At 42.0% G+C, this 125,075-nt stretch overlaps 1 long non-coding RNA gene across 2 annotated transcripts; it reads right to left on the reverse strand.

The window, feature by feature from the left end:
- Window positions 1-53,540: 53,540 nt before the first annotated feature.
- On the reverse strand, window positions 53,541-114,978 carry LOC149125626 (uncharacterized). 2 transcript variants are annotated; one of them, XR_016236729.1, is made up of 4 exons: window positions 114,866-114,978; window positions 99,451-99,575; window positions 96,758-96,826; window positions 53,541-53,732 (listed from the first exon to the last, which is right to left on the reverse strand). It is a non-coding gene; the product is annotated as an uncharacterized LOC149125626 (long non-coding RNA). The 2 variants fall into 2 exon arrangements; XR_016236728.1 differs by lacking the exon at window positions 99,451-99,575.
- Window positions 114,979-125,075: the final 10,097 nt, after the last annotated feature.

Genomic DNA, 125,075 nt, shown 5'->3' on the forward strand with positions numbered 1-125,075 from the left:
CCATTCTGACAGCATGAGAGCTCACACCCAGACAATGATAAAGGGGGAAATACTGGGAGCTAGGAGCAAACCCTGGACCAAAAGCTAGGATGTCCCAGAAGTCTCAGAGTATACCTCCAACATTTTTCCACAGGTAATTGTTAGAAAATATTTGTTTGTCCTTCACAAAACAAAGGCAAGGACATATGTGATAGAATGCTATGAGGCAAAGGCCGAGTTGAAAAGGAAGCAAGGGAAGGAACACAAAGCATCTCAAATGCAATAGTAAAATGGAAAATCGTTGTTAGAGGCAGGAGTAAGGAAACCTGTCACTATCCTCTTCTATGTTCCGAGGAATTTTCTCAACTGCATTCTCTAAATTACCACTTGCTTTCTATATTGATGAAATTTTTTAATGGCAAAGATAATAGAAATGAAGCATTGGCTTGGAAATATCCCTCAGTTTTTTTCTAATTTTAAGGATGAATAAGTAGGTAAGAAGAGGAGGAGAGAAGCACATGGTGACCACTACTTGCATAATAATAGAGATTTTTGCTACCAACATCACACACCACCACCACGTTCTAAAATTCCCTGCCTTTCCTACACTCTAACAGGTCTTAATCAGACCACTGCTTTTAAAAGAGCCAAATAGGGCAACTTGTGAAACTATGAAGTATAAAAGTAATCACACTCCTGTCAACGTAGCTATAAATTCCTTCACTAAATATACACAGAATATCTACCCCTGTGGTTAATTTTATATGTCAGCTTAGCTAGTATGTGCTACCCAGTGTTCAGGCAAACACTGTTCTAGATATTGCTGTGATGGTATTTTTCAGATGTGATTTAATTTCATTATATTAATCAGTCGACTTTGAGTAGATTATCCTCCACAATGTGAGTGGGCCTTATCCAATTAGTTGAAGGCCTTAAGAGGGAAAACTGAGTTTTCCTGGGGAAAGGGAAATTCTACCTAAAAACTGTAACAGGGAAACTGCCTGAATTTCCTGCCTGCTTCCCTGTGGAATTCTCACTCAAGGCTGCAACATCAGCCGGCACCACGGCTCACTAGGCTAATCCTCCGCCTGCGGTGCCGGCACTCTGGGTTCTAGTCCCGGTTGGGGCACCGGTTCTGTCCTGGTTGCTCCTCTTCCAGTCCAGCTCTCTACTGTGGCCCAGGAAGGCAGTGGAGGATGGCCCAGGTGCTTGGGCCCTGCACCCGCATGGGAGACCAGGAGGAAGCACCTGGCTCCTGGCTTCGGATTGCTGCAGCATGCCAGCCATAGCAGCCATTTGGAAGGTAAACCAATGGAAGGAAGACCTTTCTCTCTCTCTCTCTCTCTCTCTCTCTCTCTCTCTCTCTCTCTCACTGTCCAACTCTGCCTGTCCAAAAAAAAAAAAAAAAAAAACTGCAACATCACTTTCATCTGAGCTTCCAGTCCACCATTTGCCCCACAAATTCCAGACACACCAGCCCCTACAACCATGTGAACCAATTTCTTAAATCTCTCTTTCTAGACACACATACACACCCTAACATATAACCAAATATATCCTATTCTGTTTCTCTGGAAAGCTCTACCACCACAGCAAGCTTTTATTCTACATTCTGGGATAGTCACAAGTAAAGTACACCTTCATCTCCATTGCCAGGAAGTGCACTCATTCAATACAACTTCACCACGTGCTCAACACTGTGCTGGAGCTCCGTGTATGAATGAGTCACCACTGTCCTTAAGGATCCCACAATCTAGCCAAGAAGACAACATGCACAGAAGATTGTAAAACTGTAGGACGTCAAGGGGAGAGGGAGGGGGATTCACAGAGAAGCGAGAGCTTCTGTCAGAAGGCATCATGAAAGGCTGACGTAGGAGGACACACTGGGGCTGAGCACTCATGCCGTCAGAATGTGCTCAAGTCCCGGAACCATTTGGAAACCTCACCGTGGGGTCAGAAACCACAAGTCACTAGACCCTCAAAGTCCACAAAAGCACAGATTGCAGGATCATCCATTTGATGGGGCTCTATGAATATTGATCTTCGGTGTCCACCTGGCGGAAGTTCCCCAGTACTCTTGGAATGGGCAGACAAGGTCAAGGTCATGGGAGCAACACAGAAGATGGCAAAAAAGCCACAGAATAAAACCAACAGAATGGGGGAAATTATTTGCAAATCATGCAACTGATAAAGGATTAATAACCAGATTATATAAAGTGATCAAAAACTCAACAATAGCAATGCCAACAACCCAGTAAAGAAGTGGGCAAAGACTTTAACAGAAAAAAAGGAAATCCTAATGGCCTACAGACACATGAAAAAATGCTCAGGATCAGGCCGGCGTCGTGGCTCACTTGCTAATCCTCCGCCTACGGCACCGGCATCCAGTATGGGCACCAGGTTCTAGTCCCGGCTGCTCCTCTTCAGTCCAGCTCTCTGCTGTGGCCCAGGAGGGCAGCGGAGGATGGCCCAAGTGCTTGGGTCCCTGCACCCGCATGAGAGACCAGGAGGAAGCACCCGGCTCCTGGCTTCAGATTGGCGCAGCGCAGCCATAGTGGCCATTAGGGGAGTGAACCAACGGAAGAAAGACCTTTCTCTCTGTCTCTCTCTCACTGTCTATAACTCTACTTGTCAAAAAAAAAAAAAAATGCTCAGAATCACTAGCCATCAGGGAGATAAAAATCAAAATCATAATGAGGTTTTACCTCACACCAGTTAGAATGGCTTTCTTTTTTTTTTTTTAACTTTTATTTAATGCATATAATTTTCCAAAGTACGACTTATGGATTACAATGGCTTCCCCCCCATACCGTCCCTCCCACCCACAACCCTCCCCTTTCCCACTCCCTCTCCCCTTCCATTCACATCAAGATTCATTTTCGATTATCTTAATATACAGAAGATCAGCTTAGTATACATTAAGTATGGATTTCAACAGTTTGCTCCCACACAGAAACATAAAGTGAAAAATAATAGATGATTTTTTTTAAATGATGATGAAATCAGAGCAGACCTATTGTCATGTTTAATCCCAGTGAGAGTCAAGTTGGGAATTGATAATTTCTTTTTTTTTTTTTTTTTTTTTACAGAGGATCAGTTTAGTATGCATTAAGTAAGGATTTCAACAGTTTGCACCCCCATAGAAACACAAAGTGAAATATATTGTTTGAGTACTCGTTATAGCATTAAATCTCAATGTACAGCACATTAAGGATGGAGATCCTACATGAGGAATAAGTGCACAGTGACTCCTGTTGTTGACTTTACCAATTGACACTCCTGTCTATGGCATCAGTAATCTCCCTATGCTCCAGTCATGAGTTTCCAAGGCTATGGAAGCCCTCTGAGTTCTCCGACTCTTATCTTGTTTAGACAAGGTCATAGTCAAAGTGGAGGTTCTCTCCTCCCTTCAGAGAAAGGTACCTCCTTCTTTGATGCCCTGTTCTTTCCACTGGGATCTCACTCGCAGAGATCTTTTGCCAGAGTGTCTTGGCTTTCCATGCCTGAAATACTCTCATGAGCTTTTCAGCCAGCTCCGAATGCCTTTAGGGCTGATTCTGAGGCCAGAGTGCTATTTAGGACATCTGCCATTCTATGAGTCTGCTGAGTATCTCACTTCCCATGTTGGATCACTCTCCCTTTTATTTACTCCATCAGTTAGCGTTAGCAGGTACTAGACTTGTCTATGTGCTCCCTTTGACTCCCAGTCCCTTCACCATGACCAACTGTGAACTGAAATTGATCACCTAGAACAGTGAGATGGCATTGGTACATGCCACCTCGATGGGATTGAATTGGAATCCCCTGGTATGCTTCCAACTCCACCACTTGGGGCAAGTCAGCCTGAGCATGTCCCAAATTATACATCTCTTCCCTCTCCCATTCCCACCACCATGTTCAACAGGGATCACATTTCAGTTAATTTTCAACACTTAAGAATAACTGTGCATCAATTACAGATCTAAACCAGTCATATTAAGTAGAACAGATAAAAAAACTACTAAGAGGGATAATGTATTAAGTTGTTCATTAACAGTCAGGGCTATGCTGATCAAGCCACCATTTCCCATAGTGTCCACCTCATTCCAACAGGTTTCCTTTTTGGTGTTCAGTCAGTCGTCACCGATCAGAGAGAACATATGGTATTTGTCCCTTTGGGACTGGCTTATTTCACTCAGCATGATGTGTTCCAGATTCCTCCATTTTGTTGCAAATGACTGGATTTCGTTGTTTCTTACTGCGGTATAGTATTCTAAAGAGTACATATCCCATAATTTCTTTATCCAGTCTATCGTTGATGGGCATTTAGGTTGATTCCAGGTCTTAGCTATTGTGAATTGAGCTGCAATAAACATTAGGGTGCAGACCTCTTTTTTATTTGCCAATTTAAATTCCTTTGGGTAAATTCCAAGGAGTGGGATGGCTGGGTCGAACGGTAGGGTTATCTTCAGGTTTCTGAGGAATCTCCAGACTGACTTCCATAGTGGCTTGACCAGTTTGCATTCCCACCAACAGTGGGTTAGTGTCCCTTTTTCCCCCCATCCTCGCCAGCATCTGTTGTTGGTAGATTTCTGCATGTGAGCCATAGAATGGCTTTCATACAGAAATCAACAAACAACAAATGCTGACCAGAATGTGGGGAAAAAGGTAACTTAATCCACTGTTGGTGGGAATGCAAACTGGTAAAACCACTATGAAAGACAGTTTGGAGATACCTCAGAAATCTGAACATAGACCTACCATATGACCCAGCCATCCCACTCCTCAGAATTTACCCAAAGGAAATGAAATCAGAAAATAAAAGAGCTATCTGTCCCTCCATGTTTATTGCAGCTCAATTCACAATAGCTAAGACATGGAATCAACCTAAATGCCTATCAACAGAAGACTAGATAAAGAAACTATGGGATATGTACTCTATTGAATACTAATAGCGGTTAAAAAAAAATGAAATCCAGTCATTTGCAACTAAATGGATGAATCTGGAGAACATCATACTTAGTGGAAAAAGTCAGTCCTAAAGGGACAAATACCATATGTTTTCCCTGATCTGTGATAACTTACAGACACCTAAAAGGTAGCTTGTAGAAGTGAATCTGCTACTACAAGAAGCAATGATTTGAACAGCCCTTGTCTTGACTGTCAAAGAACAGTTTATTATTTCATTTTTTTATTTATTCTTTTTTTCTACTTAATACAATTGGTTGAACTCTTTACTTAACATAGAATTAATCATAGGTGCATTGTCAATTGAAAATAGATCCAAGTTAAAAATAAGAGTAGGAATGAGAGAGGGAGGATCTGTAAAGATCAGCACATACTCCCACAGATTTACTCCTAAGGGTGAAGCTAAAAACTTGCCATGGGACTTCAAATCCCATTAAGCTGAGCAGCACTAATCCCATCTTATGTGATAAAGTGATCATATTAAATGAGGAATCAATCATATAGATAGGATTAAAAGTCAAAGGGATCACATAAATAAGACCAAGTGTCTACTAATAACAATAGATAGAATTACAAAGTAGAGAGAGTTCCAACATGGGAAGCTGTCCACACAGCAGACTCATAGAATGACAAATACCCTAAATAGCACTCTGACCTCAAAATCAGCCCCTAGGGCATTCAGATCTGGCTGAAAATCCAATGAGAGCATTTCAGGCATGGAAAGCCAAGACATAGTGGCAAAAACTGTTCTGCATGAAAGATCTCTGTGAGTGAGACCCCAGTGGAAAAAAGGGGCCATCAAAGAAAGATATACCTTTCTCTGAAGGGAGGCGAGAACTTCTACTTTGATTATGGCCCTCTGTAAATACCAATGGAATTTGTGTACTCAAAAGGCTTCCATAGCCTTGGTAGCTCATGTCAAGAGCCTCGGGTAGTCACTGAAATAAAAAATAAGAGTGTTAATTGTTAAATCAACAACAACAGGAGTCACTGTGCACTTACTCCCCATGTTGGACTTAATGTCCTTAATGAGGTGTACTATGAGAATTAATGATAAAACTTGTCTTCAAACTATACTTTATACGTTGTCCATCTGCATGGATGCAAATAGTTGAAATCTCTACTTAGTATAGAGTTGGTCTTCTGTATATAAAGTCAATTAAAAATGAATCCTAATGAAAAATGGAATGGGAGAGGAAGTAGGAGGTGGGACGGGAGTGGGGGTGAAAGGGAAGGAATGGGGGGAAGAACCACTATTTGCCTAAAAGCTGTACATTGAAATTTTTATTCATTAAATAAAAACCTTATTTAAAAAAAAGAAAATAAAAGCTGAGCAAGCTTTGACCCTTGAGTCACTCATTAATTAGCCTCAGGAAGCAACCACCCTACCCAGGAGGCCAGCTTTGCCCCAGCTCCCCCCAGGCCTTTGCAGGCCAGCACCAGACACTAAACCAGAGGGCAGCTTGGATTCAGGGAGCTTTCCCTAGCAAGTTGCAAGGGCTGCTTGGGTCAGCCTTCGTCAGCTATTTGTCCACACTAACTCTGATTTGAAAAATATGATGAGAACAAAAAAGAAAATTATGTTCACTGTATATAGCTTTAGAAAGAAGAAAAGCTCAGTATCTTTAAGAAATATTTTCAGGGCTTGCGCTGTGGTGCAGCGGGTTAAAGCCCCACCCTGCAGGGCCAGCATCCCATATGGACACCGGTTCAGGTCCCCGATGCTCCACTTCCGATCCAGCTCTCTGCTGTGGCCTGGGAAAGCAGTGGAGGATGGCCCAGGTCCTTGGGTCCCTGCACCCACATGGGAGACCCAGAAGAGGCTCCAGGTTCCTAGCTTCGGATCGGCTCAGCTCTGGCCATTGCGGTCATTGGAGAGTGAGCCAGAGGATGAAAGACCTACCTCTCTCTCTCTCTCTCTCTCAGGCTCTACCTCTCTCTGTAACTCTGTCTTTGAAATAAATAAAATAAATGTTTAAAAAAAGAAATATTTTCTTCGAAAAAAACTACTTCAAGGTCCCTAAGTGGGAGTTACAAACCCAAGTGCCATTGGGACACGGGTGAAGAATTTAGCTGTGTAAATCAGGTGGGGACAGGATTATAAGGAGCACTTTCAGTTGATGAAAGCTCATAGGTGCATCTGCAGCCAGATTTGGGCCATTGTCCTGGCAGTTTCTGTCCTATAGCTTAAGGGTTAACCTGGTCTATCTCTAAAATGCAAGTATTTGAAACAATACAATCCCAGAGGTCTCTGAAAAGCTAACATTCGTCTGGACTCTAATTGTAAGAGGTGCCACTAACAGCTAATGCCAGAGAACCTTTAAATTTTAACTTTCTCCTTCTGAATGAGAGCAGTAGGATCTCCCAGTGGCAACTGTGTGACCCAATTGATGCCATGATTTCAGCAGGAAAAGGTGGTCTCAAGTGGGGAGATGCAGTATTAAGCAGGATCCAGGGCTCCATATGGCCCCTCAGTCAGGGGTACCATTACAGTACATCAGATGCATTACCTTCTCTCCAAGAGCTGGCTGGGGGCCTTCTCATTCCATCTGACCACCTGTCCCTTTTTCCTTCTCTGTCACAAAGGCTCCTTCCTCCCTCCACACTTTAACCAGGGCCTGCACACTCAGCTCTTGCCAGTCACAGTGGAGGTGTGTGGGGGGGAGTGCTGGGATGCCAGGGGACTGCCAGCGTGACCGAGGCCTGACACCCTCAGCTCCCCCTGACACTGCAGAGAAGTCAGCTGTCCCCACGAAAGAGGATCTGACAGAGTTACTGGTTGGGAATCCAAAGGTCTTGAAGGAGTGTTCCTTCTTTAAGGATCCACGAGGGTGCACAAGGGTGGGAGAGGCCACGCCCCTAAGTGTGCGGGCAGGGGTCTCTGGATTCCCCAGGCTCCTCAGAGTGTTTGCAGTGCAAGACTGGGTGCCCCACACCTGGTGCCTGTCCAGGTGGAAATATTTTGCGTCCGTTTGGGAACTTGTCTGTTTAGAAAACAGAGAAATATTTTTGTTAAAGCAGGATAACTCAGGAAGGGAAAATAGAGTGCCAACAAAAAATAAAAAAGAAAGCTACCTTCCTTCTAGCTCCGCTGAGCCTCAACAATCCTAGGCTTTCAGACGAGCTGTCTGCAGCCCTCGTCTGAGCGGCCAAGCTGAAGACAGTTATGTTTTGCTTTTACATCATGACCCCTCCCCTCATTTCCATTCATTATTTCTCCCCAGTGGCGGTCTCTGAATGAGCCTGTCACTCCCCCAGCAGCAAGTGGCAGCGCCAGTCTCTGCTTGCAGAGACAAGACGGAACTCCTCACTGGATGTGTGCACTCGAGAATGGCAGTCCCTGGCAGTACTGAAACCCACATTCTAACCATAACGCGTGATTGCCTTAATACTGTTTTTAAAATCTGCCTGTTCAAAAACACACTTAGCCCAAGTCCAGATCCACAGAGTAAGTGCTCAACAGGTATCGTTGGCTGATTAATTGATCAAGTCTCCTCTCCCAGCGCATGCCCAGAAGGGTTCCCTGTGGCTTTCCTTAAAGGCTTTGCTGCCGCCCAAGAACACCTTGCTTCAGAAAGCCCTGCTGTAAGGTGAAATCACACGGAGAAGAAGAAACACCTGCACAGCAAGGAGCCGACGGAAGGCATGACTCAAAAATGGCCAGCGGCACTTGAAAGCCCAATTTCACTTTTATTCGGTAACTTTTTTTTTTTTTTTTTTAACAGATGAATCATTGATGTGGAAGGAGAACTTCAACTTAGCCTGAACTTACTGAAAACCCTTCCTGGCTGGGAAACTTGAGAGGGCTCTTTAAACACAGAGGAATGGGCTCATGTTCCATGGTTTTCAACCTGCCTTGCCTGCTCTGTTGTCACCAATTCAGGGCTCTGTTCAGCGACGCGATATTGATGCACCCTTCTGTTCTGCAGACACACTTGTGGTCACTTGGAATTTCTTTTTTTTTTTTTTTTAAGATTTATTATTTATTTTAAAGACTCTGTGTCTCTAGAGTTACAGAGAGAGATAAAGACAGAGAGAGAGGTCTTCCATGTGCTGGTTCACTCCCCAGATGGCCGCAATGGCCAGAGCTGCGCCGACCTGAAACCAGGAGCCAGGAGCTTCCTCCAGGTCTCCCATGTGGGTGCAGAGGCCTACGGACTTGGGCCATCTTCTACTGCTTTCCCAGGCCATAACAGAGAGCTGGATCGGAAGAGGAGCAGCCAGGACTAGACCGGCACCCATATTGGATGCTAGTGCATCAGGCCAGGGTGTTAACCCGCTGCGCCATGGCACCAGCCCTGGAATTTCTTGTCTATATGAAATGGTAGGAATGGGGAAAATTAAAAAAGAAATAACTACTAATGAGATATGGTTAAGGTTAAAAACTTTTAGACGCTTACATTTTCTTTTTAACTGGAATCCTCTCTCTTGCCCATCTCCCATGTATACTATGTCAAATTACTGACATCTTAAGTGTCCTCCAGGACTCTTGTTGAGTTCAGTCTCCTCCACAGAGTTTTCCCCCCAGCTCTGGGGTCAGACTGCCTAGGACCTAATCTAGGCCCTGAATAGGCTCAGCTGTGGGCTCTGGGGAAGTTATTTAAACTCCATGTGCCCCCATTTGCACCTCTGTAAAATGGGAATAATACAACCTGTCTCAAAGGACTATGACAACTAGAGAGTCCAGTTTATGAAAAGTACTTAAAACAGTAACAAGCATTTATAAACATTCCACTGAAGCTAAGTGATATTATTGGCTACTAGCCGTGAACTCCAGAACTTTGGTTTCTTGCAAAACTCTTGCAAAAACACTTTCCTAGTAAAGTGTCCCCCTTCATTTCCCCACATTTCTTCCATGTTTAGGGTCACTCATCTTCCCCAGCCAGAAGGGGTTTTAGGTGAGCTCAGGGTAGGTAGAAGCTCCTCATGTTGGATAAAGGTGCTTGGGTCCCTGATCTTTGTGGCTGTTTCATGTGTGCTTTATAAGGGAGACCAAAATTAAGCACTCAAGGTTTACTTAGTACCCAGCATGTTTTCCTTGACTTTGTGTTGACATAATCTTCCACTAAAAGGATGATTCTACATACCTGTATCACACTTGCCGCTGTATACTTCTCATGTGTATGCATCCATGAATTATATATCTTTGAAAGTATCCACACACAACTGAGCAACAAGACACAAAACAAAGTCATCTTCTGCCTTCTGGTGACCTGCCCAGGATAGAAGAGTCTGACAGCACCCAGAAACTTTTCCCGACATGCAAAGCTGTCATCAGCATTTCCCCACCTTCCCAACAATACACAAATGCTGCTGTGGATGCTAGAAATACTTGGCAACCAAACCAAGGACAGTGCCCTGCTGTAGTTGGCAGTCACCACGTTCATTCTCACTCTGATCTGCTGTCAGTTTCATTCCTTGCAGGTTCATGGCTATTTTGTGAGATAACATTGCAAGTCTTCATCATCTGGCTTGCAATATCTATTTTCAAAATACTCTCTTGTGAATGCCAGGTAAATAATTTTCTTTACTACTCCTAAACATTCTATGTAGTCAGTAAAAATCTTTTTTACCTCCCTGCCTGTTTTAGTCTTTTAAAAATTCTCCCCTAAGAACTCCTTTTGTCAAGCTCTCCATCATGATGCTCCTTCCAAGGTGACTGGTCATTTTAAGCTTGTCTGATTGGTCTGTAAAGAGATTTTGTGCACTTACTCCTCATGTAGGATCTCTGTCCTTAATGTGCTGTACACTGAGGCTTAATGCTATAACGAGTACTCAAACAGTATATTTCACTTTGTGTTTCTATGGGGGTGCAAACGATTGAAATCTTTACTTAATGTACACTAAACTGATCTTCTGTAAAAAAAAAAAAAAAAGAAAAAAGAAATTATCAATTCCCAACTTGACTCTCACTGGGATTAAACATGACAATAGGTCTGATCTGATTTCATCATCATTTAAAAAAAAATCATCTATTATTCTTCACTTTATGTTTCTGTGTGGGAGCAAACTGTTGAAATCCTTACTTAAGGTATACTAAGCTGATCTTCTGTATATTAAGATAATCGAAAATGAATCTTGATGTGAATGGAAGGGGAGAGGGAGTGGGAAAGGGGAGGGTTGTGGGTGGGAGGGACGGTATGGGGGGGAAAGCCATTGTAACCCATGAGTCGTACTTTGGAAATTTATATTCATTAAATAAAAGATAAAAAAAAAAAGAGAGATGACTCTTTTGGGCTTCTCTGTGTCAACGTTCAGGGAAAATTTTGGAACATAATTGGCATATCAGGCAGATCCTCATGGGCAACAGAAGATCCTTGCAGATGGGACTTTGAAGGGCTTGGGTGGGGAAGTAGATGGGGAGAAACAGAGTAGGGTCAGGGGATGCAACGAAAGACATGGAGGTGTTCAGCACTAGTGAGAGTGGGAAGCTATTGCCACCAGGGACATGAAGGAGTAAGAAGGAAATGGTGTTACTGGAGCATGGTGAGAGCCAGAGCCAAAAATGAGGGGGCAGCTAACAGGGGCTGCAGGCTTGGAGGACACAGCCTCTAGCATCCAGTCTGCCCCCTGCAGAGAAGGAAAGGGTAGAAGAATGAATATCTTAAGGGAGATGGATAAGAACAAATGTAGAATAATCAGCACAATGTATATGAAAATGCATGCATCCAAATCTGTATTAGTTAATTTACTGTGGCTATAACAAAATACCTGTGGCGGATATTTTACAGAGAAAGGACTTTTATTTAGCTCGTGACTTTGGTGGCTGCAAAGTCCCAACCGCCAGTATTCTGGTGAGGATTCCCTTGCTGCATCACAGCAATGTGATGTTGGGAAAGGGAATCAGCCACGTGCAGAAGGGGCCATGGCATGGAGTGGCCTTGCCCTATAACAACCCCTTCTTGTGAGAGCTAACTCACTTTATGAGACCAGCATTAATCCTTTCTGAAGGTGATGCCTTCATGACCTAATTATCTGCCATTAGACCCTGCCCCTGAAAGGTTCCACCACCTCTCCACCTGACCACACTGGAGACCAAGGTTTCAGCATAAGAACCTTTGGGAAACCTGCGCAAACCATATCCAGACCATAGCGAAACCTGTACATGTGATTGCGTCATAGCATTCTGCACACATAGTAAAATTTCATCCATGAAAACTCAAAGGCAAGCCTAAGGAGCTAGTTATTTGGTAATTGGTCTGGATCTGTGTTACTAGAAAAGAGGGGGCCCTTGAAATTCTAAAAATAGAGAGTAGCAGAACCTCTCTTACAGCTGTGGGTCTCTCAGAGGCTTGTAAGATTTGTGCTACAGCAGTCTTTCAGTTGCAGAAACATGTTTAGGGGGAAATTGTTCTCCTTTCCACTTAGTAGTACTGGGATTAAAAACAGCAATTGTGGTATTTATAGACATGCTTTTAAAAAAAAAAAAAATGAGTGACTTTATGCATTCCAATTATAGATGTAAGGCAGTGGTCTCAACCCTGGCTCTTCGCCAGCATCAGCTTCAGAGCTTGTTCCCAGTGTGGAATCCTGTGACCTGCTCCAGAGAGTCTCGATTGAAAAATCATTCATTTAAAATTATGGCTGTATGATTAGCAAGCTTGACATAGATATTTTTATCCAGGCCTCTTTGATCTATCAATAAAGTTTAACATCATTCTGTGTTATGTTTTTAAAAGATCTCCCATGTTAGTCTCAAGATAATTTATTAGTCAGAGGTATATACCCAAGGGAAATAGAAATTAACTTTCACATGATTTCATGCTTTTAAAAAGAAGTGGATTTAACTCAAACTGAGGTTTTCCACAGACAGAATTCAAACCAGTGTGTGGTTAAAGGCCAAGGTGGCGATTCTGAAAGTTAAGGTGAACAAATGAAAACTCACCTCTCCAGGGTTCCAGGCCAGCTCAAACCCCACAGTGGGTAATCGACACATTGAATGTGGAAAGACACAAAACTTCTGTATCTCCAGTGGGAAGAAATCTGCCACCCACTGAATTAGTAAAGGATTCTACTCAGACCTCCTATTTTCTGTTTATTTGCTTGCTAATCGTACTACATTCCACCTTTTGTGTTTTGGGTAATTCATAGGTGAACATTTTGAGGTCAGACATTATTCCTTCTGCATTTCTACATCATCACCCACAGTGCAGATCCACAGTAGGCATTTAATGCTGTTGAGTCAATACATTACTTTAAATTTTAGTGCCCGCATACGAGGGAGACCTATGTCTGTCTTCCTGTGTCCAGCAGACTTCACCCAACATGATGTCCTCTGGTTTTAAGGCAGTTGACAAAAGTTCATTCTTTTTTATAGCTGAATGATATTCCATTGTGTGTACATATGTGTGTGTACATACATTTTTGTTATCCATTCACCTGATAATAGGCACTTTGGTTAATTCCATATTTTGGCTATCGTGAACAGTGCTGCTATAAACATTGTGGTGCAGAAATCGCTATGATACAATAAAAACAAAAATAGAACAAATGTCTGTGTGGGTCAGTTTTGCTGCAAACACAGTGTTTTGTCTATGTTTGTTTTAGATCTTTGTCAAACAAATTGTTAAGAATTATATACTACTATAGCTTGAATGATTTTGTGACTTTTAAAATTCACTTTATATGAGTGAAGTTGAACATCTTTTCTTTTTTTATTTTTTTTTAACTTTTATTTAATGAATATAAATTTCCAAAGTACAGCTTATGGATTACAATGGCTTCTCCCCCATAACGTCCCTCACACCCGCAACTCTCCCCTTTCCCACTCCCTCTCCCCTTCCATTCATATCAAGATTCATTTTCAATTCTCTTTATATACAGAAGATCAGTTTAGCATATATTAAGTAAAGATTTCAACAGTTTGCTCCCACACAGAAACATAAAGTGAAAAATACCGTTTGAGTACTAGTTATAGCATTAAATCTCAACGTACAGCACACTAAGGACAAAGATCCTACATGAGGAGTAAGTGCACAGTGACTCCTGTTGTTGACTTAACAAATTGACACTCTTGTTTATGGCATCAGTATTCACCCTAGGCTCTTGTCATGAGCTGCCAAGGCTATGGAAGCCCCCTGAGTTCATCGACTCTGATCATATTTAGACAAGGCCATGGTCAAAGTGGAAGCTCTCTCCTCCCTTCAGAGAAAGGTACCTCCTTATTTGATGACCCGTTCTTTCCACTGGGATCTCACTCGCAGAGATCTTTCATTTAGGTTTGTTTTTTTTGTTTGTTTTTTGTTTTTTGTTTTCTGTTTTTTGTTTTGCCAGAGTGTCTTGGTTTTCCATGCCTGAAATAGTCTCATGGGCTTTTCAGCTGGATCCGCATGCCTTAAGGGCTGATTATGAGGCCAGAGTGCTGTTTAGGACATCTGCCATTCTATGGGTCTGCTGTGTATCTCACTTCCCATGTTGGATCATTCTCTCCCTTTTTGATTCTATCAGCTAGTATTTGCAGACACTATTCTTGTTTATGTGATCCCTTTGGTTCTTAGTGCTATCATTATGATCAATTGTGAACAGAAATTGATCACTGGGACTAGTGAGATGGCATTGGTACATGCCACCTTGATGGGATTGAATTGGAATCCCCTGGTATGTTTCTAACTCTACCGTTTGGGGCAAGTCAGCTTGAACATCTTTTCATACGGTTATTGTTTGTACCTTGCTTATTTTCCTGCTGAACTATGGTCTTTTTATTTTTTAATTGTTGAACTGTTTATTTAGTGAAGCCTTAAGCCTTTGAGGATAATGGAAATTAAAAATACGGCTCAATAGGCTAATCCTCCACCTAGCCGCGCTGGCACACCAGGTTCTAGTCCCGGTCGGGGCGCCGGATTCTTTCCTGGTTGCCCCTCTTCCAGGCCAGCTCTCTGCTATTGCCAGGGAGTGCAGTGGAGGATGGCCCAAGTGCTTGGGCCCTGCACCCCATGGGAGACCAGGAGAAGCACCTGGCTCCTGGCTTCAGATCAGTGCGGTGCGCCGGCCTCAGCAGCCATTGGAAGGTGAACCAACGGCAAAAAGGAAGACCTTTCTCTCTGTCTCTCTCTCTCACTATCCACTCTGTCTGTCAAAAAAAATACATTATCTCAAAAAAAAAGGAAAATAATTTCTTTTAAATGAGCCAATTGAAAAGAAATGCACCATGTACCTGGTACTAATGATGTTTTTCATTGACATATACACTTCCCCTATACCAGCCTGTGGTGCCCAGACCAAAAAAAAATTAATTCAGATTAAGGATTCCCACAGACAGAATTCAAACTGGTGTTTGAATTCTAGGCCCAGATCAAAACCAAAACAAAATAACAACAAGAAAAAAAAAATCCAGATTCCAGATCCAATGACATCATGCTCAGTTTTAACACTGAAGTGCTATGGTTTTCAGATACAGAATTTCAGAAAATATGCTATTTCAGACAAATATCCATGTCTGTTTAGCAGACTGTCTTGAATTTTGCATGACCTCTTGATTTCTGTTATCAAACTGCTCTGCACGTCTTTCCTGATGAGTAACATGCATGCCCCGTTTATGTTTGTTCAGTCGCTTTTACTGAAAGTTTAAAGCCACTTACAAGGTGAGGATGCAGTTTAAAAAAAAAAAAAAAAAGAGCTGCAGAGCTGCAGATATTATTTGATAGTCCAGAACTTTAGTAAAAGATGTGCCCGGAGACACCACCCTTGCAATCAAGCACATAACGAAAAGGGACCGGAACTGATGAATTTTAATACAGCTAGGCAAAAACCCAAGGCCTGTCACACCAGCTGGTCATTCTTGCTTCAGCCATTAAAAGTGGCCTTTTTTGTGGCTAACGACAGAAATGTCGGTCAATCAGGCACAGCTGTAGGTCTGGGCTTGGTGCCCACTCTCAACCTTGCCCCCTCCCTTTCTTTCCCCCAGGCTAGGATGGAATGAAAGGGTCAGGATTGGCAGTAGGCACACAGAAAGAGAAAACCAAGATGCTTAAAACTGGATGAAAGATTGATTGCTGCAGCATCTCAGGCCTTAGCCCATTAGGTAAAGTTTAACCCCTGCAAAGCAGGTCACTTGGCAAAAATGCATGGAAAATACAAACCTCAGGTTGAGAGATGGGGAGGAGGCAAGGGAGATACTCCGCTGCATATGGTGTTCCATTAATAGGTATCACACTCCATAATGGGAACATTTTTATACAAATGTGTTCTTTGGAATCCAGCCAAGAGCAGGGCACCCTAGTGAAATCACAATGCACAGCTAATGAGCTATTTTTGGTGAATTTGGCACTAGAGACTAATAGAACCAATTTGTCCCCAAAATGTTAAATCATTTAGCGCTTCTTTGGAGGTGCTAAGTGCATCTAGAACTTTTTGGGGCTGTCAATAAAAATTAGAGACTACTCAAAAGCCTTCAGCCTTGGCTTACAATCCTGCATCCTTTGATTAGAGGGCTGCTGGGCACCTGAGGAGACTCTGAGCAAAGCCTGCTAAGCAGCAAGAAGCAAGTGGCAGGACTTTGTGCTACAGGGGCTCCCCTGGCTGAGGAGAGCCTGCAGCCGTGGTGCAGGTGCAGGCTGCCCACCTGCAGCTCCTCTGCATCACTGGCATCCTCTGCCGCCCTTTCTCAGCACTGCCGTTCTCCCAGGCCCATCATCAGAACCTTGACTCCTGCTTCCCACCGTCCATTCTCCTGTGTTCCTACTCATGTCCTCTACACCAGCGATCAGTCCTTTGCCCCCGGAGTTTTAAAACTGTCTGCCAGAGCTCCTTCCTACCAACCTCTCTCGCCTCCACTCATCCTGCAGTAGGATGGCAAATGAATCTTTGTTAATCAACACTCTCAAAAAGTTACCCACCTATGTGGAGGCTGTCAGTGGCTCCCAGGCACCTGCCACATCAATTCTGAACTTGGCCATCTGGCTGTCAAAGCCCTTTATAAGATGACCCCATTCAACCAGGATAACCTTATTTTCCACAAACTGTCTTAGCCTACTTGGCTCAGGAGAATCATTAGCCATCCTTGAATAAATAAATCCCTGCTATTGCTCACCCTGGAGCCCACTAGAGAGTGAGCAAGTTACACAGAGCTGCCAACGTGAGGAACAGCAAAATCCAGAAGTTAAGTCTTACATTTAAATCATCTGCCCTTATGAATTACAACTTAAAGCTCCAGTCTAAAACCACTACTCACGTTCTTGGTCAGCGGTCCACCACCCCTCCCCCCAACCCAGCAAAAAAAACTCTTCTTTGTGTATCTAAATTTAGTGTAAATCTAACAAAACTATTCTTTACATTGCAGTAGCAAATAAAAGCCACTTTATGGTGATGGCTGTCTGTGCTGCACGTGACCTCTGCTACTCTCAGACTGGACTTGGGCTCCATGAACATCTGCATTCACTCTTCACATTCTCATGGCTGCCCTTGGCATGGTCCCTCCTCTCCCCTGCCCCCATCCACCCAAACCCCATTCTGTAAGGCTTAGGCCTTGCTCCACCCACTCAGGTGCACCTAATCCAACTACTCCTACTCTCCAGGATTTCAACCTTGAAACAGTATGTACTATATTACTTACTATTAAGGGTTAGGTTAATTGTCTGGTACTGATAGCTCATCACTTCACAGGAATCATTTTTGTTTCCTCAAGGAGAAGAGTCATAATTTAAACCTGTGTTTCCACCTAAAGCTGTGATCATAGTAGGTGCTAAATAAATATATTTTGATCAATCAATTCACTCTTTCATTCTATCATGCCTAAACATGCAGAACATAATAGGGGCTCAAAAATTCTAATGAATCAACCTTCAGATATTTTTTGAAGCATTTTTTAGTTGACTCCAGATGTTAGGCTGAAAATTAATCCATCAGGATGGTTACTGAGGTAGAAATGACTACCCTCCAAAATGGACACTTCCTCTCCCATCGCATGCGGTCATCTCTGAAAAGCCTCTTTCTTGCATCTGAGTAAAGCCATCGGTGGAATGGGAGCCAAAGTCCCCTCTGGGCCAAGGTGGTTACAAAGTGGCTACACCTTCTCCACCTTCTCCTTTCCTGGTTGCAGAGATGACCTGGATGAGATCCCTCGAGGAAGTAGAGGATGGAAGAAGATGGAAGAGACTGGGCCCCTGAGACACCACATGGAAGAAATTTCCTGCCAGGCAGGACCACCTGTGACATCCTTGTAGATGAGAAATAAACTTTTATTAAGTTTAGCTACTGAAAATCTGGAGTATGTTGCAGCTAAGCAATCACTTACCTTCCTCTGAAATAGTAAAACTGCCACTGAAGGGAGGAGCAGTTCAAGATGAGAAGCAATTAAACTCTCATGCATTAATACATGATGAGCTATCAAGCTGAAGGCTAATTGGCTTCCAGAGTGCGCCTCTCTACATTTAATGAGGAATTCAGGCATGTTCCACCAGTCCTAAGAAAATGACTTCATTATATTTCTAACACACCCAAGTCCATGGTTACAAAGATTAAATGAAGGTGCCTTCTTGTCCTGTCTCCAGCCCAAACTGCTTTCCCGATCTAGAGTCCTGTACAAATCATTGCTGCTGAATATCTCCAGCTGGCTGCCCCACGGCCCTCAGATCTTGCATCTCTAATTCCAATTGCAGCTCCCTCTCCCACTCACCTCCACCTGGGACTCCTCCTTCTGCATTTCCTAATTTGGTGGCATCACCACCTATCTGCAAATGTGCTTTGACTCTCACAAACAAATTAGGATGTCTCTATTCCTGTGTTCCTTCTACACAGTTTACCTCTGACAGAACCACCACATGCCATACTGTGATCATTTCTGTGTGCATCTACCTCCCACCAGACAACAAACTTTCTCAGCCAGAAACCAGATCTTTTTATCTGGGTAGTCACAACACTCAAATATTTGCTCAAGGAAAAAATATAGGAACATAGAGCTAAATATAAGAGAAAAAGTGTGCTGCAAAACTCTTCAAAGATTATGTAAGAGAAACATGAGCTTGAATTGGGCAAAGTTCTTAAATATGATAACAAATGCATAATTTGTAAAAGAAATTGATTAATTAGACTTCATAAAAATTAAAAGCTTTGAAGCTTCAAAAGATATCATTAAGAAAATATAAAGCCAAGATTAAGAGAAACATTTGCAAATTATATTTCTAATTGAACTTGTATTTAGCATATATAAAGAGCTCTTACAACTCAATAATAAAAAGAAAAAAATTTAAACATGAGCAAAAGATTTAACTAGATAATATACCAAATAATATATAGAAATAGTCAATTAGCACATGAACAGATACTAAAGTACCACTACTTATTAGGGAAATGAAAATTAGAACCTCAATGAGATATCATTTCATTCTCACTAGAAAAAGTATAATTTAAAAAGACAATTAAAAGTATTAGCATAGCTATGGAGACAAAACATTGCTAATGGGAATGTAAAATGATGTAGTTACTTTGAAAACGGGCAATTTCCTTAAACAAAAATTCACCACATGACCCAGCAATTTTACTCCTAAGGGAAATGAAGATGTACTATATACAAGGGAAATGAAATTGTATATTCACACAAAGACTTGAATGTAAATAATAACAGTGGCATTATTCATAATTGTTAAAAAATGGAAACAATCCATGTGTCCACCAACTGGCGAGTGGATAAACAAAACCAGATTATGGTGATGGTTGCACAACTTTGGAAGTTAACAAAGCATCATTAAATTGTACACGTAAAGCATGCCAATTTTATGATATGTAAATTATGTTTGTATACAGCTGGTTATTTAAAATAAATGACAGTTTTATATCTACATAGATGTGACAAATGACAAAATATATTTTTGCACTTCCCATGTTCTAAGCCCTAGCACTTTACACATGTTAACTGTGTGTACATGTAATCTATACAACAATGCTATTAGGTAATATTATCACTGTCCTATTTTGCACATAAAACTGAGCCACAGAGAATTTAAATAATTTGCATAGTATCACATACCTTAAAAAAGATCTGCAAATACTGAAAGGGAAATGAAATTCTCAAAACTCTGATTGCTATATCAAAAAGATGTCTCTTTTTAATAATTATGGGAAATAAGCAATGTTTGGATTATCTTTCTTTTTCCCTTTAGTAACAGATAGGAATTAAGAATTTATTCTGAAATTACATAAAAGACTCATTACTATCAATAAATTCCCCTTTCCAGTCATTTTCAATGCATAAAACTGGCATTTCTGTTAAAATTCTACTATGGGGGTAGGCAAGTATTGTGACCTAGAAATGCAATAGCTGTATCTCATACTGGAGTGCCTGGGATTGAGTTCCACCTCTGTTTCCTGTACAGCTTCCTTTTAATGCTTCTGGAATGTAGTCGATGATGGGAGACCCTGATGAAGTTCCTGGTCTCTGGCTTTGGCCTTATTCAGCCCTGGCTATTTGTGAGCATTTGGGGAGTAAAGCAGCAGACGGAAGTTTGCTCTCTCCCCCATCACTCTGCCTTTCAAATAAATAAATCTTTAAAACAAAGGGCAACAACAAAATATTGCTAAGGGAAGACAGAATTTCAGGCCAGCACCATTGTATACTATCAAAAGCAAATCTTAGGGGCTGGTGCTGTGGCGTACTAGGTTAGGTCTCCGCCTGCGGTGCTGGCATCCCATTTAGGCACAAGTTCAAGTCTCGGCTGCTCCACTTCCAAACCAGCTCCTTGCTAATGGCCTGGAAAAACAGTGAAGATGACCCAAGTGCTTGAGTCCTTGCACCTGTGTGAGAACCCAGAAGAAGCTCCTGGCTCCTGGGTTCAGATCAGCCCAGGCTCCAGCCATTGTGGCCATCTGGGGAGTGAACCAGCAGATGGAAGACTTCTCTGTCTCTCCCTCTCTCTGTCTGTAACTCTGCCTTTCAAATAAATAATTTTTTTAAAAAGCAAGTCTCCTTCATATTCATTCTACTTTAGTTTGGCAAATCTAGCGCTAAGGTTTTAAAGATGGCCAAAGTGAAACTCTTTTTCCTCCACAAAGCCCATCCTTACATAACTCTCCTCACTGCCAACTGTCTATCCCGAGAGTCTCTGCATTGCCCCCTAGTTTTCAAATCTGCCACTTGTTTATGTTTTACTATATGCTTTATAGCTGACAGTACAGAAAATGTCCTTGAAAGTCCAAACTTATGCTACCTATAAGTAATAAAATTGAATTTAGGTAAAAAAAAATCACTGGTGATATCTAGGCTACATTGCACTGGAAGTCCTACAAATGAACAAAACAATCTTAAAGTCATAGGAAACCATGTGGCTTTATTTAGATAATAGTAAGCTGAGCTTGTGTCATACTGTTTTGCACATTATCACTGAATGGTCAAGTCAGTTTAAGTTATGTGACATAATGTGGTAGATACATAGGGAGAGAGAAACTTTTTTTAAAGGGAGAGAGATTTTTAATTCTGCCAAGGGCTACCTAATCCAAATCTATGGTTGATTAAAATGGTTACATTCTGATGTACCAGAAGCTAATGCAACTTTTGCAAGCATTTCCTGCAAAAGTACAATTATTTTCCCTCTTCCACCTTGTTCTATCCCCATTTTTAGCCTCCAGATTAAGTAGCTCCTTTTTGCTGAGGCTGAATCAGTGATTTTATTTTTTCACAACAAATCTTAAGGCAATCACAGCAAATGAAAAATGGAATTTGACTTGCTAATGTTTAATTATTGATGTGGTCTTTAAAAAACACATTTGATTCTCTGAAATGGTTTTTCACAATGGAGCTCCATTTCTCATCGGTTCCCTATTCTGTTTGTTCTTGGTCTCTGTGCTCCCTTTCCATTTTCTGCAGGATAGTAAGTGCTGCATTGTCTGCTTTTGAAATGTGTCTTTAGGCATGCTTTTGTTTGACAAGGAATGCCAGGGCTCAGCTGACAAAGTCTGTTTGAAAATCTTTTTCCAGGTATACAAGATCAGTGAGCCTGTTCAATGTATACTGTGATTAGAATTTTTCTCCAGATATTTACATCAACATTTCAGTTTTAAGAAGAGATGTTTTCTGAGCCTGCCTGTCAGAGGGAAACTTATAAAAGGCAAGGGAATCTATCATGCATTCAAATATAGAAATATATTTGTGGCAAAGAGTAGACGTCTTGCCCCCCCCCCCTTCATCGCTTTCTGTTTAAAAAGGAGGCAGGTGACTGGCAAAGACAAGTCACCACCCCTCCCATAAACTGGAGTCCTGGCCTGCAGATACGGGGTTTCAGGGTTAACTTGAGAAGACTTAGGAGATTTTAATCATAAGACTAGGGTAGGAAAAGATGGAGACAACCAGGTGAGCAAATAGAGCTACTCAATGAAAGATCGTATCTCTAAACCAATATATTAAGGATGTGGGGGCTGGCACTATGGCACAATGTATTAAAGCCCTGGCCTGCAGTGCCAGGATCCCATATGGGCACCAGTTCGAATCCTGCCTGCTCCACTTCTGATCCAGCTCCCTGCTACTATTGCACCTGGGAAAGCAGTGGAGGATGGTCCAGGTCCTTGGGCCCCTGCACCCGCATGAGAGATCTGGAAGAAGCTCCTGTCTCCTGGCTTGGGATCGGCTCAGCTCCGGCCATTGTGGCCACCTGGGGAGTGGGGAGTGAACCAGTGGATGGAAGATTTCTCTCTCTCTCTTTCTAATAAGTCAAATAAATTTTTTTAAAAATGTGATTTGCCAATGGGGACTTACTAATATCCAGGTGATTTTGTTTTTGTTTTCACCTAAAAACTTCAGCACTAAATTCAGTGCAGGAGATATTCATTGTATCACCAGATACATATAGTGCAATATTTTGGGGCAGTGGTTAACACACCATTTGGTAAGCCCTGGCTCCTCCACTTCCCATTCAGTTTTACACTAAAGTGCACCCTGGGAGGCAGCAGATGATGATTCAAGTACTTCAGTTCCTGACACCCGCTTGGGGGATTTAGCTTCACTTCCAAGCTCTTGACTTTAACCTGGCCCATCTCTGGCTTTTGTGAGCATAAACCAGTGGACAGAAGGTCAGGTAGTCATTCTGTCTGTCTGTCTGTCTCTCTCTTCTCTCTCTCTCTCTCTCCCCACCTCTGTGTTTCTCTTTATGTCTCTTCCACTCATTCTCTCTTTGTATCTCAAATAAACTACATGTAATTTTTTAAAATCTATTTTAAGGGCAAGAATTTGACCTGGCCATTAAGAAGTTACTGCCTGGGACACCTGAACCCCATATTAGAGTGCCTGAGTTGTGTACTTCCAATTCTAGCTTCCTGCTAATATGCACCCTTGGAGGAAGCAGGTAATGATTCAAGTTAGTTGAATCCCTGCGACCCATGTGGGAGACCTGATTGAGTTCTGGCATAGGCCCAGCTATTGTGGGCATTTGGGGAGGGAGCCAGTGATGAGAGAGATTTTCTCCCCCCCCCCCCCCCCCACCGTGTGTGTGTCTCTCTCTTAAATACATAAAAATATGTAACTGTTTTAAATGCAAAGATTAAAAAAAAAAAACCTATTTTAAAGTGCTATTCATTTGGGGGAAGTAAAACTTAAAAGATGACAAGAAAGGATATCATCTTGGCCACCAGTGAGTTACCTGCAGCCCGCAGTCAGGCTTACATTAAATTCCTATAAGAAGAATTAGCAAAGGGCAGTATAATAAAAAATTGCAAGTGGAAGATCATACCAGCCTAAGAGATGAAATAATTCTTAAGTATTTTTGTAGACCTTTGCAGAAAATTTAACTTCAGATTTACTTTATCAAGTGATTAAATCTACTGACTAAAGCAGCCCCTCCCCCTATTGTCTACCTCAAAGCACTTCCTTAACCATTTCACTTAGCTGTGACACAAATAGAACATTTTATTAAAGTTCTGACATACTTTCCACAATTCAGACTGCTCACTAATTCAGATTGATCTCAGCTTTCAAATATTAGATTATTCTGAACTGCCTTTGTCTCTGTTAAAAGTTATATTAGGCCGTCATCTCACTATAAAATATTCAGATATCACATACCATGTACTAGGCACAGATCCAGGGTCTGAGCTGTAATTACAAATAACACGATCCTTGAACTCAAGGAGTTACTGTGCAGTGAAAGAAGAAGATTCAGGTATGTTCTCAACAAAGTCAAACATAATAAAAGAACAGAGTTCCAAAATGTAAATAAAATATTAGCATTTTAAGTGTTTTGCCAAAGATAGAGCAAATGAACAGTTAAATAAAGCATGAGATTATATGTAGCTTCTTCAGAACAAAAACATCTTCGATAATAATGTTTTTTATATTGTAGAAGCCATCATTTTTTCCAGGGCAACACTGACACAGCTATGCTCCCTTTTCAATATAGTCTTCCATCAAGAACAACAAGTTCATATACCACCCAATACTGTCACAAAAATGTATGAATGCAAGATGCTTTCCCATTAGAAAGCACTGAGGATCCGTCAACTCTTCTCTGTCTTGCTTTTAAGTGCTCATCAATGATGGTAGTAGTGTACATCAACCCACGTCTAAATCCAACAGGGAAGGATGAGGGGATAGAGGAAGAAGAAATGCATACACAGACACTGTATTGAGGTCTAGAATCTTGCTTTGCTGAATATCCCAGAAAGTATTGGCTCTATGTGCTGATTTGATCTTAATCTGAGGTGCTTTCAACATGCTGAAAAAAGAGAGAGGAATACAGGACACATGCCTAGTATGTGGTTAACTAGCTCATTTTCACACCAAAGCGAGGAAGTGATGAGAGCCACCCCGGATAGATAGCCAATCTTAATGTGCCCCTCAGCCTCTGAGAAAGTGTTTCTGTCTTTTCCTGATTTGGCTAACTTGGTGCAGCTGTAGCAGAGTCTTTCCTATAAGGAAGGTCTAAGCCCATGCCAGATAGAAGAGTGTCATTTTAAGAAATACACCCCTTCCTTGAGGGCCAGAGAAAGTGTCAGAATCAGTACGAGTAAAGTGAGACAGAAAAACTAGATGTCATTTTAAGATGGAGGAGTGTATGCAGCCAATCCAATTCATTTTGTGTTTCTGCTAGCTTTAACTGGACACATTATACAGAATCTCTTGTTTGCAGAAATTCCACAGTTGTCTATGAATCCCCAAGATAAGAATACCTAATAAACTTCAGGAGGTGTTACTATGCTCACAAATTCAAATGATAAAAACAAACAGGCTTCGCAGAACACGTATAAAACCAGCATCCATGTTAATGCCTGTGGTTTAACAGCTTAAGACAGAGGGCCCCAGAGAGAAGCACCTCACAATCCTGCAACTACACCTACTTCTGGGTTCGTTGCCAGAATGGAGAGTCGAGGATCATTTGCTTTGGAAGCATGGGAGGTGAGCAGGGAATTTGAAAGGTGAGGGAGGGAATCTTCTTATTGGGGATGAAATGGAAATTATTTACTCCTGCAATCCTCATTATCCTGTTGATTTCCATCCTACTGACACTAAGAGGTCTTCTTATCTCCCACCCACACCGCCTCCACTCTTACAATTTCCTATTCCCTTTGATTTCATGACAAAAATTTGCAAGTCTGAAACTCAGATTTCACCTGAAATGCTAATATTCGAGCTCCATGTATTAAAAGGAGGAGTGGGGAAGGCCCCCACTTTCAAACCCACAGCCACCCTCCAGGATAAGAAGTTTGACAGCAGAGTTGCATGCCTGCCTCCCAGCGCGTTATCAACACTTTAGCAATGTTGCTTCCATTGGCTGCTCTGTGGTACAGTCATTTCATGCAAAATTCTCAGTTCATGTCAAGATAGAATTAAAAGGGATTTTTTTTTTAAAAAAGTGAGCCTGATGTGAGGAAATAATGAAACCTAGTTAATTGCTTTTATTTCCCTTTCTTTTTCTTCCTGAGACTAAAAATACATTTGCTTATGGTCCTTTGTTGTGGACCATAAAGGAAGATACCGCTTAGACCAGAAATATTCTCAAGGCATGGGGAGGAAAATCCATTAAAGAGTTTAATTCTGCTAAAATAAGATCCCTCGCTTGCCAGTGCCTGAGGCAACTTGACTAAAGGGTGCAATTTGAAAACTTGATTAAGTGTGCTCCTTCCTAGAACGTGCCCAGTCCAGCGGCCTGTAACTCACTGAAACCCTACCTCCGATTCCATTTCCAATTCATCAATACCATGCTTCATAGTAAACTTGAAAGAGACGCAGACTGCTTAGAATCCCAGCTCAGCAAATGTATTAACCGTGGGATTATATAAGTCTTGGTTTCGGACTTAAAATTTTACCTCACACAGTTGTCCTGAAAACATAATTTCTGTGAGGCATGTAGCACAAATCCAACATGTGGTAGGTACTCAATGATTGCTCTTCTTCTCATCAAAACATACCCTTACTCAGAACGCATTCTCTCCCAAACATTTTGGGGGAAAAATGCTAAGTAAAAGACAACCCTGCAAATAAGCAACTCATTATTAGCCTACAAACTCCCAGCCAAAACAAAATACGAACACCACTTTTTTGCTCAAATGTGTGTGCTAAACTAATTGCATCCAAAGGACTTGCCTTCAATAATTTATCCCAAAGGGGGATTATGCTTGTTGATACAGGCCCTGGGTCTAAATCAAGTCAACAGGACTTTGATCAGTTTCCAATTTCTATCATTTGGGAAAGAATCTAAAGAAGTCCCCCCAAAGCTCATCTTTCTTAAAAATCCTTGGGAGAAATTCCAGGGGATATTTTAACTCTAGAACAAAGAACTCTGTCTCAGATGTTTTGTGCATCATAGCAAAGGAGACTGTGTAACTGGGTTCTGCTGGCCCCCAAGCTGTCCTTATCTAGGAAATCATAGCAAACAAGGTATACATCATCAGGGTGTGAACTCCTTGGAAAGCAGAGCTTCATCCCTAAGTCACAGAAGAGGGTCTCTTTCCCAACCTGGAAGAGAAGTGAAGGCCACATTGTTCAGGGTGTTAGTGGGACTCCAGAGAGCTCCAACAACAGTTAGCGTTCTACTGGCTTCCGGAATTCAGGACGTTCCCCAGGGTCAGGCAGACAGACCACAGACATCTGAAAATAAACCAAATCACAAGGCATCCCCAAAGAGCATAGCTTTACTCTGCAGTCTAGAAGAAAAGACCCCAAATCCAGAGGAAAGCATATTCGCGTCATTCAACTCTGCTGCAAGAGGAGTAGGACAAGATGTGCGTGCTTAGGGGACCACCAGTGATCTTAGTTTATGATGACGCCTTAACATCTATTGTGAAGCTTATCACCCGCTAAAAGAAAACGTAAAAGAAAAAGGGAATAAAGGCATCTGTCACATATATAGAGTCTGTGTTGTTCTATTAAACTGGAAAGTCAAAATGCTTTGACTGTAGCACTTTCTAGTAACAGACAAGGTATTTTAGGTAGTTCCTCCTCTCCTGGTAAAACAGAATAAAACCCCTGCTCTGATTCCAATCCCATTATCAAAGGACTATTCACCTAATGTAAAAATGCAGCTCTTCATCAATTTATCATTAACACAAGCATTACTACCTAATGTAAGGGAACTGTTCTTCCCCTAGGGACTCTGTTAATGGGAGGCTGGAGCCAGATAACAAGCACAGGAATAGGCTGGCCACAGGAGGAGACACAACACATGTGCTGTGTATTCCCAGCAAAGGGCACTGCACCATGGCCTGTGACTGATGAGTTCTGGGCACAGTCAAAAACAAGGGGAGAAGGGTGAGGGTAGAGAAGTTTAAACTTTCACAGGGCACGTTTTCTAATTTTTCTCTTTTTAGGAATCCATGCCTATTTCCAGTAAACCTTCAGCAGTGGCTCTTGGTTCCTTTCCAGCTTTCTTACCACCTTTTTATGAGGATTCAAACTTCAGTTTGGGAGTGATACATTCTAGAGTAACATGACCATGTAAATGAACATATTTTCTCTTTTTTAAGATTTATTTATTTACTTGAAAGCCAGAGTTACAGAGAGAGAGAAGGAGAGGCAGAGGCAGAGAGAGAGAGAGAGAGAGAGAGAGTCTTCCATCTGATGGTTCACTCCCCAATTGGCCACAATGGCTGGAGTTGTGCCGATCCAAAGCCAGGAGCCAGGAGCCTCTTCCAGGTCTCCCACATGGGTGCAGGGGCCCAAGGACCTGGGCAATCCTCCACTGTTTTTCCCAGGCCATAGCAGAGAGCTGGATTTGAAGTGGAGCAGCCAGGACTAGAACCAGCGCCCATATGGGATGTCGGCACTGCAGGCGGCAGCTTTATCTGCTACGCCACAGTGCTGGCCCCAGTGAGCATATTTTTTGTCCATTAAATAATACCAAAATAAGGTGTTGTTCTAAACTCTCCATTGATATTAAATAACCTTGTCTTTCACTTCTATTTTCCATGAACTTTTGGAAGCACCCTCATATGTGATGGAACTAGTATTAGAACCCAGGAATTCTGCCCTTGAAGTTCATGCTGTTAAGCAGGAGACTATAATGCCTGTCAATCTCACTAATAATCACATAAGAGCTGGCAAATTAATGCACAAATTGAAACTCAGAGATAACCAATGAATAATCAAACACTCAGGCTGGAAAACCTGGGTGGTTCATTAAGCCATAGACATTGAAGGCAGACAGATTGCAGGTCAAATCCCGAGCAGAATCTACTGCATGTTAGTGCGATCGACTGAATGCCTGCCTTTTCCCAAAATTTGTATGTTGAAATCCTAACCCCGAAGGTAACAGTATTGGGAGGTGATTACATAAGAAGGAAAGAGACCTCAGGAATGAATTAGTGTCCTTATTAAAGAAGCCTCAGGGAGGTGCTTTGCACCATCCACCGTGTGAGGACACACAGGAGGTAGCCCTCAGCAGCTAGTAAGTCTTCCATGCTTGATCTTGGACTTCTTAACCTTTGGAACTGTGAGAAATAAATTTCTGTGGTCTATAAGCCACCCAGGTTTGTGTTTATGATCCTTTTGTTGCAGCAACCAGAATGGATGAAGATGGCCAATTAAACTTGAACAAGTTAACTATCCCAATGTCTCAGTTTCCATATCTTTAAAATGCAGACATCACCTGTATAAGCAAGCACACTTGCATAAGTCTAGCAACATATTTAGTGCTCCATAAACATTAGCTATAAAGGCTTCAGCATCAGCATTATTATTTATTAAACATGTGGTCTTCCATTGTAGGGGTGCGTATTTGGAAGTAATGATTCTCCCTCACTCTCTCCAGGCATCCCACTGCTTTCAAAAGCCCACACATGTGAAATGACTAATGGGGATTAGGGTATCGCTGCAGCCAAGGATCACAGCAAAGCTAAGGAGCTCACAGGGACCAAACCCCTCAACCTTGGCTTCATTAGCAAGTTCCTCTAGCTGAGCTAACCCAGCCCATGCCAGTCAAGCAGTCCCTTGCAAATATAAATCATTACCCAATAAAGCACAGACACTGAAGACTGTCCACAGCAGATAAAGCTGTGGGTCAGAGTAGCCAATCCCTGAGGCTTTGAGAAAAGGGAGAAAGAGCAACAGCATTAATTATATAAACAGTTACTTGGAAAAAGCTTTAAGCAAGTGTTTTAAATTCTCCTTTAATTAGGATAAATAATTACTTCACTTTCATCTTTCAGTGAGCTCCCAAACTCTCCCATGCCCTATCTTCAAATACCAACTAGAAATACACAAAGATCAGGGGAATAAACTAACTGTGTACACTTTTAAAGCCACTTTATCCTTTTGGATCTCCGCTTCACCATCAGTACAATGAGGAGATTGGACAAGGTACGTCTCCAAGGCCCCTTCCAGTGGATTTTCTACAACCCTGTGCAGTGTATTGGGGCTGGTTTAATGGCTATACCACTGTACTCATCTCATGTTCTTTTCTAAAGAGCTACATAACATTTGAAGATGTTAACGGCATTTGTTTATTGAGCTTCAAAAACTGGTTTACAAATTTGTACAAATGCAAGCATCAAGATACCCAGCAATTTTGTAAGTGTGTTAGTCCCCTACCATGAGAGAAACCCAAAATAACAAGTCTAAAGATGGCTGGAGACTAGCTCAAGGAATGGTTAAAAGAGCTAAAGATGGTCTTGGGAAATGGCAATGTTATCTCTTTTAATTAGAATCTCTGTGTAGCTCCAGAACTCAAATCAATGGATTAGCATTATAGGGAGAGAGATACTGGGTAGCTTCATAAGGAATCACTTCCCATCCAAGATAATGGTCAAAATGGGGCAAACATTTGCTGTAGCTATGAGCATCACTGAAAGAAATGGGAAGACTTCCCATCAAGTATACATAGAGGAAATCCCTCAGTTGCAACAGTTTATGGAAGGGTGTATTTGAGCTCACGTTGTCTCTCAGGATTCCCTCAGAGAGTTAATATTTTCATCTATGATCCCCATCCATTCATACTGCTCAAGGAGAACACTTACATAGGGCGTTTTAATGTTTGTTTATTGATGTCACCCTTACTAAGTGAGAGTAGCGCATTAGCCTTTGTGTATCTCCATCATGGCTCTGAGCACACATATTTTCAAAAATGTTAGTTGGATAATTTTTTTGGGGTGTTTTTGTTTTAACTCTTATTTAATGAATATAAATTTCCAAAGTACAGCTTATGGATTACAATGGCTTCCCCCCCATAACGTCCCTCCCACCCGCAACCCTCTCCTTTCCCACTCCCTCTCCCCTTCCATTCACATCAAGATTCATTTTCAATTCTCTTTATATACAGAAGATCAGTTTAGCATACATTAAGTGAAGATTTCAACAGTTTGCTCCCACACAGAAACAAAGTGAAAAATACTGTTTGAGTACTAGTTATAGCATTAAATCTCAATGTACAGCACACTAAGGACAAAGATCCTACATGAGGAGTAAGTGCACAGTGACTCCTGTTGTTGACTTAACAATTTGACACTCTTGTTTATGGCATCAGCAATCACCCTAGGCTCTTGTCATGAGCTGCCAAGGCTATGGAAGCCCCCTGAGTTCACCGACTCTGATCATATTTAGACAAGGCCATGGTCAAAGTGGAAGTTCTCTCCTCCCTTCAGAGAAAGGTACCTCCTTCTTTGATGACCCATTCTTTCCACTGGGATCTCACTCATGGAGATCTTTCATTTAGTTTTTTTTTTTTCCCCCCAGAGTGTCTCGGCTTTCCATGCCTGAAATACTCTCATGGGCATTTCAGCCGGATCCGCATGCCTTAAGGGCTGATTCTGAGGCCAGAGTGCTGTTTAGGACATCTGCCATTCTATGGGTCTGCTGTGTATCTCACTTCCCATGTTGGATCATTCTCTCCCTTTTTGATTCTATCAGCTAGTATTTGCAGACACTATTCTTGTTTATGTGATCCCTTTGGTTCTTAGTCCTATCATTATGATCAATTGTGAACAGAAATGGATCACTGGGACTAGTGAGATGGCATTGGTACATGCCACCTTGATGGGATTGGAAATTTTTTTAATAAAAATTAATGACCAAGGGGCTGGCATTGTGCCTTAGCAGGTAAAGCCACTATCTGTGATACTGGCATCCTATATGGGCGCCTGTTTGTGTCCCAGCTGCTACACTTCCAACACATCTCCCTGTTAATGGCCTGGAAAAGGCAATAGAAGATGACACAAGTGCTTGAGCCCTTGCCACCCATGTGGGAGACCCAGATGAAGCTCTTGGCTTTCACCTGGCTGTTGCAGCCATCTGAGAAGTGAACCAGCAGATAAAAGATTCTCCCTTTCCTTCTCACTTTCCAACTCTTTCAAATAAATAAATAAATCTTTTTTAAAAAATTTATGACCAGTTAGTTGAAAAAGACCATTTCTGCACTTGGAGTGGCTTGCATTCTAGCTGAACTCAATATTAACATAGCAGAAATAAATCTTACATAATTGTACCTAACCCCATACCATGCACATAGTTGGGAGTTAATAAAGGTTTGAGAAACAAGCTCACTTGACAACAAGTAAGCATGAAGTGGTGGTTTGGACCACCCTCCAAAATCAGGCCCCTCCTACCGGAGGAACACATTCCTCCTAAACACCAGCTAATTCCTCAGACTTCCAGACTCACCAACGTTCTCCCTCCTACACGGGAGCTCCAGTTTTTCTATCAGCTGGACCACCCCTCTTCCCTTCTCTGGAGCACTAAGCTCTGACCTTCCCCAGAAATCTGTGTTACTCACTTAGCACAGAATAGTGTATGCAGTGGCCATCCATTCATGTACAACCCCAAGCTGAACCTTGAGGTTGCAAACGTAGGAGACATATATCCTGCCCTGAAGAGGTTTAAAGTTCACCAGAAGCCAAACACTGTCTACCTTAGCAAAATGAACACTTTCCCTGCAGAATGTCGTGGAGGAAACACGGGAGGTGGCACCTTTCCCAGTTCGCAGGAAAGGATAGGTGTTCACGGCGATGGCCAGGGAGGGAGAGCTTCCTGGAAGTATCACCAGAGCAGTCCTAAAGAGATGATAAAAGCAAGCCAGGTGAACAGAGGGAAGGTCTTTTCCAGCAAAACTGCATTAACAAAGGCTGAGGAAAGAGAAAGCTTGATAAGTAGGGACAGCTGGTGCAGGGGACCAGGTGACGTTGAGTGTGCAGAAAGAGCGCAAGCTGAATAAAGAAGAACAGTTATGTGGGGGAGCTCGTGTCTTATCCCAGCACTGACAGGGACTTTTGAAGAATTAGATCAGATTCGTTTTGTATAATGTTCCTTGAGGCAAAGGCAGATTGGAAGAGAGGCCAGAGGCTGCCTAGACAGAGATCAAGATAGGAAGCAATTGTAGTGAAGCAGGCATGAAGTGAACCAAGGCAGTCTCAGCAGGGACAATGAAGGGGCAGGAGGCCACATCCAGGGAACTGGAAGTCAGGGTGATGCCTCCTGGGACTCTGCCTAGTACAGCCGAACAACCAGTGGTGACATTAACTAAGATAGAAACGGTACCGGGGGGAGATTTGGTGAGGAAAATGGTGAATTCTTCTTTAGACCTGATGAGCCTGTGAGACAGCCAAGGGGGAGGTGGTTGGGTACACAAGTCAGAAAGTTGGGAGGAAGGACCAGGCTGGAGATGCGATGAGCACAGAGGGGCATACAAACCCTGGAGTCTGCTGAGGTCTCACAGGGACTGTGGGGAAGAACTAAGCAAAGCACACACACTGTCTCCAAAGAGCCCAAGAAACCAAGAAGTTCTTTACCCGGAGGCCAGCCACTTGTCCTAGGCCCCCACTCTCCACCCGAGAAGGAGCAGAGATTGTTTAGGGATCCTAGTGCATCAGGAGTTTGTCTATGGTGACTATTTCCAAATGCATTTCCAAGATGGCAGAAACTTTGAAAACTGGCCTTTGCGGTGATCCACGGCCCATCACTCAACCTGGCTTGGATGGTGTCTTTCTCCCCTTTAATCTGCACTCTGCTTTGTCTGAGGGAGATGGAGCAGCTGGTAACATGTAGGAATTTGGGTCTTGTAATGGATGAAGACCCTCTTTTCCCAGGAGTTTGCTTTAGACAAATCACTCTACTGTTTCAATTTCAAAGTAAAAGGGAATTTCATCAGGAAAAGGAAGAAAAGGACGTCCCCTGGATCTGACAGTGCTTGCAGTCTTGAAGAAGTCCTACAAGGACTATTGTCCTTTCAATGAGCCTGTCTTGTCATCACAAATCAGAAGGCCCCTGAAACTGAAGGGTCAGCTTGTATGCAGGCACTTCAAAAAGTTCATGCACTGGGGCCAGCACTGTGGTGCAGTGTGTTAAGCCGCTGCCTGCAGTGTGATGCCAGTTTGAGTCCCAGCTGCTCCACTTCCAACCCAGCTCTCTGCTAATAGCCAGAAAAAGTAGCAGGAGGATGACCAGGTGCTTGGGCCCCTGCACCCATGTGGGAGAGCCCAGAAGTTCCTGGCTTCAGGCTTCGACCTGGTCTAGCCTTGGCCATTGCAGCCATTTGGGGAGTGAAACAGTAGGTGGAAAACTTCTCTCTCTCTCTCTCTCTCTCTCTCTCTCTCTCTCTGTAACTCAGCCTTTCAAAGAAAATAAACATTTTTGAAAAGTTCATGGAAAATGAAATTAAAGGATAAATTTAGTTTGATGCAAAAACTTTAAAATCTATACATGGCTTTTTCATACTATGCATTTTCCATGAACTTTTTGAAAATCCATTTGTGTTTGGATTTCAATAACTTTTTGCACTAAAGTAAACATATTTTAGTTTCGATTTCCACAAATTTTTGAAGGCCTCTCTGATGTGTATGTGGATACCATACAGAAAACTGCCCAACACTTCAGGAAATCAACAGCTCCTCGTTCCATGCACATCTCTGTAGCCCCTGGAGTCTGTTCCACGCTACTTTACCTGACTAATTGCTATTCTGTTCTCAGCTATCTCATGACTCAGCTATTTCACAACTGCAACCAGACAGCAAACTCCTTGCAGACAGGGTTGCTTACTCAGGCTTGATCTTGTATAACATACTGGCCAGAAGTGGTGCTCAGTAAAGCTCGTTGATTTGCAGGTGTTGGGTCTGGGATGAATTTATCCTGTCACATGACACCTTCTGAAAGAAAAAGAATGTGTCAGAACAAGCAGGACTTGAAAAAGGATTCTGAAGCATACACTAAGCAATACTCTTGCATGTTCCTGAATGCAGGCTAATTGAGTAATTTATTCAGCAGTGTTTGCACTGAATTAAGCTTCAGTGGGCAGCATGTGGAGCTGCACTGTGACCTTCAACTGGCAATGTACATTTCACATGCAAGTTTATGGGCAGCATTAGTAATGTGTATTAAATCACCAAAGGCTTCCAGTGCAATGTAGGAATTTGTACTCACTGCACATTAGGGAAAGAGGGAGGGACAAAGAGACAACAGACTGAGAATGAGTTCAGAGAGAAAGGAATGAGAAGAGCCTGTGCTGATCACAAGAAATCTGCATCAATGGACTAAAGCTCGGAGCAGAATGGCACTGCACAACCTCTGTGTGGTTTCACAAAGATTCTTTCCATTCACAAAGAATTGCAGCAAATGCTCCTAGAAAGTATCACAACAGAATGACTAGATGTCTCTAAAGAGACCCACCTTGACTCAAGGCTGCAGAATGAATAATCCTCTCTCGATTGTTGTTAGCAGTGACCACTAGAGGACATGATGCATTGTCAAATATAGATGGCTCTAAATGATTGACTTCTAAGAGTCCATAGACACCATCCTGAAGTGGGGTATCAGTCAAGAGATCACAGCCCAGAGAAATGAACAAGCATCCTCTGAAAGTGCTCAGAAAACAAGAGTCAAGTATCCAGGAAGATCTGAGAGAAGCTGGGCCCCTGTGAGCCCAGAGATTACAGAGCAATCCTGGCCTGGGCACTGGGAAACCATAGAGCTAGAAGCATACAGACAAGGAAGAACATTGCTTGATTCCTTCCTTTATTTCTAGTGATGCAGGCATTCTAACAAAGTCTGATCACCCAGATCTCTGCTATGGCCTGGGAAAGCAGTAGAAGATGGCCCAAGTCCTTGGGCCCCTGCACCCACGTGGGAGACCCGGAAGAAGCTCCTGGCTCCTGGCTTCAGATCGGCGCAGCTCCAGCCATTACAGCCATCTGGGGAGTGAACTAGCAGATGGAGATGGAAGACCTCTCTCTCTCTCTCTCTCTCTCTCTCTCTCTCTCTGTAACTCTTTCAAATAAATAAATAAATAAATCTTAAAAAAAAATTCCAATCACCATGCAAATGCAGACCTCCAGGTCCAACACCTGAATGTAAGAAAGTCTAGCTCAGCAGGGTGGCAAAGAGTAAGCTGATTCTTAGTGAGTAGGCAACAGCAAAAGGTCAATGCCATTCTATACCACTTGGTAAATTGCTGCTGTCCCAAGCCCCTGAGTACCCTCAGGCTGTCCCAGCCTTTTCTCCTAGAATACTCCAGATCTCTTCACTAAAGCATGCAGTGGGCCTGGGGTCCTGTTCCAGGATGTAAGACAATCTGGTATTTGTGGCAGCCTGATGGGCATTCTGTCTCTCCACAGCAGAATAAGGAAAGGATCACAAGGTCACCAGGTGTGTATGAAGTCAAGCGAGGTCTAGCCTGGAAGGAAATGAGCCCAGATGAACCTATCTGAGAAGCCACAAATTGGTTTTGGTTTCTGGCTTCCACTAAATTTTTCTATTTCTTGCTAATTACATGATAAACCTATAATGCATGTGAGTGTAGTCTCTTTCCCCTAGTTACAAAGTTACTAGTCCCCAACCTGGAGGAGCCTAATCTAGTTCTAAATCAGATAAGCTAAAACAAATCCACACATAGACTTGATAACAATGTAACAATTGAACATCAAACATAAGAAGAAAGACCTTAAAAGATCAGGAGAAGATAGAAAAAATATAAGATTGACAACTGGTTCCTCAGAAGGCTCAAGTAAGAGATGACCTAAATAATATCTACAAGTTGCTGAGGGAAAATTGCATCTGACATGAAATTCCATAAGACTGGCTGAAGTAGTTTTTAGGAGTAGTTGACCAGTCATATACCACCTCTGAAACACAGATCACCATGAACAAGGAACAGCATTAAGAGAAAGAAAGAAAGAAAGAAAGAAAGAAAGAAAGAAAGAAAGAAAGAAAGAAAAGAAAAGAAAAGAAAAGAAAAGAAAAGAAAAGAAAAGAAAAGAAAAGAAAAGAAAAGAAAAGAAAAGAAAAGAAAAGAAAAGAAAAGAAAAGAAAAAGAAAGAGAGAGAGACAACCAAGATGGCTGAATAGGGTATAGCCATACAAACTTAAGCTGCTCTGGGGTATGGAAAGAACACAGCAAAGGCTACATTTCCAGGAGTCTGACTGAAAGAAATTTTCGGTGAAGAATTGAACAAAGCAGTGAAGACTCTGTGGGACAAGAGAAGAGAAGGCAGACACCACTGCAGCCAACTGGGTGACACAAGCAGCTGCCAGTTGAGAGCTGCCAGCTGACCACGTCAAGGAAGGAAGAAATTACTGTACACCCTGCCACTTGAAGTTTTAGCTTAGAGGGATTTCCACAATCACCCACCGACTTTTACTTCAGCCTGGAGAGCTGACTGGGGTCTTAGTAACTGCCGGGCTGGGAGCAAGGAAGCTGCCTTGCTTACTTCCTCTCCCCCACTCCTGCAGAGCGCCATACTTGGCAGGAAAAAGTCACTCACCATGCCTCCCTTCTGCTCCTACCAGCATCATGGTCAAAGCCAAGGTAAAGGATGGGGCAAAGGACAGATCCCCTGCATCCTGCAGCTGTGGGAGTGTTTGGGTGCTAGGCACACAGAGGTAAGCTCATGTACTCCTCATGAGCCAGGGGGATTCACCATAGCTTCTGGGGGCTAACATCAAAAGCAGCAGATAAAATCCACTCTCACTCTGAGAGATCTGAGTAATGAGCCAACTATACTCTGCAATACCAGGAATGTCACAATTCCTTCTAAATTTCTCAGTGCCACTGGAATCTACCCAGCAGCCATAGGGAAGCAACAGTTGCATTCCACGTCTCTGGACTCACTGACTCCAGAGTAGCATCTCCTGTATACCTTGTAGTCACCCTGTAAGGCTGGAACAGGGTTCAGTTCACATCCTGTAGTCCGAGGACTGGGGCTGTTGGTATTATAAGCCAAGACAAACAGTTGGACTCTCCTAGCAGGAACTGAAGAAAGCTCTATTCATATAACACAGTCCTAGAGCTACAGCAGTTGGAGTCACAAACTCCATCATCACTCAGGTTTGCCAGTTGGACAAGAGGGCAGCCACCCTTGTCTCCCTAAGCACAAAGAACAAGGTCCTGGCTATCACAGTCACCAGGGAGACTGACACCAAACTCTGTGGACCAAAGATATACACGGAAGGAAGCCCTAATGCATCTCAAAACCACATTTCTATCCCCACAAACTGCAGCAGACTAGACCACGGGGGTCACTTACAGACACAGCTGACATTGATTAAGACGAATCACTTGGAGACTACACTCTTGGGCTCACCTAGAACCAAAGCCAAAACAACAAGCCCAGTGATACCCTGCATTCCAGCTAAACCATAACTCTTTTACAATAAAACCTATTCCTTAATGAAGATGGGACAAGTACACCAGACAGGCAGATGTCAACACAGGGACATAGGAAACATGAAGAAGCAAGGTAACAAGACACTTCCAAAAGGACAAGATAGTCTTCCAGAATTAGATCTGAGCTGAAGGAAATCCATGAAATGACAGATACAGAATTCAAAATAATGACTATAAGGAAGCTCAATGAGATGCAAGAGAATACATATGGACCAATTAAAGAAATGGGGAAATCATGAGTGGCAGAAATGAAAATATTATTGAGATAGAACTCATTAAGAATCCAACAGAAATTTTGGAGATGATATCTTAATTCAGTAAAAAGAAATATGACTGAGAGCTTTAGCAGCAGAATAGCATAAGTGGAGGAAAGGATTTCTGATCTTAAGAACAAGAAGTTTGAAATGACACAATCAGACAGAAATAAAGAGAAAAGAACTAAAAAGAATGAAGAAAATTTAAGCAAAATGGGATACCATAAACAACAAAATATTCATATTATAGGTATTCCTGAGGGAGAAGAAAAGGAAAAAGGTATTGAGAACATGCTAAATCAAATAATAGTTGAAAATTTTCCAGGTCTTGAAAGAGACATGGACGTCCAGATACAAGAAGCTCAAAGTATCCAAAACAGTCTCAACCTAAAAAGGTCTTCTCCAAGGCATATTGTTGTCAAGTTGTCAAAAGCTAAAGACTAAAAGAGAACCCTAAAGACAGTAAGAGAGAAACATCAAATTACATAAAGGAAAACTAACTAGATCAACTTCAGACTTCTCAGTGGAAACTCTACAGACCAAAACAGCACTGGATGATATATTCAAGGTCTTGAAATAAAAAAACTTCCAACCAAGAATATTATATCCAGCACAGTCATCTTTTAAAAGTGAAGGAGAAATAAAGTATATTCCAGATAAGCAAAAACAGAGAAGTCACCACCACTAGACCATCTGTACAAGAAATTCTGAAGGGCATCCTGCATTAGAAGTAAACATAAGGGGCCGGCACTGTGGCACAGCAGGTTAAAGCCCTGGCCTGCAGCACCGGAATCCTGTATGGGCACCAGTTTGTGTCCCAAATGCTTAATTTTCCATCCAGCTCTCTTCTATGGCCTGGGAAAGCAGGGGAAGATGGCCCAAGTCCTTGAGCCCCTGCCCCCAACGTGGGAGACCCAGAAGAGCTCCTGGCTCCTGGCTTTGGATCGGCATAGCTCTGGCCATTGCAGCCAATTGGGGAGTGGGCCAGTGGATGAAAGACCTCTCTCTCTCTCTCTGCCTCTCCTTCTCTTTCTGTGAAACTCTTCCAAATAAATAAATAAATCTTAAAAAAAGAGAGAGAGAGAGAGAGATGATGGGTGTCCCTTGTCATGATATAATAGAAGTAATCATGAAAACACATGACACCACCAAATTCACTAACAGCATTTAGAATCATTATCCAATCAGTAAAATTATAGGCCTTAGTTCTTATCTATGAATACTAACCTTTAATGTGAATGGATTAAATTCACCAACCAAAAGACTTAGGTTGGCTAAATGGATAAAAAAAAAAAAAAAAAAAAACTATGAACTATGACCCCACTTTATGCTGTCCACAAGGAATTCACTTCACAAACCATGATACACTCACACTTAAGTGAAGTGCTGAAAAAAGATATACCAGGCAAATAGAAACTAAAAGTGAGCAGGCATAGCTATCTTGATATCAAATAAAACAGACTTTAAATCAAAATTAGTAAAAAGAGATAAAGGACATTATAATTTGATATAAAGTTCAATTCAGCAAGAAGACATAACAATCATAAATATATATGCACTCAAAAAAGACCACCCAGACATATATAGCAAATACTATTAGACCTAAAGGGGGGATGGACTCCAATACAGTAATAGTGGGGGACTTCCACACCCCATTTTCATCAATGGGCAGATCATCCAGACCAAAAAATCAATAAAGATATAACAGGGTTGAAACATGAGCAAATGGACATTTATAGGACATTTCACCCAACAGCTACAGAATACACAATTTCTTCATCAGCACATGGAACATTTTCTAGGATAGACTACATATTAGGCCACAAATCAAGTCTCAGTATATTTAAAAAGATGGAAATCATATCATATATTCTCAGACCATAAAAGAATAAAACTAGAAATCAACAGCAAGAACACTAACACTCATAAATATGTGAAAACTAAACAACACGCTACTGAACAATCAATGGGTCATTGAAGAAATTAAAAAGGAAATAAAAAATATTCTTGAAATAAATGAAAATGCAAACAGAACATATCAAAACCTATGGGACACAGCAAAAGCAGTACTAAGTGGGAAGTTTATAGCAATAAGTGCTTACATTAAAAAAAAGAGAAATATCTCAAATTAAAGAACTAATGATGCATCTTGAAGACTTAGAAAAACAAGAACAAACCAAACACAAAATCAGCAGGAGGCAAGAAATGATAAGGATCAGAGGAGAAATAAATTAAATTGAAGCTTAAAAAAAAGATCAACAAGCTACAAAGTTGGATTTTTGAGAAGATACACAAAGTTGATAAACCTCTAGCCAGACTAACAAATAAAAAATTCAAATAAATAAAATTTGAGATGAAAAAGAAGACATTACAACCTACACCACTAAAATACAAAGCATTATAAGAAACTACTATGAAGACCTATGTGCTAATAAACTAGAAAACCTAAAGAAATGGATAAATTCTTAGATTCATATAACCTACCAAGATTAAATCAAAAAATATATAGACAATCTATGGGGCTAGGTTGTGGCACTGCAGGTTAAAGCCCTGGCTTGGAGCACCAGCATTCCACATGGGCGCCAGTTCTAGTCCCAGCTGCTTCTCTTCTGATCTAGCTCTCTGCCTTGGCCTGGGACAGCAGTGGAGGATGGCCCAGGTCCTTGGGTCCCTGCTCCCATGTGGGAGACCTGGAAGAGGCTCCTGGCTCCTGGCTTTGGATCAATGCAGCTCCAGCTGTTGCAGCCATCTGGGGAGTAAACCAGTGGATGGAGGACCTCTCCCTCTGTCTCCACCTCTCTCTGTAACTCTTTCAAATAAAATAAATATTTTTTTCATTCGATAAATATTTTTTAAAGATTTATTTATTTATTTGAAAGTCAGAGTTACACAGAGAGAGGAGAGGCAGAGAGAGAGAGAGAGAGAGAGAGAGAGAGAGGTCTTCCATCTGCTGGTTCACTCCCCAATTGGCTGCAACAGCCAGAACTGCACCAATCCGAAGCCAGGAGCCGGGAGCCTCCTCCAGGTCTCCCATGTGGGTGCAGGGGCCCAAGGACGTGGGCCATCCTCCACTGCCCTCCTAGGCCATAGCAGAGAGCTGGATTGGAAGTGGAGAAGCCAGGTCTCGAACCAGCACCCATATGGAATGCCGATGCTTCAGACCAGGGCATTAACCCATTGCGCCGCAGCGCTGGCCCCAAATAAAATAAATCTTTAAAAATATATATAGAAAACCCAAACAAACCCATAACAAGCCATGAGATTGAAGCAGTAATCAAAAATCTTCCATAAAGGAAAAGTCTGAGACCTGATGCCTTTACTACTGACTTTTACAAACATTCAGAGAGGAAGTAATTCCAAATACTTCCAACTATTCCAAAATATTGAACAGGACGGAATTCTGCCAGCTTCTTTTTATGAGGCCAGCATTACTTTGATACCAAAAGCAAACAGACATGGGACAAAAACTACAGACTCAATCCTTAATGAACATAAATGCAAAGATTCTCAACAAAATGCTAGCAAATTGAATCCAAAACCACATTGTACTATGTGAATTAATGGCATAACTAGTACTCAAACAGTATTTTACATTTTGTATTTCTGTGTGGGTGCAAACTGTTGAAATCTTTACTTAGTATATACTAAATTGATCTTTTTCTGTGTGTAAAGATAATTGAAAATGATTCTTGATGTGAATGGGATGGGAGAGGAATGGGAGATGGGATGGTTGCGGGTGGGTGGGAGGTTATGGGAGGAAAAAACTGCTATAACTCAAAAGTTGTACTTTGGAAATTTAAATTTATTAAATAAAAGTTAAAAAAAACTACATCAAAAAGATCATACATCAGGATCAAGTGGGAGTTATCCCAGAAATGCAAGGGTGGTCCAACATTCACAAATCAATAAATATCATAAATCATATCGATAGAATGAAGAACAAAAACCATGTGGTCATCTAAATAGATGCAGAGAAAGCATTTGATAATATGCAACACATGATAAAAACCCTCTACAAACCTCAAAATTATAAAGGATATATATGACAAACCAATATCAAGTATCATACTAAATGGGGAAAAGCTGAAAGCATTTCTTCTCAAATCTGGAACAAGACAAGGATGGCCACTTTCACCACTCTTATTCACAATAGTACTAGCAAGAGCAATTAGAGAAAGAAATAAAGGGCACCAAAATGAAAAAAAAAAAAAGGATGTCAAATCATCCATGTTTGCAGATGACATGATGTTGAACATGGAAAACCTAAACACTCCACCAAAAAGCTGTTAGAATTGATAACCCAACTCTGTAAAGTTTCAGGTTATAAAATAAACATACAAAAATAAAATATTTAAGAATAAAATTAATCAAAGAACTGAAAGATCTTGACGATGAAAATTATCAGACATTGATGTAAGAAATCATGAAGGACACACACAAAAAAATGGAGATTCCTTGTTCATGGATCAGAAGAATCAATATTAAAATGTCCTTATTGACTAAGAGCCAAAGGGAGCACATAAACAAGACTAGTGTCTGCAAATACTAGCTGATAGAATAAAAAAGGGAGAGAACGATCCGACATGGGAAGTGAGATACACAGCAGACCCATAGAATGGCAGATGTCCTAAACAGCACTCTGGCCTCAGAATAAGCCCTTAAGGCACGTGGATCTGGCTGAAAAGCCCAAGAGAGTATTTCAGGCATGGAAAGCCAAGACACTCTGGCAAAAATAAAAATAAAAATAAAAATAAAAAAACCTAAATGAAAGATCTCCGTGAATGAGATCCCAGTGGAAAGAACAGGTCATCAAAGAAGGAGGTACCTTTCTCTGAAGGGAGGAGAGAACTTCCACTTTGACTACGACCTTGTCTAAATATGATCAGAGTCGGTGAAATCAGGGGGCTTCCATAGCCTTGGCAGCTCATGACAAGAGCCTAGGGTGATTACTGAGGCCAAAAACAAGAGTGTCAAATTGTTAAGTCAACAACAGGAGTCACTGTGCACTTACTCTTCATGTAGGATCTCTGTCCTTAATTGTGATTTAATGCTATAACTAGTACTCAAACAGTATTTTTCACTTTGTGTTTCTATGTGGGTGCAAACTGTTGAAATCTTTACTTAATATATGCTAAACTGATCTTCTCTATATGAAGAGAATTGAAAATGAATCTTGATGTGAATGGAAGGGGAGAGGGAGTGGGAAAGGGGAGGGTTGCGGGTGGGAGGGACGTTATGGGGGGGGAAGCCATTGTAATCCATAAGCTGTACTTTGGAAATTTATATTCATTAAATAAAAGTTAAAAAAATGTCCTTACTACCTAAAGCAATCTACAGATAGAACAAAATCCCTATTAAAATACCAATCACATTCTATACAGAATTAGCAAAAGCAATCCTGGGGCTGGCATTGTGGCATAGCAGGTTAAAGCACCAGTTCAAGTCCCAGCTGCTCCTCTTCTGATCCAGCTCTATGCCATGGCCTGAGAAAGCAGTAGAGGATGGCCCACATCCTTGGGCCCCTGCACCTGTAAGGGAGACCTGGAAGAAGCTCCTGGCTCCTGGCTTCAGGTCAGCTCAGTTCTGGCAGTTGCAGTCATTCAGGGAGTGAACCAGTGGAATGGAAGACCTCTCTTGTGGGGAGCAACTCGGACTAGACTAAGTTATTGGAATTAAGACTTATTCTATGCATCTGCTCTCCCACAATATGGCGCTGGGAGAGGAGTAAACAACTTCTACACAGCTGCCTCTCACCAATTTGACTAATGAGCTGCAGGAGCTGATCTTGCTCCTGATTGGAGGAGAGCAGCGTGCTCGGCGTATGGGTAGCAGAGTTGGGATTGGTGGAAGAGGACTATAAAGGAGGAGAGAGACAACATGCACCAGGAACATCCGGATAACATCTGAGCAGCCTCCTAGAGAGCCGGCCGGCGGTGTGGTGTGCCGCTCCCCTGCGGAAGTGGGGAAAGTGGCAGGGGGAACCGCCCCTCCACGGAGGTGGAAGGGTTGCCAGCCAACCCGGGAAGGACCAGCAGCAAACCCAGGAAAGGCCGAGCAGACAAAAGAACAGCACAGGGTCCTGTGTCGTTCCTCCGCGAATGGGGGAGCGACAGTCTCTCTCTCTCTCTCTCTCTCTCTCTCTCTCTCTCTGCCTCTTCTTCTCTCTCTGTGTAACTCTGATTTTCAAATAAATAAAATAATTCTTTAAAAAAAAGAAAGAAAGAAAGAATCCCAAAATTCATGTGGATTCACAAAAGACCCAGAAGAGCCAGTGATCCTGAAAAAGAAAAATCAAACTGGAGGCATCACAAAATCTGACTTCAAAGCATACTACAGAACTAAGGTAATTAAAACAACATGGTACTATTGTAAAAAAAATGATAAATAGATCAATGGAACAGAATAGAGAGCCCATAAATTAATCCATGTACATACAGCCAACTGATTTTTAACAAAAGTGCTCAGATCATACAGTGGAGTAAAGATAATCTCTTCAACAAATGTTGCTGGTGAAACTGGATGTACATATGGAGAAGAATGAAGTTAGATGCATACCTTACCATATACAAAAGTCAACTCAAGATGGAGCAAAGACCTAAATTAAAGATCTGAGAGTATGAAGTTTCTTGAATAAAGCATAGAGAAAATACTCCAAGACACTGGTGTAGGAGATGACTTCTTGGATAACCCCTAAAGCACAGGCAACAACAGCTAAACTAAACAAATGGGACTATATTAAACTCAGAAGCTTTTGCACAGCAAAGGAAGTGATCAACACAGTGAAGAGACATCCAACAGAATGGGAAAAAAACATTTGTAAACCATCTGTCTTAATATTTCAAATATATCAGCAACTTCAAAAACTCAACAACAAAAAAAACAACAAATCCAATTAAGAGATCAGCAAAAGACTTCAATAGACAATTCCCAAAAGAGGAAATACAAATGGCCAATAAATATATGAAAAAATACTCAACATCACTAGCTATCAGGGAAGTGCTAATCAAAACCAGAATGAGACATCACTTCAGTCCTGTCAAAATGGCTAAAATCAAAACACAGAGAATAACAAATGCTGATGAGGATGTGGATAAAGAGGAACACTTATACACTGCTGATGAGAATGTTAATTATGTCAGCCACTCTGAAAAAACTGTGTGTTGATTTCTTCTTTTAAAAACTAGAAATAGGGCCGGCGCCGCGGCTCACTAGGCTGATCCTCCGCCTAGCGGCGCCGGCACACCAGGTTCTAGTCCCAGTCGGGGCGCCGGATTCTGTCCCGGTTGCCCCTCTTCCAGGCCAGCCCTCTGCTGTGGCCCGGGAGTGCAGTGGAGGATGGCCCAGGTGCTTGGGCCCTGCACCCCATGGGAGACCAGGAAAAGCACCTGGCTCCTGGCTCCTGCCATCGGATCAGCGCGGTGCGCCGGTCTCATCGCGCTGGCCGCGGCGGCCATTGGAGGGTGAACCAGCGGCAAGGGAAGACCTTTCTCTCTGTCTCTCTCTCTCTCGCTGTCCACTCTGCCTGTCAAAAAAAAAATAAATAAATAAAATAAAAATTAAAAAAAAAAAAAAACTAGAAATAGACTTGCCAGATAATCTGGCAGTCTCACTACTGGAGGACATCATGTTGAGTAAAATAAGCCAGACTCAAAAAGACAGATACTACAAGTTCTCCCTTATATGTGGAAGCTAAAATTTAAAAAAAAAAAAAAGTAAGAAAAAAGAAATATCTGTGTATATCAGTGTTTTTATAACTATAGTTTTGCAAAACTTTATTTTATAGTTTTGTCAAACAAATGGTTAAGAATACTATATGATTTGTGGTTACTTTAAAATTTACTGCATATGGGTTAAATGGTCATTTATCCTATTAATTATTGTTTATAACTGTTGTCTATATTCCCACTAAACTAGGGTCTTTTTGTTTTTACTTGGTAAACTTATTTGGTGAAGCATTAAGCCTTCTTACTACAATGTAAAATTAAAATATGTTATTTCATAAACTAAAAAAAAAGAAAGGGAGAAGGAAGGAAAGTGTGGGGCAGAGAGGAAGAGAGTGGGAGAGAGGGGTGAAGGAAATAGCATTATGTTCTTAGAACTGTATCTACAAATCACATTGAATCTGTTAAAAACTAAATAAAAATTAAAATTAAAAATTAAGAAAAGTAGTATTAAAATATAAAAGGGGAGTTCAGATTAAAAGTATTTTAAGGTCCATATCTTGTTTAGGAAAAAAACATAGAAAAAATATCCAAGATGGTAGAATAGGGAGGGAGCTTACTACTCTAGTCTAGGGGAAGATAGTTTTTAAAAAGTGGAAAGAGTGCAATCTCAGGGAAGAGTTAGGGAGAAAATGGCAGAAGAAACTCCATGCAAGCTAGAAGGACACTGTGGACCTATGTCAGGAGTGTGGACAGGCACAAATCAGGAACCCTGAGCACCATCTTTGGAGTGAGGTGAGACAAGACTGCAGCAGCCCAAGACACTGGCAACAAAGCTATGGGAAGAGCCTGGTGCGAGCCTGGCTTGGGAGCCTGTGGGAGACAACATACCTGCCAAACCAGAGGAGAAAAAAAGGGGACACATTTCTCTCTCCATGACCACCCTGCAGCCAGTGTCCCGTAACAAGCAGAGAGAGGACAGGTGCTATGTTGGACAGTATGTAACAGTTGTGGCAGCTCATGTCCCCGCAACCAGCCAAGCAGAGATGCCTGAGTCTGGCTGGGAGAATTGACAGGGGGCTGGGTGCTCATGACTGTGGGAGCCCTCTGTGCCAGCACTGTGAAAACACTAAGGCTGAATGGGAGGGTGTAGTCTGCTGGGACATTGGGCAGTCACTGAAAGTGATTCCATACAATCTGGGCACCTTGTGTCCCTGGTGAGAGTCATTGATGTGGAATCAGTGCTTACACTAAGGATGCACCAATCCTTTGTGTGGCTCCTGGGGTAGCACAAATATTGCTCCCACTGGGGCTAGTGCCCAGGCACTAGTCTCCTTTGAGGAGGGAAGGTGAGTGTGAGACTATGCCAACAGAGCAGAACAAACCTCCCCTCTGATAAAGAGAGAAAGAGAGAGAAAGGGAGAGAGAGAGAGATTAACCATATCCAACCTAGGTGTCACCTTGGACATTCCCTTCACCCTGGAGCACTGAGCAGAGCTTCCCGGCCAGATCCACCACAAGCCTCTAAGTCTTCACTGAAAAAGCAGACATTCCACTAAGCCACAGAGGCATAGTCCAAAGATGAAAGCCATTACAGGGAAAAACCAAAAAAAAAAAAAAAAAAAAAAAAAAGAGGAAAGAGGATCTCCACAAATGTTGAATAATGAATGCAAAAATTCAAGAAACAAAAATAAGGAAGAAGCATGATGCCCACAAAAGAACACAACACTTCAATACCATATGTGAAAATGAAGAGACTGACGAAATGCAAGAAATAGAACTCAAAAAATTGATCTTAGGATTACTTAGAAGTAATCAGAAGCAAATCCATGACCTAATGAAATTGTACATGACATGAAAGAAAAATTTCCCATGAAATTCAGTTCATCAAGTGAAATCTGGGAAATGAAGAATTCAATAGAACAAACACAAAATGCAGTGGAAAGCCTTTTTTTCTGTACTCCCATATTTATTGCATTTCTATTCACAATAGCCAAGATGTAGAATATTTTAACCTATCAGTACATTTCTTATTTTGGTAATTTAATATTTTTCAGTTCTTATCTTTTTTCACTTTTTTAACTTTTATTTAATAAATACAAATTTCCTAAGTACAACTTTTGGATTATAGCAGCTTTCCCCCCCCATAACCTCCCTACCACCCACAAACATCCCATCTCCCACTACCTCTCCCATCCCATTCATATCAAGATACATTTTCAATTATCTTTATATATAGAAAATCAATGTAGTATATATACTAAGTAAAGATTTCAACAGTTTGCACCCACACAGAAACACAGAGTGTAAAGTACTGTTTGAGTACTAGTTTTACCATTGATTCACTTATTACAACATATTAAGGACAGAGATCCTACATGGGGAGCAAGTGCATAGTGACTCCTGTTGTTAATTTAACAGTTAACATGCTTATTTATGATGTCAGTAATCACCCGAGGCTCTTGTCATGAGTTGCTAAGGCTATGGAAGCCTCTTGAGTTCACAAACTCTGATCTTGTTCAGACAAGGCCATAGTCAAAGTGGAAGTTCTCTCCTCCCTTCAGAGAAAGGTACCTCCTTCTTTGATGACCTGTTCTTTCCACTGGGATCTCACTCACAGAGATCTTTCATTTAGGTTTTGTTTTTTTGTTTCGTTTTGTTTTGTTTTGTTTTGCCACAGTGCCTTGGCTTTCCATGCCTGAAATACTCTCTTGGGCTTTTTAGCCAGATCCAAATGCCTTAAGGGCTTATTCTGAGGCCAGAGTACTGTTTAGGACATCTGCCATTCTATGAGTCTGCTGTGTATCCCACTTCCCATGTTGGATCATTCTCTCCTTTTTAATTCTATCAGTTAGTACTAGCAGACACTAGTCTTGTTTATGTGATCCCTTTGACTGTTTTTTTTTTAACTTTTATTTCATAAATATAAATTTCCAAAGTACAGTTTATGGATTACAATGGCTTCCCCCACCCATAACTTCCCTCCCACTCGCACCCCTCCCATCTCCCACTCCCTCTCCCATTCCATTCACATCAAGATTCATTTTCAATTATCTTTATATACAGAAGATCGATTTTTTTTTCATTTTTTTTCTTTTTTATTTAGTAAATATAAATTTTCAAAGTACAGTTAATGGATTACAATGGCTTCCCCCCCCATAATTTCCCTCCCACTCACACCCCTCCCATCTCCCGCTTCTTCTCCCATTCCATTCACATCAAGATTCATTTTCAATTATCTTTATATACAGAAGATCGATTCAGTATATATTAAGGAAAGATTTCATCAGTTTGCACCCACACAGAAACACAAAGTGTAAAATACTGTTTCAGTACTAGTTATAGCATTACTTCACATTGCACAACAAACTAAGGACAGATCCCACATAAGAAGTAAGTACACAGTGACTCCTGTTGTTGACTTAACAATTTGACACTCTTGTTTATGGCATCAGTAATCTCCCTAGGTTCTAGTCATGAGTTGCCAAGGCTATGGAAGTCTTTTGAGTTCTCCGATTTCGATCTTATTTCAACAGGGTCATAGTCAAAGTGGAAGTTCTCTCCTCCCTTCAGAGAAAGGTACCTCCTTCTTTAATGGCCCTGTTCTTTCCACTGGATCCCTTTGACTCTTAATCCTATCATTATGATCAATTATGAACTGAAACTGATCACTTGGATTAGTGAGATGGCATTGGTACATGCCACCTTGAATTGAATTGGAATCCCCTGGCACGATTCTAACTCTACCATTTGGGGCAAGTCGATTGAGCAGGTACCGAACTGTACATATCCTCCCTCTCTTATATTTAACAGGGATCACTTTTCAGTTAAATTTAAACACCTAAGAATAATTGTGTTAATTAAAGAGTTCAACCAATGGTATTAAGTAGAATAAAAAATACTAAAAGGAATAAAGTAGTAAGTTGTTCCTCTACAGTCAGGACAAGGGCTGATCAAGTCATTGTTTCTCATAGTGTCCATTTCACTTCAACAGTTAGTTGTCATCAATAATAACTCCAAACTTTTAAGAAAGCATTGTTCATATCTTACACAACTCTTCCACAGAATGGACAATGAAGATCACTTTTATTAAGAAGACTAGAGGGGCTTGCGCTATGCTGTAGCGGGTAAAGCTGCCACCTGCAGTGCCGGCATCCCATATGGGCACCAGTTCGAGTCCCAGCTGCTCCACCTCCAATCCAGCTTCTGCTATGGCCTGGGAAAGCAGTAGAGGATAGCCCAAGTCCTTGGGCCCCTGCATCCACGTGGAAGACTAGAAAGAAGCTCCTGGCTCCTGGCTTCGGATCAGCCCAGCTCCAGCTAAGGTAGCCATTTGTGGAGTGAACCAGTGGATGGAAGACTCTCTCTGCTTCTGCCTCTATAACTCTGGCTTTCAAATAAATAAATAAATCTTCTATTCAATATAGTTCTGGAGGTTCTAGCCAGAGCTATTAGGCAAGAAAAAGAAATTAAAGGGATACAAATTGGGAAGGAAGAACTCAAACTATCCCTCTTTGCAGATGACATGATTCTTTATTTAGGGGACCCAAAGAACTCTACTAAGAGACTATTGGAACTCATAGAAGAGTTTGGCAAAGTAGCAGGGTATAAAATCAATGCACAAAAATCAACAGCCTTTGTATACACAGACAATGCCATGGCTGAGGAAGAACTTCTAAGATCAATCCCATTCACAATAGCTACAAAAACAATCAAATACCTTGGAATAAACTTAACCAAAGACGTTAAAGATCTCTACGATGAAAATTACAAAACCTTAAAGAAAGAAATAGAAGAGGATACCAAGAAATGGAAAAATCTTCCATGCTCATGGATTGGAAGAATCAATATCATCAAAATGTCCATTCTCCCAAAAGCAATTTACAGATTCAATGCAATACCAATCAAGATACCGAAGACCTTCTTCTCAGATCTGGAAAAAATGGTGCTGAAATTTATATGGAGGCACAAGAGACCTCGAATAGCTAAAGCAATCTTGTACAACAAAAACAAAGCCGGAGGCATCACAATACCAGATTTCAGGACATACTACAGGGCAGTTGTAATCAAAACAGCATGGTACTGGTACAGAAACAGATGGATAGACCAATGGAACAGAATTGAAACACCAGAAATCAACCCAAACATCTACAGCCAACTTATATTTGATCAAGGATCTAAAACTAATTCCTGGAGCAAGGACAGTCTATTCAATAAATGGTGCTGGGAAAATTGGATTTCCACGTGCAGAATCATGAAGCAAGACCCCTACCTTACACCTTACACAAAAATCCACTCAACGTGGATTAAAGACCTAAATCTACGACCTGACACCATCAAGTTACTAGAGAACATTGGAGAAACCCTGCAAGATATTGGCACAGGCAAAGAATTTCTGGGAAAGACCCGGGAGGCACAGGCAGTCAAAGCCAAAATCAACTATTGGGATTGCATCAAATTGAGAAGTTTCTGTACTGCAAAAGAAACAGTCAGGAGAGTGAAAAGACAACCGACAGAATGGGAAAAAATATTTGCAAACTATGCAACAGATAAAGGGTTAATAACCAGAATCTACAAAGAGATCAAGAAACTCCACAAGATCAAAACAAACAACCCACTTAAGAGATGGGCCAAGGACCTCAATAGACATTTTTCAAAAGAGGAAATCCAAATGGCCAACAGGCACATGAAAAAATGTTCAAGGTCACTAGCAATCAGGGAAATGCAAATCAAAAGCACAATGAGGTTTCACCTCACCCCGGTTAGAATGGCTCACATGCAGAAATCTACCAACAACAGATGCTGGCGAGGATGTGGGGAAAAAGGGACACTAACCCACTGTTGGTGGGAATGCAAACTGGTCAAGCCACTATGGAAGTCAGTCTGGAGATTCCTCAGAAACCTGAAGATAACCCTACCGTTCGACCCAGCCATCCCACTCCTTGGAATTTACCCAAAGGAATTTAAATTGGCAAATAAAAAAGAGGTCTGCACCCTAATGTTTATTGCAGCTCAATTCACAATAGCTAAGACCTGGAACCAACCTAAATGCCCATCTACGATAGACTGGATAAAGAAATTATGGGATATGTACTCTTTAGAATACTATACCGCAGTAAGAAACAACGAAATCCAGTCATTTGCAACAAAATGGAGGAATCTGGAACACATCATGCTGAGTGAAATAAGCCAGTCCCAAAGGGACAAATACCATATGTTCTCCCTGATCGGTGACGACTGACTGAATACCAAGAGGGAAACCTGTTGGAGTGAGGTGGACACTATGGGAAATGGTGGCTTGATCAGCATAGCCCTGACTGTTAATGAACAACTTAATACATTATCCCTCTTAGTAGTTTTTTTATCTGTTCTACTTAATATGACTGGTTTAGATCTGTAATTGATGCACAGTTATTCTTAAGTGTTGAAAATTAACTGAAATGTGATCCCTGTTGAACATGGTGGTGGGAATGGGAGAGGGAAGAGATGTATAATTTGGGACATGCTCAGGCTGACTTGCCCCAAGTGGTGGAGTTGGAAGCATACCAAGGGATTCCAATTCAATCCCATCGAGGTGGCATGTACCAATGCCATCTCACTGTTCCAGGTGATCAATTTCAGTTCACAGTTGGTCATGGTGGAGGGACTGGGAGTCAAAGGGAGCACATAGACAAGTCTAGTACCTGCTAACGCTAACTGATGGAGTAAATAAAGGGGAGAGTGATCCAACATGGGAAGTGAGATACTCAGCAGACTCATAGAATGGCAGATGTCCTAAATAGCACTCTGGCCTCAGAATCAGCCCTAAAGGCATTCGGAGCTGGCTGAAAAGCTCATGAGAGTATTTCAGGCATGGAAAGCCAAGACACTCTGGCAAAAGATCTCTGCGAGTGAGATCCCAGTGGAAAGAACAGGTCATCAAAGAAGGAGGTACCTTTCTCTGAAGGGAGGAGAGAACCTCCACTTTGACTATGACCTTGTCTAAACAAGATAAGAGTCGGAGAACTCAGAGGGCTTCCATAGCCTTGGAAACTCATGACTGGAGCATAGGGAGATTACTGATGCCATAGACAGGAGTGTCAATTGGTAAAGTCAACAACAGGAGTCACTGTGCACTTACTCCTCATGTAGGATCTCTATCCTTAATGTGCTGTACATTGAGATTTAATGCTATAACGAGTACTCAAACAATATATTTCACCTTGTGTTTCTATGGGGGTGCAAACTGTTGAAATCCTTACTTAATGCATACTAAACTGATCCTCTGTAAAAAAAAAAAAAAAAAAAAAAAAAAAAGAAATTATCAATTCCCAACTTGACTCTCACTGGGATTAAACATGACAATAGGTCTGCTCTGATTTCATCATCATTTAAAAAATCATCTATTATTTTTCACTTTATGTTTCTGTGTGGGAGCAAACTGTTGAAATCCATACTTAATGTATACTAAGCTGATCTTCTGTATAATAAGATAATCGAAAATGAATCTTGATGTGAATGGAAGGGGAGAGGGAGTGGGAAAGGGGAGGGTTGTGGGTGGGAGGGACGGTATGGGGGGGAAGCCATTGTAATCCATAAGTCGTACTTTGGAAAATTATATGCATTAAATAAAAGTTTTAAAAAAATAAATAAATAAATAAATCTTAAAAAAAAAAAAGACTCAAAACTGAAATACAGATGTGGCATAAATGTTGTCTTACCTTTTATACTTTTCTCCACTGTTCAAATATTTCTGTGCAAAGAGGGCATTAGGAAGTTAATGGGAAGTACCTGGCTCCTGCCATCGGATCAGCGCGGTGCGCCAGCCACAGCGCGCCAGCCGCGGCGGCCATTGGAGGGTGAACCAACGGCAAAGGAAGACCTTTCTCTCTGTCTCTCTTGCTCACTGTCCACTCTGCCTATAAAAAAAAAAAAAAAAAGGAAGTTAATGGGCCTATCTCATCAAACAGGTCCACCACATATCTTTAATTCCAAATTTTATATCCTTTGATTCAAAATGTAGTCAATCATCTCCAAATCAAAAACTGTTAATTACTATTCTTTACTTTTAAATTCAAGTTTCAGTCTCTTAGGAGATGCTCCCAACACATCAGCCCAAATTCTCAATACTCTTGTCAGTAACCTTGTCCCACAGATAACTTTTCTTTCAAAAAAAAAAAAAAAAAAAAAGCTGCTCTCTTCTTAACAGTTTTCAGAAACTGACAATTTTAACACACTACCACTTGAAACCAACAGAAATGTATACAAATCTTATCTTAAGTACTTTTCTGAGGGCCCTGACATTCTCTAGACATTAGTCTTGCTTCTATAGGGAATAATAGTTAGAAATAAGTCATTCGTGTTCTTTCCCATAAAGTTAAATTTCTTGAGCTAGAGAGAAACCATCTTGGGAAAGCATTAACCTATGCAGTAATGTGTAGAAGGTCAGAGTAAAAGACAGGTGCTTGAAAAGCATACGGGTAGACTGAGTAATTTCAGCAGAAGCTGCAGTGTCTGTTCTATGAGGCTTTTAGAAGAATCTGGAAAGGTCACAGCACAAGTTTCCAACTGTTTCATTAATCCTGGGGGGAAAACCTACATATATCCCAAGAAACACATCAGAGAGCTAACAAAAGCTTACTTGTGATGAGTAATATTAGAAAGACAGATTTAATTAAAGTCAGATGATGAGGAAAGAGAATTAAACATTAAAGATCAACAGAAAAATAACTTATAGAGAATCATAGTTACCTATGAATCAGCTGAGGCCATTCTAAGGGCCAGACGGTCTCTTAAAGAAAGACTATGCATTTGGAGATGAGTGTTTTCAATCACCACTCAGACTCTCATTCCTAATCTTAATAATAAATGATATTGTGTTATCTTCCAGCACTCTTCTCAAGCCCAAGTGATGCTGAAGAATAACTATCACTTGTCTCTGCTGGGGACCCAAAAAGGTCAAAGAGAATCAGTTCAATTTTATCAGAATTTGTAGTTGGAATTCCCCCACTGAAGCACAGGCATCGTGGTACAGAGAACTGAGGTGTCACTTGGAACAACCACATCTCATGTCAGAACTGGTTCATGCCCCAGCTACTCTGCTTCCAATCCAGCTTCTTGCTAATGTGATCCTGGGAACCCATAGGTGATAGCTTAAGTGGTTGAGTCCCTATCACCCATGTGAAAGACCCAGATGGAGTTCCAGGCTGCTGGCCCAGCCTTAGCTGTTAGAGGCATTTGGGGGAATAAACCAGTGGATAAAGAATTCATTCTCTTTCTTTCTTCCTCTCTTTCTCTCTCTCTCTCTCTCTCTCTCTCTCTCTCTTCCTCTCTTCCTCTCTTCCTCTCTTCCTCTCCCTCCCCTTAATACATAAAACACACTAGAGTGCTCCATTTAAAGGAAATACAAGCTGAATAATCTTTGGAAGGGGGACTTCTTTTGCAGAGTAAAGTCACTTTATAATGCATATGTTACCTATATAGGACCCTGTGACTTCAGGGGCAATTTAATGATACTTTTCTGGTCAAATTAGTATTTTGGTAATATTAGCTTTATTGGTTTTCATGCCTATGTTTCAGGTCACAGTGATCTACTGCATTATCTAGTGTAAAGTAAGTTCCACAGTAACATCATCATGGGTCCCCTGAGGGGCAATAGGTGTCCATTTTTCACGTCAATTTGTGTGGAGTCTTTTTCCTATATTTTCCACAAAGCAAATTGATTTTGTGATGATTGGTCATTTTTCTCAACCTGTATTCTTTGCATTCTTCTTTCTCATATGCTACCTTATTTTCATTTCCAATAACATCCAACAACAGAACTTCCTTGGAGTTTGTTCATTGATTTTTATTGTTATTTTGCTAGGAAGTATTGTTATGGCTTCTTTCAGGGTTTACATGTAAGATATGTTTATCTGACATAGAAACACTAAAGATTTTCTATTCGTTCATCTTATCCTTCAGCAAACATTTGTTTCAGATCCACTGTGCATGCATTAGATTCTAGAAATGCAAGCCCTAAATAAGACACTTGAGGCACTCAGATCTTGCTCATTCCCCATAGCCTTCACCTGGCCAGTAATGACCCAGCCTTCAAGTCAAATGCTGCAAGGTGGAGTAGGTTGATGATTTGAGATAGCAAATTGGATTTGGCATCAGAAAGGTCACTGGAGACTTTAACCAGAGCATTGTCAGTGGGTAGCAGGGAGGGAGTCAGAATGCAAACTGCAGGTAATCCAAGTAGGAAGCCAAGCCAACAGGGACAGACTCTTTATTTCTGAGACATGTAGCAAAAGGAGGAAGCAGAAGTGGTAGCAACTGGAGGTAAGAGATCATCCAGAACTTATAGAAAGATTGCTCTGCTTTGGGAGAAATCTGAATATATTTATAAGCACAAAAACAAATAGGAAAAGCTGAGCATAGCAGAGGAAAATGGAGATGATTTATGGAGGTTGGTTCCAGAGTGATGCATATTGAGTCATGGCCACAGATGGATGATACTGTCTGGGAGTGAGGAATTTGCTTGGGATATTAGAGATGATAGTACTGTGAGAATTAGTAAAATCTAGAAGTAGAGAATAGGGAAAGCAGAATAAAAGAATACATCTTATTCCCATTGCAAAAAAAAAAAAAAAAGTGGAATGGAATCATACTATGAGAAAAAGAAAAATAAAGACAAAGTAAGGAGTTTGAGAATGGTGAATGTTCCAAACAACTTCTGGGAAGAATATGTACAGTATGCGCTCCTTTTGCCCTTCTTGTCCCATTCTCAGTATTTTCTACCCTATTCTATGCCACAGGAGGCTATTATGGATAGCAACGACCAGTTTCCTAATGCTCCAGATTTTGATTGGTTCTGATAATGGGAGAAAGGAGAGTGTGGTTTTATTTATTGCCCTAGGTCTTCTGACTGGCCACCAGCTGCAGAGCCTCAGCTCTGGTAAGAAGACTTCTCTTACAGCCACACACATCTTAGTGGATTCTTCCACCCTACAGGCTTGGGAACAAGAGTGACTTTCTCTTCGTTGCTAGCCCTAGAGCACTTCTCCCTCCTTTCTTGGCTTCTAACAATCAAGCCCATGCCGGAACAAATGGTCCTTTCATTAAATTCTCCTCTCCTCACCTTGGAATGGGCCATTCATTTCCTGTCTGGAATCCTAACTGGTGCAGAAGGCAAGAGGAAGCTGAATGGGGGCAAGTGCAAAGATTGGCCTAAGCATGGGCAAGTTTAGGAGCTGTAAGCTCATTTGTTGTGGTTAATCTCATTGCTCATGAGCAGAAGCAGATAAAGAGGATGGTGGGAGTCACGACAGCTTGTTGACAAAAGAATACCTGAGGCAAAAGAAGGAGAGGATTGGTGAGGATGCTGGTGAACGGGTCATTAAAGTGACTGCTGTAAACATAAGAGTTGTGCTTTCCAGGCATTTCCATGTCCTCGGACAATCAAAACCTTCTAAGCCGAGGAAGCCACATTTCCTTGACCTAGGGAGTGCAATGATGCTTTATCTTCATGCTACTTATTTGTATTGGCCACTCTCCTCCTACAGCTGAGTAGTGTTTTCTCTTCAAGGCCCAGCTCCAAATTCAGCCCCTATAAACAGCCATTCCTTAGGGATATGGCTTATCTCCTTTTGGCCTATCACTTGTCTTTATCATTATCTTCCACAAGATCAAAGCATTACAACTGTGAACTCCAGCTCCAACAGTGCCTTATACATAGCAACTGCTTAATACTTACTAATAATTGATTATATATCTAAGATTAAGGAAGTTTTAAAAGAGTCTAATAATGTTAACAAAGCTTATTGTTAATTTGTTGCTATACTTTAGATAGTTGGAGAACAGATGATAACACAAGGCAGAAAGACCTTCAGATTGCCCTGCTAAGCAGCACAGATGTAACTTCAAAATCTTCACTATATTCCTTTACAGTTTTCAACCAAGACCATTCATCCCTAAGATGGAAGCCCTGGGGTGGATGACGAACATGTGTGATGAGATGTTTTCCTGTTGTTACACCTGGTCTGAAGCCACCTAAGAAAAATACCAGTTTGTTCACTTTCCTATGGCCGAGGTGACCACAGAATAATTGGCAAATCAGACAGACAAAATCATTCAGTCCCTTGCAATTCTGTAACTTGAGAGACCCAAGACAATGAGTCCCCAGCAAGGTACGTTCTGGTTTAAAAACATCTGAATTACTCATTTTTCTACCTGGAAAACAACAGTGGCTTCTCCAAAGTGAATCTACATTGTTTAACAGCCTTCCATGACAAAGACCATCAAAACAATTGCCTGTGAACCCTGTACTTCACTTTTAAAATCACTAGCAGAAGTAACTCCCCCTGTTTCTTAAAGACTATATCACCTTTAAAACAATCTCATTACCCACTAATCCATTTCCCGGTGCAGTTAGGGAATCTGGGTGAAGTACAATATGACAGCATGGCCATGACTTGATTGAGTGAGAGCTCCTTCTTTATCATAATTGGCACAGTCCTCGCTAGGGGAGGCAGAGCACCTGGTTCTAACTCTAATTTGTCTTCCTTGCATGAATAATTCATACCGCCTCTACATGACCAGGCCGTAACAACAGTAGGGGATGATCTCTACGTGCAGATCAGGATCTGAAGCCTGGGTTGAACTAACTGTCCCTTCTCACACAGCAGGAAGCCTTGGGTTCTGTGCATGTGAGGGTTCTGGCCCAAGGTCAGACTGATGGCAACTGAGTGTTAAATCAGAGTATTATGAATTTGGAATTAGTAACTCACAAATTGTTTTATTTAACCAAAGTCTAGCCTGCTTCAATATTTAATCTTTTTTTTTTTTTTTTTTGGACAGGCAGAGTGGACAGTGAGAGAGAGAGAGAGAGAGAGAGAGAGAAAGGTCTTCCTTTTGCCGTTGGTTCACCCTCCAATGGCCACCACGGCTGACGCGCTGAGGCCGGCGCACCGCGCTTATCCGAAGGCAGGAGCCAGGTGCTTCTCCTGGTCTCCCATGGGGTGCAGGGCCCAAGCACTTGAGCCATCCTCCACTGCCTTCCCGGGCCACAGCAGAGAGCTGCACTGGAAGGGGAGCAACCGGGAAAGAATCCGGCGCCCAGACCAGGACTAGAACCCGATGTGCCGGCACCGCTAGGTGGAGGATTAGCCTATTGAGCCGCGGCGCCAGCCTCAATATTTAATCTTTAAAGTAAGGCTGGCCCCTTCCAGGTAAAAGAGGACCATGATATGTGAACACTTTAAGAATAATGCTTACTTGCGCCAGCGCCGCGGCTCACTAGGCTAATCCTCCGCCTTGCGGCGCCGGCACACCGGGTTCTAGTCCCGGTTGGGGCCCCGGATTCTGTCCCGGTTGCCCCTCTTCCAGGCCAGCTCTCTGCTGGACCTGCAAGGACCCCATCTGATTTATTATATATCTTTCACTCATTTATTCATTTACTGAAAGACAGAGTGTCAGAGAGAGACACAGAGACAGAGGCAGAGATCTTCCATCCACTGGTTCACTCCACAAATGCCAGATGGAAGCCACAATCCGGAACTCCATCTGGGTGGAAGGGACCCAAGTACTTGGGCTGTCGTAAGCTGAATTCCTAGGTACATTAGCAGGAAGCTGGATCAGAAGCATACTAGCCAGAACTTGAACTATCACTCTGACTTTTAAAAAAAAATTTATGTAAGTTATACAAGTTTCATGTATTTCATATAGACAGATTTGCAAACATAGTTATACTTTCTCCCCTACCCTACCTCCATATACCCACACTCCAATCCTTCTTCCTCCTCGCTCGCACATTCCCACTATTAATTTTTACAAAGATCTATTTTCAATTCACTTAATGATCATAAAATTAACCCTACACTAAGTAAGACTTCAACGAATGGTATGGGGGGACAGCAGGTAAAGCTGCTTCCCACAGTTCCAGCATGCCATATGGGCACCAGTGGAGTCCAAGCTGCTCCACTTCAGATCCAGCTCTCTGCTATGGCCTGGGAAAGCAGTAAAAGATGGCCCAAGTCATTGGGCCCCTGCACCCATGTGGGAGGCCCAGAAGAAACTCTTGGCTCCTGGCTTCAAATTGGTTCAGCTCTGGTGTTGCAGCCATTTGGAGAGTGAACCAGTGGATGAAAGACTTTCTCTCTCTGCCTCTGCCTCTGCCTTTCTGTAACTCTACCTTTCAAATAAATAAATAAATCTTTAAAATAAAAGTAGTATAAAGAAAAAAAAAAACAAAACCCTGTTCCTCAGTGGAAGAGACAAGGGCTGTAAGTAATCAATGAATATCAAAATGTCCATTTGAGTTTAATACATTACATGCTATGTACTCTGTTACCTCAGATCAGGGTAAACATACAGTATTTGTCTTTTTAGGGCTGGCTTATTTCACTAAGTATAATGGTTTGCACTTATGACCATTTTGTTGCAAAGGACAAGATTTCATTTTTTTTTACTGCCGAGTAGTACTCTATAGTGTATATATACCATAATTTCTCTATCCAGTCAACAGTTGATGGACATTGGGGTTGATTCCATATCTTAGCTATTGTGAATTGTACCACAGTAAACATGAGGGTAACTCTTTCAAATGATTTCATTCCCCTTGGGTAAATTCCCAGAGGTGGAATGGCTGGATCACATGGTAGGTCTATATTCAGATTTCTGAGGCATATCCGTACTGTCCAACACAGTGGCTGCATTGATTTACATTCCCACCAATAATGGATTAGGGCACCTATTTCTGCATATCCTCTCCAGGATTTGGTGTTTGTTGACTTCTGTATGACAGCCATTCTAGTGGAAATGAGGTGAAACCTCATTGTGGTTTTGATTAGCATTTTCCTGATGGCTAGGGATCCTGAGCATTTTTTCATGTGTCTGTTGACCACTTAAATATTCTCTCTTGAAAAATGCCTTTTCAAGGCTTTTGCCCATTTCTTAACTGGATTGTTTGTTTTGTAGTTGTTGAATTTCTTCAGCTCTTTATAGATTATGGATGAGAGAGGTTTTCCATCCACTGGTTCACTCCCCAGAAGGCTACAATGGCCAGAGCTGAGCCGATCCGAAGCCAGGAGCCAGGAGCTTCTTCCAGGTCTCCCACACAGGTGCAGGATCCCAAGGACCTGGGCCATCCTCCACTGCTTTCCCAGGCCGTAGCAGAGAGCTGGATTGGAAGTGGAGAAGCCGGGTCTCAAATTGGCGCCCTTATAGGATGCTGGCACTGCAGGCCGCAGCCTTACCCACTACGCCACAGCACCGGCCCCCAAACTTTTGTCTTAATGCTGCTTTTGCTGTATTCCATACATTTTGATATGATGTATTGTCATCTTCACTCCTTTCCAGAAATTTTTTTATTTCTCTTCTGATTTCTTCTATGACCCACTGTTGGCTCAGGAGCATGTTTTCAGTCTCCATTTGTTTGCATGTGATCTAGAGATTCTTGAGTTGTCGATTTAGGACTTCACTCCATTGTGGTCAGAGAAGATGCATGATATGATTTCAATTTTTTTGTATTTGCCGAGACTTGCTTTATATCTTAGCATATAGTCTATCCTAGAGAAAGTTCCAGACACTGACGAGAAGAATGTGTATTCTGCAACTATGGGGTGAAAAGCTCTCTAGATATCAGTTAGGTCCATTGGTCTATAGTGTCTATTGTTTTTATGCTAATTTCCTGTCTGGTTGATCTGTCCATTGCTGAAAGTGAAGTAATGAAGTCTCCCATTACTATTGTATTGGAGTCTATGTTTCCCTTTATATCCATGAACATTTCTTTTAAATAGCCAGGTATCCTATAATTAGGTGCATATATGTTTATAATAGTCACATCTTCCTGTTGAACTGATCATTTGATCATTACATAGTGCCCTTCTTTGTTTCTTTTAACAGTTTTTGTGTTAAAGTCTATTTTGTCTGATATTAGGATGGCTACACCAGCTCTTTTTTTTTGTTTCTCTTAGCACAGAATATCTTTTTCCAGCCTTTCACTTTCGTATCTTTGTTGGTAAGATGTGTTTCTTGTAGGCAGAAAATAGATGGGTTTTGTTTTTTAATCCATTCAGCCAGTTTGTATCTTTTAACTGGAGAACTTAGGCCATTTATATTCATGGTGCCTGTTGATAACTAAGGACTTGGCCCTGCAATTTTCCCATAAATATTCCTATTATTTACTTTGGATTTCCTTGTTGCTTCTACTGGGAGATTTTCTGCCTTTACCTTCTTTTGTAGTGATGACCATGTTTCTGTGCAGCACATCTTTAATCATCTTTTTCAAGGCTGAATGGGTAGTGACAAATTATTTCAATTTCTGCTTGTTATGGAAGGCCTTTACTTCACTTTCATTCATAAATGAAAGCTTTGCAGGGTTTAGTATTCTGGGTTGATAGTTTTTTTTTTTCCTCTTAAGACTTGGAATATATCTCACCATTCTCACCTATCCTGTAGTGTTTCTGATGAGAAGTCAGCTGTGAGTCTAATTGGAGATCCTCTGAAATTAAACTGGCATTTCTCTCATGCACAATTTATAATCTACTGTGTAGAGTTTGACTACAATGTATTGTGGTGAAGATCTTTTTTTGTCATGTCAATTAGGAGTTCTATGTGCTTCCAGTACTTGGATGTCCCTTTCTTTCTCCAAGTTAGGGAACTTTTTTATAATTATTCACTAAAAAAAGGGCTTCTAATCCATTCTCTGTTTCCACATCTTCCATAAATCTCCAACACTGTTTTTTAGTTTTCTAATTTCTTCTTTTTTTTTTTGTCTGACTGTATAATTTCCAGAGATTTGTCTTCTAATTCAGATATTCTTTCTTCTCCCTCACCAAGTATGTTTTAAGGCTCTCCACTGCATTTTTTATTTGTTCTGTTGAATTCTTCGTTTTTAATATTTCATTTTGATTTCCCATTAACATCTCAGTGTTGTGGGAAACATTTCACATATGTCATGCATGGCTTTCATTAGTTCATGAATTGCTTCTGATTATTTCTAAATAATCCTACAATCAATTTCTTGAATTTTGTTAATCTCTTCATCTTCAAATTCTAATATTAAAGTGTTGTGTCTTCTTTTAGGGGGAGGGTGTCATGTTGTCTTCCTTATTTTTGTTTCTTGAATTGCTGCATTTATCATTAGGCATTTGTGGTGATACTGGTGTGGTTTTTTTTCTCCCCCTGTGATAGCTTTTGCCTTTGGTCTGTGCCTCTATGGCTTAGTGGAGTGTCCACTTTTCCAGAGAATACCCAGAGGCGTGTGCTGGGTATGGTCAGGGAGCTCTATTCAGCACAGGGGAGTGTCCAGGGTGACACCCAAGTTGGGTGTGGTAAATGCCCTTTTTTTTTTTAATCAGGGGGGAGGTTTGTTCTGCTCTGTTGGCATATTCTCACACTCACCTCCTCTCCTCAAAGGAGACCAATGCCTGGATGCTAGTCCTAGTGGGTACAATTTTCATCCACACTGCCACAAGAACCACACAAAGGATCCATGCAGTCCTCAGTGTGAACACAGATCCTGCAGCAATGACCCTCACTAGAGAATCAGGGAACCCCAAGCATGTAGAACTGCTCACAGTGACTGACCAGTCTCAGACACAGCCTGCACCCTCCCTTGCAGCCAGTGTTTTTACAGTCCTAGCACATAAGGCTCCACAGTCACCAGCACCCAGCACCTTGTCAAGTCTCCCAGCCAGACTCAGGTATCTCTCAGCTGGCTGCTGGATTCAGACATGAGCTGGCGCAGCTGTTACATATTTCCAAAATGGTGCCCACCCTCTCTCAGCTAGTTAGAGGACACCATGCTAGTTGGTCATGGAGAGAGAATCATGCCCCTCTTTTTTTCCCTTTAAGTTGGCAGGTACACTGTCCCCCACAGGGCTTCAAGCCAGGCCATGCCAGGCTCTTCCACAGCTTTATTGCCAGTGGTTTGGGCTGCTGCAGTCTGGTCTCACCTCACTCCAAAGCTGGTGCTGAGTCTCTCAGCTGCTGGGGTCCTGAGTTGTGTGCATCCACACCCTTCACATAGGTTCACAGTGTGCCCGCAATTTGCATGGAGTTTCCTCTGCCATTTTCTCCCTAACCCTTCCCAGAAATGGCACTCTCTCCACTTTGTTTTTTTAAACTATTCTCCCCTAGACTACAGCAGTAAGTTCCCTCCCTATTCCTCCATATTCAACTAGAAGTGAATGCAAGTGATTCAGTAAAGTAAATCTGTTTAAACTAATCAGAGTATGTTTCTGTACTTGCAATCAAGAGTCCTCCATGGTTCACATTTCCAGCTCATTGTGTTATGAGTATTAAATGACACAGTGTAGTTTTATCTTATGAGGAGGTTAAATTCTAATGTTAACTCATAAGGCTAACTTTACCCTTGAAAGTCCATTAACTCTCTCATAAAATACAATGACTTCTTTTATGTATACAACCTGGAACAATAATTATTACCAACACCAAAGTCTGAGAACATAAATTTATGTGCAAATGATTGGACTACTAATTAAAAACCAGGTTACCTTGGTTCAAAACTGTTTCACCACTTATTAGCAGTGAGCAAATTATTTAACTTCCTGATACTTCAATTTTTCCATTTGTACAATGGTGTTAATAGTACCTAACTCATAGGTTTGTTTTGTAAAGTAGTTAATGTATGTAAAGCCCTCAACTAGACATATTGCTAAGGCTGTCAATATGCTGGATAGACTTGTATTACAATTTCAGTATCCTGGCCGGTGCCGCAGCTCACTAGGCTAATCCTCCACCTGTGGCGCCGGTACCCCGGGTTCTAGTTCCGGTTGGGGCGCTGGATTCTGTCCCAGTTGCTCCTCTTCCAGTCCAGCTCTCTGCTGTGGTCCGGAAAGGCAGTGGAGGATGGCCCAAGTACTTGGGCCCTGTACCCACATGGGAGACCAGGAAGAAGCACCTAGCTTCTGGCTTCGGATCGGCGCAGCGCGCCAGCCATAGCAGCCATTTGGGGAGTGAACCAACGGAAGGAAGACCTTTCTTTCTGTCTCTCTCTCTTACTGTCTAACTCTGCCTGTCCAAAAAAAAAAAAAAATTTCAGTATCCTTCACTCAGTGAAAGTCTATTAAGCATCTACTATACAACCAGGTACACTTCTAGGTTCTGGTTAAAAAAGAGGATTTTATTTCTTGATGTTTACATTCTAGTGGTTTCTCTAAATACTAGTTGTTGTAGGGCGAAGGTCCCTCCTCTGTTGTCATAAGGTGACTTATATAGGGGTACATCACAATATACAGCACAAAATAAGGAGTAGCTATTGTCCCCCAGCAGGGTATCATAAACATGAGGTTTATAAGTATTTTTCCATAAACACTAGAAATCTGAAGCCCCATACCTGCCCCACCATTAGGTAGAGCCACTTTTCACCTCTGCACAGGGACACATCTTCCTAGTTCTGGGCCTCACTTTCACCAGGGAACTTCTTCACCTTATCCATCAGTTTGGTTTCCCAAAACAAGTCAGAAACCACTTCCTTGTCCAAGCTAGTCTGATAAGAGAAGAAACTGAAAGCAATTTCTTTTATGAGCCTTTACACAGAGAAAACAGACTCCCAAAGTATGAATAAAATAAAAGGAAATGTAAGCACTGTCTCTATAAATAGTAGAAAGAAGATATCCTTATCCACAGAGGGAAGCAAAGGAGGGCTCATCGTTCGAAGCAGAGGACCTTAAGAGATGAAGGTGGAGTTATTCAACCCAGGACTGACATACACAGTGGTATTGTTTGTGAACTACACAATGGCTCTGGCTGAAGGGTGAGTGAGAGATGAAATCTAGCCTTGGCAAGACTACGACTGTTCGGTTGAAGAAGTGACTTTGTTGACTCAAAGATATCTTATGTTCATCACTTCACACACCTGTGAGCTGAGTAGACCCAGAATGGTTGACTTTTCTTAATTTGCAAAAAGGGGAAACATATACAATGGAGGCCCTGGTTTTAAGATGCTGAGTGGCCTCAAGAAACCAAAGTTTATCCAGAGTGGATTTGAGGGGAAGAGGGTCTCCCTCAAGTGGGCTTCAAGAAGTGCAACTGTAGCCACAGGGACAGCATCACTGTATGACCTGTGCCTTGGGCTGCTCAGAAAAAAACAATGGAACCTTTCTATTGATAACAGGTTGAGTTCGATGATTTGGGAGACAGATAGTCATACAGAGAGCTCCCATCTGCTGGTTCATTCCTGAAATGCCTACAACAGCCCTGGGCAAGAGACCAAAGCCAGGAGCTAGGAATTAAATTCAGGTCTCTCATGCTGCCTCCCAGGGTGCACATCAGCAGAAAGCTGAAATCAGGAGTAAAGCCAGAACTCAAACTCAAGCACTTCCATATGGGCTGCAGGCACCCCAACAAAAGCTATCTAAACTGCTACGCCAAACACCCACTCCAAATTGAGTTTACTCTTGACTCATTTAGAGAAGTCTGTGAATTTAGGAGCTAAACTGCTCACTCAGAAGTCACCCACCAATCCTTTCAAGGTAATGTCTAGGGGCAGGTATTGTGGTGCAGTGGGTTAAGCTATTGGTTGGGATACCTGCATCCCATACCAGAGTGCCTGGATCCACTTCCAATGCAGCTTCTTAATAATATGCCCAGGAGGCAGCAGATGGTATGTATGTGGCTTTCCATAAACACTAGTATGTGTTTATGTATGTGGCTTTCTGCCATCTACATTGGAGACCTGAATGACGTTCCTGACTCCTGACTTCATTCTGGCCCAACCCTGGCTATTGTAGGCACTTAGGGGATGAACCAATGGATGGAAGATCTCTCTGTCTCCCTCTCCCTCTCCCTCTCCCTCTTCTCCCTCTCCCTCTCACTCTCCTTCTTCCTCTCCCTCTGCCCCTCTCCCTTTCCATTCCCTTCTCCCTCTCCTCTCCCTCCCTCCCTCTCTGACACTCTGCTTACCAAATAAACTATAGATTTTTTAAAAAAAAGATAATTCCTACAATTCAAACAAAATAATCCATTTGCTTCAGCCAGAACTATATTAAGGGTTGACTGTTTCAATTTAGGAGATAATCTAGCAACCAGGGAAAAAGTCTTATAACAAAGCAGCCTTTATTTGGAGAGTCCAGATATCAAAAAAGGATTGTGGTAAGAACCAGTCACCCCATCACCCTCTGACCTCTATGTGGTGGCTTTAAGTTCTTGTTCTTCTGCCGGCCTCATGGCACTTTAGTGGGACTTCTTTAGCCTCTTCTTGTTCAAAGACCATTTCATTTTATTTGAATGTCCATGATAACAAGGTATTGTGCTCCACCTCAAACTTGTCAGGGTATCTCAAATCTTTTATTTAGTTTTCTCCTGTCTAAGCTTTCTCTTCCATCAGCGTGCCTCAATATCCACCATCCTACCTTTCCCAAAAGGATGAAGTGACATCACCAATATGACAAAGCCTTTTCCCCACAGGTAAAGAGAAAGAATTTCTTTGTTTCCTTAAGGGAGTACGTTCCTTTACACAACAATGTATTCCTCCAATATTTCTTGTGATTAAAGTGCAGATTTAAAAGTCCTAGAGATTCTTGCACTTTAGAAATCTCATATTAACAAATTTTGCTAAACAAGGGCAAGTCTAATAAATTATGATCCTTCATTCATCTAAGCATCTACATTGGACTAACTTAGACAGTAACTAACATCAAGATGTAGTTGTAATTCATGTGACAGGTTAAACATTTCAAGTCATATTCACACACCTCTCCTCTGATGTTCATAACCACTCCAGGAGACAGTGGTCAGGCACTATTATCCCCAATTACAGATGAAGAAGCTGAGGCACAGTGAGGTTAATGATTTGTCCAAGGTTATGCAGCTAATGGACCTGTGCTGAAGGCTCGGACAATCTCAAAGCTCTTACCCTTGACCTGTACAGAACAGCTCAAGGACCAAAAACACTAGTAATTCTCTGTGGCCTGGAGAAATGCAAATAATTTTCTCTAAGCATTCATGGTGTAGAAACCTTGAAATTCTAAAGGCAAAGTCTTCAACACATAAAAGTCTAAGTGAACAGAGGAGATTTCTGACATCTTCAAAGCAGAAAGGTAGTAAATGCAGTATCACCATGATAAAAAATTATTATATGCTAATCATACCAGCTGAGAGATCATCAAACTTTGCATTAACAGCTGCAATTAACTACTAGACTTATTAGTTACATTATGTTGAAGTGCATACTGCCAGAATCATGTTTTTCACCAAAACATAAAAATATCTTAAATCAACTTTAAGAGGATGGAAAGTAAAAAGATAAAATGAAGTTGCCCATATATCTGGTGAGGAAAGTGAGCCCCAACGACCCTGGAGAAAATAGCTGAGGCCTCAAGTTTCCAAACTTCAGTTTGGGCAATATTTTAGGCAAAGGCAGATTTTCTGCTGATGAGATTCTTGGTAAAATTCCTGTGTAAATTCAACTCCCCACCCTAGCCCTGGGAAACATACCTTGCAATGCAGTGCAAGCACAGTAAAAGCACAGAAGAAAATATCCTATTAGATGCTGATCCAAGCTCCCCTGGAATCTGAAAAGTGGTCCTAACATTTCTTTATTGATTAGATGGGGTTGTCTTTCAATCCACGTGAAGTCAGACTTGGATAGTGCCTAGGAGTGCTGTGTGGATACTCAAAGTCCCTTCTTCCTTCTTTCCTTCTTTCTTCCTTTTCTGACCTTCTACCGTCCTGAAGTGTCCCAGTGCAATCCTGATTTTGTATTGCTTGGTCTGGATATTCTCCACCAGGAAAAGTGAAGAGTATAAACCAAAGATGTCCAGGAGACAAGAAAAACCTATCCTCCAAAAACACTGTGCAATTAACAGCATCGGGCTCTGCAAAAGTCTCTTTCTCCAGCAGTAACAATTCTCAACAAAAAAGATGGGTTTTTTTGCTGTTTTTTTTAACTCTTATTTAATGAATATAAATTTCCAAACTACAGCTTATGGATTACAATGGCTTCCCCCCATAACGTCCCTCCCACCCGCAACCCTCTCCTTTCCCACTCCCTCTCCCCTTCCATTCACATCAAGATTCATTTTCGATTCTCTTTATATACAGAAGATCAGTTTAGCATACATTAAGTAAAGATTTCAACAGTTTGCTCCCACACAGAAACAAAGTGAAAAATACTGTTTGAGTACTAGTTATAGCATTAAATCTCAATGTACAGCACACTAAGGACAAAGATCCTACATGAGGAGTAAGTGCACAGTGATTCCTGTTGTTGACTTAACAAATTGACACTCTTGCTTATGGCATCAGTGATCACCCTAGGCTCTTGTCATGAGCTGCCAAGGCTATGGAAGCCCCCTGAGTTCACTGACTCTGATCATATTTAGACAAGGCCATGGTCAAAGTGGAAGTTCTCTCCTCCCTTCAGAGAAAGGTACCTCTTTCTTTGATGACCCGTTCTTTCCACTGGGATCTCACTCACGGAGATCTTTCATTTAGGTTTTTTTTTTCCCCAGAGTGTCTTGGCTTTCCATGCCTAAAATACTCTCATGGGCTTTTCAGCCGGATCTGCATGCCTTAAAGGCTGATTCTGAGGCCAGAGTGCTGTTTAGGACATCTGCCATTCTATGGGTCTGCTGTGTATCTCACTTCCCATGTTGGATCGTTCTCTCCCTAAAAAAGATGTTTTAAATAGTATGCCTTATTGTTTTCTTAGTCACAATCCTTGGGGAAGTCATTTTTTCAATTGATGGATATTACTTATAAAGTCCTCATCAATATCAATGTCATGCTTATTTACTAAATTATGATAGCTGATATTTTAAAAAAAGAAAAGAAAAAGAAACTCTGTGTTTCCAGAAGTGATTAGGGCCTTGCCCACATCTGTGGTTATTGGCTCATGGTTGGATTGTCTTAAATTTCTTGCACAATGAAAACTCATGAAAGAATGAGACACTTTCCTGGCTACATCTCTGCCATGTTACATAGCACATAGTAGACTTCAACTTTTTGATACCTGTTGATAGTTGTTTGAAAAATGATAGTTCAAAGGATTCTGAAAATGAAAGATCTCTAAATATGATACTTCTTTAACAATCTGAAACAAAAAGGCAACATCTGTATGTGCAACAGTCAAGTGTTCTATTCATACAAGATCTGCAAGAATGCACCTGTTGGGGCCAGCATTGTGGTGTAGCAGGTAAAGCTTCTGCCTGCAATGCCAGCATCCCATATGAGTGTTTGTTGGAGTTCCTGGTGCTCCCTGCTAATGTGCCTTGGAAAGCAGTGGAAGATGGCCCAAGTCCTTGGGACCCTGCACCCACGTGGGAGACCTGGAAGAAGCTCCTGGCTCCTGGCTTTGGTCTGGCCCAGCCCTGGCTATTACAGCCATTTGGGGAATGAACCAACTGATAGAAGATTTCTCCCTGTCTCTCTTTTCTCTCTCTCTCTCTCTCTCTCTCTCTCTCTCTCTTTCTCTCTCTCTCTCACTCTCTAAGTCTGCCTTTCAAATAAATAAATCTTAAAAGAAAAAAGAAAAAAAAAGACTGCACCTATTATTTCAGTCATTCAATTAAGTACTTGCTGCAAGGATGCATTACTTGCTTAGCAGTTGCAAAGCCCTGGGGACACAGGAGTGAACACAAAAAGACAGATCAGGTGTTTATCCTTGAGGTGCCCCTGCCTTAGTAGGGAGTCAGGAGAAAAAGCAAATAAACAGACTAAAATAATTACACATTTTTTGAGGTGAAAGAAAGAAAGAAAGAAACAGGGACTGAGAAGAGATAAAAGGGATGAGATACAATTACTTCAAAGAGGATATGCAAGGAAAAATTCTCTAAACAAAGTAGGTAGAGAACTAAAAAATGAGGTAGTATCAACAGTGCAGAATTGGGAGAAGAACATTTCAGGAGATGCACTCGGCACCGACAAAGCCCCTGAGGGAAGACAGAGCTTGGTGTGTTCATGACATCGAAAGGATCCCAGTGTGGCCAGAGGGTGCCAAGAGAGAGGCAAGGGCTAGATTCTTCAAGACATTGAAGGCACACTAAGGAATTTTCATTTCATCCTGAGTAGAATTAGAAGCTGCTAGGGATTTAAATAGGTGAATGATATAACCTCATTTAGGTTTTATATTGCACAGGCCACTATGCAGAGAATGGATGAGATGAAGAAATGAGTGGATATGGGGTAACAAGAAAAAGAGCTAATGACGGGCTGGTGCTGTGGCATAGTAAACTAAGTCTCCACCTATAGCACTGACATCCCAAATGGACACCAGTTCTAGTCCTGGCTGCTCCTTTTCTGACCCAGCTCTCTGCCATGGCCTGGGAAAGCAGCAGAAGGTGGCCTAAGTCCTTGTACCTGTGCATCCTTGTGGAAGACCTGGAAGAAGCTCCTGGATCCTGGCTTCGGACTGGCCCAGCTCTGACCATTGTGGCCATTTGGGGAGTGAGCCAGCAAATGGAAAGGCCTTTCTCTCTGTCCCTCCCTCTGTCTGTAACTCTACCTCTCAAATGAGTAAATAAAATATTGTTTAAAAAGAGCTAATAAGAGCTTTGCACTGGAGGGTAGAAGTGACAGGGAGATAGAACAGAATCAAAGCTGCATTGTGGCACAGTGGGTTAAGCTGCTGCTTGCAATGCCACCATCCCATAGTGTGCCTGTTGGAGTCCCAGCTGCTCTTCTTCTGATCCAGCTCCCAGCTAATGCATCTGGGAAAGCAGTGACAGATGGTCAAAATGCTTGGGTCCTTACACCCACATGGGAGACCCAGAAGAAGCTCCCGGCTCCTGGCTTCAGTCTGGCCCAGCCCTGGCTATTGCAATCATTTGAGGAGTGAACCAGTGAATGGAAGACACCTCTCTCTCTCTGTATCTCTCCTTCTTTCTGTCTGTGACTCTGCCTTTCAAAAAATACCCTGACCTGCCGCGCCAACATCCCATATGAGCACCCGTTTGAGTCCCGACTTCTCCACTTCTGATCCAGCTCTCTGCTATGGCCTGGGAAAGCAGTGGAGGATGGCCCAAGTCCCTGGGTCCCTGCACCCACATGGGAGACCCGGAAGAAACTCCTGGCTCCTGCTTTTGATCGGCACAGCTCCGGTGGTTGCGGCCATCTGGGGAGTGAACCAGCGGATGGAGGACTTCTCTCTCTCTCTCTCTCTCTCTCTGCCTCTCTCTGTAACTCTATCTTTCAAATAAATAAAAAATAAAAAAATCTTTTAAAAAAATTGAGATGGAAAAAGAAAAAAATTTTTCAAAAAAAGGATAATATACATTTTTAGGTAAAATTCAAAAGTATTTGCTGGTAAGTTAGATGTGAAAGATGAGGGAGATGAGGGCAAGAGAGGAATAAGGATAACTCCAAATTTCTGGCTCGGTGGAAGGTGGTACCATTCATAAGGATGATGACAATGGCTCCCAATTTCTTGTCCTCTAGTGCAAGGCCTGTGGTGCCGTGACATCCTTGCCCATGTCTGACCCTATAGGGTTTTTCCATTACTTTCTAGCAAAGAGTTTCCTGACACCATGCATCATTAGAGAGCCAAGAAAGCAGACAAGTCGGCCAACATGGTCCAAAAGAAGCTTGAGACCTGCCTTGACCTCACTGCCCAGCCCAGCAGCCAAGACCAAGAGTAGTTCACTTATGCTCAAGAGGATTTTAAAATCACATAATATATGAAATCAGATTTTTTTGGGCTGTGGGTGCTAAATCTTGGGCATGAGTTGCATTATTTGCTAGATTGAGCTGAATGTATATAGGTGTGCGCATTGTCCTCTGGTGTCAGGTTCTTCAAAGAAAACCCAAACAAAGATAGGCAGCTGCCTACTGGGCAGGGAAAACTGACTACCTTGCGACAGGTTACAAAGAGGTTATGAGAACTGCTACCAGAAACTCTGAAAGGATAAAGAGATTGCAAAACAATAGTACAAAATACCTAAAAGAGAGTTGGAAAACTAGGAAAGAACATATTACCTTGCTGGTCCTTGTCCAAATGCCAGCTCCCATCTTACTAGTCAGTGGAACACCATTGGAGTAAGACTTCTAAGAGATATGGGAAACACTTAAATAAGAGATATCCAAAGTGTAGGCAGCCTTTGCACCCCTTTATGGAAGAAATGTATTTTAAGGTATTAAATGCAAGACAATTCCACAAGGTATTCAAAACAATCAGAGCAAAACAGAACAAATCTTAAACCTAAAAACTAAAACTCAAAGACTTTGGAGAGTGAATTTATTTTCTTATTAGACCCTATGATCCGCAACATAAACCTCTATTTCCTAAAGATTAACATAATCAACTCTAATCACAGTCAAAATATTGATTCAGAATATACTTAATGTATTTAATGTTGATTAAAAACTGAAAAATATTATTCTATCTATGGATTAGCATTATCTACTTCTGTAAATATTGACAGCTATAAGGATACCAGAAAGGAATGCCAAGCAGTTCACTCATAATTTTTCAAAGGTTTAGAAAAGTAGCATTTTTGACTGGCCCCTAGGAGGGAAAAACATCACAAAAATAGTTTCAAGATACACAATCAATTCTTTCCCCCAAAAGAAATTCCTTTGTTAAAAGAATGCTTTTTCTGAATTCTGTTTGTTCAGGCTGGGGATCACCCCCGGTCCTCTGCCTCTCTCTGCCTTTGCTTCCTCGCAAATGCTACTGGCTGTGAAGGACCTGCGAAGATAGAACTCTACGAACAAGGCACCTACCATAAACAAATTCACAACTTGGGTCAGCTCCCCTGGTCTTCACCCCTTACCTTGTTCTGGTGTGTAGGAACTTTCCCATTCTGCCACGCTTTTCCTACTTGCATGCCCACAGGATTTTATCTTTATCAATGAGATCCCATAAGTCAGAAGACAATTCTTTTTTTTATTTTTTTTTTTTATTTTTATTTTTTTTATTTTTATTTTTTTTTTTTTATTTTTGACAGGCAGAGTGGACAGTGAGAGAGAGAGAGACAGAGAGAAAGGTCTTCCTTTGCCGTTGGTTCACCCTCCAATGGCCGCCGCGGCCGGCGCGCTGCGGCCGGCGCACCGCGCTGATCCGATGGCAGGAGCCAGGAGCCAGGTGCTTTTCCTGGTCTCCCATGGGGTGCAGGGCCCAAGCACCTGGGCCATCCTCCACTGCACTCCCTGGCCACAGCAGAGGGCTGGCCTGGAAGAGGGGCAACCGGGACAGAATCCGGCGCCCCGACCGGGACTAGAACCCGGTGTGCCGGCGCCGCTAGGCGGAGGATTAGCCTAGTGAGCCGCGGCGCCGGCTGAAGACAATTCTTAAGGTGCTATGATCTTCATAAGCTCTTTCAGAGACAGAGCATGTCCTTGCTGTCTTCCTAGTCTTAATTTCAGAAAAGTTTCCACTATTATCTGTAAACGTTTTCTGGTTTCATTGTCCCTATTCTATTCTATAACATCAGTTGTGTATTCTATTCTATAAACATCAGTCACCATTCCAAATGATTTTTTTCAAATTTATTTAATAAACATAAATTTTGAAAGTACAACTCTTGGATTATAGAGGCTTTTTCCCCCCATAACCTCCCTTCCACCTGCAACCATCCCATCTCCCACTCCCTCTCCCATCCCATTCATATCAAGATACATTTTCAATTATCTTGATTTATAGAAGATCAACTTAGTATATACTAAGTAAAGATTTCAACAGTTTGCATCGACACAGAAACACAAAGTATAAAGTGCTGTATGAGTAATAGTTATAGCATTAATTCATATAGTACAACACATTAAGGACAGAGATCCTACATGGGGAGCAAGTGCACAATGACTCCTGTTGGTGATTTAACAATTGACACTCTTGTTTATGGTGTCAGTAATCACCCTAGGCTCTTGTCATGAGCTTCCAAGGCTATGGAAGCCTCTTGAGTTCACAAACTCTGATCTTATTTAGACAAGGTCATAGTCAAAGTGGAAGTTCTCTCCTCCCTTCAGAGAAAGGTACCTCCTTCTTTGATCACCTGTTCTTTACTCTGGGGTCTCACTCACAGAGATCTTGCATTTAGATCATTTTTCTTGCCACATGCAACTGATTTTAAGTGTACAGTTTGATACACTCTTAATGTACAACAATCACCACCTTCTATTTCTATTTTCCATAACTCTTTTCACCTTGTGAAACTGAAACCATATTCATTAAACAATAATTTATGGGACCAGCATTGTGGCACAGTGGGTGAAGTCCCTGTCTGTGATGCTAGCATCTCACATGAGTGCTGGTTCTAGTCCCAGCTGCTCCACTTCTGATCCAGCTCCCTGTTGATGCACCTGGGAAAGCAGTGGAAGATTGTTCAAGTGCTTAGGTCCATGCACGCATGTGGAAGGCCTAGATAGAGCTCCAGGCTCCTAATTTTGGCTTGGCCCAGCCCTATCTGTTGTAGTCATTTGGGGAGTAAATTGGAGGATGGAAGATCTCTCTCTCTCTCTCTTACTCTGCCAACGCTTGTTTGGAAACTACCATGAGGAGCAGAAGCCTAAATCAGATGTATTATCTCAAAACCTTCTCAACAAATTTACGGGGCATCCTGAGTGCACATTTTCCTCCTTCCTGGCCAACAGGGCTGTGCATTTGTGTTATGCTCCGCATGTACTGTGATCTGTTAAGCATGGCTTCTTTGCACCCAGCTGTATTTAGGAGGCTGGAATGCACTACAGACAACAAAGCTGCAAATAACAAACCCTTCAACTCTACCTCCCCTGCTGCTGGGTCCACATCAGAACATGCCCACTTCTTTAACTCACATCCCTCCATCCTGTGACCCTGTAAAGAGCGTCCTTTGGGCTTGAAGAACAATAACAGGTACTTTTGGTACTTTTAAAGAAATCTGATTTTACTGAAATCAGAGGTGATTTCTGGATTCTCGAATGTCCACCATTGGTTTTAGTCTGTGTCCCCGCAAACTGGCCGGATGTTACTGATAGTGAATAGATGGTATTTACTTGTTTATTTTATTACTGTCGCTGTTTCAAATAGGTTTCATGGAAGATCGGGGGCTTAAAAAATGCTCTTACTTTGCCCCCTTTAATGGAAAGCCCCTTTCTTCACATCTTGCCCCATTGAAAATTCACTTGTATTCAATCCGATCTCTCAAACTGCTCTCAAAGATCTCTATTGATTTCCTAATTGCAAGATCAAAAGCCTTTTTTTCTACTTATTCTTTTATGTTTCCTAAATTCTAGTTTTCTCGCTTACTTTCAGCCATCCGTCCCTCAATATAGATATTCCCCCTCCACAGTTTTTCCCTCTTTTTTCTTTAAATTCTCTCCCTGCTCAACTCCATTCTAAAGGCTTTCACTTCCCACTGTATGCTTTACTCACAAATGTTTCTCCTCTATCCTAATCCTCTCTTCTACAATCAGGAATTTTATATCTGAAGATTCAACCAACTATGCATTGCAAATATTAGAGACAAAATTATGTGAGCACTGAATATATACAGACTTTTTTCCTCTCATTAGTGCCTAAACATAATAACTATTTATGTAGCACTTACATGGTTTTAGGTATTATAATTTAGAGATGATTTAAAGTACATGAGAGGATAGTGTAGGGTATATACAAATACTCTGCCATTTTGTATAAAGGACTCAAACACCTGCCGACTTTGGTATCTGCAAGGTTCTTCGAAGCAGAACCTTGTGGATACTGAGGGACAACTGTGCCCAGTTTCCAAAGCTTACTCCTGCACCTGTACATACCACTGGCATCTCACTCCATATATATTCATAATGACTATTTTCTAATCTAGTGTTCAGAATGTGCATTGATATGGGTGTTGGTTTGTTTTAAAGCTTTTCAAGGCTATCATATCAAACAGGGTGGCAAAAGTCACTGAAACTTGTTCTCTCACAGTTCTAGAGGCTAGGAGTCCCAAATCAAGGTGTCAGGAAGACAATTCTGCCTCTGAAGGCTATAAAGGAGACTCCTTTCTTGCCTCTTCCTCACTTCTACTGATGGCCAGTAATCCTGCTTTCCCTGCGCTTGTAACTGCATCACTCCAACCTGTCATCCGTAACATGGCCCTCTCTGTGTGTCCGTCTCTAAATTTTTCTTGTTTCTCTTACAAATATACCATTTATTGGGTGTAGTACACATCCTAATCCAGCATGATGGCATCTTTTCTTGAGTACACATGCAACTACTCTATTTCCAAATAAGGTCACATTCATAGGCACCAGGGATTCGAATTTGAGCATTTTGCTTGGTGTGGCCAGAGCAAGGGGACACAACTAACCTGGTACATTACAATAAGGTACATTTTTAAAAGGTTGATTAAAGCAGAACCAAAAAGATTTCATGAATACAGAACTTCTCCAAGCCTTTAATAAGCTAATGTGAATTGTACTTACTGGATGAAACTGGATGAGAACAGGGCCCTCATGATGGGACTAGTGACTACAGGAAGAAAAAGAGAGACCTGAGTTTGCAGGCTTCTGCTCTCTCACCATGCAATGCCTCCCGCCATGTTATAACACAGCAAGAAGGCCCGCATCAGATGCAGCCCTTCCATCTGGGACTTTGCTGCCACCAGAACTATAAGAAATATATTCTTTTCTTTAAAATTCTCCAGCTTCAAGTATTCTGTTGCATCAACATTAAGTACACTGGGCAGAAGTTTTCCCAACCTTTTTTTTTTTTTTAAGATTTATTTATTTGAAAGATACGATTAGAGAGAGAGAGGAAAAGAGAGAGGAAGAGACAATGGGGGAGAGAGACAAAGGGAGAGAGAGAGGGAATCTTTCATCTGCTGTTTACTCCCCAAATGACCTCAATGGCCAGGGCTGGGCCAAGTTGAAGCCAGGAGCCTGGAACTCTATCCAGGCTTCCCACGTGGATGCAGGGACCCAAGCACTTAGACCATCTTCCACTGCTTTCCCAGGAGCATTAGCAAGGAGCTAGATCAGAAGTGAAGCAGCTGGGACTTGAACTGCTGCCAACATGAGAGCAGCTTACCCCACTGAACCACAATGCCAACCCCAGTTTTCCCAAATTTCTACCCCCACAAACACTCTTTGGCATGGAGCCCTTTGAAAGCCTAGTGTTCCGACAACAGACATTGCATATTCTGCACAAGTTCTTGTCCAGTTTTCATGTACATATGAACCACCTGGGCATGGTGTGAAAATACACAGTCTGATTCAGTTAGGTCTCGGGTAGAGGTTGAGATTCTGTATTTCTCACAAGTTTCCTGGGGCTGCTAATTCTCCTGGTTCACAAACACACTGAGTAGCAAGCTTCTAAGACAAATTCTTTATTCCTGCTAATTATGTTTCTCTTCCTAAACTCTTTTTCCTAAATTGTTTTATTTTTTAAAATTTTATAGTAGCTCAATTCACAATAGCTAAGATACAGAATCAATGCAGATGTCCATCAACTGAAGACTGGATAAAGAAGTTATGGTATATATACACTATGAAATACTATTCAGCGGTTAAAAAAAAAGAAAAAGAAAATCCGGTCTTTTGTAACAAAATATCTGCCACTGGAAACCATTATACTTAGTCAAATAAGCCAGTCTTAAAAAGGACAAATACCACATGTTTTCCCTGATCTGTGGTTGGCATGAAATTGACATTTTGAGACTCGATGACTGTTTATAGCCCTTGTCTCTACTGTTAAGGAACGATGTTTTTTTCTTCATACTATTTGTTGAACTCTTAGCGTAGGGTTAATACTATGAGTATAAAATAAACTGAAAATAGATCTTTGTAAAATTAAGAGTGGGAATAGGAGAGGGAGGAGGAAGAAAGGTGGGAGTGTAGGCAGGAGGGTGGGTAGGGTAGGAAGTATCACTATATTCCAAAGTCGGTATATACGAAATACATGAAATTTGTATATCTTAAATAAATTTCTTTAAAAAATTATGTTAACATGTAGTAGTTGTACACTTTTTGTGGTACACTGGAATATTCCAACACATACACCCAGAATAAACCAAACCAGTCCCTAGACTTTATTTTCCTATCTTTTCTTTGTGTTTGGAGCCTACCAGCTCCTCTAGCCCTGTTCTTTAAACTGTAATTTTCTATCTCAGCCAATGACATTACTACCCACCTAAATACTGAACTGGAAATTTTGGCATGAAATTTCCTTTCTGTTACTCCTCCCTCACCTCCAATTCAACTTATTGCCAATGTGTTTTTATTTGTTCCTTGAATCCAATCAAGCATCTCCATTTCCATTATTTTAGTTCAAGTCTTTAGTATTTTTTCATGAACTGTAAGTAGTTCCCCAACCCATCTTCTTGCTTTTAAACTTTGTCCCTCTAAACTGTCGCTAGCATAGACTTAATTGGATGGACATCTCACATTGAAATTTACATTGAGGGCCAGGAGTTTAGCCAAGCCCAAGCTCTACATTGGAAAACCTGGATTTGTGTCTTAGCTCTGGCTCTAGCTCCTGATTACAGCTTCCTGGGAGTACAGATTCAGTGAAGCAGCAGATGATGGCTCAAGTACTTGGGTCCCTGCCAGCCATGTGGGAGACCTGGACTGTTTCTACTTCCCAACTTAGGCGTCTCCTAGCTTTGGCTGTGTTGTCAGCATTTGAAAGTGAACCAAAAGCAAGGAATGCTCTCTTGCTCTCTCTTTCCCTCCTTCCCTCTCTTCCAAATTAAAAAAAAAAAAAAATTGTGTTTTTAAAATTGACATACTACCACCCACCAAATAAAATCCCAACTTCTCAGCACTGAGACATTCCAAGACCTGCAAAACCTGACCTCAGCATATTTTGTTCCCACTACCAATTCATGATAGAGCATATGCTGTGGTCACACCATGCTGTTCACTCTGCTCTAAACACATCATGCATACTCTTTTTTCCAGATCTTATTCAAACTCCTCCCTGGCCATTAACATTGTTCTGCTATCTTCTTTGCCTGGCGAAGTTCTCCCATTATAGAAGTCTAATTTAAATAGCATGTCCTGGGACCCACATTGTGGTATAGTGAGTAAAGCCACCGCCTTTGATGCCAGCATACCATCTGAGCACCAGTTTGAGTCCTGACTGCTCTACTTCCAATCCAACTCCTGACTAATGGCCTGGGAAAAGCAGGGGGAAAGGCCCAAGTGTTTGGGCCCCTGCTATTCATGGTGGAGACACAGAAGAAGCTTCTGGTTCCTGGCTTCAGCCATCTGGGGAGTGAACCAGCAGATGGAAGACTCTTTCTCCCTCTTTCAAAAAAAAATTAATAAATCTCAAGAAAAGCATCTCCTTTGCTAAATGTTCCCCAATTAGAATCTCTACTGCCTCTATGTCCCCTCAGCATTTTTGTTCATGGCTATGTTTATAGTATCTTTAATGTTGTCCTATAACCATTTGTACACATGCTTTTCTAACTAGCTCCCAAGGGCAGCAATTATTCATAGTTCACAGTAGGTGTTTGTTTATTCCTTGATTCATTTTCAAAGTACCCATCATATTTTTGATAAGTAACCAGGCAAATGATGGTATTGGATAGAAGAGAGTCAAATGACCACGGGTTCTTTCCAAAGTGTAGAGACTAGGGCACATGAATGGGAAACCTACTGAATCATAACTTCAAGGGGAAGGGAACACAGAATCTAACTTCTGTCAAGAAATTCAGGTTATTCTTAACAGGCTCCAGTGTGAGAATCACTGCCTAGAATTTTTAAATGAACAGTTCACTGATACCTATGTGTTCCACCAATGAACTGATTCTATTCTTAAGGACTCTCCAGGGTCTACAGTTTGATCTTTAGATCTTATAAAAGGGATGGCTAACATTTTTCTGTAATAATAGCATGGCCAAAATGAGAGCTTAAATTATGATTTTAGCTAGATATACTTCACCATGGGCACAGTAAACAGGCAAAACCTCCCTTTCAGGCCAAAAAAGGGAGAGTAATTTTAAAGTGAGGACATAGCTTTCCTCATGGGCATTGTCTACCTCACAGAAAAACCACTATCAGAACATACTTGAGTTATAGCCTTCTAGTTTAGGCTACCAAAGATTAGAGAAGAGACCTGAGCATCCCCCTAACTTGCACCCTCCTAAAGGTTTCCTCTTGTCTGCTTTAACAAAAACCAGGAGGAAGAAAAAGCTAAGCATCAAAAGCAATGTAAGATAGGTAGCAAGCCAATTAATGGCTGCTTTGCACAGTGATCTGCCATCAAGGAGACCCAACAGGCCAGTCCACTGCCATGGCGTTTTATGTGGAAAGCCAGGGCTTCAGCAGAAGTCAGCTTATGAAGAGCCCTGGCAGCTCAGCCAGCCAAGAGTTGGGTCATTGGAAACAGAACTGCCCTGGAGTCAAAGGACTTCAGGTCAGAGCTGCAGGCTTTGTTGGTTCTAAGACGAAAAGCCCTCCACTCTGCCCAACTTCCAAAGTAACCACTGCTATTGAGAGGATGGCCAAGTACAGCCAGCAACATGGCAGGCAGAACTGGAAATTTCCTGTTAAGAGATGCCACCTGCCTTTACCTGGCCAGCTCTCCTCCCAGGCCAGCTAGGTAATAGAAGTCAACAGGGTGCCTCCTTTAGGATGTACTCCACGTGAGGGATAGATAGGTCTGGGCCTCAGAACTGGCAAGGCCTTAAAGCCCACCTGATTATTATCAGGCCCCTTCTGTCAGTTTCTATTTGCTTCTCAATTGGAAAACTCAGCCGTGGTTTAGACACCGGCTTTCTTAGGTCCTTTAATAATGACTCTGTCCTTTATTCTAGACCCTGTCTAGCCCACTTGGGGTTTCATTCCTTTGTAATCACACCTTCTACTCTTACATCAATAGCTCTATGCCTGACTCATAAGTATTGATGGTTTTCTTCCCCCACTTATCGTTGTATGATTGTTCAGAATTTTTCTACAGATAAACTCCTCTACCCACAAGAGATGAGCAGTCTTTCTCCCAGTCTTGGCTGGGATCAGCTTCGCAGCCTCCCTCTCCTCAGTAGTGATCTCAGGAACAACTCTCAACAGTTACGAGAGGAGCTCACTAGGTCCACTGAGACCTCAGCTGATGTCATCCAAGCTCTCCAAAGCCCCAACACCTAACAGGCATGGTACTACAGAACAGACTGACCTTAACAATGTTGTTATTGTGATAGCCAGTCAGGCCACATAAAACCATACCCATCAGTCTTCACTAGGGTCCAGACCCCTCTGTTTTCTCTTCTCTATGAAATCCTCTCATTACTGGGTTAATGCCACTCTTAGGACCATTTGCTGTTATTCTCATCCTGGCTTTTATATTATCCTGTCTGTTTAAGTGTTTACAGGAGGTGCTAATGGAACGAACCAAAGCCTTCACCAACCAGGCGGTCAACCAAATGCTGCTACAGGGATATACCTGGCTCCCCACCCAGGAGATCATGGCTGAGGCATTGCCCCATGCCAGTGGAGAGTAACTAGTCCCCCCATGTCAGCACATAAAGACAGATCATTGTCCCTCTACCCCTCCTGGACTTTTGGAGCTGATGTAATCCCACACAACACTTGCTTTACAAAAAAACAAATGGGGGGAATGTCAGTAAAATGGAGCAGTCTTTGTGGCAGGATTTACATCCCAGACACCATCCTAGGCTCTAGCCCCCACCACCATTGCTGAAAGCCAGGTGACCAGATGGCCCAACCACAGGTGTCAGCTCCACCCCTACCCTAATGGGATTCACTGCTCCTACTTCCCTGCCTGCCCCAGCAAAGGTTTAACAGGATCTGCTTCCTGCACACGTGCTATCTCTCTCCAGATTTCTTTCTTTCTCTCTCTTTCTCTCTCTCTCTCTCTTTCTCTCTCTCTCTCCCTTTTCTCTCTCCCTCCCTCCCTCCCTCTCAGACTCTCCCTCCCTTTTTTCCCTGGCCTATCAGGCTTGCCCCACCCAACAATAAACCTTTCCTCAAAAAAAAAAAAAATTTAAGATGTAAGTTCTCCCAAAGTTGAAAACTATATAAAGCAATGAAAAAAGATCAAGAAAGCATATATATCATCAATAAAGAACAAAAATAATAAAAAGACTATATGCTGAGTCTTTGGAACAGAAAACTCACTGTTGAGCCTATGATAATTCTTCCTACCATTTTCTGGCCAATGAAAATTAAAAGCATGTATATGCTGATTATTTCTGCACAGCTAAGCTATTCAAGTTAACACATTTTTCTGAGATAGAATTTCTTTTTAACATTCTTTCTCTTTTCTGTGCAGTACTTAAAGCCAAATGATTCCTAAATCACAGTTGAAATCACCTGTTTGTTGCTACTGAGACACAAGCAACAACCAAAGGCCATCTTGATACCTTTGAGAGCTAAATGAAAGTTAAATTTGTCACATTCTTTTCCATGCTGCACACTTTCAGAGTTTCATAAAATTTAAAAAAAAATCCACATAATTAGTTTAGCTTTACCAGAAAAAAAATGAATGACAAGGTCAGGCTCCTGACCTTTCAGTAAATTAGAGAAGATTGCCATAAATTGCACAATATAATGAAACACCAATTTGCATATTTGCTGCTATATTAAAAGGGATCAGTTTTAGCTCGCAAAGCAGAACAAACAAAAACATGCATTTTAATAACTCAAATTACTCCCAGGAAGTGACCCTCAGCAGAAAGCCTGATTATCACTACTTAATTAGAAGCCTTGGAAATCTAAATCCTCCTTTAAATCCTATTCTGGGTACAGTGAAAGATGAAGCCATGAGTTTTGTCTAAGATTCAATATTTACTCTTTACTAATATGTTTGCTGGAGAGACTTCCCAAGCATTATAAAGACATGCGAGAAAAAATTTAATATTCAAAGAAAGAGTGCACAAAACCTGTGTTGGCTTGCAGGTGCAAAGCAATTAACAAGCTGGCATTTACAGTACTTTTAATTAATTAATTAAAAATGCAAAGCTGACTTTCATTTCTTTAAATGTTTGAACATTTTATCCATCAATAATAAAGCACTACATGCTGCTGGGTGACAACATCTGGTAAATGAAAAAAAGTTAGTCCGGTCTCAAAGTAAGTGAAGAGGGATTTGGAGTTTGCTGTTGGCCCCTCCTTTTCCCCACTCCCCCACCCCCGAATGCTATTAAACTTCACGTCAAACGAGGGGGAATGGCCTACTGCCTTCTCTTGATCATAAACTAAGAGTGACAATATTTGATGTGACATGTTAACCTTGGATGAGAATGAAAACAACACAGTTTATTACAATTATATTCTCCATTAAGGACTTGCCACTCTGTTTCCTTGGGGGAGAAGAGTTGTTTGGAATTGAGGCCAGGCACCTCCATCTTGTTTATAAAGGTTAAAAACATAATTAGCAAAGGGAATTTCAATAATTTCCAAAAGAAGTGGGTAATGGCTCCTAATATAATACTGCTGTGATTCATTTTACAGCTGGACGCTGCACGAATGGCTTCGTGATTCCCCATGAACACATTTTTTGGTCAGTACATATTTAAAAACAACACCGTTAATGTACTTTAATTAAAACATAAATACTACAGTGCTACCTCGGTAGGCATTCACTCAGCTGGAACTAACTGTATTTGCTTAATCTACAATTTTAGATGTATTAGCAAAAATAAATGTTGGTGAATGTAAGAGCCTGATTACATATCTTGGGTAAATTGGTGATAATGAGTCAAGAGACTTTGTGTTCATTCACATATATTAGAATAAGAATCATTATGAAATTAAAGCTAAGATTAATCCTGCTAATGACACCACAGAGCATCTGGGAATAAAATAACCCAGATGTCAGATTCACTGTGCTACTGTGCTGCTATTTGATAGAGTAACCCTTGAAGTGTTCTTCTAAGGCACATAGCTGCTACCCCCCCAGTCCCCGCACTTGAAATGCAAATGAGTGACAAGATAGTCTAATAATGAGAGCAGATTCTAGCAGTAAAGAAAATGAATAAATTAAAAAAAACACCACTCTGCACCACTGATAAGAACAAGCAGCAGGCACCCTGATGTCCTCAATTAGGGTGGATGACATCTGCTGAGCATTTCTCTCTAATAAAGCCCTCACTCGGTATTCCAAAGCACACGATTCTAACACTGTTAACATTTTAATGTCCTGGGCGTGCATGGTAACATTAATTACAAGATGATTTGGATGACTTCTGAATCTCTTTTATGTCTTCGGCAGAAGAGAACACAGCATCGCAGCTTTGATATCATAAATAAAATGGGGACGCCTGCCAGGCATGAAAGGTATCCTGAAGTCACTCGCATCTGCTGTGTTATCCTGAACCTCTGTAGCCGGGCACAGAGCATCCTCTGGGCATTTACCGAGGGTCAGCAGCTATGCATTTTAGGAGGAAGCTATGTGGCTCTCAAGGATTTTTTTCCTTTATGCTAGAGGTGAACAATTTGTTGCTGTTTTTAATTCCTAATGAACTTAAAGTCCAATTAATATTTTTCTAAGCACAGTTTGCCTTCCTAATAGCTATTTTCATGAGCTTTGGCAAGTGTCACCGGGGCTTTCTTGTTTGTTGCCTGGGAAAGGGTGTCGTTTCTCCCCTTATTCAACAGACCAATAGACGACATTGGTACCACGGGGACCCTGGCTGGGGAATGAGACAAAGGGACTCAAGATAGAAGACATTTGTTGGGTCTCCTACTATACAATTACCATCACCTATGAAAAAATACTATCAATTCCCCTTTACAGGCGAGGAAACTGGGGCACAGTGAAATTATATAACTCGTTTGCAAGCTATTAAACATCTAATAAGAAGCAGAAGCAGGAATTGAATGTCTATCAGATGGAGCCCAAGTCCCTGAATCCATTATTCTCCACTATTCCTGCAGCACTTGCCAGTGTTCAGTCTCATCCCCCTGGGCATGGGCTGGGCTATGTTTCCCTGTCCTCCTTCCAAGTTACCACAGCCATAGAAACCAATGAAATGCCATCGGCTCACCCTGCCCCTACAAGATTAGGATGGGAGTCTCAGCCCGAATATGAGGAAGAGTGGGAGAAGGGCTCACAGCCCTAGTAATGGGTATGAAGAGGGAGCCAGAAATGAACCTTTGCTACTCTGGCCTCTGAGACTCTGAGGAGGGTGCTTACTGCAGCATAACCTAGCCCATTTGGATGGGTACAATACTACACCATGGCAAAAGCCAAGGACAAATAATCAAAATCCCAAACAGGCCTCAGGAATAGATGAAGATGGATAAGAAAAGTACAAGTAAGAGAAGAGACAGCAGTGGCAATTAGCCTAGCAAGTTAACACACTTATATCCCACATCATAGTGCCTAGGTTCAATTCCCAGCTCCAGCTCCTAACTCCAGACTTCTGCAAAGCAGACCTGGGGAGACAGTGAAGACGGCTCAAGTAATTAGATTCCATCCTGGACTGAATTCCTGCCTCAGCCTGGCCGCAGCCGTTAGAGGCATTTGGAGAGTGAAACAGCAGATGGGAACTTGCTCACTCTCACTCATAAATAAATAAATATTTTTCAAAAGTAACGGAATATGTGAATTAAAATGGAGCCCAAGAACTCTTAAGAGAAAGATTGAAATGTAATTAACCCTAGTGGGCAGCACTTCTATCATAATATGTATGAATGGCTCCCCCTAGAGTTTTGCAGTGCCCAGCCGGCAAGATCATGTTCAGTGGCCCTGTCATTTCTAGCCCTGCTAGTTGGGGAATGTGGCTTAGAGATTAAGCTAGATTTGCAGCTTATGATGTGTATAGAATTTGTAACTATAGCCAGTGAGCAAATACCCAGCACAACAAAGAATTCAAAATTTTGGAAACAATTTATAAGCAAATCTGTATCTTACAGGCAGAGAGACAGAAAAAAAGGAAATGGGGGTAGGAAGTGTAGAGAGAGATCGCCCATCTGCTGATTTACTCTCCACATGCCTACAATGGTTGGGGCTGGATGAGACTGAAACCAGGAGCCAGGAACTCAATCCAGGTCTCCACATGGATGAAAGGACCCCATGTACTTGAGCCATCACCTGCAGCCTCCCAAGATGTGCATGAACAGGAAGCTGGAATCAGAAGCAGATCCAGGCACTCCAAAACAGGATACAGGTATCTCAAGTGGCATCTTAATTGCTAGGCCAAATTTTTTTTTTTTTTTTGACAGGCAGAGTGGACAGTGAGAGAGAGAGAGAGAAAGGTCTTCCTTTTTTTGCCATTGGTTCACCCTCCAATGGCCGCTACGGCTGGCGCGCTGCGGCCGGCGCACCATGCTGATCCGAAGCCAGGAGCCAGGTGCTTCTCCTGGTCTCCCATGCGGGTGCAGGGCCCAAGCACTTGGGCCATCCTCCACTGCACTCCCGGGCCATAGTAGAGAGCTGGCCTGGAAGAGGGGCAACCAGGACAGAATCCGGCACCCTGACTGGGACTAGAACCCGGTGTGCCGGCACCGCAAGGTGGAGGATTAGCCTATTGAGCCACGGCGCCGGCCTAGGCCAAATTTTCATACCATCAGCAGCAAATTTCTTGGGGCACTTGGCCATGGGTCAAAACTAATTCTAGATATAACAGATTACTGTTGGGAGACCAAAGAGAAACAATGTAATGCAGTCACAAACCAGAATGTTTTATTCAAATGTGAAAAGACAAAAAGACCCTGTGGTTTTTCATATTTGACACACTGTGGTGTGGATTTGCACCCAGGAAAGGGTTATTTGGAAGAAAACAGAAAATAACACACAGCAATAGACAACACACAAACCTTTAGAGTCTCTTATCCCCCTTGTGTCTCTTTTCCAGCTCTGTTTAGACTATTGCAGTGAAAAATTCCAATTCTCTGTGTCAAGGGGCTGACAGCTGGCCAGAACAACAGGTTCAAAGGCCCCAGCCACTTACCAAAGGTTCTCAAGGATTATCCCTCAAAGTTGCAGGGCTGGTGAACTGAATGAAGAATCTATGAGACTAAAACAATTAACAGAACTTCCTAGAACAGAGCCAGCCTGGGTCTCAAGCAGACAAACCACACACAGCTGCAACATCGTCTCTCACTGCAGCACAGTCCAAAGACTGCATTTACTCAGGGAGCATTGAAGAGGATGTGCAGTGAGCAAATCAGTCCCTGTTTCTGGCATCCCAGTCCTTCCATCTGCTTCTGCTTACAAGAATGCTGGTTGGTATGAGCGGGACATCTAAGAAAACTCTTGATTTGGAGTGGGCAACCTCCCTAAAACAAATGGTACAAAATAGCTCTGAAAATTCCAAAGACACAAGGGGGAGCTGTGCTTCGATCCACAGCCATTCTTAGTCCAGCAGCTCCCCAAAGAGAATGGATCACAAGGTTCACGCTCTGGAAGATGAGGTCACCTGATGCAAGCAATTGTGAAGCCCACTCTCTGTCGCCTTGAGGTTCCGCCCTACCCTGCCTTTGCGTGGACTTCCACAAGCACGCAGTGAGCACCTACTCATCTTGCAAGAAGCAACTCAAGCATCCAGAGGAAGCCTGAACAGGTCCATTCAAGCAGAGGAGAGATGGCCTGTTAGGCTCTGCACCCCTCTCATCCCACTAAACTCACTCTACTGTGTAACAAGATCACACGTCTGCCTCCTCTATTGGACTGCAATGGCCTGGGGACAGAGATGATGTTGGTTTCCACCGCTCTGACAAGGTGCCTGCCACATGGGGGCACTAGATACCTCCTTCCTGAAAGAGCGACTTGGATATTGATAGCAGGTGGCAGTCAAGATGCCAGGCCAACCTAGAAGATAAATAATGCCTTATATTTTCTTATCCGGTGCCTATGAACTATTTCAACTAACAAACATCGAACACTTTATGTGTCCCTTTCCTAGGGCTTCTACACCACCTTCATACCTTCCCAGGTCCCTTTTTAGTTTCTCAGTAAAGTATCCTTGGATAAGCCTCATCCAATTAGCATTATTTTGTGCCTGGCTGTGACAAGATAACTGAAAAATCAATGAAAACAAAGGCAGAATGGCCTGAGTTCTCATGACTGAGTGGGCTCCTAGGTGTCTTTTGCACAGAATAATTTATGAGAACATCCTTTAAGTATAGACATCTCCATCTGTTTCACCTTCACTCTTGAGGGGAAAAGAAACAGGAAGATATTCCGTCTACGTGCAACCTCATATTTTTAACCTCTTCTTCTCAGAATTTAGAAATCTTGGTTCCTCATCTGAAAAATAACTCAGAAGAAGGAGATGAAAAACAGCAATCAAAGTGTTCTTTGCCAACACAGTGCCAGGCTATGTGCTAGGGATTTCAAAGGTTCCATGTACATAGTCTAGTGGAGAAAATGACAAAACAGGCATTAAAACCATGAAAGCTAGGTAGAGGCACGGTCATCTCTGGGGTGGGAGGATACAGGGCACCATCAGGGTAATGTTTGCCTTTAGCTCAAAGGGAAGGGGGAGGGAGACAAAGTGACCTGGAAGGGGAACTGAAGATAGCCCAAGTGCTTGGGCCCCTGCCACTCCCATGGGAGACCTGGATGAAATTCCTGACTCCTAGCTTAGGCCTGGCCCAGCCCTGACTGCTGCAGGCATTTGGGGAGAGAATCAGCAGATGGAAGGTATCTGTGTGTTTGTGTCTGTCTGTCTGTCTCTCCCCAACTCTGTCACTCTGCCCTTCAAATAAATAAATAAATAAATCTTTTTAAAAAAAAAAAAGAGAGAGAGAGCAGAAAGGAACTCTGATCTGATGCTCCTGGGCCAATGAGACCAGCTGATGTGCTGTGGGCAGGCATGAAAGGGAGGTTGGGAGCTGTGCTGTATGAATCAATGCCATGCCGAGGAGTCAGACTTTACTGACAATGGGGAACACATAAGGCTTAGGAGACGGAGGTGATGATTCAACCTCCATTTTGAAAAACTGTTTTTCAAGGATACCCGAGGGAGAGGAACAATTTGAGGGATCTTCTGCCAAAGTTCTAAATAAATACATCATTGAGGTTTTATTTTTCTCTAATCAGAATAAGAACAATTGTATTTACTGGGTAATTATTTCATTAGACAGAAAATATAAGCTCTGTATTGGAGCAAAGTAGCTGGAAAATTTTGAATTTTGATGGGAACTTTGGTCCCTGAACTTTAAAAATGTGATAACCTCATGTTCATTGCCAATGGCACATGGGGCCCCCCCCCTCAATCAAGCAAGGGGGAGAGGAGAGAGGTAGACGATCAGAGTGCAGCGTGCCTGCCCGTACGTGAGCAGGTAGCTGAGAAAAGGGAGGATGACAACCAAGCAGAAAATAGGGGAAGTCAGAGAGTTTCACAGAGGCATTTGAGATGGTTGTGAAGCATGAAAAGGAGTTCATCAGCCAGACAAGTGAGAAGAAGATATTCTTGATTCTAAAAAAAGAGAAAGCTTAAACTTAAGCCAGCAATAAAGGCTTGTTCAGAAAGATGAAACTATATTCCTTGATGTCGGTCCCAGGGCTTAAGAAAAATCTCCACAAACATCACTATTTCCCTTCATCAGCCTTTATGAATAAGCCATCCAAGAATTCAACTTTGCCTCTTTAAAAAGTTATTCTAAAAAGAAATAAAATAAAAAGTTATCTCTGTTTTCAGTTTTCAATAATTAAGAACTCAATGCTTAACAGTATCTTCCTCTCATTCAACTGAAATTTACTTCATTTCCATTTCAAGGGCCCTGCCTACTAGTCCTAACTTTCCAGGATTTGTTGACATGCTCCTATCACTTTTATCTATACTGTTCATCCTTTCATATCAGAGAGTCTTAACCTTTTTTGCTTTTATTTACTAGGGACACAGACACAGAGAGGCCCCACCCACTAGTTTACTCTCCTAATGCCCACAACACCTGGGCCTGGGCCAGATGGGAGCCAAGAGCCAAGAACTCAATCCAGGTCTCCCACAAGGTGGCAAGAATCCAACTACTTGAATCATCAGTGCTATATCCCAGGGCCTGAAGTAGCAGGAAGCCAGAGCTGGATATCAAACTCAGGTATTCCAATGTAGGATGCAGGTGTCTTACCACTAGGCTAAACACCTGTTTCTCCTAATTTTTTTTTGGGGGGGGGATTATTTTTATGTTTATTTTGCCGTCTCAGCTCTAGGATCAGTTGGACCAATTTAGGCTGTCTTCATCTACCCTCACCATCTGGAAACTTATTTTAATGACATCTAAATATCTCTGAACACATCACTCTCCTCAAATTCGGTCACTTCACCCAAGTCACTAGATATGGTTCCTTGTTTTGATGCCTATTGTTGTGTCAATACATTTTAATCTATATTATTGCTTCTCTGCATGCCTGAAATGACATGTATGTACATAATTTAATCCAAAAATTCTAAGGAAAAGGGGCCCCAAAAGACTATCTTGAATGTGCATTAAAAAACATTAAAGTGACTTTGTAATTATTTGAATTATGCCCCTTCTGCCCCAAATAATTTCCTGATATCCCTATAGCTATCTTTGGCAAACAGCCTGCACGGTAACTCTGATTTAACCACAGTTGGTTCTTTACTGTTTCTCCTCTTCCTTTCTTTGGGTAAGAGAACTCCTTTAATAAAAGTGGTCGTCTCAGAGGAAACTTAAATCCCACTGCCTCCCCCAGTGCTGCACTTAATGTTGTGTGTTTAACAACACCTTGGGGATTACACTTAAATCCTGGAAAATCTTTAAGCAGCAACACACTGGCCACAGGAAACTCTCCCTCCCCTGAGACGTTAGGGAGAGAAGAGCTATAGTGATGTACTGCCTGGGAGAGCGTGGAGGGCCAGGGATGAGAAGCTACACAGAGTGCAGATGACCTGTAGGCTCCACCTCCACAATCCACAAGTGGACCCAGCATCAGTAGTCTCTGAAGGGCTAGAATTTCAGAATGAAACGCACACAGTCTCAGGAAGAAGCAGGTGGTCTTCCTAACCATCTATTCTCATCCTTGCCTGCAATCAAGAACTAATTGATTCCATCCCAAAGAGGGAATGTGGGCTGTTTTTAAAGATCCTTTCTTTATAAGGAGACTCACCAGCACCAGCACCAGCACAGCACCAGCACCAGGTGCTCAGTGGAGGGTTTAATAAGCTTCACTGGCTGCTTCTTTGCCCCCAGCCAAGATTTCTGTGGCTAAAGCAGAAATCCCCTGCAGTTTTGCTCTCCTCTCATTGCTGAAGCAAACAACTGGACATTCTTTAGGAAAGAATTGTCATACACTATTTTCTTTTGGTAAAATATGTATAAATTTTAAAATCAGTAATCTCAGAAGCAATCCCAAGAAACCTTGTTATAATCTCCTCTTAGATTGCACCTCACAGAATCAAAGTGCATTCTTCATCCTACGCACTTCAGCTGGGCACTGACTCTGCACCAACACAGAGCTGGAAATCATGATAAAAATTTCATTAATGCATATAAGATGACCAGGCTCTTGACAAAGCTTTAAAAAAACTTCTTAAATCTTATTACAAGTGGGTCACTGACACTTAGTGAGGATTCTTTGGACTACAAAGCAAATATTAAAGAAGAAATAAAAGGAAAATCATCTTGTAGAGTTGTACTTTCAGTGAAAGGCAAGTTGAGCACTGGCTTCAATGATTATTCATGCCAAATACGGAGAATTTTTATGATACAATGAAATAAAGATTCATTTACTAGCACTCTTCCAAGCCAGAAAACCACCTGGTGGTTTGTATGTATTCAGTCTTTGCTCTTGAAAGAAAGTTTAAGGACATAAACAAGTGACAAACCAAATAAACATTTTGTGTTCAAAAATCCATCTCACATTTTACCACCTGAAATACCAAGGCTTAAGGAAAGGCAGTTTTGAACTGAAAGAACAAAAGGAAAGCTGAACTGGGATGAATGAGATGGATTCTGTCTGCTTAACCATGGTGGGGCTGGCAATCCACAGCAGGGCTGTTCTGTGCAACCATGCTTTCCGCCCCACGTGCAAAATGAAAGCAGTGTCCTCACATTTCTCTTTATGACTCTGAGAGCTTTGAGAATCATGTGTGCTTTCTGCTCCACATCAAGGTTGAGTTTTCCTTCTCTTTTGAAGTGTTAGGGCTCCTGCTCTTTTGTCGAATGCATGAAAAAAAACAACCTCTTTGCATATGGAAACCCCGTTTATTCTGAGGACTCTAAACTAAGGAAAGTATATTTCCACATTAAAGAAGTTGATACAATGAAATTTGGTATTTCAAGTTGTTTTGTTTTTGTTTGGGACAATTCTGCTCCTCCTACACACACACACTCCCTGGAAAGCCATCAGCAGAAGAAAAGAGGCCAGTCTCACTGTTGAAGGGGCTGTACTAACCCAAGACACTGTGTCCCATTTATCTCACAAGCAGAACCTTGGTAGAATTTGGCTGTGGTGCCAACCGAAAGTAAGTTGATGGCATCCTGTCGCCACCCCCTATCTGGGAGTTGGTTAGAAGTTCCTTCCATCTTAAGGGGCACACCCTATTTGCAACTGGTGTTGTTCCAGTTTTACTTACGCTGACTGACAAAATTATATGTTTCAGAACTCACCAACTTCTGAGAGTAACAACTGACCATGCAGGGGACACAGCCATTGGTAGTGACTGAAAATTCTCCAGCTCATAAAATAAATTTCTTAAATGAGATAGGCAAAGACTTCCAGACCCAGGACAGGCAGGGCCTGTGCTACACCCCTAATAAGCAGGAAGCAGCTATAGAAGAAATGATGATTCTGTGACCTTCAACATCCCTTAAGATTAAGGTCTGGAGTTTCTGAAGGGGGAATGATATAGGTAGGCAGGTAGAATAAAATTGATTAGATTTGTGAGCTGGAAGACCACGCCTTCACCATGCCCCCTGTGTGAACTCACGCCCCTACCTGACCACACCTGTATGCCCACCTGCCAGTCAGACCGCATAACCATTCCCCTTTGGGAGTAAATAGGAGGCCTTCTGGCTTCCACCCTGCCTCTGCTTTCCTGCCTGCATGCTTGCTCCACGTGGCTCCTTGCCTGCTCTCTGCCTGGTATGGACCCCACTTAGCTTCTAGACTTCTTTCCCCCCAATTAAAGCCCTCACTTTCCTGTGCATTTCTCTCACTGAGTAAAATCCTTAAAAAACTTAAAAAAAAAAAAAAAAGTTGATGGCATCTCTGCCAGCTCTTTGATTTTAAATGAGCCGTTTGTGTTCAGACTAATTTGCATATTGCTCATCACAGAGGTGATAGAGTGCACCTGTTTATAAGCAGTTTCCTTCCTGGGCCTGATTGCAATGACGGGTCCTGTCTCACCCTCTGAGATCATGCCCTGATTTCAAATACCACCCACTCTCCAAAAGTTTATAGAACATCAGGATGTCTGATGTGTGAGGAACACAAAGACAAACAAAATAACTACTTGTCACCTTCTTAACTCCAAATGCCAAGGAGACTGGGAGGCTGTCTGGTTTATAAATGGACAGCAATAGCTTAGAAACAGCACTGAATCCATTTCCTCAAATGGAACATCATCTTTCCATCATCTTAATCCCAGATTTCAGATAACTTACTGATGTTTCTGTGTGCCCTGTCACTCACCCACACAAAGCTACTGTGAAGTCCTAGAAATCCAAAGGCTATAGAAATATGCTCCAGGGATGCTGGACTGTTTTCTGAGAGCATCAGGTTTGTTTTCCTCAGGTATGGCTGTTCACCCTACATCCCAGTCCAGGGTTACTATTCCAAATCATGTGATATTTTTAGGGCCAAAAACTGCTCAGAACAAAATGTAGAACTCTTTGGAGAATAATGAGATGGTTCCAGTCTTTGGCTTCTTTCAGAAATCTGCTTTCACAATAAGATGCAATCAGTATATTTCCCAGTTTTTTGATAACTATTGAAATGGTATTCTTTCCCCCTTATTTTTTTTCAGGTGGGAAAAATAAAATATAGCGTTCTTAGAATGAATGAAGACTTACCCTGCCACCACTACCACCACCACCTGCTACTATTGAGAAAAGACAAGTGATTTTTTTATACCTAGGTTTTGCCTTAGGTAATTGGTACTGGTTGTCAGAAAGTGTGGCTGCAAAACATCTATTCTAAACCTACAACTACTACAGTTAGTAGCGCTGTCCCAGCACCTAACGAGTTCATAAATAACAGACTCAAGCAACAAGTAGCTTTATTCATTTACCTTGGTTCTCATTTCATCATAGTTTATCTTAGAGCTTATGACACACCAGGACACAGGATTGCAAAAAGTTGAGTATGCCGTGGATGTTTGAGGTTTTTGGTTTCAAGGTTTAGCACCAGGTGTTGAGTTAAATCTATTTTAACATTTTTTCAGGCTAATGTTATTCTTTGGTGTAAAACTTTGGATTCTCAGTCATACATTTGTTTTGACACGAGAGCATATTCAAAACTCTTTGCTGAGTTAAAATCTGGAACCATCTGCACCCTTTTGACTTATCTCAAAGCAGAGACTGAGCCCTTTTCTCCAGGCATGCTTTCTAGCTTACCTTCCACAGGAGAATGTCATCCTTAGCCCCCACCTCATTGTCTGTTGAGACAGACATCACTATTCAGTTGGCACTATACAGCTGCTGCGGTGCAGACTCTTTTCAGAAGATACACTGCCTCAAATTCTCAGCTGAAAGGAATGACATTTGGAAGGATTTCCTGGAGGAGAGAACCTATACATCCCTCCCAGAACTAACTTCTACTACCAGGTTAATCCAGGTCACAGAGAACTGGATACTTGAACAGCATTCTTTCAACTGGCTGTGGCAAAATATTGCTACTGAAATTGCATTTTGGCAAAAAGTAACCAGTGTATTTTCAGGGGCTGAATATTGGTAGTACAGAGATCTGTGAATGTGAAGATTTGAAAAATACTTAGGTAATGAAGCTCTTCATCTTGGCAATTGATTGAATGTGAGCTATGAGAAGAACAAAAAGAAGGAAGACCAGATTTCTGATTCACCTGATAATTGACAGATGACGGCATATTTAACACAAAAGGACTAGGGCTCAGATGGAGAGATACAGGGTTCGTGGTTGCATGTGAAGTGACTAAGTACTTCTGTACAGAGACATGAATAAATGTGTCAAAGATCAGGGGAAAAAATCCTAGAGCAATTGTCCATCATGAGAACATCTGAGCAATGTCACCAGTATCAGGGCCAGCACTGTGGTGCAACAGGTTGGGCTGCCCGCTGGGACAGTGGTATCCCACATAAGTGCTGGTTCAAGTCCCAGTTTCTCCACTTCTGGTCCTCCCACTCCCTGCTAATGCACCTGGGAAAGCAACGAAGATGCCCCAAGTATTTGGACCCCTGCCACCCATGAAGGAGACTGGATAGAGTTGTGTGTTCATGGCTTCCACCTGGCCCAACCCTTGCGGTTACAACCATGTGAGGAGTGAATCAGTAGATAGAAGATATCTGAACGCCCCCCCCAACTCCATCACTCTGCCTTTCAAATAAATTAAATAAATCTTTTATAAAAATCAAATTTAAAAAGTAACCACTTGACATTCAGTGGCATGAAATTGATAATGTAACCATTAAAACAGGAAATACGAAAGCCCAGCAATTTAACAGAGCTTAGGAGTAAACAAAGGATTCATGCCTGACAGATTAGTTATCAAATATAGATATTTTTATTTACGCAAACCCCATGGAATATTTCAATGAACGGGGAAGTCTAGATTGTGTGATCAAAAGAAAACTATGATGTCAAAGCAAGCATCTGCTAGTCAAGAAAAAATATCCACTCGAACAAATTAACAATAAGTATCTGTGTGGTGCATAAGTGAGAGGAGATATCATTTTCTAATACATTTCTATAGCATTTGAAGTTTTTTTCATGATCAAGCATTTTCAACAGAAGAAAATCCAAGATTAAAAAGAAAACAAAGTGGACACCTATATATCTTTCTAATAAACTTTTGCCCTTTCTCTGCTGCCTTCTTCAGTCCTCACCACCATTTTATGGAAAGCTGTTTTCATTTTACCTGTCTGTGTCTGTTGGACACAATAAATGCCAAAGGACCAGGGTTTCAGGGCAACACTGTCTGAAACTAGAACACAAGCTGTTCTGGGCAGGCTTGCTGCCTCTCTCCAGGCAATTACTCACCAGAAACGGAAAGCAGGCTCCCGGAGAATCCACTTGCTGGCACCCACAGCAGCCATGGCCCTCTGAGCCCTACAACCAAGGAGAAAGGACGCTTGATGTCAATTTCAGCAGCCCTGTCCACTGCCACACACAGTCTCTCCTGGGGCCATGACTTCTATCCCTGCTCTAAATTTGCAGTTCCACAGAGACTGCATCTGGAACCAAAAGGATCCAGAGGGGTCTGGATCAAGAGGGCATCTTCCCCCTGCCCTGGAAGGGCTGTTAGTTTCCCATGTGCAGAGAGAAACTGCTCCCCTGTCGCTCACACTGATGAAACTAATGGTTTCCTGATACTCCCAGGTTCACAGGCATCTGCTGTGCTGGCAGCAAGCCCACAGCGATGGTGGTGTGCCATGTTCACATGGGGGTGGGCATGGCTAGCAACCAGAGAGAGGTTTCAGGAGTCAGCCTAGAGACTGCAATGATGCCATATTTGCAGGAAGACCTCCTGGTAGCTAGCAAAGCCAAATGAGGAACACATGCTGTCACAGGCAGCATCTTTGCTGACAATTGACATAATAGCACCAAGGACAGTGCTATTCTCTATCTCTTTTTCTAGTTGGTCACGGGATGTGGAATTACACATCCAGAGGAGGAAAAGTCTAGCTAGCAGGACTTTTCTCTGAGTGACCAAATTTAGACAAAGGTAGAGTATTATTTATCGGGGACTTTCCCTGAAATACAAAGATACAGCTTGTTAAGCCAGGATCCAGGCCTCTGATGGAGCCCCGTGGATGGGAAATGTGCCTTCCACAGGCTTCTTAGAAAGGGTTGCATTAATACAATTGCAGCTGCATATGTGTAATTGCATAGGGCCTACCTACATTAAAAAATGACTGCTGGTGTCTTGCTAAATCTATCAATATTACCATTAGATCAAGCTGGAAAAGGGGGCAAATTTGTGGAGATTTGGAGCAAATACAGGCCAGTTGGCAGAATGAGCATCTTTCCCTTACCTATATATGAAGTGCCTTGGGTTGTTGGGAGACTTCAATAGTTGAGTCTTATTTTAAACACCAATAGCATCTCTCATGCTTTCTGTTCCATCGTCCCTCTACAAGCACACACACACACACACACACACACACACCCCTCCAGCCAAACTATTGTCCATACTGATCACTGCAACACAACACACAGCCCGATCACCACAGCTACCTGGAAAGGGCTCTTTCCTGCTTTCCACTTGTTTATGTGATAAAATGGAGCCAGTACAACCTGAGTTGGAATCTTAGTTTTGCTACTTAATGAACTGTACATCCTTGGGTAAATGCCTTCAATGTTTATTAAAAGACAACTCTTAAGTTCCTGATTGCTCATCTTCAAAGCATGATTCACACTCCTGCTCCATAGGGTTATTGGAGAATTAAATATAGATAATGTACTAAACAAATAACCTAGCACAATAATTACTACTATTACTGTTAAACTATTATTCTAGACTTTCTCAAAAGCATAGAACCCAGAAATTAATTGCCCACCTGGGTTCGAATCCTGGCTCTTTCTCTTGTAAACTGAGTCATTCTGATATCTTCATTTTACTTCAGTATATTCATATACAGAATGGGCACACATACCATGCCTGTCAACTAGGAAGTGTCATGTAAGCACTGGCCATTATTATTATTTTTTTTTTTGACAGGCAGAGTTAGACAGTGAGAGAGAGAAATAGAGAGAAAGGTCTTCCTTCTGTTGGTTCACCCCCAAAATGGCCGCTAGGGCCGGCGCACCACGCCGATCCAAAGCCAGGAGCTAGGTGCTTCTCCTGGTCTCCCATGGGGTGCAGGGCCCAAGCACTTGGGGCATCCTCCACTGCACTCCCGGGCCACAGCAGAGAGCTGGCCTGGAAGAGGAGCAACCGGGACAGAATCTGGCGCCCCAACCAGGACTAGAACCTGGGGTGCCAGCACCGCAGGCAGAGGATTAGCCTAGTGAGCCACAGTGCTGGCCCATTTTTTTTTAAATGAAGTTCCATTCTTTTTAAAGATTTTTGTTGTTTATGTAGTTATTTGAGATGCAGAGCAACAAAGAGAAAAGGAGATTCCATCTGCTGGTTCACTCTTCAAATGACCACAATAGCTAGATAGGCCAAAGCCAGGATCCAGGAACTCCATTTGGGTCTCTGACTGGGGGGGGGCAAGAGCCCAAGCACTTGGGCCATTGATACTGCCTTCTCAGGTGCACCAGCAGGGAGCTGGATTGAAAGCAGAGCAACCAGGACTCAAGCCAACACTCCAATACGGGATGCCAGCATGACAAATGGTAGCTTAATCCACTGTGCCACATCAGCCCACCCCTGACAAGGACGACACAATCCCCTCTCTGTGTTTCTTTAGCATCTTAACAGCTCCACACGACTTTAGTGCTTAGAATGTGTTTTCCCAACTGTGCTCAGCACCTGATAGGAGCTCATAGAGAGTTTGACGAAGATAATGAAGCAAGCACATGAGATATGGAATTGAGCCAGCACAAGGATGAGTGCACTTGACCCAGCCGTTGTATGGATAGATGGCAAAGCAGACTATCTTGATGGACTATGTGTAGGTGCCATCCACCATCCTCCAGCATGTGCTTTACCAACCCTGTGAATCAGGTCATCACTTTCCCTATTTACAGATGAGGAAACGAAAGCTTATTGAGATTAGATGACTCACCTTAGTGCACACAGCTGTGGGTATTTCAAGGTTCATCCTCAGGAAGCCTATGCTACAGCCAGTGCTCCAGGATTCTGTGTGGTGTCACTGGGTACAAATTGCTGAAGTGAGCTGAGCCTCCTCTCCTTAGTAGTGAAACAAGGATGACAAAGGTGACCTCAGAACCGCAGGGAGGACTAACTGAGGTGATTCACGGGCAGTGTCTCAGTGTCTCTCCAGGACCCAGCATGTCCTCCTCACACACTCAGCAAGCGCTGGGTGTGAAGAGTAGTTCTGAGTGCCCTGGTTGGTCAACCTACCTTCCACCCCGTCCCTGTGATGCCCATCAAACACAGACCTGATAAACACATACAGAAACCCAAAGCCCCTAACTCCAGGACTGATTCAATCAGCAGAAACTCGGTGGGTTTTCTTTCTTTGGCATTTCTTCAAGGATGCTCTAGTCTCAACTACAGCATCCATGGCACAGAGGGGCCTGTGCCCAAACTGCAGGAAAGGATGTTCTCTGAGACGCGGGCCCAAGTCTCTGGAGGTGGGGACTCTGTTCGGGACCTTCATTGGTGAGAATCACAGACACTGAACACCTGTCTCCCTCCTCTCCCATCCCAGATGCGCAGTCTGAGGGCCCCAGGTCCCACCAATCTCAGGTTTTTTTTCCATGGCACTGGATGCCTTCAACATAGACCAGATTCACTCTGTGAAATAGCATTTACCCGTCTCTTCCCCAGGCAGCAACACGGGCTCTGGCTCAGAGTTTGTCTCCACAAGCTCATCACTCATTTACCAACTCTTTCTAACCTCAGTGTTCTAAGTCTGTGAGCATAGGTAAATAATAATTACTCACAGAATTAGAGAGCCAAATGAAGTGACATTACGAAAATGCCTGGTTCCCAGTGGGCATTCAGCATTTTATTTGCCAACTTGTTCACTGATATGTTAGTAAGTTATACTGCAAGGGTTTACAAGCAAAAACTCATTTGACTGTCCTAATAACCCTAGTGAGATAGAGATTATTTTTAGTCCCATTTTATAGATAGGGATGTTGTGGAATGGAGAGGCTAAATAACTTCTCACTGGTAACACAGCTAGCAAGGGACAGAGCAGGGATTAGAAGGGAGGCAGATTTCATACTCCGGGCAGTCTGTTAAGTATTCCTTCTTGTTTCTTCCCCTCTATGTTTGACTTCTCTTAGCTCCCTGTGGCTAAATACGAGATCCCGACTTTTCCCCAAGTGATCTGTTGGGAGCCCACATCACTCTTCCCCATGGTGATGGCAAGGGTAGCTATAAGAAAGGGAACCTGATGTTAATGTTTCTGAGCCCCTCATGAGACAGCCCCTGCCTAATCTCCAGCCTTCATAATCAATCCTGCAACCCCTTTTGCTCCAAACTCCCTTCTCCTCCACTCCCAATGGCTCTCATTCCTTCTAACTCCTCCCAGTACCTTGTACATCACTTGCACTCACTGTAAATCCACAGAATCCAGGCAATATCTTCTATCAAATTCAAATCCCTTGTCACCTGGGTCACAATAATTGATTAACTTATTGTGGCCTGTACTCAACTACACGCTTTGGAAGGCAGGGACTATATCTTATTAATTTCAGAATCTCCAGTGTCCAGTACTTTATCTGTCTTAAACGAAGCATTCAATATCTGTTCCATGAATGAACAAAGGTTTGGGTGACTTGGAATCCTCTTTCCAACTTTTGTATTTCTCACTTTGTCCACAGACATATAATATCGGGACAGAGAGCCCAGGAAACCAGTTGGAAGTGTCAAAAACAGACTTCAAATACCTGAAGGGGAAATAGCATGGGAGTGGATCACTTTGGTTTACCACATTCTCTGATATTGCCAAGAATGTTCCTTAAAACCACATAGTCTCATAGAATGGCAGATATCCTAAACAGCACTCTGGCCTGAGAATCAGCCCTTAGGCATTCAGAACTGGCTGAAGAGCCCATCAGAGTATTTTAGGCATGGAAAGCCAAGACACTCTGGCAAAAAAAAAAAAAAAAAAAAAAAACACACAACAACCCTAAATGAAAGATCTCTGTGAGATCCCAGTAGAAAGAACAGGCCATCAAAGAAGGAGGTACCTTTCTTTTTTTTTTTTTTTTTTTTTTTTTTTTTTTTTTTTTTGACAGGCAGAGTGGACAGTGAGAGAGAGAGACAGAGAGAAAGGTCTTCCTTTGCCGCTGGTTCACCCTCCAATGGCCGCCGCGGCCGGCGCGCTGCGGCCGGCGCACCGCGCTGATCCAATGGCAGGAGCCAGGAGCCAGGTGCTTTTCCTGGTCTCCCATGGGGTGCAGGGCCCAAGCACTTGGGCCATCTTCCACTGCACTCCCGGGCCACAGCAGAGAGCTGGCCTGGAAGAGGGGCAACTGGGACAGAATCCGGCACCCCAACCGGGACTAGAACCCGGTGTGCCAGCGCCGCTAGGCAGAGGATTAGCCTAGTGAGCCGCGGCGCCGGCCAGGAGGTACCTTTCTCTGAAGGGAGGAGAGAACTTTCACTTTGACTATGACCTTGTCTAAATAAGATTGAAGTTGGTGAACTCAAAAGACTTCCATAGCCTTGGAAACTCATGACTAGAGCCTAGGGAGATTACTGACGCCATAAACAAGAGTGTCAAATTATTAAGTCAACAACAGGAGTCACTGTGCACTTACTCCTCATGTAGGATCTCTGTCCTTAATGTGTTGTCCAATGTGAATTAATGCTATAACTAGTACTGAAACAGTATTTTACACTTTTTATTCTGTGTTGGTACAAACTGATGAAATCTTTACTTAATATATACTAAATCAATCTTCTGTATATAAAGATAATTGAAAATGAATCTTATGTGAATGGAATGGGAGAGCCAGCGGGAGGTGGGAGGGGTGCGGCTGGGAGGGAAGTAATGGGGGGAGGAGCCATTGTAATCCATAAACTGTACTTTGGAAATTTATATTTACTAAATAAAAGTTTAAAAAAATAAATAAAACCACATAGTCTGAATAGAAAGGTAACGTTTGATTGATCTAAGAGGAGTTATTCACCAAAATGATGGGTTAGATTGTTTATGTTTGATCTTTTTACAAAGAAAGACAACACTGCCTGCTAGAGGATATAATTTTTGGTTTTAAAAAAGATGTAAACATCAATGTAGCCTCAAACATGTTGTGAGTACCCAATAAAATAGGGTTGGCCCTAAAGTAACTGGATGTACTGTTTTAAGTTATACCTTTTTTGCAAAAGTAAGCTAGTTAATAGAGCCACACAGCACACATAAGTGGAATAGAAATAGTCACAATCTCCCAAATTGATCCCCCAAAGTGAGTTCTGATCATTGTTATTTGAATATAGAAAGATCAGAAGAGCACAAAAATGAAAAATTCTGCTTATACACCTAATGTAGTAGCATTTCTGCTTTCAGATTCTCTCTGACCTTTCTGAGAAATGTATGTGTTCCAAATTATCTTTTCCAACAATCACAATATTCAAGAAATTTTTCTCTGATTGCATAGTCATTAGGAGCCCAAAATAATGCCTAAAAGAGCACTTTAAAGCTACTTTTGATAATTCAGCCAAACATAAACTGGAATAGGAAGAGTGTCTCTCAAGTTTTAAGTACCCAAATATGATGATCATTTTTACCTAAAAAACATGATGCCACCAAAATAAATGTATATCAAGACTTGAAATTACAAATTCAATAGCACAATATGTAGATACATGAGCTTCTGTGTGTATCTGAGGATACAAATTTTGGTTTTTAAAATCATATTTTGATTTGAAAGAGAGAAGGAGATGTTCTATCCACTAGTTTACTCCCCAAATGCCCACAACATCCAGGGCTGGATCAGGCTGAAGCCAGGAATCAGGAACTCCATCCTGGTTTCCCATGTGGATATCAGGGGCCCAAACATTTGAGTTATCACTTACTGCCTCCTAGGGTGCACATTATCAGGGAGCTGGAATCAGAAGCAGAGCTAGGATTCAAACCCAGGCACTCTGATATGGGATGCAGGGTCCCAAGCGGCATCTTAATCTTTGTGCCTGTCCAGTAAATTTCTGTTGAGACTATTTGAATGGTTTCTTTAAGCAGTAAGTCATAGTATTAAAGAGAGAGAGGAGAGAGTGCCAATTTAAATGACTATTTAAGATAAAGCCATTTTCTCCAACATTGCTTCCATGGCAATGCTCTAATTAACAAACAGTGGGATGTAGTTTGGTAATTGGCTGTCATATCCAATTTTCATAAAAAAAAAAAAAAACCACTGTATATCCCAGATGTCTCCACTATACATTCCACTCTATGTTGGAAAATAAAAGAGATTTTGCCCCAACACTGACAGAATAGTGATGAGAACCAAGCAATAGTTTACTCTCTTGTCCCCTCAAAATTAAGACTGAGGCTACCTTTGTGGATCTCGGCCCTCATTCAGGGGACTGGCCTCTGGGCTTGCTCTCCAGCAGGTGGAAAGCATTGTTATCCTCAAGGCTCAGATCAAAGGAAGAGCATTTTCCCCAGGGGACATCCTCCAGCAGCTCTTGCAGTCATCCACAACCCTTCTGCAGGGCTCACACTTAAAAACAAAACGCCAAGTGAAATAATACAGTCACGGGAAATAGATGAAATTGGAGGGGTTAATAGAAAAAGAGAAGAAGTAGTCTGATAAACCACTAACTCCATGCCTGTTTTATTCAGTTACAATAATAAATAATTTAACATAATTTATGTGCATTTAAAAGGCTAGGCAATAGAAGCTCCAAAGTAAGCATGACTTTCACAAACCTGATATAATACCTATCTAAAAACAATTCATATTTATTAGTGGAATAAATCCCTAAAATTCCCTTCTAAAGGCTTATCAAACCAAATTGGGTCCCAGCCCAACAAATCGAATTAGAAATCCATGTAAGGCTGCTAACTGAGTTATTAAAGTGATCTGCATGGATATTCCCAGTCCGTCCAGAAACCGTCTATGTGGACATTTAGTCAAATGCTGCCCTCTAGTGAGAAAACTCTTTAAAAGACCTTTGGCTCACAAAGCACTGATGGCTTCAAAGATACCTGAGTATGAACATCAAATAGAATCTTCAAATTCAAACCTGTTATTCTAGACTAAAATATACAATTCATTTTTATTTTATTGATAATTCCTTTATCTTCTTTCTAAAAATATTTTAGAACTAAATATTAAAATTACAATAGCAGGGCAGGTGTACTCATGTGGCATTGATATTTTCAGACTTGATAATTTAATAATAGTAACTGATATTAAATTTGTATATGTTTCTTTTGTGAATCAAATAAATAATTACTGTATGGTAATACAGCTTTCCACCACCAACTAGAAAACATGGAAGAAGTAGTAGATACTCCACAGAATTACTGTGTTAATGAGCAGTGATTTACTTCTAGATATTTATTTTGCTGTAAAAGGCAAGAATTCCTAAACAACCCAGGAGTGTGGCTCTGTCCTCAAGTAGAAAATTCAACTAGTCACTTCTAACTTAGTAGAGGGAAAAAAAAGGAAGATCTCTACTTCAAACTTCTTCACAGAATTTTGATACATTTTACGCATGCTAGGTGCAGGAAGAAGCACCTAGCATTTTTAAAAATTGTTTGCTAAACTTTGAAATTGTGACAACACAAATTTTCTTCTTATGATACCATCTTCCTATGAGATCTTCATCCATTAATTCATTCACTCATCTTTTATGTCTTTTAATAAGGCTTCATGACTGCCCACTGGAAACCCACACTTTCAGTCTCACTGGAAATAACAACAATGGACCTAGATCCAAAATCAACGCATCCTTCAACTCTGAGGGAAACGGGGTGCAATCAGGTGATTACAGAATACTACAAACGCTTAAGAAGGGGATAGACCTGGGCTCTCTGGGAGACCAAAGATGGAACATCTGGTCCAACACTGGGAATGCAGGAAGGTGCAGATCCCCCATGGAAGTAATGTTTGTGCTTCCATGGGATCCTACAGCCATTTGAAACCCCTCCCAAAGCACTGCACCACAGACTAACCAATCCCTTCCACCAGGACCAAGTTGCTGCAACAGTTTTGTGCTTCCCATATTAGATCATTCCACACATGCTGTGATAGCAGTTCTACACACAGCACCAGACACACTGATATTTTAATTAAATCTCTCCATAACTGTGAATTGAAATATTCTTGTTTTAAGTATATTTGCTTAACAGAAAATTTTGTTCTCCTTTCTTAATTTGAAAGATTTTTTATTTATTTGACAAAGTTACAGAGAGAGGAGGATGTATATATATAAATATATATATTAATAAATATAGAGAGAGAGAGATGGGAGGGGGGAGGGAGAGAGGATAGAGAGGTGTCAGAAAGTCTTCCATCTGCTGGTTCACTCTCTAAATGGCTGCAATGGCCAGGGCTGGGCGAAGCAGAAGCCAGGAATTTCTTCTAGTTCTCCTACGTGGGTACAGGGGTCCAAGGGCTTTGACCATCTTCCACTGCTTTTCCAGGCCATTGACAGGGAGCCAGATCGTGGGTGGAGCAGCTGGGACTCTAACTGGCACCCACATGGGATGCCAGTTGTTACAGGCAGAGGCTTAACTTGTGACACCACAAGGCTGGCCCCACCTTTCTTTATTTAAACACATCTACAGAAAAGTATGTCTTCCATTTTCTAGAAAAATAAGAAAGCTGGAGTTATTTTGTAATTATACACTCTCCTTGTGTACTTCGGTACAGCTATAGCATCCTATGTGATCTTCTACAAGTCATGTATCAATGACCTAAGATTTAGCTCAAATATTCTCTACGTTTATGAACAGTGCCATATATAAAAAACCACTCCTCATTTTAAATATTGTACTCACTGTTGACTACTGTTGGCCTTTGGCTTGTCGCCATGGTTGTCACTGCATACATAAGAGAAACATTCTTGCTTAGGAAAGATTTTATCTTGTCTTTTGTGATAAATTTTTAGTCATTGAAAAAGGAAATAAAAATGGACATTTTGGGAGAAACATCTAAAGTCCTTGTTCTGGATAAAAACATCAGCATTATATCAAGAACACATCTCTGTAAGAAGAATGATGTTGGAGCCGGCACTGTGGCACAGTGGGTTAAAGCCCCAGCCTGCAGCACCAGCTTCCTATATGGATGCCAGTTGAGTCCTGGCTGCTCCTCTTATGATCCAGCTCTCTGCTATGGCCTGGGAAAGCAGTGGAGGATGGCCCAAGTGCTTGGGCTCTTGCACCAGCGTGGGAGACCTGGAGGAAGCTCCTGGTCTCTGGCTTCCGATCAGCTCAGCTCTCGCCATTGCAGTCATTTGGGGAGTGAACCAGCGGATGGAAGACCTCTCTCTCTCTCTCTCTCCCTCTCTCTCTCTACCTCTGCCTTTTTCTGTAACTCTGTCTTTCAAATGAATCTTTAAAAAAAAAAAAAGAATGGGAAACTTGCTAAATGAGAGATTTTTTTTATGCTCCTTTAACAGTTTCTCTGAACTTAAATGTGCAGGTGGAAAATTACATCAGGATATTTTTATTTGCCTTTTTAAAAAATTTATTTATATGAAAGGCAGAGTTACAGAGAGAAACAGACTCTCCCTTCTGCTGGTTCACTCCCCAAATGGCTGTAACTACAGCAGCTGGGCCAGACCAAAGCCAGGAGCCAGGAGCTTCTTCTGGGTCTTCCACATGGGTGCAGGGGCCCAAGCACTTGGACCATCTTCCACTGCTTTTCCAGGCACATTAGCAGGGAGCTGGATAGGAAGTGGAGCAGCCAGGACTCAAATCTGAAAACATATGAGATACTGGCGCTGCCAGCCAGAGCTGTAAGCCACTGTACCACAGTGTCTACCCCTTTTATTTGCCTTTTAAAATGTGTCTTTTATAGGCTGTTATTTTTGATAAATGCTTTGAAATTCATGTAAATGTATAAGACTGTTAAAATAGAACTACAAAAAGATATATCAAGGAGAAAAATGTAGAATAGTCTCAATGCAAACTGTGTAGTAGTAGGTTCACTAACAACTTGTAAATGTTACTCCAAGCTTTGAAGAATGGAAAATTGTTTAAAGTAGGAGCAAGGCTCTCACATGAAGAAATAGGATATTTGTGCTCTATTAAAGAATGTAATAAGTTCCTGTGTTTGAACTTCCTCATCTGTCCTGTTTCACATGTGTCACTGAGCATGTGTAGATTCATGAGCTCATCTCCATGAATCCATATTGAAAACCACAGCAAACTGACAGCCACCTACATATTCATCAATGGGGGAAGAACAAGAAAAATCTGGTGTATTCATATGATAAAATACAACACAAAAATAAAAAGAATAGCCTGGAGATATATGAGAGAGAGATCAAAATGTTCATGGAAATAGAATTCAATAAGTTTATTTTGGTGAAAAATTTTTGAAACCTATGCATACAAGGAGTCTTCAAAAAATTTGTGAAAAATGTGCAATACGGGACTGGTACTGTGGCACAGTAGAGTAAGCCTCTACATGCGGCACCAGCATCCCACATGGGTGCCAGTTAGAGTCCTGGCTCCTCTACTTCCTGTCCAGCTCCTTGATAGTGGCCTGGGAAAGCAGCCAAAGGTGGCCCAAGTATTTGGGCCCTTGCACCCATGAGGGAGGCTGGAAAGAAGGTCCTGGCTCCTGGCTTTGGATTCAGGGAGTGAACCAGTGGATGGAAGACTTCCCTGCCTCACCCTCCCTCTGTCTGTAACTGCCTCTCCAATAAATAAATCACTTTTTAAAATGTGTATTATGAAAAAAGCTATGTGTGAATTTCAAAATTTTTCTGCACCAAAATAAACTTATCTTTATTTCTATTTTTCCATGAAATTTTTGAGATAGACAAGATATAGACAGATATGGATGTTCATAAAGTACCATGGATAAATCTCATAAAGGCATTATAGTTGAGAAAAAAGTGCAAGATACAGAATGATATGTGATTGCATTATTAGTTGTATTTTTATAGCTTTTTTTTTCTTTTAATTTGAAAGCAGACAGATATCTCCCATTTGCCAGTTCACTTTCCAAATGCCTGCAACAACCAAAGAGTTGGGTCAGGCCCAAGCCAGGAACCTAGAACTCAATCCACTTCCCACATGTAGGCAGGAAGCTAACTACTTGAGCTGTCACCTGTTGCCTCCCAATGTGTGCAGCAGGAAGTGGCAAGCAGGAGCAGAGCCGGGACTAGAACCCAGGCATTCCAGCATGGGATGTGGGCATCTCAAGTGACATCTTAACTTCTGCACCAAGCAGCTGCCCTGCACTGCTGATGCTTTTAAAGAGCACTCGTGCTATATGTTGTTTAAGGATTACATATATGAGTATGTGTGTATGTATAACTCTTCTTAATTTTGCTTGAGAGACAGAGAGCTCCTGTGCATCGTTTAGCTCTCATGTGGGTGGCAGGAACTCAATTACTGGAGGCATCATCTGCTGCCTCCCAGGGTTTACATTAGCAGGAAACTGGAGCCAGGATGCTGGGCACTGTAATGTGGAACACAGAGATCCTAACCCAGCATCTTAACAACTAGGGCTAGGACCTGCCCTCCACCCCCGGAACTTTTTTTAATGGACAATGATTGTTCCTCAATAAAGACATAAAGAAATGAAACTCAAGGTAAAAGGGGACTATAGTCAATTATTTTATTGATTATAAAGGACTAGAAATAGTAGGGACTATTAAAGGACTATTAAGTGGTGAATTGTGAGGGGACTAGCAAATGTGAGAATGCAAAGAATCAACCATTAGCTCTGAATCCTGGCAATAAGGGTGAACCCCCCCTTTTTCTTTGGGGATATCTCTTTTTAAATTGTATCTTTTAAATTTATTTTATAAATTGTTCTCACCTAACAAAGTAAAAATTAATAGCAAAAGTAAAACATATTGTTAAAATGGGATGGGTGCTGTGGCCCACAGACCATTCAGTCTATTTTATGATCGTTGCCTGTTCATCAGTTTACAAGATCAGCTGACCATGGGGCCAGTCTATTTGATGGGCGAGGCAGATATCTGCACGGGTAGATTCTGGGTGCAAGTGCAGAGATGCATTCTACTAAAAGAAATCTGCCAAGATAATCATTTCAATTCTAAGTTTCTCATTTGACACCAAAGATAGTTTTCCTGATCTTAGCTTCACAATGCAGACTAGTAACACTATAGGATCGCAGCTCTGATCTCTAGCTCCAATCTTCAAATCAAATCAGGACTTTCATAATATTTTTAAATGAGGGGGTCAACTAAATCCCTTCATGGTCTTCACGTTCACAGTGGTCCAAGGTGTTTTTTCCCATTTAAAACTTGACTAGAATCCCTCTGGATCTATAATCCCATAGAATCAAACCTGGAAAGTATGGGATTTGACTTGTTCAGAAGTCACTTAAGATATTCACAAAACTGTTCACAGAAAATGAAAAATGAGACATCATATATATGAGTACTGGTTTGAGTCCCAGCAGCTCTACCGATGCAGCTCCCTGCTAATGTGCCTTGGAAGACAGCGGAAGGTGGCCTGAGTATTTGGGGCCTTGTCACCTACGTGGGAGACGCGGGTGGAGTTCCAGGCTCCTGATTTGAGCCTGGCCCAGCTCCAGTTGTTGTGGCCACTTGGAGAGTGAACCAATGGATGGAAGATCTTTGTCTCTCTCTCTCCCTCTAACTCTGCCTTTCAAATAAATAAATCTTTCTAAAAAAATGGAAATAAGGGTCCAGCACTGGGGCATAATAAGCTTAGCCTCTGCCTGTGCCACCAGCATTCCATATGGGCACTGGTTTGAGTCCTGGCTGCTCCACTTCCCAGAAACTCCTTGCTGCTGCACCAGGGAAAGCAGTAGAAGATGGCCCAAGTCCTTGGGTCCCTCCACGTGTGTGGGAGACCCAGAAGAAGCTCCTGGCTTCAGATCAGCTCAGCTCTAGCCATTGCAACCATTTAGGGAATGAACCAGCATATGGAAGACCTTTCTCTCTGTCTCTCCCTCTGTCTGTAACACTACCTCTCAAATAAACAATAAAATCTTTTTTAAAAAGTATTAAAAATGAATAGCTGCTAAATATATATTCAAATTCTTACCTCAGGGGCCGGCGCTGTGGCTCACTTGGTTAATCCTCCGCCTGCGGCGCCGGCATCCCATATGGACACCAGGTTCTAGTCCTGGCTGCTCCTCTTCCAGTCCAGCTCTCTGCTGTGGCCCGGGAGGGCAGTGGAGGATGGCCCAAGTGCTTGGGCCCTGCACCCGCATGGGAGACCAGGAAGAAGCACCTAGCTCTTGGCTTCGGATTGGTGCAGCGCCAGCTGTTGTGGCCATTTGGGGAGTGAACCAACGGAAGGAAGACCTTTCTCTCTGTCTCTCTCACTGTCTATAACTCTACCTGTCAAATTTTTTAAAAAATTTTTTTAATTAAAAAATTTTCTTACCTCAATACATAAGAGAAATGAGATATACAGTTATACTGAAGTATCTTCTTTGCTTTACATTTTAGATTGACATAGAACATGAAGTCAGATGAGGTCATTTAATGCATGATTAGAGTGTAGGAAATCACCCACTCTTATCCGATACCAGAGGGAGTGTAAACTGGTACAACCCTTATGGGAGATAATTTGGCAATACCCATCAAAATTCCAATTTTCCTCTTTTCTTTCAGCAGCAGTGGCATTTCTGGAACTTTATCCTCCAGATATTTTTCATGGGTGTATGATGTCACATGCAAAAGGCTGTTCTTGATGCAGGATTCTTAACTGCAAAATACTAGAAGTCCTTTAAGCTTCCACCAATTAAAGACTAGTTTAATTAACCCTAGTAAATCATAAAATGAAATACAAGGCTGCCATAAAAAAGAGGAAGAATGAGGAAGCTGTCATGCTTTGATATAGAAAATTTCCGAAACCAATGAGAGAGAAAGATCTAGAATGCAGAGCAGTGTGTGAAGAACACTGTCATTTGTAGAAAAGGAAAGACAATCTGGGCATAGGTGAATCCTAAAGGACAGATGAGAAGTTCACGGTGCCAGTGAACCTGAGAAGCACAGCACAAGGCGTCAGGAAGAGAGCCCTGAAGCATGCATTGTTTACTGTATTTGCTATTTTAAATTGTGAACCTTGTGAATGCACTACTTGTTTTTTGAAACTTAAGTGACTGCATAATTTTAGCTATAATGGTGAGAGACCTTTGAAAGATATACTAAACTTTAACAGATGCTTCTAGTAAATGTAAAGAAGACCTTCCCCTCAAAAAAATGAGAAGTGAAGAATATAAAAAGAGGAAATACATCCCAAGAAAGTGGTAAGAAGGGTAACTTGTTCAGAGCCTGGCATCATTTGGTCACTTCTAGCCCTTTGTCTCAGCTAAAGTTGCCAGACAAAAATCAACCCTGGATTTCTTAAAAAAAAAAAAAAAAAAAAAAATTCACTTTCGTGGCTCAAAAATATATCAACATCTGCAATGTGGAACCAACAGCTAACTCTAGCCAACATAAACTGCACATTTCAAGTAGATGAAATCCACATAGCAACTGCGATTGAAATTATGAGTTGGCATGAGAGATGCCGTTCACCTTAGCAGACAGTTGCCACGAATTTGCATCTGATTGCTGGTTAATGCTTTATTTTAGCCCATGAACAAGAAGGTGATTGTGAGGTTATGAGTTTTACAGATAGATAGCATGAGCTGGAACCCTCAAAATAGATAAATCTATTTTTTAGTATTATACTTGATTACATTTCTCTACAGAGGAATCAACTGCTTTTGAAATATCTGTGTTATTCTTACTTTTGTTGTTATTTAGTCTTCAGGTGCTTTGCCACACATCAATATGTCATCATCCAGCCCTGGAAATGTTATGAAAATTATGGAGATATTATGAAAATCCTGAGCTCACCCCCCTGGTTTCATTTGCCACACAGAGTCTCCCATTTGCCCTGCACAGGGTTTCTTGTGATGTGCTAGGAAGACATTTACTATCTCTTGCTGGATCTGGGCAGCTGAGTTTTTCTTCTGCTCCGAAGAGCAGTCAGTTCCCATTTCCCTTACAAAGAAATTTCCTTTGTGAAATTCCAGAGAAAAATCCCTTCCCAGGGTCTCCCTGAGAAGCTTGGGATGGAAAGGGAATGTTCTCTATGAATTAACTAGCATTGACCTGATAGAAAGAACATGCAGAGAAAGAGAAAAATGCTACCAACTGACCTCAGTGTCAAGGAATTAAAAATATATAAAAGGAAAAGAGGAGGGGAGAGAGGCAATTTTTCGATTCCTAATCAGTGACCCTTTTTCTGAAAACAGCAAAAATATAATATCCTAGGAAGACAAGGACAATTTCCCACTCAGGCTTTCCTTTTAAAGACATGAAAAGACTTTCTAGAAACACCTGCCAAATGGACACCCACCCGTCTCAAGAGTACCCTTGGAGCTGGCTTTGCATTAAGTTTTCAGTGCTTTTAGGTTCAGTGGAAATGCAGCTTTGTTGTTTCTGGTTTCTCTGTCCTGTAGGACTTTCAAATTGAGTTTCACAACTAGTCTGTGCCACGAGCTCCCACACTCACCTATACCTTGAAATGCCCCTGAGTGAGGCAGCCGGCAGCCCGGAGCTGCCTCTCATAATAACTGTGACACTCGCTTTTCTATCTGAAGTTGGGGCTTCATTAGGAAGAAAGCAGTGCATCTTGCAGGAGAACAAGGTTGAATGTTTCCATTACTTGGCTACAAATGACAGATAAAAATTGTATTTACACACACTCCAACATCACCTGCAATTTCTACAAATCTGTTCTCTACCCATCGGTAGTAACCCAAACCAGTACGGGTACACCGGCTGCTACTCAACATGTCTGCTTTAACAGCTAAAATCTGCACTGGCCATTGCCTGCATTCTAGTTTCTAGTTTTCTTTTGATAAAGCCTCCCCCCGCCCACTAGGAATTGTGCTCCTGTCTGGATGTGCACTTTCAGAAACAAGCCGGAGCTCTGTGGACAAAATTGTGTTCCAAACCTGGGCTCCTCCTTTGCCCCTTGTCTGGGTTAAAAATGGCCAAACTGACTTTTAATTTGATAAGTAATAAATAAATAAATAAATAAAATGTGCCCAGGTTAAGACCCTGCATTCCAAGTTTCAGCCCAGAGTGAATTTGTATGGCCAAGTTATAAACCCCTGAAAATAGGAAACTAATGCCACGAGGATTTAAAATAATAGAAAATGTTTCACATAATATAAATCCATAAGCAGTGTATTATATTTAAGTCTTAATATCTACATACTTGGATTATCTTATATCTTGACAATCACACAAAGTAATCTCAGTCCCTCTCTCTCCCCCTTCCTTTGACTCTGGGTTCCATTCCCATGTATTAACAATGCTCTGGGCCATAAAATACTGTATTAATATTAGTTTGTCACAGCAGACTAAATTTAGAACAACTCATTAATATGAGAGAGTTAAAGGCAGTCAGCCAAGAGTACCAGGGACCATAAGCTCTTAAGGCTATAAGTTATGCAGATATGCCACTTGAACTGGAGAGCCAGCCATTCTTTTTGTTACTAATAAGAGATTCCATTAGCTCTAAGCTGATTCTAATTCTAATTAAGAAATGTGGGAAAAGGCAATTTTGCTATTGTGGGTATAGTTGATGTGCAACTGGAATAAGTCTTTTATCATCCCGCTTGGCTTCCTGGTCATATGATGAGTGGCGCATGCATGGAATGAATATTCCTCCTGCCGTCCACACAGAGAAACAACTCGGCTGCAGGACCGGCGATGGTATCATCCTGATGGATGAAGTCTGGAGGAAGTCTGGCCATCAGTGCTCCTTCAAAGCCAGCCTTTTGTGGTTCTGAATCACCCCAGTTGTACAAAAAGTTTTGGCTTTTTACAAATAAAAAACCTTCCAAATGGATACTTCTGGACCTGTTATGCCTTTCTTTGGGCTTGTCAAATATTAATTTTTTTCAAATTTAGTCCCTTGCTCAGCTACAAATATTCATGTTTAACACCAAGTAGCAGTTCAGGGGCTGACGACTTGGTATGTACCTTTTGAATGATGCATAGAAATCAGCAGTTAGCACAAAGAAAAAGCCACCAGATTGGTCTCAGGGAAACCCAGTGTCTGAATTTTTCATGACTCCTCCAGCACTTAAAGAATAAAACAACTGGCTACTAGTGTTGGGAGACCAGCGTCAGGCAGGTCAGAGCCTGGACGCCTGCGAGTAGAAGCCGGTGTTGCCTGGGGAAACTGAAAGGGGATCGAGGCGCCTCAGAGAATGAGAAGAAGGGGAAAACCCGAAATGTTCTGTTGCTTTGTTTTAGTGCTTTATAAACACCAGAAGAAGGCCAGCAAAGCCTGTAAAGAGGTGCACAGTCATAACTCTCTAGGGCTCCCTGTTTCCATGTCTCAGAGGACGCCAAAAACTTACCTTCTCTTTGGGGTTATGGGGCGCATTGTTAAACTGCTCCGAATCACGCCTTTGCCAGCACCCTGGCTCACTCCTCTCTGGCTTCTCCCTCCGAAGGAAGGGACAGGTGGAAGTGATTCAGTTGTCTGTTTCCCAGCCTCTCCCTTGGAGCTGAGGGCCAGGTGGGGAAGGTGCTCACTTGATTACTGAGAGGCGCAGCCCCTCGAGGCTGAGCGATGCTCCCCGGCACGGTGGACCTGGCCGCGTTTTAGAAGGAATTTTAGAAAACATCTAAATTCAATCTGGAAAAACAAATGAGTGACTCCTACGGAAGGAGGAAGAAAATGTTGCAGCGTTTAAACAACTGATGACTTCACCTGTCACCGTCTCATTAAGCTCTTAATGAGTTCTTTTCTATTCTTGGTCACATCTGATTTTTTTTTTAATAGAAGTCCCTTTGAACAGCTGGGAGTAAGAATTGCCTTTGATCACTGAATTCTTCTGAATTCTCCGTCAAAACGAGGCCATTTTCATTCTGACTTGGGGTATTTTTCTGAGTTTATTTCCCCCAAGTACATTCCTGGGCATAGCCCTTTCCAGGCAAAGAAGAGCCTGAACAATTAATGTATACATTTTTACATAAATGTTTATAAATTTAACAAAGGGAAAGAGCTTTACCACAAGAAGCCTCAGCTCTTTTGAAGGCAGGTTTCTAATGATGACCCTTGGCGTGTTGGCCCACATGGGATTCCTCTGAGAAGAGTCGGATGAAAATTAGTCTATTCTCATTTCAAACAGAATTTCGCTGAAGTCCTGATCAGAGCATCAGCATGGAGTCCGGGGAGACAACACTCGCTACTTGATTCACTCCGCAGCCTCCCTCTCCTGGTAATTGTTGCAGGAACACATAGTGACAAGGCTCTAGGATGTGCAGGTCTGGATGTACTCCGGCTGTTACGCTCTGTTTAAAGATTTAAACCATCAGGGTATGATAAGGCTTTTTGATGTTCATTGAACACGGAGCTTGGGTACAGAAGAAGGGGAAAGGGCTTCACCAGAAGGCAATCATCTTTCAGAGCCACAGTAAGACAGCGAGAGGTGGGGAAATCTCAGCCTCCGCACAGACCCGGAACAAAGGGAGATGAAAGCGGCGGGGTGAGCGCGGGGCCAGCTCTGGCTGTGAGGCAGAGCCCGCTCCGTGAGAGCCGCGCGCCGCGCGGTGCGAGGGACAGCATTTAGTGCTCCCCGTTCATTAAAACCCACTCGCGTTTGGGCGGGGGTGGGGGGGTGAGGGAGGCCTGCCACAGATTTGGGTGGCTGCCCTTGACCCCGGATGGAAAAGAGCCCCCCATGGCTTAATTTGAGATTCCTTAACGAGTATTTACTTTGAGTCAGAGGAATGCATTTCCAGTGCTCACCCCACAGACCTGGGAGAAGACCTGGAAGAAGTACATTTTTTAAGATCCTCACAGTGTTTTCTTCCCCCAAAGGGAAAGCTTGAATATTTGTCTTGAAGAACATAATGATCAGAAATAAAAGAGGAAAAAGAAGTGGCCCCTGCAGAACCCGACCCAGTTTCTTCACATCTTCTTCTTCAGCGAAAGACCAGCTTGCTGCCCTGTTTACCACCATATCAGGCCGCAGTACCCAGCCTGCACGCGAATTGTGTTAATTAAACAGGACCCAAGACTTCCCCTTTTTTGTCTCCCCAGTCACTGGCACACTGGCACAGGGTTTCCTGCGAGTATCAAACAAAGACTTAACAAATGTTTGTTGAGAGAATGAATGACCCCAGGAAATCACAGGGCGAGTATCAATTTCTTTTCTGTGCCTCCATCCAAAGTTTCAGAGAAATTGAGCATTAAAAAGGCAGACAGTCACAGCAAGCATTTGGCATAGCAGTTAAGTGAGACACCCTTTGTGATGCCCTGATTCCAGCTTCCTGTTCACATGCACCCTGGGGAGACAGCTCTACTAGTTGGGTCCTCTGGGAGGCAGGGCGAGGAGGGAGGACATGGGTTGAGTTCCAGCTTCAACCTGGCCTAGCCCCAGTTGTTGCAGGCATTTGGGGAGTGAATCAGCAAACAGAAACACTGGTTCTCTCTCTCTCTCTATCTCCTCTGTCTCTTACTCTTCCTCCCTCCCACCCTCTCTCCCTCTCTCCCTCTCAAATAAGTAAATCTGAAAAGAAAAAAAAAGCTTTTTAAAGAAAGGTAACAGTTGTATTTTCCCCCTCTTGAATCCTGCATCAACACAAAACATGGCAAGGCAAAGTTAGTGAGAGGTGGGATTTTGGAATCAGACATAGCTGGAATTGAAAGTTGCTTAGCCACTTTTCAAAGGGCTCCAGTATTTTGTTTCACTTTCCTAAGCTTTATTTTCCCCACCTGCAGAATAGGACTATTAAAAAACACTCTGTCTATAGGGTGAGAAAATCCATGTGAAGTGCCTAGCACGATGCTCGGCATACAATAAAACATTGAAAACAGGGGCCAGCACTATAGCATAGCCAGTAAAGCTGCCTGCATCCCATTTGGGCACCGGTTTGAGTCCCAGCTGCTCCACTTCAGATCCAGCTCCCTGCTAATGGGCCTAGGAAAGCAGCAGAAGATGGCCCAATTCCTTGGGCCCCTGCACTCACGTGGGAGATCTGGAAGAAGCTCCTGGCTCCTGGCTTTGCATCTGCCCAGCCCTCTCCATTGTGGCCATTTGGGGAATGAACCAGCAGGTGGACAATCTCTCTCTCTCCCTTACTCCCTCCCTCCCTCTTTCCCTCTCTTTCAAATAAATAAATCTTTTTTAAAAAATTGAAAACAATGAACAATTATTAACATGACTGCCATCATTAATGCTTTTCAAAACATTTTCAGACATGGTGGCAACAGGAGCCGCAACACAAGAGTGACGTGAGTACCTTATGTATGTATTGTAACTGTCTGGATTCCTCTGATCTGCCAGCTGGCTCCTGTTCCCACCTCCTGTAATTGTTCTCTAATCAGAGGTAAGAACTTTTCTTCCATATCTGCAGTAGAACTTGAAGTGGATTTGACCAAACACCTGGAACCACAATGGGTCCCTCCTGCTAAAGCTTGACACGTCATCAATGAATCAAAACAATATGTTGGGCCGGCGCCGCAGCTCACTAGGCTAATCCTCCGCCTTGCGGCGCCAGCACACTGGGTTCTAGTCCCGGTCGGGGCGCCAGATCCTGTCCCGGTTGCCCCTCTTCCAGGCCAGCTCTCTGCTGTGGCCCGGGAGTGCAGTGGAGGATGGCCCAAGTGCTTGGGCCCTGCACCCCATGGGAGACCAGGAGAAGCACCTGGCTCCTGCCATCAGATCAGCGTGGTGCGCAGGCCGCAGCGCACCAGCCACGGCGGCCATTGGAGGGTGAACCAGCGGCAAAAGGAAGACCTTTCTCTCTGTCTCTCTCTCTCACTGTCCACTCTGCCTGTCAAAAAAAAAAAAAAAGAACAATATGTTGGAGGCTGTGCCCATTTTCTCACAGATTTCACTACAGCATAGACTATGACATCAGAGAGTGAGTGACGCTCCAAACCCATGAAGGACCCCCCTCGCCCCAGCTCCACAGCCAGGAGCCTGTGTGCAGGGAGCCCTGTCCCAGGCAGGCAGCCAAAGACCGACTACCAATATTTATTCCCATCTGTTAAAAAGATAGGCCCTCTCTTATAGTCGTCATGGCATCCCTATAAGGAAGGTCCAGTTTACAGATGAAAATAATGAGGTGTAAAATGATAGTATCATGTGGGGGTCAGTATTGTGGCTTAGCAGGTAAAGCTACCCGCCAGCAGCATTCACATCCCATATAGGTACCGGTTCATATCCCCGCTGCTCCACTTCTGCCGGAGGCCTGGGAAAAGCAGCAGAAGATAGCCCAAGTGTTTGGGCCCTGTCACCCATGTGGGAGGTCCAGATGAAGTACCTGGAGCCAGCCTGGCCCAGCCCTGGCCATTGCAGCCATCTGGCGAGGACCCAGCTCATGGGAGTCCTCTCTCTGTCTGTCCTTGTCTCTCTGTAACTGCGTTTCAAATAAATAAATAATTTTTTTAAATAAACTGTCAGGAAAATGAAATTTACTGCCATTTATAATTTTTTTCTCTTTCAGCATTTTGCTTAGGACCCTACTGAACTGTACTAGAGCGCTTGCTGTGTCTGAGACTCTACAAATTCCTCAGCTTTTCTGGGTCACAGAGCTCCCATTTGCATCACCAGGGATAGAGGAGGAGGTGGGTGTGGTGGTCCATTCCAGCTCCAGAGTCCATGACTTGTGCCAGGAGATCTGAACACTCCACCACCAGCTGCTGCCCCTGGGACCTCGGTGAAAGCCACACATTTATATAATGATCCCTCTCTCCAATTTCCCTTGGCCTTCCTGCCTCTAACACAAGAAATGGGAGCACGCCGGCCATTGCCATTACTGAAAGAGGCCATTTTAGCACAGCTCAAATCTAGGGAACACCACGGCCAAATATCTTGCCCCACAGTTGAGACCTAAGGGAATTACTGTTTCCTTTCCTCTAGCCTGCTAACACAGCGAAAGCCAATCCTCTAAAAACAAATTGATTGATGATATAGTTTAATATCTCCATAAGATTTCTAGTGGCAGGATCAATCTGCAGCCAGCACAACCATCCAAGGCAGAGAGAGAAAGAAAAATTGCACCAGTTGCTTTTCTTTTATTGTACTTCCGGGTGCTCTCAGAAAAAACTCTCTCCAGAAAATCAATAAGGCAGATTGTGCCCAGCAGTCCCCCATTACAGAATTAAATCCATATGCCAACACAAAACAATGAGGAGACCCAACTAGCAAGGGATCCATTTGCTTTGTTTGACTTGAGCTACCGGGGACAGAGACCACAAGGCTGGATGTAATTTAATGCAAACCTTGGCCTATCCTGGTCATGCCTACGACTGCCCCTCAGGGCGTGACCCTCAATTTCCTATTAAAGATCAGAGATTTGACATATCAAAGTCAACATCGAGCTGAATAACGGCAGTAACTTGATAATAATTCTTTTGTGGATTTCACAGTGGCTTTGCAGTAAAGTATCAGAAAGGTAGCTGATTTCAATCCTGACCTGGCAAGATCTGAATATGAAATGAAGGATTTCAGCTTGATCTCCCCATGATGTGAGGACGAATGTTCTGGTAAATGTTAACTTAGTGCTCTGAATAGCTCAGTAATAGATGGGTTTAGGCGGTAATAGGTTTAAAATGTCAACTTATTGAATAATAATTTCGTGTTGTACAAATACTATGTGTAAGAAGGGATTTGTTTTGCAAATTTTGCAATAAATGAATAGATTTATAATGCCCTTGACTGCTTCATTGTTCCGGTCAGAATTTTAGCGAAGAATTAAAATTAGTTTGTTCTTTCTCTGGTCTTGTTTTCATGCATTTGCCTCTGTGTACTTTTCACAATTGCTGGGCCTCCCTGAATTCTGGCCCTTAATTGAGCTCTTCCCTGTTTGGGTCCCCAAAGCCAGCCGATAGTGTTAGTTCTAGTAAAAATAAAAACTCAATTATTCCTCCCTATAAAATGTTTCATGACACCAAAAGCATAAAAGCCAACTTGGCTGTAAAATGCTCAACTGCTCAAAACACAAGAACCAAAAAAAAAAAAAAAAAGTTCTGTTTCCATAACCGAACTCAGCCCTTCAGTCCAATTATAAGCTGACAGCTCTATAAATCCTGATGGAACACAAGTGTGGGCAAAACTGAATTGTGATTGGGACACTGAGGACCTGGGACAACACCTTCACCACAGACTGCGGAAGAGATCCCCAGGTTCTGTGACTAGCACCCCCCTACACACACACACACACACACGCACACGCACACGCACCCACCATCCTGTATGGAGTGAATACATTAGCTCAGGGAAATAGAAGATGCCAAGGAATCATCTAGGTGAGCTCTCTGAATACTTTAGTTCTGATTCCTCAGCCCCTCAGCGTCCTCCAAGAGTCTGTAGCAGAAACCAAGGGCCTAATCTTGCACACTTGCCCTTCCCCCTGCCCGCACCCTGGCACTCTTAATAGCTCTTTGTTTAATGAATAAAGGACATCTTTTTTTCCCCACAAACTAGAACACCCCCCGCCCCGTCGTGGACTGGAGATGCTCACCCCAGGGGGAGCATCTACCTGAAATGGTCCGGAGCCCTGGGGCTGACCACAGCTCTTCTGCACTGCAGAGGCCCTGTCCTAAGCAGAGTTCCCCCAGAAGCTGACCATAGCACCAGGATGTGGGTGCTGCAGTTTATCTGGGAAATGAAGAAAACAGTGGTAAGGGAACCACATGGGGAGGTGAAGGCAGCCAGTAGCAGGTGCATTATCAAGCCAGGTACCACCATGAGTAACTGGAACTTAGTCCCATTGGGGACACTCTAAACGAGTATAGGACACAAGCCTTAAGATTACTCTGCTCCAGGAGTGAGGAAGCAGAAGTATTTGTACAACTCTCCCATCAGTCATTGGCTGAGGCTGCCTCTGACGGCGTGGATACCTTGACGTTCCCTGCCTACCACATGAGTAGGCTGAGGGCTTCAGGAACCAGAGCAAGGAGGGTACTCAGAGCTACAAGTCAGGCACTATGCAGTAAAGTGGACAAGGAGAGCAGCCAGGGCAGGGCATCCATAGCCTTTGCTGTAGCCCTTGACCTCTTATTAATTTTTGAAACTTTTCAAACTGTTTTTAGGTGACAAAGTAATATAGATCATGCTGAAACAGTAACAAAAATAAAAAGTATAGAAAAGGATAATTGTTAAAGGCCCTTTTCTTCCCAGGCTTATTCTCAAAAGTAACCCCTTTTATAGTTTCCTGTAACTCCACATACAAAACCTAAAATGCATATACTCACATGTTGGGCACACATCTTTTTTTTTACCACACAAATAAGGTCATACTTGACATGATTTTCCACTGCTTGTATTATTTACATAATAATACATCTTCTACATCTTTGCATATCAGTATGTTAGATTTGTTTCAAAATTTTCAGTGGATACTACTAGGGACATATAATAACTCATTTAACCTGTTCCCATTTGGTAACCATGTAAGTATTTTCCCACTTTTTGCCATCCAAGATGCTGCAACATTGCAACATGTATAGAGAGTGGGAAGACAATGATGAACATCATATATATGTATATGAAGATACATACAGATACAACTATATGATAAATACCTACAAGTAGCATCACTAAGGAATATTCACATTTTAAAATTGGCTAAATCTGTCAAAGTCATCTCTAAACATTTCACCAATTTATGCTTCCACCAACAGAGTATGGGTGAACTCATAGTCTCATATCTACATAAAGACTGGAAATTGTATACTTTTTAAAAAAGATTTAGTTATCTATTTGAAAGTCAGAGTTACAGAGAAAGAGAGGAAGAGGCAGAAAGAGAAACCTTCCATCTGCTGGTTCACTCCCCAGATGGCCACCATGGCAAGGACCGGACCAAGCCAAAGCAAGAAGCCAGATCTCCCACACAGGTAGCAGGGGCTCAAACACTGGGCCACCCTCCATTGCTTTGCCCAGGCCATTAACAGGCAGCTGGATCAAAGTGAAGCAGCCAGGACAAGAGCCAGTGCCCAAATGCGATGCCAGGGTCGCAGGCAGTGGCTTTACCTGCTACGCCACAACCCAGGCCCATGGAAATTGTATACTTTTTAATATTTGGCAAAGTAATAGGTTAAAGTCGTGTTTCACTGCCTTCCTCGGTGTTCCTCTTTTTTTTTTTTTTTTAAGATTTCATTTATCTGAGAGGTAGAGTTACAGACAGTGAGAGGGAGAGACAGAGAGACAGAGAGAAACAGAGACAGAGAGCAGCACCCAAGAAAGAGAAAGGTCTTCCTTCCATTGGTTCACTCCCCAAATGGCTACTACAGCCGGTGCTGTGCTGATCTGAAGCCAAGAGCCAGGTGCTTTTTCCTGGTCTCCCATGCAGGTGCAGGGGCCCAAGCACTTGGACCATCTTCTACTGCTTTCCCAGGCCACAGCAGAGAGCTGAATCAGGAGTGGAGCAGCCAGGACTAGAACCAGTGCCCATATGGGTGCCTGTACCGCAGGCTGAAGATTAACCTACTGCACCACAGCGCCGCCCCCGCTCTTATTTTAGTGAGATTACTTGATTCTATTTCTTTCCATCTGCATATCCACCTTTCTAATGTCATGTGATCCTTTCCTTAATATTTTAAAAGTACTCTTTACAACAAATACTTTCTCAGTTTTTTTTTTTGTTCTTTTAGTTGTTTTTTCATTTTTAAATATATATTGTAAAATTTATGGACCTAGTGCTGTGGCTCAGCAGCTTAAAGCCATAGTCTGCAACACAGACACCCCATGTGGGTACTGGTTCAAGTCCTGGCTGCTCCACATCTGATCCAGCTTCTTGCTAATTTCCCTGGGAAAGCAGAGGAGGATGGTCCAAGTGCTTGGGCCCCTGCACCCAAGAGGGAGACCTGGAAGAAGCTCCTGGCTCCTGGCTTTGGCCAGGCCCAGTCCCAACTGTTGCAGCCATTTGGTGAGTGAAACAGCAAATAGAAGAGATTCTCTCTCTCTCTCTCTCTCTCTCTCTCTCTCAGTATCTCCCTCTTTATATATATAACTCTGCCTTTCAAATAAGTAAATAAGTCTTTAAAAAATATATTAAAATGTGGTGGCCAGAAGGTAAGCCACTGTGATACCAGCACCCCCTATTAGAGCACCAGTCTGAGTCCCAGCTGCTCTGCTTCTGAACCAGAAACTTGCTAATGAGCCTAGGAAGTCAGCAGAAGATGGTCCTTTAAAAAGATTTATTTATTTATTTGAAAGGCAGAATGAAAGAAAGAGGAAGAGAGATCAGTCCTCCAGCTGCTGGTTCACTCCCCCAAATGGCTGCAACAAATGGAGCTGGGCCCATCAAAAGCCCGGAGCCAGGAGCTTCTTCCTGATCTCCCACGTGGATGCAGTGGCTTTACTTGCTCTTCCTGGGCGCTGACCCCATAAATCTTATCTTAAAAGTGGTATTTTTATTATAAATACCCGAATATTTAGATTAATTGAGGGAGAATTGGCATGTTTACAGTGTTCATTCTCCCTATCCAGAAACAAAATATATTTTTGGACCTATTGGCCTTGTTTCACATTCTCAACAAAATTTGTTTTGCTAAATTGTTATTTTTTTACCCAGAGGCAGAGAAGTAAGCAGAGTTAATTCTTTACAATTGTGACAAACCATCATGTTCTCCCCTGAGGGGGCCTAAAGTTGATTTATAAGCAATCATGTTTGTAGCTTTGATAAGTGGGATTTTTGTCCCCTTATATTTCCTAACTTGTTATTGATTTTTTGTTTATTAACTATATACCTGTACTTATACTGAGTTCTCTCATTGTCTCTAAAGGGTTTTTTTGTGCCAGTTTATTTTTTCTTAGATTTTCTATTTTCAAATAGAAATATTGACTTTTAAAAACCTCTCTTACTATAATACTAATATTTTATTTTTCTTTTCTAATTGCATTGGCTCTTAATTTTAAAACAAGGTTAAGCAATAATGATGATTGTTGGCAATTTGTCTTGTTATTGACTTAAATAACGATGCTACTAGTATCTTATTACTAAGAAAAACACTATGTTTTATATTTAAATGTATTTTATCATGTTAAAGGATAATCCATCTATTTCATCATTAAAGAGTTTAGTAAGGGCATAGAAATTTAATTTTGTGAATATATTTCCACTACCTAGTAAGGTGGTTTTTTCCTTTACCTATTAATATGACAAATCATGTTAACAGATTTCCTAATAAACCCTCTTCACATTCCTGAAATGAATCCATTTGATCATATTCTATTATTGCATTGAATTCCATTGGATACTTTATTTAGAAGGATGGTTTTGATTTATTAGTAAATTTGTGCATATTTTTTCCTTTTTGTGCTATCTTTAACAGATACCAGAATCATTGTAATGCTATCGGGATTTTTCTCAAAACTGACAGAAGGGATCATTCTCATGGTAAGAGTTGATCTCAGACTAGTGAAAGAGGATTCTTTATAAAACCATGTGGTTTCTCCTGACCAAGTAAAGATAAGAGGCATAGTTTAATTCAAAAATATGTACTGAGCACCTATTTATATGGTAACCAGGAATTTGGCACTTAAAATTTGTATGCAGGGCAAAAAAAAAAAAAAAATCCTAACATGTTTTTGTATCACATTGCTGAAA

Source organism: Oryctolagus cuniculus, chromosome 7 (assembly GCF_051225735.1).
Source record: "Oryctolagus cuniculus isolate XC-2025 breed Fujian yellow rabbit chromosome 7, ASM5122573v1, whole genome shotgun sequence".
In the NCBI taxonomy this organism is placed as follows: domain Eukaryota; kingdom Metazoa; phylum Chordata; class Mammalia; order Lagomorpha; family Leporidae; genus Oryctolagus; species Oryctolagus cuniculus.